At 61.5% G+C, this 135,529-nt stretch overlaps 6 protein-coding genes and 1 long non-coding RNA gene across 17 annotated transcripts in view; 3 read left to right on the forward strand and 4 right to left on the reverse strand.

Moving 5' to 3' along the window:
- Positions 1-21,494: 21,494 nt before the first annotated feature.
- Positions 21,495-27,520, reverse strand: LOC144615595 (uncharacterized). 2 transcript variants are annotated; one of them, XR_013553962.2, is made up of 3 exons: positions 25,884-27,516; positions 24,252-24,769; positions 21,495-21,997 (listed from the first exon to the last, which is right to left on the reverse strand). It is a non-coding gene; the product is annotated as an uncharacterized LOC144615595 (long non-coding RNA). The 2 variants fall into 2 exon arrangements; XR_014136067.1 differs by lacking the exon at positions 21,495-21,997 and having other exon boundaries at positions 23,074-24,769; positions 25,884-27,520.
- Positions 27,521-27,932: 412 nt separating this feature from the next.
- NFIC (nuclear factor I C) lies at positions 27,933-92,038 on the forward strand. Of its 7 annotated transcripts, none has more exons than XM_081791228.1 (11): positions 27,933-28,554; positions 43,584-44,115; positions 68,814-68,885; positions 71,934-72,008; positions 72,624-72,747; positions 73,388-73,512; positions 80,224-80,349; positions 82,034-82,218; positions 82,893-83,040; positions 85,049-85,134; positions 89,332-92,015. In XM_081791228.1, exons 1-11 carry the CDS (start codon positions 28,552-28,554, stop codon positions 89,347-89,349), a joined length of 1,494 nt encoding a protein of 497 aa, XP_081647354.1. In that variant the 5' UTR covers positions 27,933-28,551; the 3' UTR covers positions 89,350-92,015. The 7 variants fall into 7 exon arrangements, with proteins under 7 accessions (XP_081647354.1, XP_081647350.1, XP_081647351.1 ...); XM_081791224.1 differs by lacking the exon at positions 27,933-28,554 and adding an exon at positions 29,091-29,405 and having other exon boundaries at positions 89,332-92,038; XM_081791227.1 differs by lacking the exon at positions 27,933-28,554 and adding an exon at positions 34,171-34,340.
- A 6,053-nt stretch (positions 92,039-98,091) lies between these two features.
- LOC132677998 (small integral membrane protein 24-like) lies at positions 98,092-99,818 on the reverse strand. The gene is made up of 3 exons (XM_060629848.3): positions 99,686-99,818; positions 99,489-99,600; positions 98,092-98,853 (listed from the first exon to the last, which is right to left on the reverse strand). Exons 1-3 carry the CDS (start codon positions 99,762-99,764, stop codon positions 98,727-98,729), a joined length of 318 nt encoding a protein of 105 aa, XP_060485831.1. The 5' UTR covers positions 99,765-99,818; the 3' UTR covers positions 98,092-98,726.
- A 1,196-nt stretch (positions 99,819-101,014) lies between these two features.
- Positions 101,015-104,712, reverse strand: LOC132677997 (small integral membrane protein 24). Of its 2 annotated transcripts, XM_060629846.3 has the most exons (4): positions 104,518-104,703; positions 104,011-104,122; positions 103,685-103,744; positions 101,015-101,615 (listed from the first exon to the last, which is right to left on the reverse strand). In XM_060629846.3, the coding sequence occupies exons 1-4, from the start codon at positions 104,582-104,584 to the stop codon at positions 101,468-101,470; spliced, it is 387 nt and encodes a 128-aa protein (XP_060485829.1). In that variant the 5' UTR covers positions 104,585-104,703; the 3' UTR covers positions 101,015-101,467. The 2 variants fall into 2 exon arrangements, with proteins under 2 accessions (XP_060485829.1, XP_081647357.1); XM_081791231.1 differs by lacking the exon at positions 103,685-103,744 and having other exon boundaries at positions 104,518-104,712.
- Positions 104,713-105,176: 464 nt separating this feature from the next.
- On the reverse strand, positions 105,177-107,101 carry SMIM44 (small integral membrane protein 44). Its single transcript, XM_060626544.3, has 2 exons — positions 106,555-107,101; positions 105,177-106,392 (listed from the first exon to the last, which is right to left on the reverse strand). The coding sequence occupies exons 1-2, from the start codon at positions 106,853-106,855 to the stop codon at positions 106,154-106,156; spliced, it is 540 nt and encodes a 179-aa protein (XP_060482527.1). The 5' UTR covers positions 106,856-107,101; the 3' UTR covers positions 105,177-106,153.
- A 2,971-nt stretch (positions 107,102-110,072) lies between these two features.
- DOHH (deoxyhypusine hydroxylase) lies at positions 110,073-119,150 on the forward strand. 2 transcript variants are annotated; one of them, XM_060629849.3, is made up of 6 exons: positions 110,073-110,408; positions 110,744-110,804; positions 113,933-114,271; positions 116,472-116,548; positions 117,063-117,303; positions 118,421-119,150. In XM_060629849.3, exons 3-6 carry the CDS (start codon positions 113,998-114,000, stop codon positions 118,738-118,740), a joined length of 912 nt encoding a protein of 303 aa, XP_060485832.1. In that variant the 5' UTR covers positions 110,073-110,408; positions 110,744-110,804; positions 113,933-113,997; the 3' UTR covers positions 118,741-119,150. The 2 variants fall into 2 exon arrangements, with proteins under 2 accessions (XP_060485832.1, XP_060485834.1); XM_060629851.3 differs by lacking the exon at positions 110,744-110,804 and having other exon boundaries at positions 110,074-110,408.
- Positions 119,151-128,772: 9,622 nt separating this feature from the next.
- The window catches only part of FZR1 (fizzy and cell division cycle 20 related 1), a 20,806-nt gene continuing 14,049 nt past the window's right edge, over positions 128,773-135,529 (forward strand). The window contains exon 1 of one of the 2 annotated variants that reach the window (XM_078443634.2): positions 128,773-128,987. The gene's annotated coding sequence lies outside the window, so the exon portion shown is untranslated. The remainder of the gene's footprint in view (positions 128,988-135,529) is intronic. The other variant, XM_078443635.2, reaches the window with a different exon arrangement.

A 135,529-nucleotide genomic window follows, 5' to 3' on the forward strand; every position in this document is an offset into this window, starting at 1 on the left:
AGCAGAGTGTCCGGATGATTCTCAAGAGGTCCCTTTATGCTCAGAACATCAAAGCCCCCAAGATGGCTGAGGGGCACAGGCGGGCGTTCAGAATGGGGGCCCGGATGGGAGCGGGATCCCAGCCTCAGCGAGGCTCGGTGTCTCCGAAATCAGGGGAAGTGGCGGCACCGGTGGCCCAGAGACGCTCAGGGACCCGGGAAGTGGTCTAATTTTCACTCCTCGTCCAATCAGAAGGAAACCGTGAACATGGCCACGATGCGTCCATAGGAATGAATGCAGCCTCGATACGTGAATCGTGTCATGTCCATCGAGGAGTCAGGAGTGTGTCAGACCTTCAAACGTCATCAAGCCGCCAAGTTCATTCAGTCTCTGTTCCTTTGGTCAAAGAGCAGGCAAAGCGGGGCGGGGCATGAGTAACGGCCTCCTCCCCGCTGAGCGGTGCAGGAAATCCGGTCAGCTGCTGACCCCGGGGACGTGTCTTGCAAACTGTCGAGGGCCGTGCCCGGGTCGCAGCTACGGCAGGACAGACCGTGGTTAGACTCCAGGAAGGCTTCCCAGGTCGTGCGGCCCATTCAGTGAGTGCACCAGGACCACCCAGCCCCGCCCTTCCTGGGCCGGGGCACAGGAAACAGTAAGAGAGGAAATGAATAAACGCATGAGATTATTTCAAAGTGGGAGGAGGGCTGGGAGGACTTTGGAAGAGGGTGTTAGAAACTGGGTGAGCCAGGAAGGACTCTCTGAGGAGGTGACATTGCAGCCTGAGTGATCTCAATGGGCCAAAGGTCTGGGGGTGGGGGGTGGGCAGAGAGCACAGCACGTGCAAAGGCCCTGGGGCACCACCGGGTCAGGCATGTTGGGGAGAACAGCGAGCAGGCCAGTGTGGCTGGACCAGAGTGAAGAGCGAGGGGCAAGGAGGGGTCACGGTAGGTCCTGCAGGCCTTGTGGGCCTCGGGGAGGGCCTGGGCTTTATTCAGAGGGCACTAGGGAGCCCTGGGAGGGCTTTAAGCAGGGGAGGGCCTCCCCCATCTGCCCATCCGTGAGTGCTGCCCGCCACCTCCCCCGCCGTGCGCCCGGCGCTGGGGTGGGGGGTCGGGGGGTGCACCGTCTCCCCAGCCCCCAGCCTGCGCCCGCCCAGCCGCCGCCCACTCTGCCCACATCTGAGGCTCCGAGGAGCCGGACAGTCTGCTGCAAACCACGGAATGTTTCCCGGAGCGCCCGGGCCGGGAATGTCGGCGGCGGGGAGGGAAAGGGCGGGGAGCCCCGGAGAAGAGAGTCGGGGAGACACAGAAGGCAGGACCAGGGTGGGGGGCGGACCCCAGCATCGCTGGGCGCTGGTGGTGTCGACGATCGGGACCCGCGACGCCCCTCACTTCAGAGACGGGGAAACTGAGGCACGGCGCTGCGAAGGGACTTGTCCACAGAGCTGGGGAGAGGCGGCACCGCGATTCGAACCCGGGCCACCTGGCTGCGGAGCTGGGGCGCCACCGTCAGCCTACAGTGACGGAGTCGGGGTGGTACTTCTCGGTGACCGAACGAGTGGACTGCGTCCGTAGGGGAGGGCAACACACAGCCCCCAGTTCAGCCGGGCACGAACCCGAGAGCCGGCGGCATCCCATCAGCCCCCGTCCTGCCTTCTGGAAGCCCTTCCTATAGGGCACCCAAATTCTCCTTGCTGCTTTCTTCTCCGGGGCAGACAAATGCAGTGTCAGACCCTCCCCTGGGGGCACCTGGGGCTGCCCCTCCCGGACAGGGTGGAGCTGGGGCACTGCTCCTTCTAGAAGTCATCAGAGAAGGGGAAGCCAGGACCCAGAGAGTCTGTGCTTCTGGGCCGTGCCCCAGCCCCAGGCCAAGGGCTCACGAGCCGAGGACACTGTGCTTCTGTTCACCTTTGCACTCGGAGGCCTTGCAGACCTCCAGGGCTCTGCCTCTGGAGGGCCGAGCAAATGGCAGCGTGGAGGCATCCGGTCCTTTGATAGAAACTCACGGAGCAGGGAGTGCCCCTGGCCAGGGGGGTCCCTGGAGGAGGTGGCATTTGAGCCAGGCCTGGAGGGATGCTAAGGTTTTCCACACAAAGAGATTGCAGCAGGGCATTCCTGGCACAAGGAACCGTTCTGACGAAGGTGTGGTCCAGGCGGGAAGGTTCTGGGTGCAACAGAGCCGCCATAGGGAGAATGTGAGGCGGGGGGGGGAGGTGACAGTGGTGTGTGGAGGCAGACCTCGGTGGACCTTGGATGCTGAGCTGGGAAGCAGGGCCTTTCTCTCTCTCCAAGGCCATAGGGAGCCATGGCAGGTGTTTGAGCAGGAGGGACACGGCCAGACGGAAGGCAGGTGTGGGGATTGGAACGAGGACCAGGAGGGGATGGGAGCGATGCTCCGGAGGGAGAAAAGAAGACCCGAGTCAAGGCCAGGACCCTGGGATGGATGAGGGAGAGGCCCCGGCGGGGGAGAATGCACAGAAAATGGGACCAACAGTCCATGGGGAGTGACAGAGAGGGGAGAGACGAGGGTGGCGCTCACATTCCCACCTCAGGGATGGGGAGCGATGGCGGGATTATCCATGAGATGGGGACACTGAGGGAGGAGCAGGCTTGAAGAGGAGGATGCTGAGGCTAGGGACCCTGGGAGATGCTCTGGGGAGGGGGGACGCTGAGTAAGGTGTGGAGAAGTCACCTGGGGCCTAAAATGGTGCCTGGTGCGTCTTTTGTGATCAATAAATATTTGTCAACGGCATGGAGGGAGGGGTGAATTGAGGGAGGGATGATGAGTGGATGGATGGATGGATGGATGGATGGATGGATGGATGGACAGATTGACAGATGGATGGACAGATGGATGGATGGATGAATGGATAGTTAGATAGAGGGATGGATGGATGAATGGATGGATGGATGGATGGATGGATGGATGGATGGATGGATATATGGGTGGACAGATGGGTGGATAGATAGAAGTATGGATGGATAGATGGACGGATGGGTGGATAGATAGAGGGATGGATGGATAGATGGACGGATGCGTGGGTGGGTGGATGGATGGATGGATGGATGGATGGATGGATGGATGTACAGAGGGGTGGATAGAGGGATGGATGGATGGGTGGGTGGATGGATGGATGGATGGATGGATGGATGGATGGACAGATGGGTGGATAGATAGAGGGACGGATGGATGGGTGGGTGGATGGATGGATGGGCAGATGGATGGATGGATGGATGGTTAGATAGAGGGATGGATGGATGGATGGATGGACAGATGGGTGGATAGATAGAGGGATGAATGGATAGATGGGTGGATAGATAGAGGGACGGATGGATGGGTGGGTGGATGGATGGATGGGCAGATGGATGGATGGATGGTTAGATAGAGGGATGAATGGATGGATGGATGGATGGATGGATGGATGGATGGATGGAAAGATGGGTGGATAGATAGAGGGATGAATGGATAGGTGGGTGGATAGATAGAGGGATGGATGGATAGATGGACGGATGGGTGGATGGATGGATGGATGGATGGATGGATGGGCGGATGGGTGGATATATAGATGGATGGACAGATGGGTGGTTAGATAGAGGGATGGATGGATGGGCAGATGGGTGGACAGATAGGTGGATAGATAGAGGAATGGATGGGTGGACAGATGGATGGACGGATGAGTAGATGGATGGACAGTGGGTGGATAGAGGGATGGATGGGTGGACAGATGGATGGACGGATGAGTAGATGGATGGACAGTGGGTGGATAGATAGAGGGATGGATGGGTGGACAGATGGACGGATGGGTAGATGGATGGACAGATGGGTGGTGAGATAGAGGGATGGATGGATGGGCGGATGGAGGCCAGAGAAATGGTTGTCCTGAACGTGCGCGGCAAAGAGCTCGGCAGGGCCCTAAGAAGCCCGCACTTCAGGCAGGGGGGATAGACTTGGGGGTCCCAGAAACCAGGCCAGTTGACCTCGCAGCTGTGGTGACCTCGCAGCCTCTCAGTGAGGCCCTCCCACCCAAGCCCTTTCCTCTGCCTTCACTCCCCGTAATCGGCTTTGGGATTTGAAGTTCCTCTGCACACACACACACATGGCTCAGCTCTGGGGGGCCCACCGCAGACAAATCAGTGGAAAATTAAAATAGTGCCTGTATGCTGGTGATCGGCGGCCTCAGCTGGGCCACTTAATGACCCCTTTCTGGGGATTGTTACCAGCTGGAGGTGGCTGGGGGAGGGGGTCAGAGCCAAGCCACCCAATCTGAAAGGGAGAGGGAGGGGTGGTCCCTGGGAACAGTGGTGCCGGGAGAGGAAAAGAGCCATGTGGTGGTCGTAACGGGCAGGGGAGGGTCAGGGAAAAACACGCCCCTGGACTCATCCGGGCCCCTGCATCCCTGCGGGTCCTCCCTCAGGGTCTTTCCCTTGCAGTCCCTCCTGCCGGGCTGCTCTTTCTCCCCCAGTTTGCCCCGGAGTAGCTCCAGCTCAGCTTTTAGGTCTCAGGCCCATGTCACCACCTCCAGGAAGCCCTCCCAGACTAGATGGACTCTTCCAGGCATTTGCTCTGTGATCTTATCTTCCTGGACATGCAGGGGTTAAAAGCAAGAACTCCACTCTGCCACTCGCCTGCTGTGTGTCCTTGGACGAGTCCCTTCCCTCTCTGTGCCTGTTTCCTCATCTAGAAACCAGGATAATGATAATCCCTTCTTCATAAGGCCGCGGAAAGGATTAAGTGAGCTCTTAAGAGGCGACTGCGATCTGTCGAGCATTTATCGTGTGCCACGCAAAGGACTGACCGTGGTCACCAAACCCCGGCAATCTCATTTTAGGGGTGGGGTCACCGAGGCCCAACGCCGCCATCGTGTGTCTGGACCAACACAACCTCTTCAGCTCTGACCCCAACCCCCCACCCCTCCGCCCCCCGCAGCTCTGGTCCTCACAGACAGAACTCGCCTCAGCGGCCACCAGAGGGCACCCATGAGCACCCAAGTCAGGTTACCCCCCCACCCCCTCCTTCCCTGCTTACCGCCCTCCAGGGCGCCCACCTCCCTCAGGGTAAAAGCCCAAATCCTCCCCATGGCCCCCAAAGTCCTGCACGACCTGCTCTGCCCCCTCCCTAGCCTCCCCTCCTCCCTATCACGCCTGGCTCAATGCTCCAGTCACACGGGCCTCCGCTCGGTTTCTTCAACAGTCCATTCAGGTCCTGCCCCAGGACCTTCGCACGGGCTGTGCCCTCTGTTTCATACACCGTTGGCCAAATTGGTTTCGTCTCATTCCTCTGATCTCAGCTCAGATGGCACCTAGGGAACTCCCCCCACCCTCTCAACTAAAGTAGGTGTTTCTGCTGTTCTGTCTCTGGCCCCTCCCTCATTATTCCCATGAATGCGGTAATCACACTTTGAGATTATACTCTGTGTAGCTCTGTATCCCCTCGCTCGACGGGAGAACGGGAGCAGGATTCTGCCGTGGCCTTCTCTGGGTCCCCGGCACTCAGCATAGGGCATGGCACGCAGTAGGTGCTAAATAAACGTTTACTGGGTAAATGAAGAGACGAATGCATAAATATCACACAAATAGTACGGGCCGAAACGGTTACCTGAGCTCCAATCAATCACCTTCGTTTCCCCCCAACCCTGGCTGACTTCGTGATTATTTTCAAATAGGGCTTCAGGGATTTCATTCTCCTTATTTTAACTTTCTGAGTTTTTTAAATTTTTAATGTTTTTATTTATTTTTGAGAGAGCACGAGCAGGGGAGGGGCAGAGAGAGAGAGAGAGGGAGACACAGAATCCAAAGCAGGCTCCGGGCTCCGAGCTGTCGGCACAGAGCCCCAACGCGGGGCTCGAACTCGTGAACTGCAAGGCCATGGCCTGAGCCAAAGTCGGCCGCTCAACCGACTGAGCCACCCGGGTGCCCCCTTAACTTTCTGTTTTTAAGAACTGGTTCTGTAGGGAACGAGACAGATCCAAAGGGCAGAAATAGACCCCAACACATCTGGAGGGTTTTCCAGTTAGTGGAAAAATGACAATTTCTTTGATAAATTTTGATAAAACAGCTCTATAGGGGGAAAGCCCACAAATGTTTTATTTTAGAATAATTGTATATTTAGAGAAAAGTTGAAAATATGAGAGAAACTGTTTATGGAATCAGAATGTGAGGGCCTTTCTAGGCAAGAACAAAGCCCCAGAGACCATGAAAGACTTAGAAGTTTCACTACATAAAATTTAAAATGTTATGCCTGGCAAAAAGCCCAGAAAACGAACAAACGTGAGAGAAATATTCGCAACATACTTGCAAAAGATTTTTACAAGGCCACGAATATGTAAAGAGTGCCTACAAATCAACGACAAAACATTAACAGAAAAGCTATGCAAAGGACATGAACAGACCACCACAGAAAAGACTTGCAATAGATCAAAAGGGACAAAACCTATGAAAAGGGGTCTGACTTTAGTCACCGGAAGAGACAGTCACGTGAAATCAACAATGGATATGTACCGTCCAGATTGCAAACGAGTCAACAGTCTTATTGTGCTCTAGCTGTATAGACATGGGGCACTGGTTCTCAACCAGGAGCGATTTCAGCCCCAGGGGTATTCGGCGATGTCTGCAGACATTTTTGATCATTATAACTCAGGGGGGGAGGGGAGATGACTGAAATCTAGTTAGGGATACCCCTCAGCACGCTCCAATGCACAGAGGGCCGCCCCCTCAGCAAAGAATGATCCCAAAGCTCTTTTGGATAAGGAAGAAAGCTCTTTTGTGTGCTGTTTTTGAGAGCATACGTCTTTTTTAATTTAATTTAATTTAATTTTTTTAAATTTACATCCAAGTTAGTTAGCATATAGCGCAGCAATGATTTCAGGAGTAGATTCCTTAATGCCCCTCCCCCATGTAGCCCATCCCCCCTCCCACCACCCCTCCAGTAACCCTCTGTTTGTTCTCCATATTCATGAGTCTCTTCTGGTTTCCCCCCTCCCGGTTTTTATATTATTTTTGTGTCCCTTCCCTTATGTTCATGTGTTTTGTGTCTTAAAGTCCTCATATGAGTGAAGTCATAGGATTTTTGTCTTTCTCTAATTTCACTTCGCATAATCCCCTCCAGTTCCATCCATGTAGTTGCAAATGGCAAGATTTCATTCTTTTTGACTGCCGAGTAATACCCCATTGTATCTATATACCACATCTTTATCCATTCATCCATTGATGGACATTTGGGTTCCTTCCATACTTTGGCTATTGTCGATAGTGCTGCTATAAACACGGGGGTGCATGTGTCCCTTCAAAACAGCACCCCTGTATCCCATGGATAAATGCCTAGTAGTGCAATGCCTGGGTTGTAGGGTAGTTCCATTTTTAGTTTTTTGAGGAACCTCCACACTGTTTTCCAGAGTGGCCGCACCAGCTTGCATTCCCACCAACAGTGCAAAAGGGTTCCTCTCTCTCCGCATCCTCACCAACATCTGTTGTTGCCTGAGTTGTTACTGTTGGCCATTCTGACAGGTGTGAGGGGGTATCTCATGGTGGTTTTGATTCGTATTTCCCTGATGATGAGTGATGTTGAGCATTTTTTCATGTGTTGATGGCCATCTGGACGTCTTCCTTGGAGAAGCGTCTATTCATGTCTTTCGCCCATTTCTTCACTGGATTATTTGGGTTTTTTTGGGTGTTGAGTTTGATAAGTTCTTTATAGATCTTGGATACCAACCCTTTATCTGACGTGTCGTTTGCAAATATCTTCTCCCATTCCGTCAGTCGCCTTTTAGTTTTGCCGATTGTTTCCTTCGCTGTGCAGAAGCTTTTTATTTTGATGAGGTCCCAGTAGTTCATTTTTGCTTTGGTTTCCCTTGCCTCCGGAGACGTGTTGAGTAAGAAGTTGCTGCGGCCAAAGTCGAAGAGATTTTTGCCTGCTTTCTCCCTGAGGATTTTGATGGCTTCCTGTCCTACGCTTAGGTCTTTCATCCATGTTGAGTTTATTTTTGTGTCTGGTGTGAGAAAGTGGTCCAGGTTCATTCTTCTGCCTGTCGCTGTCCAGTGTTCCCAGCACCACTTGCTGAAGAGACTGTCTTCGTTCCATGGGATCTTCTTTCCTGCTTTGTCAAAGATGAGTTGGCCATACGATCAGTTGTGGGTCCATTTCTGGGCTCTCTATTCTGTTCCACTGATCTGAGTGTCTGTTCTTGGGCCAGTGCCATTGATGACTACAGCTTCGTAATACATCCTGAAGTCCGAGCACACGTCTTTTAGAGGTAACTTGGTAACCTCTGCCCCAGTGTTCAATGCAAACACGTTTTCACGAGATTCCACCTCTTGGAATATATCTGGGTCTTCATCCCCCCGAAACCAAAAGCAGGTTCTTGGGGACATACTTCCACACCCGTGTTCATAGCAGTGTGATTTACAATCTGCCAAAATTGGAAGAAATGCAAGTGTCCATCGATGGGTAAATGGATAAATACCATGTGTCCATCCGGACGCCGGAGTATCAGTCAGTCTCAGGAAGGAGGGACGTCCTGCCACCTGCCACCACGTGGATGGATCTGGAGGTCACTGCGCGTGGTGACAGGAGCCGGACGCGGAAGGACACGTCCTGCGTGACCCCGCCCACAGGGGGCCCCCCCGAGGAGTCCCGCTCACAGAGACAGAGAGTAGATGGCAGGGGGCGGGGAGTCCGTGCTTCACGGGACGGAGTCTGGGTTTGGGGAGATGGAAAGTTCTGGAGACGGAGGGCGGGGGCGGCTGCGCGGCAGCGCGAGCGCGCCTGATGCCGCTGAGCTGCGCAGTTAAAAGTGTTACGATGTCATAGATTATGTATAGTTCACCACAATTTTAAAAATCAACTGTCGTGCACCCATGCAACGCGCCCCTGCAGCGGTGAGCAAGCTCCGGATCTTTCTAGCTGTCTAAAGGCTGCAGTGCTCGCAGTGCCCACGAGAGGGCAGCACGCGACCAGCAGACCCGCCTTGGTGCTCGGCTCCGGGGCTTGTCGTTTGGGTGGTGGTTTTCTCCTGTTCCTTTTTGTGTCCTTTACCTATGCATTTTCTATCCCTTCTTCTCTTTACCCCATTTTTATCCTTTATCCCATTATCTTCCCTCCACGGGCAAACGTCTCCAGCGTTCAACGTGCGGAGGCGCCTGGGTGGCCCGTCGTTCGGGCGTCCAGCTCTGGGACTAGGCTCGGGTCATGATCTCAGAGTTCGTGGGTTCGAGCCCTGCGTTGGGCTCTGCGCTGGCAGTGTGGAGCCTGCTTGGGATTCTCTTACTCTCCCCAGTCGTGTGCACGCATGCGCGCTCTCTGTCTCAAAATGAATAAGCTTACAAATACATTAAATATATATATATATATATATATATATATATATATATATATATGTATATATGAACGGATGTTGTGGTCTTGAGTCTGATGTGTGTAGGGCAGGCTGGGAAAGCTGGGAATTCAGGCGGGATTTCTTTATGGTCTTGAGGCAGCATTCCTTCTTCCCCAGGAACCCGGTCTTTGCCCTTAAGTTCTTCAACTGATTGGGTGAGGCCCACCCACATCACAGAGGCCCATGTCCTTCACTGAAAGCAACGGATTGTGGGGCGCCCGGGTGGCTCAGTCGGCGAAGTCACGATCTCACGGTTTGTGAGTTCGAGCCCCGCGTCGGGCTCTGGGCTGACGGAGCGGAGCCTGCTTCGGATTCTGTGTCTCGCTCTCTCTCTCTGCCCCTCCCCTGCTCATGCTGTCTCTGTCTGTCTCAAAAATAAATAAATGTAAAAAGAAATTTTTTTTTTTTTAAGCAACGGATTGTAACCGCGTGTGGATGTGATGGCACCACAAGACACGTGGGTGGCCTCATCGCCACAGGTGTTTGACCGAACGGCCGGGCACCACAGCCCGGCCAGGCGGACACATGAAACCTGACCAGCACAGGCTGGATTCGATCCACGGGCCGCGGCGTGCCCACCCCTGTGTATCCATTTCCCGGAGCCGCAGCAACAAAGCGCCCAAAACTGGGCCCCTTGGGGACCAGAAAGGGAGTGACCCGTGGTTCTGAGGCTTCCAGCCCTCAGTCAGGTGTCCGCCCGGGGGTCTCATGAGGGCCGTCAGAGGGGATCAGCTCCAGGCCTCTCTGCCTGGCTGGTAGACGCCCGCCTTCGAGTCCCCGCGGTGTTCTCCCTCCTGCACCTCTCTGCCCACCTTTGCGGGGCACGAGACACCAGGAGTACGGCTCAGGGCCGCCCCGACGATCTCGGTTGTAGCTTGATCACGTCTGCAAAGCCCCTGTCCCCATTGGGGCTCCGAAATATGAGTTTGGCGGGGCGGGGGGGGGGGACACAATTGGCCTCCCAACACCCTGTGGTAAATGTGGTTGGCCCTTTCTCCCCGCTGTATAGTATTCCCTCGTGTGAACATACCTCCCCTTTTCATCTGTCCTGAGGTGGGTGGGCGCCCCCCCCAGGCTGTTTCCAGGGTGGGGTTCTCCCCAGAGCCACCCGGTTGGCCCCGAGGCCCTTGATAGAACCCCTGTGTTCCCCGCACGGGCTGCAGAGCTCGGGTCGCCCTGGTGGGTCTATTTGATTCCCGTAAGCATTTTGTCACCCCCTCCCCCCCCGCCCCGCTCCAGGATGCCATCTGTGAGGCCGGGACTCTCCTACTGCGCAGCTGACAGGTGGGGAAACTGAGGCTCGGGGGAGGACAGTACTCCGAGTCGGGGAGGGGGAGGGTGGAGGCAGGATCGGAAGCTGGGGCAGAGTGACATGTTTTCGGTGGTTCAATTTCTCTCCGTTAGTCTAAGGCAGGAGTCGTACCCCTTCTCTGTCAAGGGGCGAGATAGGCAGTGATTTCGGGTTTGTGTGCGAATTGGGGTTGCCATGGCAACACAAAAGTGGCCACACGATCGCATGTAAACAAATGAGCCGGGATGTACCGATAAAACTTTATTTGTGAAATCAAGTGATAGGCCAGACTTGGGCCCTGGACTACAGTTTGCTGACCACTAGTCTAAATGCGTATGAAGCTCCTCACTGGGTACTGAGCCCTGTTCCAGGCACTGGAGATCTGGCACGACAGATCCAGATCTGTGTGACCACGACAGATACGACAGACACGTAAACAGATGGGATAACATCAGACAGGCATGAGGCTGGGGAATAAAGCAGGATGGGAGGAGGGGGGCAGGGGGGAGGGGAGAAGGGAGGGCCGGAGAGAATGTTCCTGAAAGATGAGAAGAAGGCAGCCTTGAAGACATTGGGGAAGGTGTTTCAAGCAGAGGGCACAGCCCGTGCAAAGGTCCCGGGGCAGGACCGGGCCTGGCATGATGGAAGAACAGCCAGGAGGCCCGTGTGGCTGGAGCAGAGGGAGCTCCGGGGCGAGAGGGAAGAGGAGAGGGCAAGGAGGGGAGGGGGCAGGCCGTGTGGGGTCTTGTGGGCCACGGGGAGAGGAGATCCGATTGTATCTGAAGGGCGATGAGGAGCCATGGAGAACTTAAGAGGCATGTTTCACGGATGGGGTGGGGTGGAGGCAGGGGTGAGACCCAGGAGGCCAGGGAGGGGCTGGCGCAGCGTCCAGCGGGCACATGGCTTCGTTTCCAGCCCCTCCATAGAGTGGAGGTCATGTCACCCACTTACACAGCAAAGCAAGAGGCCACGGGGTGTCCCCAGCCGAGGCAGACGCCAAAGGGTGGGAGCAGGAACCGCGCAGCGGCGCCCGGGGACACAGGGTATGAAGCAGACAGCGTGGGAACCCCGAAGGTTGAAAGGGCCTGGGCAGGACCCTGTCCCGCCGACCTCCCTTCCCGCTCTCGGGTTCTGTGCCAGCCACGGGGAGGGCCCCAGAAGAGGCTGCCCTCCCCCCACCCCGGGGTCCCGCTATTGTCAGGGGCAGGGTTTGGAGTCTGGAGACAGGTGGCCGAGAGGGGACCAAACGGATGGTGGGGTGGAGCGCTCGGGGCAGGGGCGGGGGCACCCTGTGGGACCGTCCGGGGGGTATCTGGGGTCAGGGAGCCTCTGCTGTCCCCTCCCCGCCTCCAGGAACGCCAGACACCTGCCGGGGCCAGGCTAGGAGCCGGGACAGAGTGACTTCCGGCCACTCCCTCGCCCGGTCCAGCTCCCGGCTGGCAGAGGGGAGGCCGTGACCTTTCTCCCAGATCCCGGAGCTGAGTAATGGTGACTGGAAGAGTAACTCAGCCAGCCGGGTGGCTGCAGCGCGCCCTCGGGAAGGAGGGTGCGCAGGCTCGGTCCCCAGCCCCGCTGCTGGAGGCGAGGGCCCGTGGGACCCGGCTGAGGGTCCTCCTGGAACACAGGCCATGCCCCACGCCGCACCCACGCTCCCCGCGGCGACACTGGCCACTCCCCGCGCCCGGGCTCCCCGCAAGGCTGATGGGAGGGTGCAGAAAGAGCCCCAGGCACCCCTGGCTAACCTCCATGAGGCCCCCGTGCGGTAGGGATCTGCCACTGCAGAGCGTGGTCCTGAGTGGCTATCCAACACACGCGAACGGATGGGCCGCTCGCTCCCAAAAGCCGCGCGGGAGGGGTGGGGGCGGGGGTGGGGTCTCCTGGGTGCCGGGTCCTGTTCTGGACGCTGATGACAGCGGTCAGCGGGACACGCGGACGAGCGCAGTGGCCAGGAACGCTGAGCACCGCGCAGCGAACAGGCACGATCCTTGCATTTGGCACCGTTGTGATCGCGGCGGCTGGTACCCGACTAACCCAGCCCTCCAAGGCGTGCGATTATTTAGCGCCGACTGTGGACCGCGCTCCAGCCGCGTAAGGCGGCAGGCCCGCTTCCCAGAGGACGAAGTGAGGTCGCGGGTCGGTGCGAGGCTGCAAGCCGGTTGGGCAGGCTGGGCCTGGGAGCCGGTCTGCCAGGTGGCTTGCTTCCGGGACCCCACCCCCTCCCCGGGCAGAGCTGGCACCCTCCCAGCGGCACCTGGCCCTCCACCCCGAGCTCCCCCAAGCGGGGGTCGAGGTGGGCGGTGGGCCACCCCACCCCCCCACCCCCCCAGGGCTGCCTGGGGAACGCCAGCGCCTAATCCTGGCTCAGGAGGACACGTTGTACTAGGGATTATATAAGCCGGCCTCGCCCTTTGTTTGTTTAATTCTTTCAGGCCTCCCCCCCCCCCACCCCGCCCCGCCGCCCCTCCCATCCTGCCACTCTTCAATCACCCTGTTCGTGGGGGGCTGGGGGTGGGGTACTTGGGGCCTGGCCTCTTAAAGGAGGAGGGTCTGCAGCCCAACCCACACTCCCGCCTGCGCCCTGGCCACCCCCTTCCCTCCCCATGAAGATCCAAGCGGGGCCTCTGACCCCCGAGACCAGGTCCAGCTGGGGTAAGGGGTGGGGGCTGGGTAGGCTGCTGGAACATATCTGAGAGAGGGGCGCATGAGGGCCCAGAGCAAGGGCACCAAAGTCAGGCTCTGGCCCCGCTCGGACCCTGGCCCGGACTCTGCATCCAGAAAATGGGGGTCCCGAGGGTCCCGACCTCCAGGCCGTTGCCGAGACCATGCAAGGACCGTGCGTGGCGTGGACTAAGTGCTCACTTAGCACAGGCTGTTCGCTCTTATTATGAACCCCCAGAGTGCTGACGCCTCCCCCCCACACGCACCCCGGGGGGGGGGGGGGGCACTCGACCCCGGTGGTCCTCGCTAGGACTCGGGGTTTCCATCTGTGGAGGGGGGAGGCCGGCACCAAGCCCCCCACGGCACAGCTTCGGGGCAGTGTCTCCAGGGAGGTCTGGGCTCAGGTCTCCGCTCCTTCACCAGCTGCGCCATCCAGGCCACTCTGCCACCCGGTGTCCCCGTCTGGGACGCGGGGATCGTGCTGGCACCCCCTTCCCCTCGGGGTTCCCCGGGAGGGTTAACCGCATTCAACCGTAGAAGGTGCTTAGAGCGAGCGCTGGACACTTACGCACATGCGCTAAATAAAAGGAAGCTGGAACCGAAACGTAAGTAAATAAACCAGCCCCATTGGCCAGGCGGGCAAACCGAGGCCGCGGTTCACGTGGATGCCAAGGGCAGGGCTGGGAGCTGGGAACCTAAGTCGGCTGCCTCCGCCCCCACCCCCCCCCCCCCACCCCCGTGGTGCCCAGTGCAGGAGCCAGGGGGTCCGGCCCCAGCTGGCCGGATTCAGACCCCTGCCCGGTGGCCTCGAGCCAGGAACCAGGCTCGGTCAGATGGGGCCCGGATGGGTGGCGGTGTCGGGGTGCCCGCCCCCCCCACCCCCACCCGGCCGCCCCGCCCCTCGGCACAGCCGGAAGTCGCAGTGCCAACGAATCTCTCCCTCCGTAACCCGCTTCCTGCCGTTAGGGACCTACCTTGGCTGCCCGCCCCCACCCCCTCCCCTGCACCCCGGTCCCCGCGGGGGACAGAGGGCTCGAGTCCTTCACCCTGACGCTCCCACCCCAGGGGAGGCAGCCCCCCAGGTGGAACAGCCGCCTCGCCGTGTCCAGGGGCCCGCCAGGCTCCCCTCCTGCCACTCGGCGGGGACACGGCTGGCTGGCCGCCTTCTCCTTGCGGCAGGAAGGGCAAGGGCGAGGGCCAGGGAGCCCCCCTGCGCAGATCCAGAGAAGCCGGCCTTGTCTGTGCCCCAGAAGGGAAGCGAACCTTTCAGAGCGGCTGCGGGGGTCGGGGTTGGGGGTGGGGTGGGGTGGTGATGCCCTCGGGCTCCTAAGAGGCCAACCCGGCCCTGCCCGGGCAGGGAGCGTGGGGGCTCGCGCCAAGGACGACAGGCGCAACCATCCCGGGGCTGTGCCCATTTCACAGATGGGGAAGCAGGCACGGAGCGAGCATGCTGCCTGCCCCAGGCCACGCGGTCTGTAAGCAGCAGCAGGCTTTGAACCCCCGAAGGCCCGGCTGCCGCGGTCACGGGGGGCCAGGGAAGGAGGCTTTGGTGGGGGCTCTGAGGGGCCGGAAGCCACAACGGCAGCCCCCACCCCACGTTTCTGCCCCAAAGCGGATGGCCTTCTCTTCCCCGCGGCGACCCCTGCCAGGCTCGTGAGTGAGCTCCTCCTGGACAGACGGGGAAACTGAGGCCAGGAAACCAGAAGCGGCTCGTCCCCAGTTCCCACACAACAGGGGGAGATGCCTAATTTGGGCACCAATGGGGGACGCGGAGGCAGCGTCCCAGGCCCCGTATCTTCCAGCGGCTTCCCTGGGAGATCCTGGCACGCCCGGGCCTCAGTTTCTCCATCTGAAGGGGGGTGACGCCAGGGAGATGTGAGCGGGACTCCGAGGCGGGCCCCGGGCCGGCGAGTGTGGGCAGGCCCTCGAGTGCCAGGCGGTGCCCGCGCCCACACCCAGGCGCCCACGCCCCGGCGAGAAGGGGCTGGGCGAGGCCTCTCCCTGCCTCCCCTCCTCCCCCTCGAGGTCTGGGCTTGACTCCGGCCGGCCGCACACTCCACCGCCTTCTAGACGTCCCCGAACGCGCCAGGCTCCGCCCCGGCTCGGGACCTGTGGGAAGTCGCACAGCCGGCAAGCCACAGCGTCTGGAGACTTTCAAAGAATTCAGGGCGCCAGCTCTCTGCCGGCCAGGAGCCCCGCCACCCGCGGGCGGGCGGCCACACCTGCCTGGGCCGCCATCTGCCGCTCTCTTCCAGAAGTGGCATCGCTCAACCCGCCCTTTGCTCCGCGCCACTTTCAAGGGTGTGAAACGTGTCCGGAGGGGGAGGGAAATTGGGCAGATTTCCTGCTCCACCGCGCTCCCAGCCCGGGAAGTCCCGCCAACGGTCTAGCCGCGGTCTCTCCTGCCACTCGGCCGCCCCTCCCAGCTGTTTGGGGGGCGGGGGGGCACAGCGTGTGGAGCCCAGAGAAGCCCTGGGAACCTGCCTGTTGCACGAGGCCCCGGAGGCCTGGAACAGAAAAGCGCGGCCCTCTGGGCCTCAGTTCCCCACCTGCGAAATGGGGCGATAGGGCCACCTCCCGCACGGGGCGGCTTCGAGGGTCCGTGCAGTGAAGGGTGTCAGGGATTGGGCACAGGGTTTGATATTCACGTTACGACGCGAGTGAATAAGTGAGTCCGTCTACACCCCATGCGGCGCCGCGCGGTGCATTCAACCACCACCAGAGCCCGGGTTGACTAACGAGAACAGGCACAGGCTGTGGACGCGGGGAACGGCCCCCGGGTGGGCCAACAGGCGGCGCCCTTCCAGACAAGCGATGGGGGGCTGGGCCCCGGGAGCACGTACCGCGCATGCTCTCGGGCAGGCCGGGGCGGTCGGGGGGGCGGGGGCACGTACAGCGGTCACCGGGAAAGGGACCGAGCCCCGGGCGGGCGGGACCCGGCCTTGAGGTGGAGGGAGCCTAAGTTGGCCTCAGGTGCCAAGTGTGACCCTGGGCGGGTGCCACGGTGTGCGCATCTGTGAAATGGGTGCGTAGGAACGGCTGCGCCGGACCCGCGCGTCAGAGGGGTGGGCGGCGCCCGGCACACAGTAGGTGCGCAAGAAACGTCCAGTCTCAGCAGCACCCGGGGCAGCGGGGTCGGCGTGTGAGGCTCAGAGAGCCGGCCCCCAACGCGGCCTCGGGCCTCCGCGCCGTGCGGGGCTCCGGGCCCGCCCCGGGGAGGGCCGGGCAGCCAGCACCCCGGCCGTGCCTGGGTTCCAGGAACCGGCAGAAGGAGCCCAGGGCAGGCCGCTGTTGCAACATCGGAGGGCGGCGTGCCGGCGTGCCCGGGCAGGGCCGCCGCCTCGGCCCGCGGGCACCGCCGGGAAAGAAGAAGCGACTCAGAAGTGGGCACCGGGACAGGCGGTGGAATCCCGGGCAGGGCACGGCCGGGCGAGAGGGAGGGCCGGGTGGAGACTGCGCCCCGCGGCGCGGCCTATCCGGGGAAGCTGGGTACGTCCTGGCCAATGGGAGGCCCCGGCGAGTCAGGCCACACCCCCAGGGGGAGCCCATTGGCCCGAGGGAAGCGCTAGGGGTGGGTCCCTTAGGTCCCTCTAATCCGGCACCTCGCTCCCTTGCAGCCGTCCTTCTGCTGGTGCTTCCTAATATGGGGGCGCCGAGGGTTGCTGTGAGGGGGCACGCTCAGGCCTCGTCTGTGCTCAGACATGCGTCCCTGGGCTCTCCTCGCCTCATCAGAGCCAGAGCGCTGTGCGTAAAAGTTCAGTGAGTCATTCAGAAGCCACGTGAGAGGCTGAGCGGGTCCAGGCAGAAGGCAGAGCCCGTGCAAAGGTCCTGGGGCAGCGCCGGGCCTGGCGTGTGGGAGCAACGGCCAGGAGGCCCGGGTGCTGGAGCAGAGTGAGCGAGGGGCGGCCAAGGAGGGGACGGGGCGGGTCCTCCCGTTGGCTGCGGACGGGACAAAAGGAAGCCATGGAGGGCTTTAGACAGTGGGGAGACGTGACGTGCCACCTAGAGGCTGTGCGGTTTGGGGCAAAGTCCTCTCCCTCTCTGGGCCACAGGCTCATCCATCACACGGGGGAGCGACAATACCTCCTTGGGGAGCGATGCGAAGAGAGGCTCCGGCGAGGCGGGCGCACAGCCTTCGTGGGCTCCAGGTCTCATTGGCTCCCACCCGAAAGAGGGCACGCCCCTGGCTCGTGGGTCGTGGTCCCCGGGCTCCCGCCCTCGCCGCCACAGTCCGTCCTCCGCACGGCGGCCGCCAGAGGGCGCCCCTGAGCACCCGAGTCAGGCCCGCCCTTCCCTGCCCACAGCCCTCCAGGGCTCCCACCTCTCTGGGAGTTAAAAAAAAAAAAAAAGCCAAGTCCTCCCCCACGGCCGCCAGGGCCCTGCACGACCTGCTCCTGTCCCCTCCCTGGCCTCGCCCCCTCCCTCGCTCACCCTGCGCCAGCTACGCACGCCTTCTTGCTGTTCCTCCCAGGTGCCAGGCCCGTTCCTGCCCCCGGACCTTTGCATGGGCTATTCGCTCTGGCACCCTCTCCCCCCGCCCCCCCCCCAGACATCCACATGCCTCCTCCCTCACTTCCTTCAGGTCTCAGCTCCTTCAAGTTGTACCCCCAAGCCTGACCCCGCCCCCCACCTCCCCTCCCTCTCTCCCCCAGCATAGTGTTTCTCAGCGACCCCGCCACCCGGCACACGGTTCATTCCACTCCCGGATCTCACTTACCATCTGTCTCCCCCACTGGATCATCAGCTCCATGAGGGCACAAATTTTGACTTTGTGTTCCCTGCTGTATCCTCGGTGCCCGGAACAGCCCTTGGCACACAGCAAGTGCTCACCAAATGTTGATGAATGAATTCGTGAAAGATGACTAGAATTATCCTTAGGCTGCCCCTCCCCCAACCCCCAAGCTCCAGCTCGCCTCTGTTCGCCTTCCCGTCCTCCCCCACTCACCAGCCCCCCCCCCCCCCGCCCTAGGGGAACCCCAGGGGTTCATTGGGCTACAAGAGGGAGGAGCAGGCCTGGCGAGGAGAACCAGGCGGGGCGCAGTAGGGGGGGGGGGGGCGTCCATGTGATTTCTGTTTGAATTAGAGGTGGGGAGTAAGGGAGGCAGCCCGGGGTTGTGTTTGTGGGAAGGTTCTGTGGCCTGGCGAGGCCTTGCCAAGCGGCCGGCTGTTGGACCTCGGTTCTGGCCAGTGCCCGAAGCCATCCATCCCGGTCCCGGGGGAGCAGAGGAGACGGGTCCATGTGGGCGTGTGGAGGCAAGCGTAGGGGTCTCGAAACCCTACCCAGCCCAGAAGCCCAGCTCGGACCAAGGGGGTTAGGTGGCTGAGGCCTGGGCCAGCCCTCTCCTCCCCCTCCGCTTCGGGCCCAGGCTTCCCGCCCCTGAGCTCCAGAAGCTCTCTGCCAACGAAACCCCAGCCAGCCCTGAGGTTCTCAATGATGAACAGATGGTCTTAGGTCGAGGAAGGGTGTGGTGTGGAGCTGAGCCCTGGAGGGGACCAGGGGTCTCTGGAGCAGCCTTGCTGCCCTCCTAGGGGGAAACCGAGGCAGGGAGTCCCTCCATGCCTCTGTGCCCAGGGTGGGGGGCACCGTCCGCAGAGGGTCCCCTGGTTTGCCCACGTTGCACTTGGCAGAGGACAGCGTGGGGGAGGGCGGAGACCCGGGCCCTCTGCCAGGTCAGATTCCTCCCGGCAGCGGTTGGGGGGGAGGGGGGGGGAGGGAGAGGTTTTTTTTTTTTTTTTTTTTTTCCAACAGAATCAAAAGGAGGAGAGAGCTGTTGGCAGGAAGGAGGGATTGGAAGGAAGCCTAGGCTGGGCTCACCCTGAAAATCACACTCCCGGCCTCACGCCTGGCGGCTGGGAGTGGGGGTGGCGGGCAGGGAGTTGGGAGCCTCTCATCATCCACCGCATCCCTGCATTTTCCAGAAAAGGGGGGCACCCTGCTCAAAGGACAGCAGACACGGCCTTCAGGGCCCCCCCCACCTCCCCCCATGGCTACGGCCCCTCCCCCACTGGTTACTCAACATGCTGCCTCCACACCTTTGCTTGGGCTGTTCCCTCCCCCTGGGACGCCCTTTCCCTCCGTGGCAGAATCTGTCTCCCCAGGCCACCTTGGATCTGGTCTTCCTGGACCTCCAGGAAGGGGTGCCAGGTGCACACCTGAGGCCAAAACACACAAATCAGGAGTAACACTGACCTTGTCTTTATGGAAACACAAGGATTCTCAGGGCGCCTGGGTGGCTCAGTCGGTTAAGTGTCGACTTCGACTTTGGCTCAGGTCATGATCTCGCGGTTCGTGGGCTCGAGCCCCGCGTCAGGCTCTGTGCTGACAGCTCAGCCTCGGATTCTGTGTCTCCCTCTCTCTCTGCCCCTCCCCTGCTCGCTCGTGCGCGCGCTCTCTCTCAAAAGATAAACATGAAGACGAATTAAAGAAAGAAACACGATGGTTCTGTTGGTTGTGGATTGTTTGAGTCTTGACAAGATTGTGTGATGAGATTAGTTATCTTGAGGACTGGGTTTTGGGTGCCCCCCTCCCTGCAATGTTACGGCCCCCCATTAAGTGCCTCGCCCTCATTTTGGTTCTCAGGATCTGGAGCCTCGGGGAGGGCTCGGACAAGGCCAGGAATACAAAGAGGCCCGAAGTCTGGCCCTCGCCCCTGGAGACAGACCCCAGAGAGGCAAGAGCAGTGATAAAGGGGGCCCTGGGCACACCTAGGCTGGTTGTTGGGTCCCTGTGCACGGAGCGTGCAGGGACATCCTCGCCTGCCGGGTCCCGGAGCCTGCCCGAGGGAACGTGACCCCAGCAGACCTGGTCGCAGCAGCTTACCCACCGTGTGACCCTGGGCAAGTCACTTCCTTCTCCCAGCCTGAGTACTGCCTCTTGGAAGAAGAGCAGGCTAATGAGGGTTCCCCTGCCTGCCCCCAGGCCTGGTTTTGCACCAAATGGGATAATAGCCGGAAACGGCTGCCTACACAATGGAAGCCGTTATTAGGGCTTCAGGGCCACCTGCGGGCCTCAATTTCCTCATCTATAAAATGGGCCTAATGATACCTGCTACTGTTTAACCTCCAGGGCTCTCGAGGATTCAAAGGGTGATTCTGAGATTTTGCAGAGGGAACATCTGAAGGCTGAATGACTTCTGCTAAGGTGGGGACAGTGGCTTCTGTTGCAAAGTCTGGACACCCTGACCCCCTGCAGCAACACTGAAAAGGAGAAAAAGCATAGCAAAAAAAAAAAAAAAAAATCATCTAATACCATTGTTGCGATTGTGATCTCTTTCTTCATGGTCTGTCCCCCCTCTGCCCCGACCCTTGTTTTTTCCTGGCCTATTTCACAGCCAAGAGCCACAAGGTAAGACTGTCCGGGGGTTAGGCTGATGGCCCCTGTGAGCCAGACCGTCCAGCTTTAAACCCCAGACTTACCCCCTATTGGCTGTGTGACCTTGGGCAACTCTCTCAACCTCTCTGTGTCTCAGTTTCCCCATCTATACAATCAGAATGATGACAGGGGAGCCTGGGTGGCTCAGTTAGTTGGGCGTCCCACGCGGTGTCACGGTCGGTTGTGGGACTGAGCCCTGCGGTGGGCTCCACGATGGGCGTGGGGCCTGCTAGGAATTCTCTCCTCTTCCTCTGCCCCTGCCCCACTCAAGTGCTCTCTCTTTCTCAAAAAGAAATAGAATGATGACAGTGTCTTTCACATGGAACAGTAGCAATGAGTCAACGTGGGGATCAGCAAACTACATTCCAGGGGCCAGATTTGTGCGTGTGCAGCGGGCTCCCCCCTCGGGGCTCGATCTCATGGCCGAGAGATCACTCACGACCTGAGCCGAAACCAAGAGTCGGAGGCTTAACCCACTGAGCCACCGAGGCACCACTGGTCTTACATTTTCTTTTCTTTTTTTTTTTTTTTTTTAACGTTTATTTATTTTTGAGACAGAGAGAGACAGAGCATGAACGGGGGAGGGGCAGAGAGAGAGGGAGACACAGAACCGGAAGCAGGCTCCAGGCTCTGGGCCATCAGCCCAGAGCCCGAAGTGGGGCTCGAACTCACGGACCACGAGATCATGACCTGAGCTGAAGTCGGACGCTCAACCGACCGAGCCACCCAGGCGCCCCTGGTCTTACATTTTCTAATGGTTGGAAGAAATCCAAAGAATAAGATTTCGTGACGGGTGAAAATTATGTGACATTTACACGTCGGTGTTCATAAATAAAGTTTTATTGGGACACAGCCCGTCTGTTCACATGCTGTCCCTGGTGGCTTTTGGCTTTCAAGCGACAAGGGCAGAGCTGAGTAGGTGCATCAGGGACCATCTGGTTGGCAACGCTGAAAATATTTACTCTCTGCCTCTTTACACAAGTTTTTGACCCCTGAGTAACTTTGAATAGTGCGGGACACAAAGGGAGCTTGGTGCACTTGTCCTCGAGATCACGACCTGAGCCGAAGTCGGACGCCCAACCGACTGGGCCCCCCAGGTGCCCCTGTTTTCACATAACAGACCCTTCTCCATGATTTGCTGCCCGCTGGGTCCTGTTCTAGGCACTTGGCAAGCGTGAACCTACTCGATCTACAGCTACTCCGATCCCGTTTTACAGACGGGTAAACTGAGGCTCAGATGGTTGAGGCGACTGGCCCAGTGTCACGCTGCCAGAATGTGAACCCAGGCTGGGTGGCTCCTGTCTGTGGCTCGCCTGCTTCCTTATTCCTTGAGGTAGAGACCCAGGAGGCAAATCCTTGTGTCAAAGGGAGACAGGATGGAAAGATTCTGGCTGCTCCCCGGCGAGTTGCTGCCCGTGGATGCACATGGAGATCACTCAGGGCCAGCGTGGGGTTTGACGCTCCAAACCTAACTTCGGCCTCCCGAGGGCAGGCCCGGGAGTCTGACTTTTGCTGGGACAATTGGCCATCCCCGCCAGATAGGGGAGCAAGGATCCCTGCTCACAACCCAGATGCAGCGGCTGTGCCCCGGACCCCGAGCTGTTTCTCTCTCCTGGGCCTGGGGGGCGTGGCCAGCAGGGTTCTGCTTATCTAGCTCCCGTGCCCTTTACCCCTCATGTGCCCACTGCCTCCCCCGCCCCCACCTGCCCTGTCTGAAAGGATGCCTCCACACTTCCCGCTTGTTCAGGCTCGACCCCTCAATGGGAGGCAGCTAGAACCCCCCCCCCCCACCAGATCCCTGCCGGTGGGCATGTGAAATGGTGCCACCACTTTGGAAAACAGTTCGGCACGTTCTTGAAAGGACACACACCCGCCCCCATGGGATCCAGCCTTTCTTCTCCTCCTGGAAAGGAGAGCGGGCGGCCGTGCACACACTTCTGCACGAACGCGCTTGGCCGATGGCCCCTTCCACGCCCAGACATTCGCCAGGAGGGCCGAAAGGGAATGTCTGGAAGACTGCGCCCAGAGGTCCTCGAAGCTCTATCTGTAAATCAACACCGCAGGTGGCCATCGGCAGGTGAGCCAGATAAACCAGGGCGACCCATCCAGACGGTGGGACCCTAGCCAGCGATAAAAAGGCATAGGTGACCGAATGGCCGAACCCCAAAATAACTATGCTGAGCGGGGCGCCCGGATGGCTCAGTTGGTTGAGCGTCCCTTTGGCTCAGGTCATGATCTCAGGGGGCGAGAGTTCGAGCCCCACATCGGGCTCTCTGCAGTAGGGCGGAGCCTACTTCCGATGCTCCGTCCCTCTCTCTCTCTGCCCCTCCCCTGCTCGTTCTCTCCCTCTCTCTCTCTCTCTCTTGAAAATAAATAAACATTAAAGAGACTTATGCTAACATAGAGAAGCCAGACACACGGCCGTGCCCATGGGTTTACTGCTCGTCCGGGGCTGCTTTGGGGCTACTGGGGCAGAGTTGAGCAGAAAGGGACTAGGGGTAATTAGCTGCAGAATGGGGCTAGACATGCCCCCCACGTCACCGGGTCAGTGCCTGCAGCTTGGCCCCGTGTGGCTCTGGCTGTGTTCGTGCACGAATGCTGGAAGTATGTCTTCAATGATTCAGCGGTTCGGGTTTGCTTTCTGCTTCCCTTCCGTCACAAAGCATCTTGGACCTCAGTTCACGTCAGCGCTGTGATTGAGCAACCCTGGGGGGGGTGTGCGTGTGTGTGCCTGTGTGTGTGATTCTACTAACTATGTGCATTTACGTGTTTAGTTACTTAAAAAACATATTTCAGACATACGCATACAAATACACAAACATGCATCGTATACTAAATCATAACATATAATACATAAACGCATCTACATTTCACGTTATACATTTTACATGTATATATAATACATACCAGTATATTACATACATATATATGATTTGGGGGTTTTTTAAGTAGTTTTTTTCTTCTCTTTTCTTAATGTTTAGTTTTGAAAGAGAGAGAGGAGGAGGAGGAGGGGCAGAGAGCGGGGACAGAAGATCTGAAGCGGGCTCTGAGCCATCAGTACAGAGCCCAATGCAGGGCTCGAACGCAGGAACCGTGAGATCATGGCCCGAGCCAAAGTGGGACGCTTCACCGACTGAGCCACCCAGGCGCCCCTATATGATTGGCTTTTCAAAGCGGATTTTACGGGGCTCCTGGGTGGCTCAGTGGGTGAAGTGTCTGACTTGATTTGGGCTCAGCTGCTTGGGATTCTCTCTCTCCCCCTCTTTCTCTGCCCCTCCCCTGCCCTCTCTCTCTCTCTCTCTCTCTCAAAATAAATAAGTAAATAAGAGGGGACTTTACAAGGCCTTTGATCCCTCTGAAACTTTCATTGATTCAACAAATATCTCTTGACCACCTACTATGCAGCAGGAGCTGTTCTCCGTGCCCGGGACGGAGCAGTGAATCACCCCGATGGACATCCCCGCACCCCCTGCGTGGGGCCACAGCTCCCTCTGGCACGTAGCTCTGAGCTGGTGCTTCCGCCGTTTGCTTGGGCTTCAGATGCTAGAATGAGTTCAATCCCAGTCCGCCCCATGACTTACCGTCGTCATCGCTCCATTTATCAGTAAATTTTACAGTCTGCTCATGGAATAAACACCCGCCAACTGAACACCACCTGGATAAACAGAATTTTAGCAATAACCCCATCCTGCTCTCTGACTCCTCTCCCTGAAGTAACCCCACCCCGCGATCTGGAATTGATCCCTTCCCCCGCTTAAAGATAACTCTGTCTCAAACGGTTGTGACCCCCAAAATATCATTTCCATTTCAAGTATCATAACTTCATAAAGAGACTATCATGCTGGGGCCCCCGGGTGGCTCGGTCGGTTGAGCGTCGCCGCACCCAATGTCACGTTGTTCGGTCCCTCCGTGCTGTTCGCCTGGGGTGGGAACACGGCCGGGCTGCTCATTAATACGCCTGTTGGTGAATTTCCCACAGTGCACCTCTCCCTTCTCCCAGCGATGGGCACTTGGCTTGCTTCTGGGTTTTTGCCTTCTTCGCAGGGCAGTGATCACTGTTCCCGGAGGCAGCGAGCAAGGGCTCCTTGTGGAGACGTACCTGGGAGAGGAAAGGCCACGTTATGTGGCACATGAATATTCAGTGTTGTGATGCACGTCCGTCCGTTTTCCAAAGCGCTTGCAGAGTGGAAGAGGTCCGTGTAGTCACAGGCTCTTGGGCGTTTGGTGTTGTTGGGCATTTTAAAGGTTGTTTTGAGAGAGAGAGACAGAGACAGAGACAGAGAATCCCAAGCAGGCTCTGCACCGTCAGCTCGGAACCCGACACAGGGCCCCAACTCTCGACCATGAGATCATGACCTGAGCTGAAACCAAGAGCTTAACCGACGGAGCCACCCAGGCGCCCCATGGAACTTCATTCTTTTTAAAGACTGTCTCGTTTCATCAGGAGGCTGTGCCATTATGGGTCGCCTGCGTTCTCCACAGGAGCAAAACTGATCCCGAGGGGGACGGGGACGGGGGCGGTGAATAAAATCTTCTTCTAATGTACAAAACACAGGTCTACATACAGTAGGAAACAAACATGCAGTATACCTGTGGTGTTAAAAGTGGATGAGAGATGGGGCGCCCGGGGGGCTCCGTCGGTGAAGCATCCGACCTTGGCTCAGGTCATGATCTTGTACCCCGTGAATTGGAGCCCCGTGTTGGGCTCTGGGCTGACGGCTCAGAGCCTGGACGCCACTTCAGATTCTCTCTCTCTCTCTCTCTCTCTCTGATTCTCTCTCTCTCTCTCTCTCTCTGCCCCTCCCACCCCACTTGTACTCTCTCCCTCCCCCCCCCCCCAGTCTCTCTTGCTCTCCCTCTCTCAAAAATAAATAAATTTTTTTAAAAAGTTGATGAGAGATGATTAGGAAATAAAAAGTCTAAAACAGCTCCAGGGTGCATATAATGAAAAAAAGGGCTGAGAAACGCCGTATGGCCATTTTCACAAGCATACCGCAATGGCATCTTCAGGGGCACGAATACGTCGTAGAAGTTCGCGACAGACTCCCAGAAGTTAGACCATAAGGTCGAACCTTGTCTTAGGCCTCCGCCGCGCATGCCAAACGGCTCTCCCAATTCATACCCACGTTCACCTCCAAGCCGTTTATGAAAATGCTTGTTTCACCACATCCTCACCAGCACTAGCTTTTATCAGTTTAAACATCTTTACCTACTTTCTTTGATGAGTGCCAAAGCATACGGTGTTTTCTTCCTGTTTGTTATCCTCTCTTTGGTCTGCGTGAGGCTGGACACTTTTCACGCGTTGACGAATCCCTTCCGTCTCCCAGGAATGAAACAGAGTGAAAGAACTTCAGGCCAAACATCTGGAGGAAGGGGGGGGCTTTGCTCCACAGTGGCAGAAACTCAGCTCAGCTGTGTCCTAGGGTTAGACAGGAAGCAGGAGGTGATGGTCTGAGAGATTCTCAGCCTATTCAGATCACAGAAGAAGCTGAAATGATGCGATTCAGTCAGGAAAGCATCCTCTGGACTAGCTGGGTGACCTCAGGGACCTATCTAAACCTCTCTGAGCCTCAGTTTCCTTATAAAACGGAGATGGAGTTATAGGGCTGCTACGAAGGTAACTGAGCAGGCTCACATACAGCACTGTTCCCACAGCCCAGGGGTGGCCTCCTGGGGGAAACGATGGGTGGGGGCTCCGTCTGTGCCGCCCCCTGTTGTCCCCTGGACCCCAACCCCTGGGATCTGGCTGCTATCAACCCATTCCCCCCCTTCCTCTCAGGTACCTAAGAGGGAGGGACAGAGGACTCAAGCTGGGGATTAACAGAGGCAGATTAGAGATGAGGAAGGAGGGTGGAGAGGGGGAGAGAGACGCAAGGAGGGTGGGGGAAGGGGTCGCTATCCCCTTAACCCTTCCCTTGCCAGAACCAGAATAGGCACCCCATTTCCTCCGGCTTCAAGTTTGTGAGAGGCAAGGCCACCTGCACAGCGTTCCCCTCCCCCCAGCGGAGCGCCCTGGAGAAGGCGCCAGGATTAGGGTCCTCGGGCTCCCGACATGCCGGTTGACCAGGGGAAAATGAGGTGCCCTCCGGGCCTCAGTTTTCCCTTCTGAAAACCTACGAGAGTGTGCACATGGGATGAGACCTCAGGCCTCAGAGTGGGTGCTCCCGGCCCGGTGGAGATCCGCTATGTGCGGGCCGAGGCTTACTGAGCACCTACTGTGTTGGCAGGGTAGTGTCACATCTCGTTTGCTCGAGATTTCCCAGCCTCTGGGATCACAAGCGGCGCGCACAGAACCGCAGAGTCAACTTCCAGAAGCCCCCAGAGTCAGCCATGGCTCCAGAAGGGCGGCCCAGGGCCCGATTCTGGTCGTGAGATGCCGCCTGCCCCCACCCTCAACCCTGGCGTCCTCCCTGGGGGAGCTGGGAACCACTTCCCCAAAGGGGTCCCTGAACCCCGGAGCCCCCAGTGCGGGGGAACTGGGGTCGCAGGCACAGGGAAACCCGGACCGAAGGATGATAACAGAATCTTCTCCACCCACCGGGCTCGGGCGAGACCCCTCCCGTCGTCCCCCAGGTGCGCCAGACGCAGAGCAGGGGAGGGGGGGAAGGGGGCGGCGCCTGCTCTGCGGCGGCCGGAGGAGGGGGACTGCGGGAGAGCGCTTAGGGGTGGGGGGGCGCTGCGGCACAGCGTCCCAGCTCTCGGCTGCCCGCTCGGCAGGGGCGGGGGGGGGGGGGGGCTGACCCTCCTCGGCCCCGCCCCTCCCCCTCCCCCCCCCCCCCCCCCCCGCTGCAGAGGCACCACCATTAATCCTGACCCGGGGAGGGGGCGCCCGCTCACCCCCACCTGTGAAGCCGCCGCGCGCCCTCCCCGCCCCCCGCCCCGCTGGAGCCCCTGCGGGACCCGCAGGGCCCCCCAGGTCTGTCGTCCTCGGTGTCCGAGTCTCTGTCTGCGTCCCCATCTGTCCCGTCTCCCCCCCCCCCCCCGCTCTGCCTGTTGTGACTGCGTGTATCCAGGACACCTGCACTCGCTGGTCTGGGTGGCTGGCGCAATCGCCGGGGGGGGGGGGGAGAGGGGTCCTGGGGGGGGGGGTGCAGGTCAGTCCGAGGCCCGGAGTGTCTTCCTAGGGTTGTCAACCTGGGCGAGCGTCCAGGTGACACCCTACAGGCTGTGAGTCTGTGTACGGGACAGCGTGGCGGCTGTGGCTGTCTGGGTGACACCCGCAGGCTGTGAATATGTGAGTCCCCGAGCGTCTGGCTGGGTGACACCCGCAGGCTGTGTGAGTCTGTGTTCGTGGCAGCCCGCAGGGGCTGTGCGTCCGAGACACCGCATCGGCTGCCAGCGCGGGTCCCCGTGTGTCTGGATGACACCGCAGGCTGTGTGTGTCGTGACGAGTGTGTGGGTCTGCGCGCGTCGGAGTCGAGGAGGCCCGGGCCGCGAGTGTCCCCGAGCCCTCTGCGCGCGCGCGCGCGTGTGTGTGTGTGTGTGTGCGCGCGAGCGCGCGCGCGCCGCGGCGAAGGTGGGTCCGCGTCCTCCGCAGCCCGCCCGACCCGGGCCCCGCGACCCGCCGCGGCGGCCGCTTGCTCGGCCTCCCCTCGCGCGGGGCCGGGCCGGGGATGGAGCCGCAGCCGGAGCCGCCGCAGCCGGGGCCCGGGCGCGGAGCGGCCTGAGGCGCGGGCGGCGCGCGGGGCCGGGGGGAGGGCGGGCCGAGGGGAGGGTCCTGCGGGCCGGGGGGGCGGGCGCGGCGCGCCCCCCTCCCTCGCGCGCTCGCTCCCTCCCCCGCGCGCCCTCCCTCGCCGCCTCCTCCCGCCGCCTCCGGCCCCCCCTCGCCGGGGACCGAGCGCGCTCGCTCCGGCGCCGGCCTCGCCTCCTCGCAGCAGCGCCATGGTACGTCGCCGCCCCCACTTTCGTTTTCGCCCGGGGAGTTTTTGGGGTGGTGCGTGGGCTCCCGGCGAAAGTTGCAAGGTCTGGGGGGGCGGGGGGCGGGGGCCGCCCGGGGGAGGGGCTCCAGGCGGGGACCCCCCCCCCCCCACCGCCCGCCGCCGCGGGACCCCCGCCCGCCGATCCGGCCCCCCCCCCCTCGCGGCTGGGGGCGGAGCTGGCGCGCGGGGCGCAGCGGGGGACCCCAAGTGGGGGGCCCCGGGCTGGCGCAGCGGAGTTGGCGATGAGGGCGGGGCTCCCGGGAGAGGGTCCCCCCACCACCACCCCACACGCGCGCGCACACACACACACACACCCCAGACCCGGCTCCCGCCTCCTCCCTGGCCCGGCCGCAGGCGGGAGGGTGCGGCCCGGAGCGCACGACCCCCGAGCGCGCAGCCCGCGGGGGAGAGCGGGCCGAGGAGGGGGCGCCCGCCCCGGCCGTGCGGGGCGGGGGTCGCGGCGGCCCCCGCGGGGCGCCCCGGGCCGGGCGAGCGCCGCGCGCCAGCTAGCGGAAAATGGCCGCTGCGGAGAGGGGCGGAGAGCGCGCAGCGGCCGCCGCCGGGCGCCTTGAACTTGGAGCCCGGCGGGCGGCCGCGCCGGGCGCCGCGCGGGGGCCGCCACCCGGCCTGCTCCTGCGGTGCCCGAGCCCCGCCCCCGGGCCGACCCCGGCCCCTCCACGGCGCGCGCCGGGTCCCAGCCGGGAGGGGTCGCCGGGTCTCGGCCCGGCGCGCCCCAGGCCCGCCAGCGTCGGTGGCTGCGCTCGAGGGTTCCGGTGTCCAGTCCGAGGGCGTCGGGGGCAATCCGGCGCTCGAGGGGTGCGTGCGGGGGCTTCTGTGCTCCGGGACGGGTCAGCACGGAAGCCGGGAGTGCGTCCGCGTGTCTGTATGGCTGGGTAGTCCCGCCTCTGCGCAGGGGTCCGTGGGTCTCGAGGCGTCGAGTCCTCTCCTTTATGTGTCTGTGTGTGTCTGCGCATCCACGTGGCTGTGCGTGTTGTGCTGCGTCCGTGTTGGAGCATTGTGCGGCTGAGGGGTAGTGTGTGCGTGTCTGGGTAACCGTGCGTCCCTGTGGGAAGGTGTCGTGAAGCCGTACGGCGGAGTGTGTGTCCCCGAGGGCCGCGATGTCCCTGGGTGACCCGTGGGGTGTCCCCAAGTGAATGTGTGGCGGTTAGGGGGTTGCCGGTGAGTGGGGAACTTCGGTCATGTGGCTGCGTCCCCGGGGACACTTGGGTGTCTCTGTGAGCGTGTGATTAGCGCTGAGTGACTATTCCTGGGGATGGGTCTACACTCTCCCTCGCCCCCCCCCCCACTTCCTTTTTTCCTGTAACCGGGATTGCTGAGTGAGGGACGGGTGTTTCCTCTACCGTGCCAAAGCCCTGTCCCCTCATCTCACCCCCCCACACACGGTCCCCTCCACTTCCCCCTGACTCGGGGTACGCCACACGCTGTCCCCAGGTGGTCCTGGCTTGCGATTCGGCGCGAGGTGGCGCCGGGACACGATCACACGGTGGCGGCGGCGCCTTCTCCCGCCAGGGGCTGCGCGTGCGCGGGGACCTGCCCCGGAGGGAGGCGGGGCGGCGGGGGTCCCCTGACTCCGCGGGCGGAGGAGGTCCCGAGGGATGGCCGGTTACAGAAGCGAAGCGCTTGGGGCCAGGTCGGGCTCAGGAGAGTTGGCCAAGGACACCCCCTGACCCCCCTATGCTGGGAGCCACCCCCCCCCCTCCGGCCCTGCCTCCATGCATTTGCCCCCTTCTAGGCCAGACCTGACGGGCACAAAGTGTTGTTTTCCCCCCTACAGGGGAATCCCCGCCGCACCCCCACCCCCACACCAGGGAACTTTATATAATTTTCTAAATATAAAAGCACCACGGCCAGACCGGAGTCTCTGCCTTGTTTCTTTGAACCTGCATCCCATTTTGGGGGGGGGGGGCTGTTTGGGAAGGGGTGAAAGGGCTCCCCCATCAGGGTCACATAGTCTGCTCACCTTCCCACCCGCGGCCAGTCACGCCGGGTCCTCACCCTCCCCTGCACTCTCGCTGCCAGCCCCCAGACACGACACTCCCGGGGACACCTGGTCTGCCCTGCCCGACACCAGCCTGTCCCACGGGTCGCCTGGTGCAGTGGGACACATCTGTACAGGACCATTCGCACGCCCACGCCCCCCACAGCCTGTCATGGTACACAGTTGGTGGCCACGGGTGTACATGACCCCCGGCACCCAGAAAAGCACGTGCAGACCCACACTGACCCTCGCGGGCACAGGCACCTGTGCTTGGGAGGGTCGAGGGACAAACCGCCCCGCCTCCCCCCACCTCCAGGCGGAGCACCAGGCTGGCCCTGGGGAGGGGTTGATGGGGCAACCATGGGGGAGGAGCTCAGGTGTTGGTGTGCCTTGGGCCACTGCACACGTGTGTGTATGTGTGCACGTGTGTGTGATACGTGAGAACCTGTGTGGCACGGCGTTCTGTGTCTGTGTCCTAGCCTACCTTCACGTGAGACCAAAGACCTTAACATCCCTTCTAGGACCTCAGTTTCTTCTCCGTAAAATGGGGACACACACGGGCCGAGGAGGGTGACCCTGTCATAGGTGTGCGTGGCCAAGGCCTGGCGTGGCGCTGGGCCCTCTGTTCTCTGGGTGTGGTAGCCATGGAGTTACCTCGTGGGCACCTATGGTCCCTGCCTGAGCTGCTCTGTGAATTCCACTCCCTCTTTAAAAAGTTTGCTTTTAGTTCCACAAACCATCGCTGGGCATCTCAAGAGGACACACAAGTGTCCCAAGTGAAAACCAGCCTTCCTCACCATCCCTCCCTGTGCGGGACCCCACTCTGGGGAAGAAGCTAGATTTTCGTTCAGCCCTGCCTGACCCGTGGCACAGGTGAACAAACACATAGTCTCATAAACTGATGCTGACCTATTTTTAAAAAACAATCCCAAATGGGGTGTTCAGTCTACCTGGCGGCATTTACAGCTGGGGGGTGGGGGGGGGGAGGTCTCACCCGGGACTGCTGTGCCCCAGGAGACACTGGACAATGTCTGGGGACACCCGGGGTCGTCGGGACTGGGGGAGCACGCTCAGTCCTGAGCTGGCCCGAATTGTTGGCGTTAGAGACTAGCATAGAGCGGCGGTCCACAGACTTGTGCATCCGTGTCAGGGACAGAAGACTAAAGATGGATTATAAGGAGGGCGCGTTATTTCATTTTTTAGCCACCGAGCTAAATTGTGCTCCGGAGGGCCAGGAGCTAAACCTGCCCCCCGCCCCTTCTGGGCCTTGGAACAAACAGGTCCAAATGCACCGATCGCTTTGGAAAGAAACTCAGGGCAAGCATTTGCTGGCTCACCAGGGTAGTTCCTACCCTTCGCCCTTTTTCACTGAGGGCAAAGCGGAGGGACACAGGGGAGTTTAGCTGCTGGCCCAGGAGAGGCAGACCTGGCCGCGACCCTGCACGGTAGCTGGCCTGCTGTGTGAGCACTGCAGGACCCCTCCGACCCGAGCCAGAATAGATAGACATGTGACAGTTCGCTGGTGTCTGTGAACTGGCAGAAGGTTCTACCGTCTTCCGCCACTAATGGCGTCAACGGTGGTCACACAGGTAACCCCAGGACCCCTATCTCACCAGCCCCCCTCCATGCGTCCTATACTGCTGCCGTTGTACAGATGTGGAAACTGAGGTTCCCAGAGGGGTAGTCTTGTGCTCTCCAGACTTCACCTTGGAAAGGAGCTCAGCTTGCTGGCAGGGCTGGGAGGAGGGGAGCCAGCTGGGAGGACGCTCTGAAGTCAAGTGTAACTTTTAAGTGTCTGTGACTTGGGGGTTCTGGGCTCTATGCGTTGCTAGCCATTTTAAAATAATAAAATACTGCTTTATGTTAGGTTGGCGTTCGGATTCCTAGACGCCTGCCCTCCCCCTTCATCCTGGGTTTTTAACACCGACCCCCCCCCCCCAGCCGCACAAGGGGTTTTTAAATAAAATATTTGCGAAGTGCTCATGATGTGCTAAGCACTGTTTGTTTGCATGACAGACGCCCGCCTGCAGCGGTGGCCCCAGGAACAGGCGTTCTGTAGGAACCCTCCTCCCTCCTAGTCCAGCGCCGGGACCCTGGGCGAGTGACTTCCTTCCTCTGGGCCTCAGTTTCCTCCCCTGTAACACGGGACGATAATAGGGTTCCTGGTACCTTCCATGCCCCTGGGCACGGGACAGCTGCCCCAAGTCGGCTGGAGGGTAGCATTTGGAGTCAGGACACTGCGAGAGACAAGTCAAAATCGCCAGGCTTTCTAAGAATGTTTCGGTGCACATTGGGTAGAGGTTCAGGCTAAGTGTCGATATGCTTATGCCCATGGACCCCACGGGGGAGGGGCGGTGTTAGTGCAGTTTACAGGGGACAACGCCAAGGGGCAGAGCGACACCTCGCCCTAGGCTGTGGAGTGGGAATAGGAGTTTCAGCCACGGAGGCTGGGAGGATTCAGGGGGTGAATGGAGAAGGGTTGAGGTCATGGTCACCAGGTGCCCTAGGGGCTGATACTGGAGGAGGGCAGGTCTGTGTCCAGTTACTCTAGAAGGAGAACAAGGGAGCTTTAGCGATGTAGGGGCTGAGGCCAGGTGGTCTGGCTCCAAGCCACTCACTGTGCCTCAGTTTCTAGATCCGTGAAATGGGCACACGGCTGGAGTGCCAGGAGAAATCGCTGGGCACCCAGGGAAGAGGCTGCAAGGGTCCGTCTGGCCAGCCTTACGTTCTGGACACATCCTCCTGGGATGTTGAGGAGACTAATGGGGGATGCCAACCCCTCCCCCCCTCCGCTCCCCCCCTCCCCACAGTTCCCCTTTGGTGCTAACTGGAAAGGTGAGAGCAGATTTCTGGAGGCTCTGGGTTAGCTGGGAACTTTCTCGGGCTGGTAGGTGCAGGGAGGTCACTTGGAGCGCAGCCCCTGTGCCCGGGCAACTGCAGCCCATGTCTGGCTCTCAGGGGAGCAGGGGCAGAGGTGCCGAGGGACCCCCCCTCTCCTGCCATGCACCCCGGGTCGTACATCTTTAAGGGGAAAGACGCGCGCTGGCGCTGGGCCTCTGCACACGTCACTTCTTCATTCTTTCCCTCCCCCCCCCCCCCAACTTGGCTCTTTTCTCCAACTTCCCGGCCAGCACGGGGAGGGTTGGCGGGGGGGGGGGGGGGTCTTAAAAATCCACCTCTGGCCCCAAAGTGTCCAGCAACAGCCCAGCACCCCCTCCCCACTTGGCTCGGGTGGGCGGTCCTGGGGGACCCGTGGCGGCCGGTGGGTCCCCGGTCCGGTGCCGGGGACCAGGGCGGCTCGTAATTCGTAATAATAGCAATGATGGGGGTTCATGGGGCACGGGGGGGGGGGAGCGGGGGGGAGCGGCTTTCCTTCCCCGCTCGCGCTCTTTTTTTCCCTCGTTTCTTTGAAAGTTGGATGTTGAGAAGTGGGAGGTTCGGGTGGGAGGGGAGGGAAATTGGGGGGAGGGAGGGGGGAGGTTGCCAGAGGGAGGAGAGACAGAGACACGGAGAGACAGAGACGGAGGAGGAGAGAAGGAGGGGGGACAGGAAAGGAAGAGAGAGGGAGAGCGAGCGAGCGCGGGAGGGAGGGAGGAGGGAGACCGAGGGAGGAGGCGGCGAGGAGCGCGCCGGCCGCGGCCGCGGGGGGGGGTTTGGAAAAATGACTCAGTAAGTTCAGCGCGCCCGCTCCGGCCGGCCCTGCGCCTCCCGCCGCGCCCGGGATGTATTCGTCCCCGCTCTGCCTGACCCAGGTACGCCCCGCGCCCCCCGCGCCCCCCGCCGCCTGGCCCCGGACTCGGGAAGCCCGAGGAGGCGGGACGCGAAAGGCGCGCGTCCCTCCCGCCGCCCCGCCGGGGCGCCCCCGCCGCGGGGCCGGGGGCCGGGGGCCGGTGGGGGATGGGCTGGGTCGGGGACCCCCCCCCCCCGCCCCGACCCTCCCCCGGGACTCCCGCCCCGCCCCCCGGCGCCCAGGCCTCTCCCCCCACCCCCCACCCCACGCGGACGCGGGGCTCGGGGAGCAGGCTCGCCGGACGCGCGCCCCCATTCCACCCGGGAAGGTCTGGGGGCGCCCGTCGCCCCGAGAGCCGAAGGCGGGCTCTGCGTGACCCCCCCCCCCACCCCACCCCTCCGCCCCGGACCCGGCCTGCCTCCAGGTGGCATCGAGGGGTCCTGGCTGGACCCCCCACTCGGCACTCTCTCGGGGAGAGGATCCCTCGGATGTGCTCCCCAGACAACCCCCCGCCCCCCCCCCCACCAAGGTTGTGCCCCGCCACCCCAGCCCCGGGACGCCTTTCCCCCCATTATTGGCCCACGTGTGCGTGGAGGGGGAGGGGGCGCGCGGAGTTGGAGGCGCCAGCAGCTGGGGGAGGGGGCGCGCTGACGTCCCGGCTCGGTCTCCCGCGCCCCCCCCCTCCCGCCCCCCGCCACCGATCTGATATTTTCGCCGCATCGATTCTGGATTGTTGAGCCGCCGCCGCCGCCGCCGGGAGGAGCCGGGAGGCCGGGCGTTCCGGGGTCTGGCCGGGGCACTGCGGCGCTGCGGACGCCCTCGCCAGCCCGGCACCTGCCCCTGCCCCTGCCCCCCTCCCGTAGCCTCTCACCCCTGGCCCCGCTCCCAGACTGCCCCGGGCTGAGCCCTTGTGCGACCGGCAAGGGGGTGCGTGGGGAGGGGGCGGCTGCCCCTGTCCCGGCCCGCACCCCGGGGGACTCCTTTCCTCCTCCAGCTCCCTGTGGGACGGCCTCCCGAGGTCTGCCTTCGAGCTCCCCCCCGCCGTGTCCTTATGTGTCTTCAGGCCGGTGGGGTTCCGGCCTCAGTTTCTCCGGAGGACTAAGACCGGTTCTGGAGACAGGGGCAGTGCGGCCTCCAGACTGTAAAGTGTAGGACTCAGGGGGGGAGTCCACCGGGAGCCTGGGTGCCCCGAGGAGCACCTTACGGGGAGCACGTGGATGCCTAGCTTGGGCCCCAGGGACCGCCAGTGTCTGGGGTGGGGGCCTATTCAGGATCCTGGGGTCTCCCTCATTCGTGGTAGAATCTTTCTTGCCCCGCTGGGAAGTTCCTGGCTCCTGTCAGCCAGCGGGAGGGCGGGCGCCGAGAGGGTCTCGGGCTTGTCCTACCCATGATCCCCTGAGTGACCTTGGGCAAGTCCCTGCCCCTATCCGGGCCTCAGTTTCCCTTTCCGAACAACTTCGGGAGGGGGGGGGTCCCCGGAAGCTGCCCCTGCTGCCCCACCTCTGCCTCCCCACTGTCCTGAGGCTCTGCACCACCGCCGCCCCCCCGCCCCGTGCCCCCCGGGAACAACTAAGGTTGCAGTCAGGGATGCGTGTGACCTTGGGCCTCCCCGTCTCTGGGCTGGTGGGGTGGCCTGGGTGGCTGCGGGTGCCCCCGCCCCCTCTGCCCTTCTCACGCTCCCCAGCTCCCGGGAGCCACACGGGGGGGGGGGGGGGGGTGCCGAGCCAGGGAGGCTACTCCAGGGGAGGAGGTTGGAAGGCCGCCTTTTGTCACCGAGCCCTGGAACTGCCCCATCAGGACTCCTCGGGAGACAGGCCTCCGTCCACGCTGCTGCGGTGGGAACCCGAGCGGGAACATGTGTGCTCAGGGGCCTGGCTTGGTGGCCGTTCCCGGGGGGTGGAGACAACAGTGAGGGATATCTGAGGCTGCCCCGTGCAAGCGACGGTGGGGGGGGGGGACACAGAGAGAGCCCCCCCACCGTGGAGGGAGGGGGAGGGGCCCAAATGCAGGGGGCACCCCTCCCCTGCTGCTCTCCTGCGTCCCCCCCCACTGAGGAGGGGTGCCCCGCAGCCAGGTGTGATCCTCAGGGGTCCCTGCAGACCCAGCCTGGTCTGGGGGCTCCCGGAAGGACCCTGGCCGCCCCACTCAGCCTGCGCCCCTCGCCAGCACCCCGTTTCTGTCTGACCACCTTCACTTCCCTCCGCCTGTCTCTCTGTCCCCCCGCCTCTGTCTCTGTGTCTCTCCCTGTCTCTGCCTCCAAGCCTGTGTCCCTCTCTCTCTGTTCCCCCTTGTGTCCTTCCCCACGTCTTACGTCTCTTTCCCTCTCTGTCTCTGTGTGTCTCTCCCCGTGTCTCCCCGTCTCTGGGCCTCCATGTCCCCCCTTTTCCCGACTAATTTTACAACCTGAGCCCATCCGAAAATAGCTTCCTTTTAGCTGATTCGACCCGGATCCTTGTCGGAGCCCGAGTGGTGGGGGGTGCGGGGTGTGTGTGGGGGGGGGGGAGGCGGCCGCCCGGTGCCAGCGCCCCTGCGCCCCCGGCCCTGCCCACCGAGGGGGGGGGGGGTGGCCACGGCGGCCCTGGAGGATTCTGGGAGCCCCGTCCCTGTTTCAATGGTGACTCAAGCACTTTTTCACTTTTACTCTCGAGAGTAACTGTGGAGCAGCCGTTACTTCCATAAATCCTGCCGGCGGGAAGGCCGGCCTCCCGCTCGCCCTGCTCTGGGCCTCCCTCCCTGCCTCCCTCCGCCCCAAGCGCCCGCCACGTTAGTTATTCCGGGTTTGGGGCCAAATCCCTCTTGGCTGCAGGGCCCAGGATTCGGCCAAGGCCACGGCCAAGCCCGGCCGCCAGGGCCCCTCCCTCATTCATTGATTCCTCCCTTCATTTCTGCCCCTCCGTCCCTCTCAGCCCCTTACGGCCGTTTCTCCAGCGGGGAGACTGAGGCTGGGACGGTGGCCGGGACTTGTGATCTGCCTCCTAGGGGCGGGGTGGGGATCGGGAATCAGTGACGTCTAGGCCTGGTGGGGGCTCTGGGGGGGTCGGGGTCCCCCAGCACCTCAGGGCTGGCAGAGGAGCCCAGACCAGAGAGGGCCAGGGCCTTCCCGGGGTGGCACAGCACAGCACGGCTGGCAAGAGTGGGCCTGGGGCCGCTTCCTGCTTGGGTGCTTAGCCGGGCCTGGGCAGGTGGACGCTCCCTGTGGGTGCCCCCCCCCCCGCCCCCGCCCCCCGCCGCCCCTGGTCTGATGGCCCCTGCTTCGCTCCTGCAGAAAGCACAACCTCGCTCCAGGCTGCTCTCTGTCTCCGAGCCTGCGTCCCTCCCTCCCTTCTCTGCGGCGGTGGTGAGGTGCCTCAGCGCGTCAGGGCCAGGCGCCTTGTAAATCACGAAGCCCGGATTCTGGCCGAGTCAGCGTTCTCTCCCTCTCTCCCTCTCTCTCTCTCTCTCCTCCCTCCCTCCTTCTCTCTCTCCCTCGGTCTCTGTTTCTCTTTCCCTCTCTGTGTCTCCCTCCGGCTCTCTGTCTCTGCCTGTCTGTCTCTCTCAGCCTGAACCGTCTGACCTGTCTCACACCAAATGCGCACAAAACACTCACCAGGTCCTGGGTCCTCCCGCCCCCCCGTCGCACGAATGCACGCGTTCACACCGACCCATACACGCGTGTGCCGCCTCGCCTAGGTGCGCCCCCTTGGTGCACGTGCAGGGGCCCCCGCGGGACTGAACCACACGCAGCCACGCGCACAGACGCACAGACGCGCGGGCTGACACCGCACCGACGGAGACACGGCCCCGCCTCGCCGCGGACGTGCCCTCACGGGGTTCCCCGAGCGGGACACCTAGGGCCCCTCGGATCCGCCTCCACATCTCGCTCAGGAGGCTCAGCACTGAGCCCCGGGCCTTCCGGCTGGGTGCCTCTGGGCAGGGGACCTCGCTCTCCGTGCCCCGTCCTCACGGTGAAGTTCAGGGCGAGCTTCAGCTGCTCGTTGCGGCCTGAGGATTCAGGGAGGCGGGTCCCCTCTGAGGTGCCCGGCGCACAGTAGGTGCTTATGTTTGCTGCATAAACGAACGGCCGCACGGGTCCACCAGCTGAGACAAGACGTGCAGGCCTGCCTTCCTCGGATGCCTCACCCTTAGCACAGCGCCTGGTATGCAGTGGGTGCCAAATAAATGTGGCTGTGATTATGGCGGTCGCTAGACTAGTAATTGGATCAAACATCTGGGAGGCCTTTCCAGCATACCCTCCCCTCGTTCTGTCACTGCTTGCTGGGCAGGGAGCCAGGCCCTGGGCTGGGTGATGGGGACAGCGGTGACCCCCGAGGGTTTTTCTCGTGGTCTTTCCTCCCCGCCGGGCCTTGTCCAGGGTCCTCCCGAGTCTGGCCAAACCCAGCGGGGTAGCAGCATCCTTCGGCGCCTGGGGTGTGTGAACGGGGGGTAATTAAGGGTGAGGTTGCTCCCACGGGGATCCGGGCGCTGGGGGCACAGCGGTGAACGACAGGGACCAAATCTGTGTCCTGGAGGGCCTGCCGCTCTGGCCGAGGACGAGGTGGCGTGTGACTGGGGACGGAGCAGGGGAAGGGAGTCACACGGGATTCAGAGCGGGCACGCAGGGTGCTCCGGGGCGTCCCAGCCATGGGGCCAGACCACGTGCTTGAAGGGCCCAGCAGCGAGGCCGAGGGGGTCAGGAGGTCCCCAGTCACAGGGACACGGGTCCGAGCCCCAGCGTGGCGCCTCCCTGGCTGCGTGGCTGTGGGTGGGTGGCCTCGGTGCTCAGCGCCTCGGTCTCTCCATCCGGAAAATGGGTGCAAGGATCGTCCCTGTCGGTAGCTCAGGAAGCGATCAGCCCCTGAAATGACTCCCTATCCGTCTCTCCCGCACCCCGGCCATCCTGCTGGAACATGAAGGCACAGAGAGGGAAGTCGGGAGATCCAGGGTTCAGACTCCCTGGTCACTTTGGCAGGAAGTTTCCATTCCCACTCCTCAGGGTACATACCCAAATTCTTCCCAGTGGCCCACTAGACCCTGCACACCCAGCCCCCGTCGCCTCCCTTCACTCTGTTTCAGTGACACCAACCTCTTCGCCGTTCTTGCAAACCAGGCACAATGCTGCCTCAGGGCCTCTGCACATGCTGTTTTCACTATGTGGAGAGCTCCTACCCCGGATTGTCATTTTTTTAGGTCTTTGTTCAAGCGTCCTCTCCTCTGAAAGACCCTCCCTGACCACCGTCAGCAAAAAAACCCCAAAAAAACAAAAAACAAAAAAAAACCCGCAACCCAAGGGATCCCCTGGCCCTCCTCAAACTCCTTGAAATTTTTTCAGGCCACTCTGTTCAAACTGACGTTTTATTACATATTTGTCGGCTTGTTTTAACATCCATCCCTAGCCCAGATCAGGAGCCAGGTGAGGACAGAGCCCACAGCACCGTGCACGGAGCTGGCACACAGTAGGCACTCAATAAATGTTTGTTGAACAATGAAATGAATCTCTCCCTCGTTATATGAGCGTTGTGCCTAAGCTGTGACGCTCTGAGCTTGAGGGGAGGAAGGACCTGAGGTTAGAAACGCTCACTCTGGTGCCAGATGGGCCTGGGTTTGAATACGAGCTCTGCTGTTTGCCGCTCAACCTGGGTTTAACCCGGAGGGAAAGACATTGGAACCGGGGCTTTGAAGGATGTGTAAGAGTTTGGGATAAGAATTCAGGAGGTGGCAAGACCGATTCGCCGTAACGTTGTGTGAGTCACCGGGTAGATGAGGGAGAGAGAATCCTTCCTGGAAAAGCTGTGGTTTGTGAATAGGAGATTCATGGTCGAACCCATCCGGCAAGGGCTGGGACCCAGGTGTCCAGCTCCCAGATGCTGCTCCCCTTTTTGGCCAGGAAATCCCAGTGAGCCAAGTGGAGTTTCTGGGAAAGTCTTGGCCTCGCTCCCTTCCCCCCCCCCCCCCCCCCCGCCTCCAGCATTGCCTCTCTGGTTACCAGGAGTCACAAACCCCAACAGCTGCAGCACCCCATTCTGCCCATTGTCCAGAACGAGAAACCGAGGCCCGGAGCAGAGCAGTGATTTGTTCCTGGGTCACGCAGAAGGTGGCCGCTGTAACCCGACCTCATTCCCTTACAGACAGTCTGCTTGGTGGTCCTGGGACCCAGGTTTGGGGGAGGGGGGAGGAAGGCAATAGAGCTGGACTTGGAGAACCCCAGCTTGTGTGGTCCAGCCTAGGTCTGGGGGAAACTCCGAGGAGAGCAGGACAGGCTGCCTGAAGGAGAAGGGGCACTGGAGACAAGGCTTTGAGGGATGTGTAGGAGTTCTGGAGGACTCTTGGCCTCTAGCTCGCCTTGACTGTCTCCTTTGCCTGGTCAGCCGGCGAGGGCATCGGGAGGTGCCTGGGAAAGATGTGTTGGTTGTGGCAGGTCTTGTGGGACAGAGACAGTGACGGGCCTGCCTCTCACCTGGCCTGACCTCCCAGGGAGGACAAGGGACGCTGGGGCAGCACGTCCATGACCCAGTTACAGACTGTTTGCCTTCCTTCCTCCAGGCCCAGCTGGGGTCACTGGTGACGTGGGCTCCCACCCCTGCCCACCTCCCTGGCACCTCTCCTGAGAGTGGACCCAGAGGGGGGCGGGGCTCCAAGAAGGGGCGGAGCCCAGAGAAAGGGCCGGACTCAGAGAAAGGGGAGGGGTTCAGAGAGCAAAGGGTTCTGGCGACCCGTCTGTCTGTCCCTGCTGGCTGACAGTCCGGCTGCCCCTTCCCGGCTACCTCTTATCACTGCCCCAGTAAGCGCGAGAATTTGGGTGGCGGCCATGGCCCAAGGTCAACACCATTGCCTTGGCCTCCTGCCACCCTGGCGTCCCCTCCACTGGGGGCAGCGACCTATGCCTCTACCGATCCCCACCCCCCCCCCCCCCCCATCCCCGGCTTCTCTGGCCAGGCAGCCTGGGCTCTGGTCCCAGCTCTGCTGACCGGCTGTGTGACCCTGGGTGAATCACTCCCCGTCTCTGGGGCCAGCATGTCAGGTGGCATTCAGGCACAGAAAAGCCAGGCTGAGGTTGGACAGACTCCGGCCTAGGATGGGCCCCCTCCATTCTCCCTCTGCCTCAGCAGGTCAGCCGGGGTGGGGGCAGGGGTGGGGGTGCGGGCAGCGGAAGAGAGCCCTGAGGTCCAGTCCCTGCCACAGCTGTTACGGTGACTCACGCTTTGGGGGACATCGGAGTGGGGAGCTGGGGTTGGCACAAGCCGAGCCCCGGCCCGCCCCACCCTGGCGAGGGCGGGAGGCTATTTTCAGAGCCTGGGTAATAGGTGAAATCTGAGGTCGTTTCCCTTCCCACCCCCCCCCCCCGGCACCCCATGGCCAGAGGTGCCCAGAGCAGGGAGGGTGCACCGGGTGGGGGTGACTGTGGGGTCCAGGCCTGGAGGTGGGACCGAGCCCAGCCACATCCATCCAGAAAGCAAACGGGTGGCACAGAGCAGCTGTCTCCGCGAGACCCAGGCTGTTCTGAGAAAGGCCCGATTGCCTCCCAGGGGGGTCGGGGACCTCGCTGGGGTCCTCACGCAGGCCCTGAGACGCTGTGGGGCCTGGGTCAGGTCTCCCGCCCTCCCTGAGCCCTGGTTCCCGTCACACAATGGGTAGCGAAGCCTTGGGCCTTTCCCTGCGCCCTGGAAGACCGTAAGCCACCAGAAGAGTTGTAACAATGTCAGTAATAATAATAGAATAGCGTGGCCTCGGGAGCTGGGCAGATAATGGGACTCACATGCCAGGAAGAGGTCTCGCTCCCCCTCTGGGAGCCTGGCGGCCCAGGCGAGAGTGGAGACACACGGCCGAGGTTTTCTTCCCTTTGTCTTCCTTTCTCCTGGAGGCTGAGAAACCAGGTCTGGGAGGTTCTGCAGACTCAGTTTCCCTTGATGAAACACGGAGAGAGGCAGCACCCCTACCCCCAGGGGAGGGGACTGGGCCTCCCACGGCCCCCGGTTGCGCTCCAGGGGACCCAGCGAGGGCCGCTGCTGTTGTCATGGGGAAGTCAGATGGGTGCAGGTTCCACGCCCCTCGTGACTAGCTCCCCTTTAGGCCTCAGTCTTCTCGTCTGTAAAGTGGGTGTTGGGGCCTCCCAGCAACACCAGTTAGGCATGGCTGGGGGGGGGGGGGTGGGTGTTGAAGTCACGGGTCTGGCCAGGACTTAGAGCCTCCCCAGGCCTCAGCTTTTCCGTCTGTGGAATGGGTCTTACCGGCCTCCAGGGGCTCCTCTCTCCAGCTCTGGACCTCCTTGGACGGGCTCCCCTCCTCTATTGTGTTCTGATCTCATGCGTTCTTGGGCCTCCGCTTTCCCTCCCCCTCCAGGGGGTCTATACAGGAGCCCCTGCCCCTTCCCTCGGCCCCTGACGTCTAGGTTGCCCTAGTCTTGGCCCATAGACCTCGGCCCGTCTTGTCTGTACCGCTGGTCTATAGGAACGACCCCTAGCCCTCATTTTTTAAATCTGCACCAAGGGCCAGTGGAGGCTGCCCTCAGACCTGCCCGCCCCGGTGTCAGCTTTCTTTGCTGATGGTAGATCTGAAAAGCCAGCACCAGATGGCATTCTCAGAGCCTGGCCTCTCCTGCAATCATTGAGTGCTCACTGTATGCTTGGTGTATGCTTGGCCCCGTTCTAGACACGGGAGCGCACGCTCTGGTTCCGGGGTTTGCAGACTACGGGTCCCGGGGCCCAATGCCCGCCACTTCTCTTCCTAAACACAGTGTCATCAGAACGTGGTCACGCCCGTCATTTACGTGTCGCATCCACGGCTGATCTGGCAGTAGGTGCAGAGTCGAGCAGGTGCGACAGAATGGAACACTCGCCACCTTGTCCTTTAAAGCGCTTCCAGACTGGGGTTTGCCGACCCCCTTTCTGGTGGACAGAGAAGAGCTCCATAACATCCTTATTCTCCTGACCTCAGTGTTCCCCATCTGTGCGATGGGCTAGCCCCCGTCCGCCTCTGGGGGCCCTCCAGGGTTCAAGACAGCCCTCCATGAACTCCTGCCTTGCCCCGCGCCTCCCGCATAATCCAAGCCTCAGTTTCCCCATTCGGGTTCACGCCAGTCCCCCGTGCACTTCCGCCGGGTCCTCTCTCCGCCCCGCCCCCCCCCCCCCCCCCAGCCTTCACTTTCCCCCAGGAGGTTACCAGGTCCGCGGTGGCTCCCTGCCCACACGCGCCTGGGTCTTCCTGGGGCCCCTAGACCTCAGTCCCCTGGGCTGGGCGGTGGGCCCCCGGTCCCCGGCGCCTCCTGACCTCTGGCCTCTCGTGCCTGCAGGATGAGTTCCACCCGTTCATCGAGGCGCTGCTGCCTCACGTCCGCGCCTTCGCCTACACCTGGTTCAACCTGCAGGCGCGGAAGCGTAAGTATTTCAAGAAGCACGAGAAGCGGATGTCGAAGGACGAGGAGCGCGCGGTGAAGGACGAGCTGCTGGGCGAGAAGGCCGAGGTGAAGCAGAAGTGGGCGTCCCGGCTGCTGGCCAAGCTGCGCAAAGACATCCGGCCCGAGTGCCGCGAGGACTTCGTGCTGGCCATCACCGGCAAGAAGGCGCCGGGCTGCGTGCTCTCCAACCCCGACCAGAAGGGCAAGATGCGCCGCATCGACTGCCTGCGCCAGGCCGACAAGGTGTGGCGGCTGGACCTGGTCATGGTCATCCTCTTCAAGGGCATCCCGCTGGAGAGCACCGACGGCGAGCGCCTGGTCAAGGCGGCGCAGTGCGGCCACCCGGTGCTCTGCGTGCAGCCGCATCACATCGGCGTGGCGGTCAAGGAGCTCGACCTCTACCTGGCCTACTTCGTGCGCGAGCGAGGTGAGGCGGGCGGGCGCGAGCGGCGTGCGTGCGTGTGCGCGCGCGCGCGCGCCCGGGGTCTCCAGGGGGCGGTGTGTGCGCGCGCGCGCGCGCGCGTGGCCGAAGCGGGGAGGCGGCTCAGGTGCGCCCCCCAGACGGGAGGCAGAGGCGACGGGAGGGTCCGAGGGGGTAGGTGGGCCCACGCTAGGGCAGCGGGCAGGCGCCGGTGTTGTGTAAGGGACAAGATGGGGTTCAAGGAGGGTCTGAGGGAGGAGGCAGTGTGTCCTGGGGGGTTTCGAGGTGAGAGGCGAGCTCTTGAGATGGCGGGAGACGAGATCCTGTCCCGGAAGGCCCGAGGGGCAGCAGAAGGCCTTGCTGGGAATAGGGGTGAGGACAGGAGGGTGACCGGTGGCAGAGAAACAACCTTATCCCTCTGGGGAAAGCGGAGACAGGGCTCTGGTCGCCCGCTGTGGATCCTGGTTGGTCCACCCTTGGACCTTCCGCAGAGGCCTGACAGGTCCCGCCTTTGTGCCGCGCGGGAGACTGGGTGCTGTGCGACTTGGGCTGGGTGGCCACCCTCTCTGGTCCTCTGGTCTCCTGTGTCCCCAGCTCCGGCCCTTCTAGCCGGGCGTCTGCTGGCTCTGGGGCCGGATGCCCCTCCTGGAGACAGCAGGGTTTGTGAGAGCGAGGAGACCCCCGGCAGCTTCCTGGACAAAGTGGCTGAGCTGAGCTGAGCTCTGCGGGATGGCTGGACAGAGCCGAGTGTGGGGGCGTCCCAGAGGGTCAGCGCCCTGCCTGGGCAGAGATGCGGAGGCCAGATGTGCGGGCCGGCCTCTGGATGCCCGCAGGGCTGGTGGCCGAGGGCAGGGCCTGGCTGGCAGGGCCGTGGGCTCTGTCGCCCTGCTGCTTCCTGGCTGTGGGTCCAACCTGGGCCTCAGTTCCCCCTGTCTGTCACATGGAGGTTCTGAGTCCTCAGCTCGGTTAGGCCACGGGGGACTCGCCAGGTCACGCATGTAGCTTGTGAACGCTGGCCTGCCACATGGCAGGTGTCAGCTGGGAATGTGTTCGTGGGGATGGAGTCCAGCGTGCCCGTAGGACCCAGCGGTCACATGTCACATGCCCCCCCCCCATGCCTCGCCCCCCCGCCCCCCGGGGCTGAGGCTGGTGCTCACGTGGGCACGCACCTGGGGGCCGCCTGAGTGGGTCCGGTGGGTACGCTCAGGTTGCACGCCCAGCCACGGCAGACCCCCCGGGAGCACGCTCCGTGGCACGACCAGAAACAGAAGGAAGGCCGGGGGGTGGCCCGGCGTGGGGGTCTGGTGGGGGCAGACCGGGCACCCGGCCGCCCAGGTTCCACGCAGAGCCCTGCCCTTTTCAGGCCGTGACCTTGCACACATCGCCGTTCTGTGTGTTTCCTCTGCACGCGGCGGGGGGGGGGGGGGGGGGGGGGGGGGGACAACCGCGCCGACCCCTGGCCATGGTGGAAGGATGAGGTGACGTTGTGGGGCTCCCGGTCTCCGGGGGGTGTGTGGGGGCGGGAGAGGCGGGCAGTCTCCCAGTCTCGACCTGGGTTCCTCGACCTTGACCCCCTCCGCCCCCCTGCCCCGCCCCCACGGACGAGCATCAAACCCACTGAGGCCGGGAGCGAAGCCGCCTTCGAGGTCGCGGAGGCAGAGGGGCGGACGAGGCGCCTGTGTGTCCCGGGGGCCGGGGGCAGGGGTGGCCTTGGGGGCTGCTGAGCTCATTACCACGCGGGTCCAGGCCTCTCCCACCACACACCACCCACATCCATCCTGCAGCCTGGCCCTGCCCCCACCTCCTCCGCGCTGAGCTGATAACATTTCGGAGCGAGTTTTCTGCCGGAGTCAGCACAATCTCCAGCCGGCCCCCTCCCCCGCTCGGCTCGGCAGGCAGGCAGGCCGGGCCTCCAGGCTTCCCCAGACACCCTCGTGTCCGGCGGCCATGCCTTTGCCGGCCAGCCCCGTCTGCCTCTTCGCTCGAGGGCTGGGGAAGGTCAAGGCCCCCGTCATCCCCGCGGGAACCCCAGCTCGCCCTGGTCCCGGCCGACCCGGCCTCAGCTCAGCGGCTTGCTGGCTGGGTGATCCGAGACAAGTCGCTTAACCTCTCTGTGCCTTCTTTCCTCGTCTTTAAAAGGGGAAGCTCGAAAATAGTTGACCGGTAGGAACGCTGGGCCCTCATGGTAAGTGCCCAGAGACGACCCCCCCCGCGGGGAGGGAAAAGGTGCCAGGCCCCGGGGGCCACTCCTGTGACCCCCACCACCATCCTCATCGAGGTTCCGATTGGCCAACTCTGCCCCTTCGCCCCTGATGCCCGAAGGTCTTTCGCATACGGAAAACTCCTGCGTATGCTTCAAAACCCCAGCTCCGAACTCCACTCTCTCTCTCTGCCGGGCAGTGTTTCTGAGCGCTTAGCGATTCTCTCAGCAGCCCTCCAAGGCAGGGCTCACTGTGGTTCTCGCGTCGAGGATGAGGAAACAGAGGCCCCCAAAAAGCGACCTGCCTGCCCAAGGTCACTTGGTCGAGAAAGGGCAGAGGTGGGGTTTGGATGCAGGCAGCTTCTTTGAAGACAACCAGCCCTTCCCTCTGGGTGGTGGGGGAGATAGAGGAAAACTGCAGTGTGCAACTTGGGCATCCGGTCGGCGTGTTGGCACCCCCGGGCTGGGCCTGTGTTCTGGGCTCCCACCTCCAGGCCCCCCGTGCTCCTCCCGGGCCCCAGCAAAATCTCTGTTCTTGGTCCCGCAGGTTGTCGGTCTGACGGCAGAGGCAGATGGCCGCCGGCCGCCCTCCTCCTTCCACTTTGGGGTCTCAGGGCTGGAAAGTGTTGTGGCCTGGGCCGCAGCACAGCAGCCCCTTCAACCGGGCCCACGGGGAGCGTGCATGCAGGGGGGGATGGGGCACCTCGGAACAGACAGAAAGACCGAGAGACACACGCAGAGACAGTTGGAGGTCCAGACAGACAGACGGGCACAGAGGCCTGGCACTCAGTCCCCCTATCCTGGGACAGGCGCAGCCCCCCCCCCCTCCAGCTTCCACATCTCTCCTGGGGGATCAGGTGGGCTCACAGGGGTGCTCCCACCTTTATTATGGGGGACGAAGGGATGGGGATAACCTCTGAGAAGGCCCTTTCACCACTGGGGCTCTCAGGCGGGTCAGAGCCCGGGGCACCTCCTGGGGTGAAATCTGGCTGCCCCGTTGTCCATCTGGGGCCACGGGGCCCTGAGTCCAGGGGCTGGACTCAGTGTGTGCCCTGGGGGCAGCTGGGGGACCATGATGAGCTGGCGATGTGAGCTTCACCTGAGGACCCGGGGGACTGCCCGCTGAATGGGTACACTGGGCAGGGGACCCGGAAGTTGGCGATTCACGGTTCAGTGAATAAAAACAAAGCAGGGCAGGGTGTGGAGACGGGTGGGGAGGGGGGCACTGCAGGCCGAGGAGGGAGGGCGGCCCCAAAGAGGTGGCTTTTGAGATCGAGGCCTGAAGGAAGCAAGGGAGCCACAGAGGCATTTGTGGGAGTGCACCGGGCACGGGGGCACAGCCAGTGCAAAGGCCCAGAGGCTAGCGTGGCCCGAAGCGTGAGGAACGGAGCGCGGGAAGGCCTGGGAGGGGAGGAGACTGGCGGAGGCAGAGGCGGAGGCGAGGCCTGCTGCGTGGCGGCTTCGTGGGGAGGGTGGTGGGGAGGCCAGGAAGGAGTGGGGGGGGGGGGAGCCCGGCACTCCTCCACCTGCCTTGCATTTGGGAGGGAGCCTGGAGGAACCGAGGCCCAGAGAGGGAAGCCGCCTGCCCAGCCCTGAAGCCCAGCCAGGCCTCCCCGCCCCCCTCTGGCGGCCTGAGAAACCTGAGGCGCGGCCGGGCCCCGTGCCAGGGCCGGGCGGGGGAGGGGTTGCCAGGCCCGCCCGCTCTGGCAGCTGCCAGCCCGCCCCGAGCGGCCAGCCCAGATGGTGCCCATCTGCTGACGCGGGGCCGGCTCCTCGTTCCCGCCTTGTGTGGTGCCAACCTCCCGGGATGGCGCTGTGGGCAGGGGCCGGCTCGGGGAGCTTTGCAGCTGCTGGAGGGGCGCCCCGGGGCGCCCCAGGGAGCGGCAGGAGAATCGAGGGGGTCCCCAGCCCCTCCCGGAGGGAACTGGGGAGCCGTGATAACCACAGAGGTAAAGCAGTGCGAGCACATACGCAGTGCCCGCTGCGGGCTGGGTCTCAGCTCATCCCACGTTTTCCCTCGTTTGATTCTCGCCACCGCCCTGCTGGGGGGCTGCGGGGGGGGGGGTGGCGGTTACCTTCTGGTAGGTCTCAGGCGAGGAAGCCGGCCCAGAGACCGTCAGCCGCTCACCCGAGGTCACACAGCTCCCGAGAGGCAGAGCCCAGTTAGAACCTACAGGATCCTGAGTGCCTGAAACCCCTAAAGGGAAAAAGCCCACAAGCCGCTTTGGAGGTTGGCGGGTGGTACCCACACCCCTCCCGGTTGTGCAGACGATAGAAAGAGGGGGGGCTTGAATGCACGGTGGATAAATGAACGACCAGCGGTGAACCGCACCGAAGGGCCTACCGGGACCAAGCCTGGGGGCCAGGGTCAACATGGAATGCACCCTGGGTTCAGACGGTCTGGAGCAAGGGGGCCCAGGGCAGCCGCGGGCCTGCCCCTGGTGTGCTGTGTGACCGAGCCCTCTCTGGTCGGGGGTTGTGCGGGACTGAAGGCAGGAAGGTGGGGCCTTGTGGGATAAGAGAGGAGCAGGCCAGGCCACGACTGAGGCTCCCCCTGCCCCCTCCGCCCCGTTGATCTCGGCCCAGCACGGGGCCCTTGGGAGACGAAAGGCGGGCAGGAGGGCGCGTGAGGGCACCCGCTTGTCCGCGTGACATTCACAATTGACGCCCGTGCTTGCTTCAGGCCGCGCGAAGTGCATTCTCCTCTCGAGCCTTGGTTTTTCCATCCGTAAATGGGAAGCCTAAAAACGGTGTCGGCCGCTTTGGGGACCAGAGTCAGCGATCCCCCGGAAGCAGATGGGAGGCACCAGATAATCGCTCCGTCCTTTCCTGAACCCTCTCTCCAGCCCCAGGGGACAGTGGGAGAGACCTCCGGCCCGCGCTGAGACCCCGGGCCTCGTTCCGCCCACCCCGTGAGCCAGGACGGGCTCTCCGCTGGCGGCTGGTGGCGTTGCCCCCCTCCAGGTGTCTGGGTGGCGCAGGGGTGAGGGGCTCCGGGCAGCCCGGATTCCCCCAGGGCTGGGCGGCCAGGTGGACCGGCCGTCTGCCTGTGCAGGGAAGGTGGCCGCAGGGGTGGGAGGCCCAGACGCCAGCTGACGGCGTATTTATAGCTGTGGCAGGCCTCCAGGCTCCTGGTCAGCAGCAAAGAGATACCAGCAGGTGAGGGTTCCGCTCACACAGCAGGCCGGGAGCCCAAGGGGAGAGTTGGGACTCACTCTGTAGCCGGATGACCCAGGTTCAAATCACACGGCTCGTGCCTGTCGCGGCCTTCAGGAAGTTGACTTCACGGCCGCGGGCCTCGGTTTCCTTCCCTCTCAAATGGGCGTGATAAGAACGGTGCCCGCCTTGCTGGACCCCGTAGGCTCAAAGTCACGGAGCGCCTGCCGAGCGCCGGAACGCGGGGCCCACGGGAAGCACTCAAAAACGATCTGTCACCCCGAAAAAGGGAGGACATCCAGGAGCGCCTGGGTGGCTCGGTCCATTAAGCATCCACCTTGGGCTGAGGTCATGATCTCGCGGTTCATGAGTTCGAGCCCCTCGTCGGGCTCTGTGCTGGTGGTGTGGACCCCGCTGGGGATTCTCCGTCTCTCCCTCTGTCTCTTGGCCCCTTCCCCACTCGCCTGTGCGCTCTCCCCGCCACCACACCAAAATAAATAAATAAACTTAAAAAAAAAAAGGGCGTCCTCCCACCTGCCACCGCGTGGAGGGACCCGGAGGCCACCGTGCGCGGTGACAGGAGCCAGACACAGACAGACACGTCCCGCGTGACCCCATGCACAGGGGGTCCCCAGAGGAGTCCCGTCCACAGAGACAGAGAGCAGATGGTGGGAGCCGGGGCTGGGGCAGGGGGCGGGGAGTCCGTGCTTCCTGGGGGCAGGGTCTCGGTCTGGGGAGATGGAAAGTTCTGGAGACGGATGGTGGGGGCGGCTGCACGACAGTGTGAGTGTGCCTGAGGCCGCTGAGCTGTGTGTGCTTGGAAAGGGTTCAGATGGTGAATTTCGTGTTGTGTGTATTTTACCCCAATTGAAAGACTCGTTGTTGTTGTTGTTAATAATAATAATAATAATAATAATAATAATGATAAGCGGAAGTGCGTTCTGTATGCATCAGCTGGTGGTAAAGGCTTCGTACAAATGACCACGGTACCGTCAAATAGGGATTATCAGCATCCCCGTGCTTGTGGTCCTGGCCCCAGCTCTGCCCTCCGACGGCCGGGCACGTTAGCGCCCATCTTTGCGCCTGGGATTCTTCCGCGGACGGAGCTCAGGGAGTGTCCAATCGGTGACAAAGAAACCTCGTAGCACGCGGCGGGCGCTCAGGAGGGGGACCCAGTTGGCGGGGAGGCGCTCCCCTTGCGGACGGACCTTCCGCGCCCCTGTTGCCCGCCCCCCAGCAGTCCACCCCCACCGAGGCAGGGGTGAGGAGGCTCCCCGGGGGGGCCGCCCACCGAGTGCCCTGTCCCCACGGCGTCAGCGGGAGCGGGAGACACTGCGGTGCACCTGTGGTGGCCGCCCCAGCATGGCGGCTGCAGTTGCCGCCTTGGCCCTCTGCCCAGCGAGCCGAGGGGAGGCTGAGGGCAGCTAGGGACATCTCTGGCATCCCCCCCCCCCTGCCAGCCAGCTGCCAGGCCAGCCCCTCTTCCTCCAGCTGGGTGTGGGCAGGAAGTCACAGATGGCCAGAGCTGGTGAAGGATGAGGGAGGGGGCACACGGGGACACTGCACGTCTTGTCCAGATGGGGAAACTGAGGCCCAGAGAGAGGCGGGACGCTGCCCATGGCTGCCCAGCCAGTAGGGGCCCTTCCTCCGGTCTGTTCTGTCCCATCCTGAGCCCCAAGGGAAGACAGGTCAAGGCAGGGACGAGGGGGATTCTAGGAATTCCCAAGGCCTGAGTTCTAGAATCTTCAGAGGGGTCTTTACTGTGTAGGCAGTTTTTTTTTTTTTTAACTTTTTGGATGTTTATTTATTTTTGAGAGAGAGAGAAAGAAAGACAGAGCATGGGCGGAGGAGGAGCAGAGAGAGAGGGAGACACAGAATCCGAAACAGGCTCCAGGCCCTGAGCCATCAGCACAGAGCCCGACGCGGGGCTCGAACTCACGAACCGTGAGATCACGACCTGAGCAGAAGCCGGACGCTGGATGGACTGAGCCACCCAGGCCCCCCCCCCCGCCCCCGGGGCAATTCTCCAGTTCTCCGAGGCGGGTTTCAGAACAGCACCATCCAGTAGAATACGGTGTGAGCCGCGTAGATAATGTAACTTTTTTCTCTGGTCTCCGCACGTAAAAGTCTAAACGTACAGGGGTCGTGGGTTTTAACAATATATTCTGTTTCACCCGGGACAACCAAAATATTGTCGTTTTGACACATATCAGGACGGACAAGGTATTGAGATGGTTTACGTTACTCGGAATGTTCTCGGTCTTTGAAATTCACACCCTGATTCTGACCAGCCACGTTTCAGCCGCTCAGAGCCACACGTGGACCAGGCGGGCAACTCGGCTCTAAGAGCATCTGAATTCTAGAGACTTTCAAGGCAGATCCCAAGTGCGCCCCAAGTTGGCTAAATGCTTTTAAGTTTATATATTTCTTTGGAGCGGGGAGAGACTGAGGGACAGAGAGACAGAGAGAATCCCAGGCAGGCTCCACGCTGGCAGCGTTAGAGCCCGACGTGAGGCTTGGACCCACCACCCTGAGAGTGTGACCTGAGCCGACATCAAGATTCTGATGCTTAACCCACTGAGCCACCCAGCCCCCCCCTCGACATTCATCGAGGTTGTTATTTAACAGTCCAGGAAACTTTCCTGGAAACCCTCAAGCCGATCCCTTGATCTAGAATTCCTCACGTGTATTCCTGACCATCCAGGGGTGGGTTTCTGAGTATCTGGAAGCAAGATCCCAAATGTTTGACGATGGGTCTTTGCTTACGGAGGGACAAGCTCCGGAATTCCACGACTTGAGTTCTAGGACCCCCCGGGGCGGGTTCTAGCGTCTTCGAGGGGAGATGTTTTCAAGCATCTGGGAACAGATCTCACATGATCTCAACCAGGGTTCTCAAGCATATGAGAATTCCAAACCCGTGAAATCTGTCAGCGCTTCTCCCAGCGTTGATTTCATCGACATCCAAGAAACCCTTGAAGTGTATTCTTGACCGTTGGTGGCAGGTTGCAGAATTCCTCACGCTGGGGGTTTTCATGCCCGAGGACGGGCTCTGGAGTTTTCTTGAGCTGGGTCCTAGAACTCCCAGGGGTAGGCTCTAGGATTCTCTTCGTCAGAGATGCAGAAAGCTCAGGTCAGTCGAGTACGTCTGTCCTGAGACCAGGTGACGGAACGGAATATTTCAGAAACGATGCTTACAGAGGGCAGGAGGCTGATTTTGGTTTCTTTGAGGCTCCCCGCCCCGGACTGGTGGAGGCAGCGGCTGCCTTCTTGGAGGCCCCGTTTCGTGGGGGTGAGAACCTGAAACCAGGTAGCCCTGGGAATAAGAATCAAGACTTCGTTTGATCCGCGGTAGATAGATGTCAGTCGCGGGGACGTGGAACCCGGGATGTGTTTCCAGAGGCCGTTGCGGGCCGGGGGGCACCAGGACAGCTCCTACCCACAGCCGGCAGGGTGCTTAGTAGGGCCTCGGGTGAAGGCAGCGGCTGGAATTGGAGGCTGTGACGTCGGATGGGAGGCAGGGTTGCACGTCTGGGGCACTTGCGGCCGGCCTGGGGGCTCTTAGACTCCCGGCGGATGTGAGGGCCTGTCCGCCCCATTTTGCTTCATCCTAACCCCACCGAGGTAGCGACTGTCGTGAGCTGCATTTAGCAGTTAGGGAAATTGGGGCACAGAGAGGTTAGAGCCACTGGCCTGAGGTCACACAGCCAAGAGCTAGCGTCAGGACTCGAACTCAGGTCTGGAAGATCTGAGGGCCCACCACGGTCCCCTGGGAAGGGGCCATCTGAGGTGTGTCGGGGACCTCCCCAGAATGTCCCAGGATCCGCCCTTTGGGATTACAGGATTTGGGTGCTAGTGAGTGGACGCCAGGTTCAGCTGGATCAAGGAGCACCTTTGGGGGCTGCCTCCTGGCTGGGGGTTGGGTCAGCCTCAAACGCCCGATCCAGGAGAACCAGGGAGGAGGTGCAGCCAAGAGGCCAGGCGTCTCTGTGTCTCTCTGTCTCTCTTTCTCTGTCTCTCTCCTAGTGCCTGTCTCTTACTCTGCCCACCCCTAGTCCCTGCCTTTGCCAGTCTCCTCCCTGCCTCCCACCCAGGCCAGCCTGTGGGCTGCCCGGAGGTGGCAGCAGCAGCTGAATGGGCCCCTTGTTCCTGACCACACCCGCCCCTTGGGGTAACCCCGGGACAGGCCCTGGCAGCCTGCTGCCTTAAAGGGCCAGTGCCCAGGGAGAAGAGGAAGGAGAAAGGAGAGGGGCCGCCTCCACCCCCAAGCCACACCCCTCCCAAAGAACTGAGCCTCCCGGGGGTGGGGGGAGGTGGGGAGGCTGTGGGGGGGACGGCCACACCCAGACACCCCCAAGCCCACGTAGTCAGACGGAGGGCCTGGGGCTGGGGAGGCCTGCCTGGCGAAGGAGACAGGGGCGCACGGTAGGGCTTGGGTCTGACCTTGGGCACATCCCTCCTCTCTGCACCTCAGTTTCCCCGCCTGTTCCTGGGGCTCCTTGCGTCCACCCTGGGGCCTGCTGGGCAGACAGGATAGAATCCGGGCCAGGGTTTGGCACACAGTGGGACCACCACACAGCACCCGAGGCTCGCACATTGCCCCGCGGGCCGGCACGGCCACTCCCTCGGGCCTGCCTGTGGCTTCACTGCAGGACGGGGCCACAGCGGCAGGCCCGTCCGCAGAATTAAAAGCCTTTTAGAGCGGGCCCGGTGCTGAATTCAAGGCTGCATGTATTGAGTGCCAGCTGCACGCCGGGCCCTGTGCAGAAAGGTCGCGTTTGCAGCCCCATCGTACAGAGGAGCTGGGAGGTTCGGGCTCTGGCCGAGGCCGGACCCCGGCTTCCACCGGAGGCCTGTCGCCTCCGCCCTCTGCCTGGGGCTGTGAAGCTTTAGGCCTCTCTGGGGCTCAGTCTCTCTGTCACAGTAATGGGAACACCCCCATCCACTCGCAGACTGGAAGCCTTTCACTTTTCCGGGCACAGGATGCTGTGGCTGAGACGCCGGCCTCCCCCACCCCCGGACAGGAGCCGACCCAGAGGCCCCTGCACGGGCCTTCACCCGGCGGCCACTCTGGGTGGCCTCGGCGTTCCTGTGCCCCAGGCCGGCCCCACAGACGGCCCGGGACAGGTTGCTGCCGGATGGACAAGCCTGTTCCCTGCTTCCTTATGTAACCAGGTTATGCAAGGGCAGCTGGCCTGCTTACATAAGGGGAGGCCGGGCCCGGCGCCCAGCTGGGGAGGGGGAAGATCTTAAAGGGGCCGGTGTCCCCTGAGTCTCCCCTCCGGGGCCCCGCGCCAACCCGCACGGGGGCTACCCTTACGGACGGGGTGATGCTGTGCGAGTCATTGCCGGCCCGTCGGCATTACTCTTACGGTTGTCGGGGTTGTTGACAGACACCCTGTTTGTTCCCGGTGGCAGTGGGCCAGCCGCGGGGGCCCAGAGGCCTGGCGTGGCCTATTCTGCTTCTGACGCTTGCTTATTCCCTGCTCTCCCCGAGCCTCAGTTTCCCCATCTGTAAAATCTGCTGGCCTCGTGGGGTCGCCGAGGGAGACAAGAGTGAAGACCCACAAGGGGTCCGGGGCAGCACGGAACACGTCCGCACTCAGCACTCAGCCAGCGCAGTCCCTGTGTAGTCAGTAAATAGATTCAGCGCTCACTATGGGCTCTGGGTCCTGGGGACACGGCCGGGACACAAGACAGACGAAACCGCGGTGCTCGGGGGGGGGGGGGGGGGTTCCCGGTCGGGGGGAGCAACGGACAAAGAACAAGTGGGAAACAGCAGTTGGCGACGAGGGCTGTCGAAAAAATAAGGGCAAAGGGATAGAGACAGCGGGCTATTTGGTGGGGTCTGTCGGAGGGCCTGACGTTCCAGCTGGGACCCGAAGGTTGAGGAGTTGCCAGCTGGGCGAACAAATGGGAGGAGAGCATTCCAGGTGGGAGAAACAGCCTGTGCAAAGGTCCTGGGGCAGCACCGGGCCTGGCGGTTTGAGGGAGCGGCGAGGGGGCCCGTGTGGCTGGAGCTGAGTGGGCGAAGGGGAGAGAGGGAGGAGGGGAGGGCAGAGAGGGGACGGGGCAGGTCCTGCAGGGCCCTGGGGGCCACTGGGCCTTTACCCCGGGGAGCTGGGAGCCCTGGAGGGCTCACATGGGGGGGTGGGGGAGGGGGACAGACGCTGGTGGAAAAGTGAGGTGGTGATAGTTGAGGGACCCAGGCCACCGCATGGGTTCCGGAGAGGGGAGAATGGAGGCAGCCAGCCTGCAAGCCTGTTCCTAGGTGTGACAGTTCAGGGACCATCGTCAGCCTAGGCGGAGCGGGGCCGTGCGAGTCGATCGCCTGGATCATAGGTCCCTCCGGCCCCCGGCCTGGGCATACGCAGGGGAGGGGGGCAGCGTCTCCCCCATTCTTATCCCCGTGCTCGCCAGGGGAGCTCAGGCCAGGACCTGCCCCGCTCTGTGCCTCAGTTTCCTCATCTGTGAAACGGGAGTGACAGTCTGTAACTGTGGAGCGGGTTCAGTGAGCACCTGGCACGGAGCAGGCCCCTTTCCAGCGGTCAGCAGTCGTGAGGCAGGAGGCTCATAAGAAGGGAGAGAGCCCGCCGGCATGGGAGGCGTGCGAGTGGAAACCCGCAGTACTGACTGGGACGGGCCACCGGGCAGTTAACTGACTGTGCCCTCTCCGAGGCCCTGTTTTGTTCCAGTAAAATGGCACCCCCCTGGTGCCCGGCCAAATTCCACCATGGCAGCTGGGGAAACAGACCCAGAGAGGACAAGGGGCTAGCCTGGCGTCACAGCCAATCTGGGGCAAGGCGGGGGGGGGGGGGGGGGGGCATCTCACCATGTGGCTCCGGTGCCCCCGGAACAGATGGCCTGGCTCCAAGCCACTCACCATACCTCAGTTTCCAGATCTGTGAAATGGGCACACTGCTGGGATCAGTAGGAATTAAGCTGTGATTCTTATTATCTTCACTGTTCTCACTCCCCACAAGCCCCTTCGGTGCCCGGCAAACTCCTACTCATACATCAAGGCCCCAGCTCCAATATCCCCTCCCCCCAGGAAGCCTTCCTGGGCCCCTAGGACAGATTCCAGTTACTTCCTTGGGCTTCTCCAGCCACAGGTCCCTCCCTCTGATATTCAGGCCCTGGAGCAGGTGAGGGACCTTCTCCAAGGACCAGGGGGACTGAGATGGGCAATGTTTGGGTGACATTCCACACCCTGCCTCAGGCCTGCTGTCGGAAATCCCTTGTGTCACCACTGATCAGAGTCCGTGTCCCCCTCAACCTGGTCTTTTCCTCTGACTATCCCCCAATTTTCCCGACAGTCCTCAGACTCCTTTGACAAGCATGTATTTTGCACCTTTTGTATGCCACGCCCTGTCAGGATAATCCCAGTCGTTTGTACGACAAGCAGGTGCCTGGTGCCTACGGTGTGCCAGCCCCTGCTGAATGATCATCACTCGTCCGCAAGCATCTATTGAGCGCCAGCTACGTGCGAGCATGTATTGAGTACTGACTGCATGCCAGGCTCCAGGAAGAGAGGCCTCAGGAGGGCCAGGGGAGTAGAAAAGTCTCCCACTACCCCTCCCTTCAATTCAGTTTGGGACCCTGGAGTTTCCAACCTCCTCCTGCAGTCGAGGCAGTGGGTTTACTTTTTTTTTTTTTTAATTATTTTGAGACACAGAGAGAGAGAGAGAGAGAGAGCGAGCACAAGCAGGGGAGGGGCAGAGAGAGCGAATCCCAGCAAGCTCTCTGATGTCAGCACAGAGCCCGATGCGGAGCTCGAACCCACGGACCGTGAGATCGTGACCTGAGCTAAAAAAACCAAGAGCTGGGCACTTAACTGGCCGGGCCACCGCAAGGCGGTGGGTTTAAAGCAGGGGCTCTGGAACCAGACTAACTGGGCTCTGAGCCGCTCGTGCACTTAACAGCCGTGAGACTCGGGCCAAGCCCCTTCCTGCCTCTGGCCCTCAGTTTGCTCCTCTGTGAAATGGGAGTGCCCAGATCTGAGGTGTTTGCACCTCAACACCCACTTTCTGCAGAAGGGGAGCCAGGGAGAGGGGCTGCGACAGTCCGTGTCCCCCTTCCTTCCCGCCCCCCACCCACCCCAGCAAGGCTGGGATGGGACCCATCCTCCTGACCCCAGTCCGGGGAGGCCGGACTGCTTTCCCTGGAGGCCCAGAGACGGGCAGGGCTGGCCTGAGGCCACACAGCTCCTGCAGGATTCTGCCCCGCTCTGGAGCCCTCCCTTCGTGCCCGCCTCCCTTGGCCAGGAAGTTCTCCGACCCCCCCCACCCCCCCTCCCCACCCAAGAAGCATCAGAAACAGGGGGGGAGCTGGGAGGGGCCGCGGCCCGCGCCCATTTTTGGCAGCCGGCGTTCTCTGGCGCTCCCGCCCGGCCCCGTCCACCGTGTGGCCACAAGTGGGGCTGGCCCGTCCCCTCCCGGGGCCGCGCATGTGGCCCCGGAGCTCCCCGCCCCGCTCGGCGGCCGCTGAAGCAGGCCTGCCAGGGAGGCGGGAGGAGGCCCGGGCTTGGCTGCCGAGGAGCCAAGAATTTGCTCCAAATGTAAACAGCAAGTTATTTTAAGGCTGCCCCCCTCCCCGGGTGGCGCTGACACATTTGACATTGGAGGGGACCGGTGGGGGGGGGTTTGCGCGTGTGGGTATTTTTAACCTGTTTTTCGCGGCCCCGGTGCCACCCGGAGTGGGGTGCGTGAGCAGGAGCAGGGCCGCGGGGCGGCCACGTGTGCTGGGCCGCCTGCCTGCCCCCCTGCGCCCCGTGGCGCGCGCACTTAACCCCTCGGAGGCCACGAGGGGCCCGAGGGGAGCCCCCCCCCCCCACACCCGGCAGGGAGGGCCGGCGCTCCGCTCCCGTGCCAGCCCCAGCCTCCTGCGCGGACAAAATGGCCGCCAAGGCCGGCAGAAGCATCTGGAAGCCGGGGGAGGGAGAGTGGAGAAAATGGCCGCCAGAGCCATGATGTCATAAGGCGGCCTGGCCGCCAAAGCATCCCGGGATGGGGCCAGTCCCGGCCCGCAGGCCTCCGAGTGGGCCCTGTGGCCGGCGGGGACCTCCCCGCGGGGCTCTGGGGCCAGACACCCCGAAACGGCCACGCCGGGGGCCTCCCCCGTGGGGCCTCCCGGGCTCCCCGAGCGCGGCCCGAGGCCTGGGCTCGGGGGCGGCGGAGGGCCAGCACCCTGACCCGCTGGCCTGAGGTGTCCACGGGCGCCCGGCCGGGCCGGAGCCAGGCCGCGGAGCGGGCCAGGCGGCGGGGGCGCTGGGCCGGGTGGGAAGAAAACAGAAACTTTTCTTTGAAAGTGACTCCGAGGCAGGTTGGCTCGGGCCCAGGCGGCCGGGCGGCGGGGGAGAGGGAGAGGGAAAGTGCGGTCCAGACTCTAGGAACACGCGGGTCAGGAAGCACAAGGCGAGGGAGGAGGCCGGCATCCAGGAGGTCACCGGGCCGGGCCCTTTCGCCTCTCGCGTCCCCTGCGTCTCGTCCGCATTTCCTAGACGTTCCCCAGGGGCCGGCGAGTGCACGCCTTGAACGTCCAGCGTCTTGCTTTTTCTTCCCTCCGGTTTGTCCAGGTGGCGCCCTGGAGAAGGCGTGCTAGGGCCTCGGTGCCAAGACGTGGAGGCTCAGAGAGGGAAAGCGCTTTCGCTGAGGTCACACAGCGGGGGCCGGACCGCAGGCCAGGGGTCGCCGCTGCTGGGCCGGGGAGCCTGTGTTCCGGGCGCCCCCCCTGGAGCGCCAGGGTTTCTGCTGAGGTTCCTTGCAGCTCAGGGCGGTCTCAGTTCCGGTCCTCCTGCCACACCGGCAGCGCCAAGTTCAAGCTTAGCGTAGCCCGGAGGCCTCCTACCGAGGCTCGACCCCTGGCCTTCCTTACAATGGCTGGGGCGCAACTTGCGACCGTGAGCCTCAGGGATGGGACTTCGGGTCTGTTTTGTTCAGAACCTAGAACAGGGCCTCGTACCCAGGAGGTGCTCAACGCGTGGGTCGAATAAACGAATCGCCGTGTCCCTTTGTGCCTGGGTTTGCGCAGACGCTGGCATGGGGTGGGGTGGAGGCTCAGGGACACGAAGCAGGTTGTCACATAACCGGACGCACGTGAGAATCCGTCGTCCCGCCTCTCGGGAGGGACGGGATCCCCCCAACATCGAGCCCAGATCCTGTGCCAGGGGCTGTGGACACGTAAACCACATTGGAACAGAGACTCAAATGAACGGAGTGAGGGGATGGGCCCGGCAGGCATTCACAGCAAGGGCGTTCCAGGCGGAGGGCACAGTTTGTGCAAAGGTCCCGGGGCATCGCGGGGCCCGGCATATTGCAGGAGCAGTGAGGAGGCACGTGTGGCCGGAGCAGAGCGGGCCAGGGGGAGAGAGGGAGGAGGGGAGAGCAGGGACGGGACGGGACGGGGGGGCAGTTTCCGCAGGGCCTGGTGGCCGCGGGGAGGACTTGGGATTTTCGTGTGTTGATAGACCCGTGTGGTGGGGGGGGCTAGGGCTGGGCCAAGGGGCCAAGGGCGGGTGTTCCGGAGAAGGAGGTGTTAGGGTTAGGCTGACGAACATGGCTGGAGCTTGCCTGGGAGGGAGGGGGCGGCGGGGCGGAGGGACAAAGGCCAGGGTCGCGTGTGCCGCGCGGCCTTCCAGGACGGGGAAAGCTGAGCCTCGGCTGGCTAATGTTTAAAGATGGCTGGTGACAGCCGGGAGCTCGGAATTCCAGGGCCTGGCTTTGGGTTTGCCTCTAGCTGGCCGGCGTCGTCGGAGGCGGACGTGGCAGCCCGGCCGAGCCAGCTGCGTTTGGAAGCCGCTGAGGTCAGAACAGAGGGCCAGCGAGCCCCGCGCGCCCGGCAGACGGGCCGCGGGGCCCGGACGGGGACTCCGGGCTCCCCCACCCCGCCGTGTCCCGCCGGCTTTTGAAGAGGCGCGGTCCCGACTTCGCCAGGTCCTGTCCCTCTGTCCGTCCTCAGGCCACCAGCCTGGGCCGGTGCCCACACCCCCTCCCCGGTCTCCCGGCCCCCAAGGTTCCAGAAGCCACTCGGCAGCCACGCTGTTTTCGTGTGTGTGTGTTTTATCGCGGTTAAAGGACACAGAGTGCAAAATTCACCCGCGTAACCATTTCTAAGCGCACAGCTCCGCGGCCTCAGGCACGTTCACGCTGTGCTGCGTCCACCCACACCCTCCGTCTCCAGAACCTTCCATCTCCCCAGACTGAGACCCTGTCCCCATGAAGCACGGCCTCCCCACCCCTGGCTCCCACCATCCGCTCTCTGTCCCTGTGGACGGGACTCCTCTGGGGACCCCTGCGCGTGGGGTCACGCGGGACGTGTCCTTCTGTGTCCGGCTCCTGTCACCGCGCACAGTGGCCTCCGGGTCCCTCCACGTGGCGGCAGGCGGCGGGACGTCCTTCCTCCCTGGGGCTGGGTCACATTCCGGCGTGTGGCCGGACGCACCGTGTTCACCCTTCCCTCTGTCCCCACGCGGGGCAGCCGTGAACCTCGCGGCTGTGCACACGGGGGCGCGGGCATCCTTTGGGGGCCCCGCTGGCACCCCTCATTGGGCGCATGCAGACGTGTGGAATTGCTGGGCCGCGTGGATCCCGTGTCTAACTTTCCGCGGGAGCAAGCACCACGCCGGCCTCCAAAGCGGCCGCCCGTCTCGCGTTCCCGCCCGCGGCTCTTGACGCCTCGGCACGGCCTCGTAGCCGGAGGTGTTGTGCCATCTGGCAGAGCCGGGGGCCTGTCCCTCCGCGTGGCGCTCGAGAATAAAACCCAAGCCTGTCGCTGCAGCCACGTGGCCCGCGTGGCCCCGTTGCCTCCCCTTTGCTCACCGTGTTGGGTCCTCAAACATCCCGTGTTTGTTCCCGCCCCAGGGCTTTTGCACAGGCTGCGCCTTTGCCCGGCTCTCCCCGGGGCCAGCTCCTCCCCGTTGCTAAGGCCTCAGTGCCAACGACACCTCCTCAGAGGGGCCCCCGCCAGGCATCTGTGTCGCAAGTCACCCCCAGAGCCGCCCTCTGTCCCCTCACCCAGTTTAACGGCCTCGCTGGAACTTAGGGCCGCGTGGAGTTATCCCGGGCCTCTTCTGTTTGCTCACTTCCTGTCTGTCTCTCCTCCCTTGGCACCCTGCCGTCTGCCCGGTGCCTGGCAAGTAGTAGGTGGTCACTAAACACCTGTGAGATGAGCGTGTCACCTCGGCGTGTCGATCTCCCAATTAGGGACGGCCGCAGGGTTAGCCACCGGGATGAAGGGAGTTGTGTGGTGCAAAGGGGTGGGTGTTCCTGGGCGGGAAGGGCGGGACCGGAGGCCCAGCGGCGCCTTTCTCAGGGGCTGGGACGGACCAAATTTGGGCTCCTGGCCATGGACGGGAAAGAACACTCTGTACATTCCGCCGTGGGACCCAGTTTACATTTCTGTTGTCGCCACGATCATGTGCTCGTTTGAGCAAAAGGATACGGGAGGAGGTGACGTCCCGGCTACACGTGAACGCCCCACGGAGCTGAGAACGTCGAGAGAGAACCGGTCCGGGCCGAAGCAGGGAGTCACTTGAGATTCAGCCGTTGCCCGTGGCCAGACTCTCCCTCATACTAGTGTGAGTGTGGCTACCTATGCTCTGTGCGTGGTGCTAAAGAGCCTCGTGTGCCTCTCAGAGAAGGAGATCTTTGAGGAAAGGCCCGGAATGACAGGAGAGTGTTAGCCGTGTAGATGCCGAAAGGACGTGCAGGCAGAGGGTACCACACCACCTGTGCAAAGGTCCTGGGGCAGGATTGGGCCCGGCACGTTGGCAGAGCAGCCAGAGGCCCATGTGGCTGGAGCAGAGTGGACGATGGGCGAGAGAAGGAGGAGGGGATGGGGGGGGGGAAGGGATGGGGCGGTCTGGCAGGGCCACAGGGGGCCGCTGGAGGTGGCAGCCCCGGAGGGCGGCGGGCAGAGGAAGGACGAAGTTCATCTAGATTCTGAGTTTGGACAAACGCTGTCACCAGCACAGTATTTATCCCCTTATCGGCGATTGGCCCTTCCTCTTCCGAAGCAGCTCAGGCTCCAGCCTCAGCCCCGTGAAGGAAGGCAGCGGTGGAGACGCTTCGCTTTGCAGATGGGAAAACCGAGGCTCAGAGGGAGGACACGGGACTGGTCCAAGGTCACACGCCAGGCTGTGCCAGGCAGGGCAGGGACTCCGTGCGGCTCTGGCTCCCAGGAGACCCTCGAGGTCAGACGATCGGGGGGTGGCTACACCCCACCCCCTTTCTTCAAGACCCCGGTGCGTTTTAAAGGCCCCAGAAAGCCCCACAGCTGCTCGGAGACCAGCGAGGCCCGTTCTTGACCATGAGGCCCGTGCTCGGTCGGGTCTCGAACCACGAGCACGGGTCACCGGCGGCCACGTCCTGCTTCAGTTTTTCACCCAGGAGACACATCCCTGGTGTCCTCGCGGGGAGAATACCGTTTGGGCAGCACGGGCTGCGGAAAACCGTGTCCGGGGGCCGGAGGGGATGGGGGGGGGGGTGGTTGAGTCGACCCGGTCAGGAGAAAACTCAAAACGAAAACCAAAAAACAAGCCAACAACGTTTCAAGGCTGGCATTGGATGTGGTGTGATATTCAACGAGATGTTCATGTATATTTTTTTTAAGTCTATTTATTTTTGAGGGGGGGGGAGGGGGGGAGAGAATCCCAAGCACGGAGCCCGACGCGGGGCTCGAACTCACGAAGAGGGATCATGCTCTGAGCCGAAATCAAGAGTCGGATGCTTAACCAACTAAGCCACCCAGGCGCCCCCCCGCCCCCCACCGTTTATGCGTTTTTACGAGGAGCAGATGAAACCGTCAGCCCGTCAGCTTTCCTTGCTGTGTGGCCTTGGGGAACTTACTTGCGGTCTCTGGGTAACCCTGGGGATTGCCGGACGGGATCCAGGCCGGCTTCAGGGTGTCAGACCAGACCGTGTCGCCCGTCAACGCACCCCGTCTCATGACACCGCGGCCCCTACCCCGGCAACCCGAGTGGGGCGTGCTCGGAAGTCTCCCCAGCCTGCGCGATAGGGTCTGGGGGCTCTGCTCCCCGAGGGGGTGCTCGTCGGCGTGGGCAGAGCAGGGAGGTGGGTACCAAGGACGTGGTCTGTCCCTAGCTGTCCCCGCACACGGATGAGTGTGCTCTTATCCCCACACCTACATCTCCATCCCCCTCCCACCTCCCCTCCGGTGACCATCCGCGGGTTCTCTGTAGTCAAGAGCCCGTTTTCTGGCTTGTCTCTCCCCCCCGCACCCGCCCCGCGCTCTGTTTATTTTGTTTCTTCAATTCCACATATGAATGAAACCCTGTGGCGCTTGTCTTTCTCTGACTGACACATTTCGCTCAGCGTTATGCTCTCTAGATCCATCCATGTTGTCCTCCTGGGGGAGTTTTGAAGATTAAATAAGTCAGTGGAGGTGAACCGTGCAGCCCGATATAGTCAAAGAAATGAGTCACTAAGCATTAACAATTGGACCGTACCATTTCACCCAGAACCCTCATCAACCCTCCCAGGACCTCCAGTCTATGCCCCTCCTCCTCCAGGGGCGGCCACTCACATCTCCGAGCCGTGGGGCCTCCCTGGCACTCGACACGCCCCGAGTTTATCCCCTGGGTGAATCTGCTTGCTTGTTCATTGCCCGTCGCTCCCCCGTTAGGACCTGGGTGCCACGAGGGCAGGGCTTTTTTGCCCATTTTCGTCACACTGTGGTCTTCCAGGCTTCTGACACCCAGGAGGTGCCCAGCAGTCAGTTCCTTTCAAAAGAAAACGGGGGGCGCCTGGGGGGCTCCGTCGGTGAAGCGGCCGCCTTCGGCTCAGGCCACGATCTCGCGGTGCGTGGGTTCGAGCCCCGCGTCGGGCTCTGTGCCGACAGCTCGGAGCCTGGAGCCCGCTTCCGATTCTGTGTCTCCCTCTCTCTCTGCCCCTCCCCAGCTCACGCTCTGTCTCTCTCTCTTTCAAAAACAAATAAACGTATTTGAAAAATTATAATTAGAAAAAAAAGAGCGAAGAGCAGAATTGTTTACCTTCTCCCTCCCCCAAGCACTGGTTTTCACCCCCACTGGAAACGGATGTGGATCCAGAGCAGGGCCTCCCCCCGACGGCACCGCAGACACTGGGGCGGGTCATTCTGTGGGTGGTGTCCTGGGTGCTGTAGGGGGTGAGCGGCGTCCCCGGCCCCCTCGATGCCAGGACAGCCCCAGTCCTGACAACCACAGAGGCGCCCAGACTTTGTCCTGAGGGGCAGGATCACCCCCCGTTAAGCAACTCTGTGATGGGCACATAACTTCTCTGACTTGACATCAGCTTCGGATAAGAGACTCTGAGCTGCGCCTCAGTTTACCAAACTCATCAGTTGGGTAGATTGAATCAATCTACTGTGACTGCTCTTCACGCAGTACGACTCAGCAGACGAAAGCCATTGTCTTGGGGCCTGGGGCAGCTGGGGGCACTGGACATTAGCCGTCCTTTGTTTTTTGTTTTTTTTTTTAGCGTTTATTTATTTTTGAAGGAGAGAGAGAGAGAGAGAGACAGAGCGTGAGCGGGGGAGGGGCAGAGAGAGACACAGGATCCCAAGCCGGCTCCAGGCTCCGAGCCGTCAGCACAGAGCCCGACGCGGGGCTCGAACCCACAACCGCGAGATCATGACCTGAGCGGAAGTCGGACGCTTCACCGACGGAGCCACCCAGGCGCCCCTTTTTAAAAAAAAAATTTTTTTTTAATGTTTAGCCTGTCCTTTAAACATTATCCATTAGACGTCTGTTCAGACCAGAGGACATTGCATTTAAGGGCCGGCTGTCTAAGCAGATGAGAGGAGAAGGGACTCTCTGGGCCCCTTTCCTCCCGGTATTTCATGGAAACATCCATCGCAGCTCAGCCCCGGGGGGCTGAGCTGGGCTCAGCTTTCTGTGACGGTGACAGGGTTCCGCACCGTCCAATCTGGTCCCCGCCAGTCTTGTGGGCTCTTGAGTAGCGAAAGGTGACCGATGCTGGCGAAGTCCTGAAATTCTAACTTGATTTCAGTTTAGCTCACTTAACTGTAAAGTCGCATGTGGCTGGTGGGAGTTTTCAGGACCCAAGTAGCAGAGCCTTGAAAACTGTTTCAATGGAATGTTATTCAGCCTTAAAAAGTCAGGACATCCTGCCGCCTGCCACCGCGTGGACGGACCCGGAGGTCACTGTGTGCGGTGACAGGAGCCAGACACAGAAGGACACGTCCCGCGTGACCCCAGGCACAGGGGGTCCCCAGAGGAGTCCCATCCACAGAGACAGAGAGTAGACAGTGGAGCCAGGGGTGGGGCAGGGGGCGGGGAGTCCGTGCTTCATGGGGACAGAGTCTCAGTTTGGGGAGATGGAAAGTTCTGGAGACAGATAGTGGGGGTGGATGCAGGACGGCGTGAGTGTGCCTGATGCCAATGAGCCGTGCGCTTAGAAACAGTTAAACGGTGGGGCGCCTGGGTGGCTCAGTCGGTCGGGCGTCCCACCTCGGCTCAGTTCATGATCTCGCCGTTTGTGGGTTCGAGCCCTGCGTCGGGCTCTGTGCCGACAGCTCAGAGCCTGGAGGCTGCTTCAGGTTCTGTGTGTCTCTCTCTCTCTGCCCTTCCCCTGCTCATGGTCTCTCTCAAGAATAAATAAACATCAAAAAAAAAAATTTAAAAACAGTTAAATGGTAAATTTTATGCTATGTCTATTTAACCACCATCTAAAAACTAAATTAAAAAAGATTTAATGAGATAGCACGTCATTACAGCATCAGTGTTTAGAAACTACGCTTATTTAATTAAAAAAAAAAAAAAAAAAAAAAGCTCCCCGGACTATAGAAAGGGAAGGGTAAACCCCTTGACCCCAGTGAAGGGATCTCCATCGTACTCGGGGGTGAGACACTGGGGAGTCTCCCCCAAGATCGGAGCCAAGAAGGGCCACTCGCTCTCGCCACTTCCGTTCGGTATCGTGCTGGAAGTCCTTGCCTGTGCAATAAGGCAAGAAAAAGGAAATCAGAGGCCTACAGATCAGATGACCCAAGGGTCTTACAAAGAAAATCCCGAGCGATCTACGAAAACACAAACATCTCCTAGAACTACTGAGTGAGCTCAGCGGGGCCGCGGGATACAAGACCGATAGGCGACGGCCAGCCGCGGTTCTCAGTGCCCACAGCGGACAATTAACCGCCACGCGGAACACGGTGTCGTTCACAGCCGCTCCCAAGCCCACCGTTTTTTTGACCGTCGGTACCCGCCGGTGCTTTCACACGCATTCGCCGACTTGGCGGCCGGCAAAGCCCGGAGGTGGGTTCTGCCATCTTTCTGCTCCCGGGAAACCGCGTGGCTCCGGGAGGTGGTCTGGCCGGCCCCAGGTCACAGAGCGACCTTGGCTAAGAGCCAGCTATGGCCGAGCGCCCTCGCTCTCCCCGGATGCAAAGTAACAACACCCTAGACGGAAATGGGGGGGGGGGGGACGCAGCACGGAGAGTGATAACGCCTCCCTCCGGCTGGCAACGTGCTTTCTGTGTGCCCCCCCTCCCCCCCGGTCTGGGGCTCTTTCTTGTATTCGCCATCGCCTTTTCTGTCAGGGGACAGCCTCTGGGAGAGACGTGTGGCTGTGCCCACTTCACGGATGAGGAGAATGAGGCCCACAGCCCTGCGGCCCTGACCGGGCATCGCCTGAGCGCCCGCCGCGCCCTGCTGCCTGCCGAGGCCGTGTGGGCACCGGATCCGGAAGAGGGTCCTGTGCCCGAGGCCGGCTGCCCGGGCTGGGCTCTTCCCAACGCGGCGGCCACCGTGCCCAGCCGCGTGGCCGTCCAAGCGGAACTGGCCGGAGCCAAGGGGCCGCTGGCAGCCCGGCCCGGGAGCGGCCACAGGGCGCGGGGCCGAGCCGGGCACGCTCGCCTCGGCTGCTGCCCAGCCCTGCCCAGCCCAGTGGGTCACGACTGGGGCTGCCCCCGTCCGCTCCTGTGGCGGGTCGGGAAACTGAGGCACGGGTCCTCGGCCCGGTGGCGTTCAGGGCACCCTCGATCTTGGCGGGCAGGAGGTGCTCGACACACAGGGTGTGCCAAGCCACGAGGCGCACGGGGAGGGCTCCGCGGCCGTCTGGGGAGGCGTCCGCACGGTCACCCCCACGGGATCCCGAGGGAGCGGAGGGCGCGTCGCCTCAGAGGCTCCCGGCGCTGGGATGGGAACTCGGGCGTCCGATCCCGGAAGCCAGGCGGTTAACGCGCGGCCGTGGGTCGCAGGTCTGGACGCACGTGCCCACTCATGCAGAAAGTCACCCTGGTGACCGGGGGGGGGGGGGGGGGGGGGGCACAAGTGCCGTGGGTGGGCAGTTGCTCACCGTTTCAACCTCAGGCTTCCTTGCCTATAAAATGGGCACGATCAAAAAAAAAAAAATGGGCACAATCACAACGCCAGACGTGTGGCTCTCTTACGGGTTGAAGGAGACCTCGAAAATGAGGTGAAGCCCACATTTACGGCCATTTTAGGGATTTAAAATCTTCTTTTAAGTTTATTTATTTTGAGAGCGAGAGAGAGAGAGAGAGAGAGGGAGGGAGGGAAACAGAGAATCCCAAGCGGGCTCCACGCCGGCTGCGCTGAACCGGATCTGGGGCTCGAACTCGATTTGGGTGTGCCCTACGGGCTCCCGAACCGTCAGTCCGTATTACCTCTTTACTACCTCTCGGTGACGCCCACACCCATTTGAAAGAGAGAAGTGAGGCTCAGAACAGTTAAGCAACTTGCCTGAGGGCACACAGCGGTTATGCCTGGCTTTGGAACATGGCAGGTGGAAGGGGCTGATTCTCCTTCTTTGGCGTCTGGACGTGACTCCCACCACCTTGGGGTCTGACCTCAGAGACAGATAGGCGGGGCCGGGGGTTCCGTCAGGCTGGGCTCGTGGGTGTCCCCCCCCCCCCCCCGCCGCCCCCGCCCCGGGTGGACGCCGTGGGGGCTGCAGAGGGGTTGGCGCGCCTCGCCCTCCATCCAGGCTGCCGGAGCTGATAATGCTGAGCTCAGCGTCTGTCTGTTTCACCGTCTGCCAAGGAGCCTGATTATTTTTAGATAAGATGGAGGGCGGGCGCCAGGGTGGGAGGGAGCCCCCAAGCCAGGCGGGTGGGTAGCCGCATGGCGGCTGCAGGGGGACGCCCCTCTGCCCTCTCCTGGGGGCCCCGAGTGACAACCCAAGACCAAGGGCTGGGGCCCCGGGACTTCAAGGGCAGAGGCCGAGGGGAGGGGGCCAAGCGGAGACCCCCGGGCCCGGGCAAGCTCCGGACCGCTTCTCCACGGCGCTGCCCAGCCTGGCCCCGGCACGGAGGCCTCCCCTCCCCCCGGGGTGGGGTCCCCTGCAATGTCACCACACCGTCCCCCTCCTTCTCTTTGCAGACGCGGAGCAGAGCGGTAGTCCCCGGGCAGGGATGGGCTCCGACCAGGAGGACAGCAAGCCCATCACGCTGGGTGAGTTTGGGGATGGCGAGGGCCGGGGCGCACGGCCCCATCGTGCTCTGCGTGGCCCCGCGTCGGCACCTCACAGCCATGCGATAGGCAGGTACTGGTATTGTTCCATTTTGTAGATGAGAAAACCGAGGCACGGAGAGGTCAAGGGGCCTTCCCAGGGGCAAGCAGGGAGCTGGGGTTGGAACCCACGACTCCGAGCTCCCGCCCTCTGGGCCCTGAGGGGCTCACCCCACAAGAGAGGGCCCTGCTTCTGCCCTGGTCTGCTCCCATAATCGCCCTCCTGGACCAGAGCAGTCACCTCTACCCTGGTCCCCTGGCTTCTGTCCTCACTTCCCTGTCTGTCCTAAGGTGGCCAGAGAGCCCCCCATGAGCTCTGAGTCAGGTGCTGCCCTCCTCTGCTCACAGTCCTCTAGGGGCCCCACCTCCCTTGGGGCAAAAGTCCTCCCCTGACCCCCAAGGCCCTGCAGGACCTGTCCCTTGCCCTGCCTGCCCTCCCTTCCTCCCTCTCTTCCCCTCGGTCTCTCTGCTCCAGCCACATGGGCCTCCTAGCTGTTCCTCCAACAGTCCAGGCCCAGTTCCTGCTTCAGGGCCTTTGCATGTGCTTTGCCTTCTATCTGGACAGCTCATTGCTCTCTCTCTCTAGATCACCCAGGTCTCAGCTCACATACTCCCCCTCTCAGACAGATTTGCTGACCTCAGACAGTCTTAGCCACTCTCAATGACCACTTTCTGTTTTATTTCCTTTTGAGGAAGTTAGTGATCGCCTATGTATTTGCTTAGTTGCTTGTTTGCTTCTCTCTCCTAATGCAACCTCACCCGCTTGAGGGCAGAGGCTTTTGTCTGTCCTGATCACTACTGTGTCCTCAGCGCCTAGAATAGGACCCTGGTACACAACAGGTGCTCAATAAATATTTGCAGAAAGAAAAAAAAGGAGAGAGGGAGGGGTGAAGCAGAGACAAAAAGAGAAACTAGAGAGATGGTACACAGGGGTGGAGGAGGAGAGATAACAGGAAGGAAGGATGGAAGAAACAGCAAGTGGGTGAGGACGTCCCCGTTGGAAAGGCCGGCACAGGGGGGCCGGATGGTTCCAGGAGCGTCACAGGCCCCCGTGCCGCTCACCACGGGCCGGCTGTGACCCTGAGTCCTCCTTGGCCTCCTGTGATCCTCAGGCGCCTGCCTCCAAGCCAGATGTTCAAGGCAGGCGGGGGCAGCGACGTTTGGCCTGGTCCCATGGGGAGCTCCAGCGTCTGGCGGAGGAAAGCACTTCCTCCCACCCGCCAGGGAGTCCCCTGGAGATGGAGCTGGGCGAGTGCTGCACAAACAGGAAACCCCGGTGGGGGGGAAGGCGGAGGGGCGTGCTGACACCAGCTGGCCAGCTGGGTGGCAGGAAACGGCCGAGGCCACTTCCCCTGGACGCTGGGGGCGGGGGGGGGGGGGGCATCGCCCTCTCCTCCCGGGGATGTGGTGGCCCCGAGCCCCCCAGCACGGGGCTGGGCACATAGTAATTGCTCAATAAATGGTGTGCACAAAGCTGGTAACCGGGGAGACTGGAGTTTCCGGACTGGCCAGGACTTGGGTCTCTCACAGCTGGGGAACCGGGCACCCAGGTCGGCTCCCTGTGGCCCGTGCTGCCCCCTGGGGGCCTGGAGAAGAACCGCTCTCGCCACCCCCAAGGCCTAGAGCCGCCCACCTGCTGGTCCCTTCTCCACTCTGACCACCTTCCCTGGCTTCTTTCCCTCCTGTTGCCTCCAACCCCAGGGCCTTTGCACGGGCCACTGCTGGCAATATCGTGACCCTCAGGGAGGCGGCCAGACCTCCCGTTTAAGACCATCCTGATCACGGCAGCCGACACTGGCCTGTGTGGCCGTTACCCTGCACCAGGCGCTGTCCTTGCCACTTCCCAAACTTTAATGTCTGTAGGCCTCTCGGTCCTCTTTCAGGCAGGCTCCCCAACCCTGCCTGCTGACCACCGCCTGACGTGTGGTGCCTTTGCCTTAATGATCTAAAAAAAAAAAAACCCAAAACCGTATTGTGGTTAAATTCACATGACAGAACACAACACTTTTGTTGCCCCGAAAAGAAGCCCTGTCCCCACCTCTCCTCCCCTTCCCCAGTCCTCGGCCCCCATGAACCCCCCTTCCTGTCCGCGGAGGAGCCCGTTCTGGACGTTTCACACCCGCGGACTCACGCCCCGCGTGGCCTTGTGTCGGGTTCCCTCCCTGAGCGTCATGTGTCCGGGGTCCATCCGGGCTGGGAGTCCCCACAAGGGACTTGTGTCTAGGCCACTTGTGTCTGCCTAGTTCCCACAGTGTCCCCGGGGCCCAGCTCAGAACGGGACACGGGATGCAGTCGTAAACGCTCGTTCGGTAGACGGGTTCTGCCCGCGAAGGCCTCCGGGGGCGGGGGGGGGGGGGTGCGAGAGACTGGCTCCCAGCTGTCCAAGGTCAGCCAGGAGGAGCCACACCTGTTTCCAAATCCATTAAATGGGTCCCAACCACTGCACACCGGAGAGGAGGGTCCCTCTTCCTTTGACATTAGGCAGGCGTGGTTCTGGGGACATGGGGGACTTTAACTGCTGCGGGTGGACCTTCCATTCAGCCCGTGATTCTGAGCCCCTGCTGTGTGCCAGGCTCTGGGCCAGGCACTGGGGACACCGCGGGACCTGGGCACACAGACCTCCCCGTCAGGACAGAACTCCCAGTCTGGAGGGGGAGGGATAAGGGGCTGCAGAACCGCGTGACGCGAGGAGAGCAAGCCAGCCCCTTGCGGCCAGTTGATTCATATCAGCCACCCCGATGGCAGGGTGTGTGGCCCCCACTTTGGAGATTAGGGAGCACGGAGGCTCACGGACAGGAAGGGACTTGCCCAAGAGAACACGCGAAGCGGCAGCCGAGCTGAGATTCGAACGCAGGTCCGGCCTCTGCCTCCGTCTTGCCACAGGGCTGCAGGGGGTGGACAGGGTGACCACTCCAGCGCCCGGAGTCTGGGTAGCCCAGGGTGTCGAGGAAGGAAACAGACCCAGTGAGTCCCATTTTCTCCCTGTTCCAGACACGACCGACTTCCAGGAGAGCTTCGTCACCTCTGGCGTGTTCAGCGTCACCGAGCTCATCCAGGTGTCCCGGAGTAAGTGTCCCCGCCCACCCTGTGCTGGGATCTGGAGAGGGGAGGGGCGCGGGAGAGGGAGAGGGGGCTCTGGGATGGGGACTCTGAGAAAGAGTCTCAGGGAAAGGGAAGCTGCCCATCACCCTGCCCTACTCCCCTCTGTCACCGAGCTAAAGTTCCTAGGAAGGGCAGTAGGTAGGGGCCCACACGCCCCACCCGCTTTGCCTCCTGTTCCCTTACCTTCCTAATGTACCTGCTGGGGACCCACCCACTCCCCAGACACCCCCACCTGAATTCCAGTGCAGGGAGTTCTGGGCACTGTCCTGCCTTAACCCTGACCATCATCCTCCCTGTCCAGATCAGCAGAGCCTGGCCTCAGGGAGCGCTGGGAAGCTCGGCCTCCCGCTCTGGCTATGCCTCTGCCTCACAGTGTGAGCTTGGCCTCTCTTGCTGGCTTTGGGCTTCTGACCCATAGAATGAGGACACTTTCAGCCACATTAGGAACCAGGCCAGTCAGGGGACGGGGTTCCTCTTGGGGCTGGCCAGTCCCCCGGTGGCTCTCCCCACCCCTCCAGGGCAAACTGCAGCCCTGGAGCTTGCACCCTCTCTCACTCTGCCCCCTCTCGCCCTCCGCAGCACCCGTGGTGACTGGAACAGGACCCAACTTCTCCCTGGGGGAGCTGCAGGGGCACCTGGCATACGACCTGAATCCAGCCAGCACAGGCATGAGGAGAACGCTACCGAGCACTTCCTCCAGCGGGTACGTGCCCTGGTCCCTGACTCTGGGCATTCAGCCACCCCTCGCCCACCTCCACCTGGCCCCGGCTGGCTGACTCCTCTCCCTGGAATGCCTGTTTTCAGGGTTCACATGGTAAACTCCTACGTGTCCCTCAAAACCCAGCCCCAAGTGCTCCTTTCCCCAGCCCTGATACCCCACCCAGGGCTCCCACAGCCTTGAGTCCTATCAGCCCACCCCCTGAGACTCCACGAGAACAGACACTGGTTCTTGCGGAGATACGCTGGGTAACCTTGGGCCGGTCACCGTGCTTGCGTGGATTTCCGCCATCTGTAAAATGGGATCATAGTCCTACCGGGTTGTTCTGAGGTTTACGGTAGGCCGAGTGTTTATCCAGGGCTTTAGTGCGCAGCCTGCCAGCCGACCGTCTGCGCTCGACCGAGTGCCTCACTGCCTCTGGCCCCGGGCGTCCCATCCGAGCGATGGGCAGGTTGAGACAGGTGCTCCCAGAACCGGCTGAAAGTCCGCGGGAACCTCGACGTCTCGCGATAGCACCCTCCCCGCCCTGCCCCCCCTACGGACCGGAAGTCAGCCCCAACCGCCCCCTCCACACCCTCGCGTCGCCGTGGTAACCGGCCTGCGCTCTGTTTCCCTCGCCCTTCAGGAGCAAGCGGCACAAGTCGGGCTCGATGGAGGAAGACGTGGACACGAGCCCCGGCGGCGATTACTACACCTCGCCCAGCTCTCCCACGAGTAGCAGCCGCAACTGGACGGAGGACATGGAAGGAGGTGGGGCTGGCAGTGGGGGCGGAGCGGGCCTCGGGGCCGGGGTTACCGCGGCGGGGACTACATATTCCGGCAGGCACTGCGCCGGGAAGCCCTGGGGCTGGGGCCGCGGGGCCTCCTGGGAATTGTAGTCGCGCGGGTCGCTCGCCGCTGGGAAGTCCGGACTCACGTTCCCGGAGCTTCTGGGTTCCGTCGGGGCCTCGAGAGGGCGGACACGGTCCCTCCCGCGGCTTTCCTGCCCTCTGCCCGGTGCAGCCTCGTCTCCGTGGGGCTCCCGACCTGCGGCGTGGACTCGGTGGCGCTTCTGATCGCCAGCGCGCTTCTTCCCGGGGTCCGCCCTACGCTCTCATCTGGAGGGTCCCCGCTGGTGGGTCCCGAGCTGTAGCATGTGCCCCGTCGCAGGGGTCCTGCTGATCTTCCGAGATTCCCGTCTCCACGGGCTCGGCCTCCGCGCGGTCCCAGGTCTCTCGGAGCCCCGCTGCTTTTCTCTGAACCTCCTTTGAGGGGAGAGGCTGGCCTCTCACTCGTCTGCCTTTTTAGGGCCCTCCCCAGAACGGGTCCTGTTCTGCAAGGGGCGGCCTTGCCACAGGCTCCCCAGCGGCCTCCCCCGAAGATCTCTGTTCCTTGGGGTCCTCGTCTCCACCGCGGTTCTCCTCCGGAGAACCCGAGTTTCTGCTCTCCCGCGGGCTGGCCTCGGGGCTGCTCGGGGACACTATGCTCAGGGGGGCCCACCAAGCTTGCCTTGCCCTGGGCTGGGTGTCCCTGGAAATGCAAAGGTCCCCAGCGGAGTCTGTGTCCCAGAACTTAGAAACGCCCCTCAGTCCAGACCCTTACCCCTTAAAAAGGGCTCACCCCGCGGATTACCCAATGGTTGCCAGCGTGGACTCGGGCCCACCGGCCAGTACAGCCTCTGGTGACCGCACTGCTCTGAGCCTCCGGTTCCTCATCTGTAAAATGGGGTTAATATCTGCACCGCCCCCTAAGGTTGCGGGGATTAAGTGAGTTAATACGTGCGGTGTCCCTAAAACAGGCCTGGCGCATAGTACACACCCAGTAAACCTGAGGATTTGTCTGCTTGCCCCCTGCTTTTTGGTCCCTACTCCCTATTCCCAAAGGGCCAGCTTTCTTATAAAGGTCTGTCTACACGAAGACCATACCTACAGGATTCCTGGAAAGCATTACAGTTAAGAGGGCAGGTTTAAGTGTCAGAGAGACCTGGGTTTGAAAGCCAGGTCTGCCATTGGCTCGCTGTGTGGGCTGTGTAACTTTGGGCAGGTGACTTGACTTCTCTGAACCTCAGTTTTCTTTTTTTTTTTTCAACTTTTTTTTTTATTTATTTTTGGGACAGAGAGAGACAGAGCATGAACGGGGGAGGGGCAGAGAGAGAGGGAGACACAGAATCGGAAACAGGCTCCAGGCTCCGAGCCATCAGCCCAGAGCCTGACGCGGGGCTCGAACTCACGGACTGCGAGATCGTGACCTGGCTGAAGTCGGACGCTTAACCGACTGCGCCACCCAGGCGCCCCTGAACCTCAGTTTTCTTATCTTCAACATGGGATTGATGAGCTAACTCTTCTTTCCTGGAGCTGGGAGGAGGGAATGGTAGGAGGCACATAAAGCAGCCACCTGGCACACGGTGAGTGCCCAGGACACAAGAGAGTTCGTTGTTCGTGTCTTTATAAAATCCCCATGTCTGTGAATGAGTCTCTATCATGTCTGGTTGTGACATTTGAGCCCCAGTGGCCCTCCCTCTTCCGTTGTGTTGGCTCCCAGGGCAGCTACCTAAACTTGGGAGGATGTGTCTCCCTAGGAGGCTCTAATTTGTGGGTCAAAGTGTCTCCATGGTTCTCTCTCCCTGTGGGTTCCCCACTTCTGACAGGTTTGCCTGTGTAAAGATCCTGTATTTAATAAGCTTTTAAGTTTGATTGTGAGAAACAGAAACCCCAAAAGGACAGGGCATTTCTCCCCAAAGTAAATGTCCAGCCATCAGCAACCCTGAGACTTAGGCTCCCGCCTTTAGCTCCGGTGAATGTGGAACATTTTTTTGAATATTTTTTTAAACTTTATTGTTTATTTTTGAGAGAGAGAGAGGGAGACAACGCTCGATTGGGGGAAGGGCAGAGGGAAAGGGGGAGACATAGAATCTGAAGCAGGCTCCAGGCTCTGAACTGTCGGCACAGAGCCCAATGCGGGGCTGGAACTCACCAACCGTGAGATCGTGACCTGAGCTGAAGTCGGATGCTCAGCCAACTGAGCCACCCAAGTGCCCCGAATGTGGAGCATTTTTAAATGTTTATTTATTTATTTTTTTTTTTTTGAGAGAGAGAGAGCACGAGCAGGGGCAGAGAGGGGGGGGGGGGAGAGAGAGGGAGAATCCCAAGCAGCCTCCACGTTGTCAGCACTGAGTACGATGCAGGGCTAAAACTCATGAACTGTGAAATCATGACCTGAGAGGCAATCAAGAGTCTATCGCTTAACCAACTGAGCCACCCAGGTGCCCCCAAGTGAATATGGTTTTCATTCCCACCTTATGGTCCAAGACAACTGCTGGAGCTCCAGCCCTCATGTCTGCTGTCCAGCCAGCAGGAAAGAAGGGTCAAGTCTGAGCATGTCCTTTCCCTTTAAAAATAATTCTCAGAGGCTGCGCTTACCTCTCCTGCTGATCTCTGGGCCCCTGAGTTGCTCCTAGGGCCACACCCTGCCGCAGGGGCTTCTGGGAAATGTAGTCTTATTTTCGGCAAGTACGTGCCCCTCTCAACTTTAAGGGTTCTGCCACTAAGGAAGAGGGGTAGGGCAGATATTGGGAGACTGTTAACTTCTGCGCTGCCTTTAATGATTGGGAACCCCAAAGCGCTTCTCTGTTAACTCTGTGACCGACGGGACCGGCCACATATAAAGCGCGTACTATTTAGAGGTGGAGGGCAGCTTCTGCGATGTAGCCACAGCAGCCCGGAGAGGAAAAATTATAGCCTTAAGTCTATGGATTAGAAAAACAGAAAGGATGGAAGCCAAAAACAAAAACCTAGCTTTCAATGCAGGAAGCTCGAAAAGAGAAAATCAATCAATCAATCAATCAAAGGAAGGAAATGTTCGAGAGAGTCGCTGGAGCCTGGTGTGAACTTCCTGCCCTGAGCATGAAGCGGCAGCAGTGGGGGTGGACGAGGAGGCAACTGACACCCCCTTCTGGTGTGCCCCACGGAGTCACAGAGCTGAATCTGTCCCTTGTGGTCTCCATTGGTTGCTTCAGGCGGTGGCAGACTGGCTCCCTCCTGTGGGGCCCTCAGTGTAACCCCCAGCTGTATGCGGGTCTGCACCCTGCAGGTGCGCCCAGCCCGGTGGGGAAAATGGACTCATCTCTCCCCCTCCTCCCTCCTCTTCCTTTCCCTCCTCCTCCCCTCCCCCTTCTGCTCCTCCCGGCCCCCTTCTCTTCCTTTCCTCCCTCCTCTTCCTCTGCCGCCTCCTCCTCCCCTTCCCATGTCCTCTTCCCCCTCCCCCACAGTCTCCTCCTCTTGGCTTCCTCCAGCTTCCTGTCTAGACAGCCCCCAATTAGCTGCTCATTAAGGGGGTTAAGCTGATTAGAGCACCCCCTCCCTTCCTCTCCTCCCGCCGCAAGGGCAGTGTTCCGCTAACACCCGCCTCCCCCCGCGCCTGTGCTCCCTTACCTGGGGCGGGGCGGAGGTCTGGGGGATCTGTCGGCCCCGCCTCCCAGGCCTCGCGCCGGACTGAGGCCTTTGCCCTCTCTGTGCCCAGATTGGGAGTGCCTTTTCTCCTCCTGGCCACCTCCTCCCGAGGCCTTCCCTGGTTACCCACCCAAGCAGGCCAGAAAGGGCCCCCTCTGCTCAGCTCCCGGGGGTGCTTTGTTCCTGCTGCTTCTGTGGCCCTCCTGCAGGGGGCGGAGGCACCCAGCCACGCAGGTACCAGCTCCTTCTCTCTCCCCTGTCGCGTGGGGGCCTGCCCCCACCTCTTAGAACCCGGAGGGCAGGAGGGGCGCAGAGCGAGGCCTGTGGAGTTACGGTGTTGGATTTGAATCCTCTCCCCCGCTCCTTGCAAGCGACCGCCCGTCCGGCGTCAGTCTCCACATCTGTGAAACGGGGGTGACAACTGTAACCCCCGCACGGGGCGGGTGTGAGCGTGACACGAGGGCAGGCTCCGATGTGCGCTGCCCCCAGGGGACAGGACAGCTGGGGGGAGGGCGCACACACCACAGCGGGCCCGCCCGTGGCCTGGGGCCGTGGAGACCCGGGCCCCAGGTGGAGACCCGGGTGACATCATGTGCAGTCACCATGCGCACGGGGGAGGGGTGCGGCTGGGCGAGCACGCGGGCGCATGCGCAGATGGGGCCGCTCGTGGGGTAGGGTCCGTGCTCCCCGGGCAGGCGCGCGCGAGGGACCGAAGGGAGGACACTAGGCAGAGAGGGTGGAGGCGTGGGTGTGCTCGGATGGGGACAGACGCGGTGCCGGGATGGGGACACAGAGGGGTGGGGGTGGGGGGTGGGGCAGAAAGCGGCTCGCACCCGGGCCGGAGGGCGTACCGGCCTCGTCTTAACCAGACCGCGTGACGGCCTGTCTGTTGAGCCGGAAGGGATGCCCAGACGCGGGGAAGCACACTCAGGGCCTCTAGGGGCCTGCCCCGGAGCGCGAAGGGCTGTTCTTTCCTGCAGGGCCCCGGGCCAGGCTCCCCCACTCCCTCCCGCCTGCCCCGGTTCCCCCAGGCCCCATCTCAGGAAGCTCTAGAAGGGCCTGCGGAGATGCGGCTGGGGGCAGGGTCCAGCCAGGCTATTTGCATCCAGGACAGGCTGTTCTAGGAAATCCTCCTAAGTGAGCCTCCGCCGGCCCTAACCTCATTCCCACCAGGCCCCGTGCCAGCAGGGAGCTGTCGCCCCTGCCGCACGCACCCACATACGCACGCGCGTGCACGCGCACGCCGCCTGCAGGGCTGACACCCCCCCCCCCCCCCCCCCCCCGCCGGCCATCCTGGGTCCCACCGGCTCCCGTCCCCTGGGACGGCCTGGGCTCCCGGCTCCAGAGGCGACACTTGGCTGCCAGGCCTCTTGGGCCTGCTGACCCAGGGCCCCGGACACACTCACTCCCAGCACCGTGTGTGTTTGGGGCTATGAGGGCAGCAGGGTTTGTGACACAAAAGCAGCTGACTTCCCCGGTGGCCCTGGGGCAGCTGGTTCCCACATCTGTATCACCACCAGCAGGACCCAGCATTGAGGCCGAGGGAACACGGTTGGGGACAAGGCTGGGGGCGGGGGGCCAGGACACGGGCGGCAGGAGACCCCCACGCCCGCGACAGCAAGCCTCAGAGGCGGGCCGTGACTCTCACCAGGGTGACTCTGCCGGGGGACGGCAGCGGCTGTCACATCGGGGGGCCCCCGGCATGGGGGGGGGGGTGCAGGCGAGGACGCTGCTTGGCCTGCGGTGCCCGGGGCACCTGCACAGGGAGTGACCCTCCCCGATGTCAGCGGTGCTGGGTGGGAGCGAGAGCACACCCCTCACCATGTGCGGGTCCACTGTGGGCCTCGGTGGGTGCGTTTCAGTCTAAAACTTTTTTCTCCTGCAGTTTATTTATGTATTTGTTTGTTTGTTTATTTGTGAGAGCGCCCGTGCATGAGCGGGGGAAGGGCAGGGGGAGAGAGAGAGAGAGAGAGTGAGAGAGAGAATCCCAAGCAGGCCCTCCGCTTGGCACAGAGCCCAGTGTGGGGCTCGATCCCGTGACCCTGAGATCGTGACCTGAGCTGAAATCAAGAGTCAGACGCTCAACCGACTGAGCCCCCCAGGTGCCCCTAAAATACGTTCTGAAGTGATTTCTAAACATGCCCATCGGCAGGCCCCACTGCACCGAGATTCTGGTCGCCCTGGGGGAGCCGGGCCCGGGACTCTGCCCCGATTCCTCCCCGGCTCTCCCGTCTGGAGGCTGGCAGGGACGGGGCGCGGGGAGGAGGGGCGGGGGCTCCCCTGAGTCTTGAGGGCCAGCACGTGCCCCTCACCGGGATGGCCTGTCCCCTTCACGACAACAGGGACTCCTGTGCCGCGGTCTCTGTGGAGTCCTTGCGCACCCTTGGCACACCATTCATTCGTTCATTCATTCATTCATTCATTCATTCATGGAGGAAGGTGCCAGGGGTTGAGCCAGAGGCCGGTAGGGTCCCTGAGGGCCGGAGCTGCCCCGGGCAGCCGGCGGCCCAGGTGAGGCCCGTCCACACAGGAAACTCCCAACGGGTCAGTGAGCCAGACTCTGGTCTAACGGCTACAGGGGTTCTGTCCCATTTTAGATCTATCCCTCGATGGCCCCGCAAGGAAGGTTCTGTTCCCTTACCCCGGTGAAGAGGAGTCTGCGGGCGCAGGGCCACTCTGGGCCTCGTCGGCGTCCTCCCGGCTCACCCCTGCCTATTGGGGCTTTAGGACGGCCCCTCGTCTCTGCCTACCCTGCAGGGTATGGGGTGCCTCCGGAGGGTGGGGCAGCCTGAGCCGCCTCTGTCTCTGGAGGGAGAGAAGGCAGGGGCCAGGCCGTGACGTCAGGGGCCTCTGCTGGCACCAGGCTCCTCGTCCCATGGGCCACGTGACCCCAGGCAGCCCCTCTCTGCTCTGAGCCTCGGTTTGCCCCCCTGGATGATGGGCTCCCAGCCCCTCGCCCACGGGTGCTGGCAGGAGGGGGGGCAGGGGCTCTGACTGCCTGCAGGCCTGTGACCCTCTGGCTCCTCCCACACAGGCATCTCGTCCCCGGTGAAGAAAACAGAGATGGACAAGTCACCTTTCCACAGCCCGTCTCCCCAGGACTCCCCCCGCCTCTCCAGCTTCACCCAGCACCACCGGCCTGTCATTGCCGTGCACAGCGGTGAGCACGTGGGCCCCGGGCAGGGAGGGGCGGCTGGGCCCTCTGATCAGGCACCCCCCCCCCCCCCTTGGGCCGGGGAAGTCCCTCTGACCATCTGACCGTGAGTCCCGGTGCCATAGCCTCCCGGCTGGGCCACAGCACCCAGAGGTGTCCTGGTGCGGAGCGCCTGGCCCTGATTCAGGCTCTGAGGCCTCAGTTTCCCCCTCCGTGCAGGAAGGAGGTACAGTTTGGGCTTGCCCGTCCCCCCGCTCCCCTTAGCTCTCACTCCACCCCCACGGGGTTGGGTGCTCACAGAAGGAGGCAGACACTCCCGACGCATGGCTGGACACACACAAGGACACACAGGCCATGCAGGGGTGCTCCTGGCCACAGGGACAGGAGGCCTCACGTGCGACAGAGGGAGACCGACTTGAGCAGCCACAGGGCACGAGCCGAGCCGGTCACGGTGCACCTGGCTCTCCTTTGCTCGTCCGTCCACGGGGGCTCATAAACGTCCCCCTCCCAGGGCTGTCTTTCGGGCCGGATGGGCTAATCGCGGTAAGGGCTCGCGCATCGCCTGTCACCCCATTGTCCTGATGGTGACGATTTCGCCGCACACAAGGGCAGGCACACACACAGGGAGGCAGGCGAGAATCAGAACAGTGCAGTGGGTCGGATCAGGAGTCGGCAGACCAGGCCCGCGGCTGTCTGTTGTTGTAAATAAAGTTTTATTGGTGCACGGCCCTGGCCGTCCATTTGCCTGTGGCAGCTTTCAGACTTCAGCGACAGAGGCAGGTAGCCGCCAGAGACCGTGGGGCCTGAAAAGCCAAGAGGACGTACTCTTTGGCCAGGAGCTAGAGAGAGGAAGGGGGCGTGAGCTACCTTGGGGGTGACGGGAACGTTCCAGGATTACAAAGCGAATATACTAGAAGTCACCGGATCGTTTAAAAAGAGAAAGCCAGCAAATAACACACGGGCTCGCCACTCAGCCACGCACAGGAGCGGGGCGCCCCCACCCACTGCCCCGCGGACGGACCCCGACACACGATGCTCAGGGAGGGACCCAGACACGAGAGGCCCCAGAGTATCTGAAACCCATTTCTGTGAAACATCCAGAACAGGCTCATCCCCGCACAGGAAGGGGGCTTGTGGGGGGAGGGGAGTGCGATGGCTGAGGGGGACGGAGTTGCTTCTCGGGATGATGAAAATGTCCCACGAGCCATCGTAGCGGTGGTTCCACAGTCCCCAATCGTGCCAAAGCCCAGTGAAGTGAATTCCGGGGAAAGGTGAACTTTATCTCCAAATTATATTTCCACGGTAAAAACAATAGTGACCACCGGCCCCTTGCGGAAAGAGCCAGCCGACCCCTGGGTCAGGGTGTGGGCCGTGGGGCCAGACCCTCCCCCGGGTCTGCTGCCTGCTTGCTGTGTGGTCTCTGGGGGGGGCGGGCGGAAGGGACGTAACCTCTGACAGCCACCACGTCGTCCGGTTCAATAACAAAACCGGACAAAACCGGGGCGGCAACAGAACGCCGTGAGCTTGTGGTAGAACGTCATCGAATTTGGGCGTGTAAGAGACAACAGGGCCTGGCCGGTGGCAGGGCTCGCTGGGTCCTGCTCTGTTCTTATTGGAGGCACCGGGGCGCAGGGGACACCCGCACCCCCAGACGCAGCCTCCAGTGACCGTCCCGTCCTGGTCTCCACAGGGATCGCCCGGAGCCCTCACCCCACCTCGGCCCTGCACTTCCCCACGACCTCCATTCTGCCCCAGACGGCCTCCACCTACTTCCCGCACACGGCCATCCGCTACCCACCTCACCTCAACCCCCAGGACCCGCTCAAAGATCTCGTGTCGCTGGCCTGCGACCCAGCCAGCCAGCAACCTGGACCGGTGAGTTTGCGGGGGGGGGGGGGCGACTCGGGCCTCCCCTCGGCCCCACGGGCCGCAGGCCCGCGCGGGGCTCCGGGCGACGCCCCCCGGGGCCCCGGCTGTCACTCAGCCTCCGTGTTGAATGGCCTTGTGGATGACAGGGCCGCCGCCTTCCCTCGTCTGAAGCGCCCGGAGCCGGGCCAGGTCAGAGCCGAGGCTCTTTCGCGTGTTGGAACCAACGGCGCGTAGCTGGCCCCAAACCCGCCACGGTCCCGTGGCTGCGGCGCGGGCCCACGCTCGCCAAACTCCCGCAGAAGCTTCTGGGGCTCAGAGCGGTTGCGCCTTCCGGAGCTGGGGCCGAGGCGGTTGGCCGCAGGCCTGCCGGTGAAGGAGGCGGGGCGCGTGCGGACCCAGCCGCGAGGCCGGGTGTCGTTTAGGGTGAGGTGGCGTCTCGTGCGAGGAGAGCAGAGGGAAGAGAGCGGCTTGAGGAGGAGACGAGGGGTCCCCGATGCCGCCGCGGGCCTGCGGGCTCAGGCGAGTGGGCACCAGAGGCACCCACCAGACTCGTCCCGGCCCCGGCTGGCCCGGCCCGGCCCTGCTGCCCCTCAGGCCCTCCCCCGGCGGGGCCCGCAGACGGCCGCCCGGGGCAGGGGGGCGCCCGCCGCCTTAACCACCTGTCTCTCTGTTCCTCCCAGTTAAATGGAAGTGGTCAGCTCAAAATGTCCAGTCACTGCCTTTCTGCTCAGATGCTGGCGCCCCCGCCCCCTGGGCTGCCGCGGCTGGCGCTCCCCCCTGCCACCAAACCCACCTCCGAGGGAGGAAGCACGTCGCCGACCTCGCCCTGTAAGCACTCGGGAAGCGGTGCCCGTGGCAGGGCGGGCGTCCCTGAGGGGCCCCCTCCCCTCCCCTCCCCGACTGCTGGGGCCCGGGGCTCAGGCCCGGCCTGCCGGGTGCTGGTGAGTTTGGTGGGTCCCCAGACGGAGGCCCACAGGGGCCCAAGGCAGCCTTAGGGAATGGCAGGAGAGGGCCGGGGGCAGTCTGGGGTCCCCGCGCGCCCGCTCCCGGTGATAAGCGCCCTCCTCTGTGCGACGAGCAGGTGGCCGTAGGCGAAGATCTCAAACTGGCGGCCCTGGGGGCAGAGGGAGCCCCCAGATGCCTTGTGTTTGTGCAAAATGAGAATTTGTCGTTGTCTTAGAATCAGGACAGCTCACTGGAAAATTTCCGGAGTTCTAGACTCTTGGGGGAGAAAGCAGCCGAAACGGGCCCGGCTCCTGCCGGGCGCCCAGGCTGGGCCACGCCTCTAGATGGGACAGCCCCCACCTGACCCCAGAAGGCCTTGAGTTGACTGCCTCGCCTTCTAGAACTTTCCACGCTCTGGATGTGGTTCCAGGTGACAGCTCGCGGGCCCCTCGTGCACCGCCAGCCTGGGAAGCGGCTCCCAGAATCGCACTCCCGAGGTCCACCCATCAACGGTGGCCCTGCACCCAGCCTCTCCCTGGACCCCAGTGCGGGCTTGGGCGGGCCGTCCACCCTCCTCCAGGCTGCCTCACTCTGGGCCACCGTCCTCTGGGCCATCCCGTGAGGCCGTCTCAGTCGGTGTCCCCGAGCAGATGGTCTCAGAGACCCCCGACCCCTCAGTCTGGCCCCTACACTGTCTCTGAGCGTCTCTCTCCTTTCCTCCCCAAATGAGGTTCCTCACCCGCCCTGAGCAGGAGGGACTGTTGGCTCACCCCCTTCCCCACATGCGCACCCCCTGCGGCCAGCATGCACCGCCTTGCAGGGGGCCCAGGACAGCTCCGCGTACCGACGGGCTGTCTCCGAATGCCGCGTGCGGTGCGGAGCGCCGGGTTTGAATCCCGACTCTGCAGCTCGCTCCCTGTGTGTCTTCGGGGAAATGCCCACCCCTCTCTGAGCCTCCGTTTTCTCAGCTGCAGAACGGACGGTCACAGAGCACCCTGTCGCAGGGCTGTGGGAGCGAGCCGATGAGATAGATCGGAGACAACAGTCAGTGCCCCACCAGGCGCAGAGTAGGGAGCAAATACGCGGGGAGGGTGACCTCCTTCCCCGTCTGTGCAGTGGGGCTAACGATCCCGTTTGCTAGATCGAGGCCACTGCGGGTTGAGTGGGACTGTGCCCGGTGCCTGGCACAGACCTGGATTCCTCCCCCTTCCCCTGCACGCGGATTTCACCGGCAAGTCCGGCCTGCCGCCTCCTCCCGCCAGACCCCCACCCCCCACCCCAGGGCCTCACGCCCCCCACATACCCCACCCTGGCTGATGCCAGCAAAGGACCTTCCCGCCCTCCCCCCCCAGACCCCGGGCAGCCCTGGGCATCGGTTACTTGCCGAGAAAAAGTAACCGGTCAGACGAAAGCCTCCGCGGCAACGTGTGTGCGCGCGCGCGCGCGTGTGTGTGTGTGTGTGTGTGTGCGCGCGCGCGCGCGCGCGCGCGCTCGTCTGTGTGTTGCAAACACCCGGCCTTTCCCCCGAGCAGCCTCCGAGAGGAAAATTAATAAGTAAAGCGCCCTCAATAATTCATGGCGCCCCGCGCGGGCTGCAGGCCGCGGTAGCAGGACTGAAGCACACCCTGAATAATTCACAGGCGGTTTCTGATCATGCATCTCATCTCGTGCCTGCGCTCTCAGCCGATGCCCCGCCCGGGTGACCCCGGGGCCCGAGACCGTGGGCTTTCCGGGGCTGACCCGGATCGGCTGGGGAGGGCAGCGAGCTTGGAGGCGCCGGGTGCTGGGTGCGAAGGCCCGGCTGTGTGACCCTGGGCAGCGGCCACCCTCTCTGGGTGCTCCCGCGCAGCCCCCTGCGCTAACGGGCTCTCGGTCTCTCTCCTCCCCGCAGCCTACTCTACGCCCGGCACGCCCCCTGCAAACCGTTCCTTTGTGGGATTAGGACCAAGGGATCCAGCGGGCATTTATCAGGCACAGGTAGGGGCCGAGAGGCCGGCTGGGGCGGGGTAGGGAGGGGCAGGGCAGAGGGGCCTGCCTGGGCACGCAGGGAGAGGCAGGCCGGCTGGTCCCATGCCGCCCCTCCAGCTGCACCCCGGGCACGGGAGCCAGCTTCCCATACCCTTCCAGGGCCTCGAGCCCACGCCCAGGAACGTGGTACGGCCCCAGACCCTGTGTGTCACCTCCCAGCGGGAGACACTCACGGCAGAGCTGCTGTGAGGCCGGGCTTTGTTACCGCCCCAGGCCTGTTTGCACAGATGGGAAGACTGAGGCCCGCAGAGGCGAAGGGATCTGCCCAGGATCACACAGCACGTCAGCCCAAGCTTGCAGCCCCCGAGCCTTTGTCCCCGCCCGTGCTGCTGGTCGGAGGGACCATGAGAAAGGAGGGCAGGGGGTAGCAGTGGACTCTAGGACTCCGGGGGCAGGTGGGGAAACTGAGGCAGCCCATGGCAGGGGGTGGGGCCTCCCGGGAGAGCACGTGCACCCCCACCCCAGGCTCCAGTCCCAGAGGTGGAGAGGGGAGCAGCAGGGGCAGAGGCGGCATTGCTCCACGGAGTGGGCACCAGGGTGGGGAGAGGGGGATGGGCCGGGCCGGGACACGGAGGCTCAGAGAGGAGGAGTGAGTTGCCTGAGGCTGCACAGCAGCGGAGGGCAGAGCCCCAGTGGGTCCGGAACTAAGACCGGTGGCTCCCAGCTTCCCGCAGGGTTGGGGTCTGAGTCTGTGCCGCACCGCGGGCTGGGAGTGTGCTGCCAGATGGTGTCTGGGGGTGGTGGCTGGACCCCGGGGCCCCCACCCCCCAGCGCGTGTTGGGGAGAGGGTTGCAGGATGTCAGGCAGCCCCAGGGCGGCCCCTCCGGTGCCCAGATGCACAGAGAAAGCAGCCCGGGGCTCCCCAGCATCTCCCGATTGCCGGAACCACAGAGCGTGGGCATTTGTGGGACCCCGGGGGCCACATTTGGTTGCCTGGGAGGGTTTCCTGCGGCAGAGTCCATGCGCAGGGACTGAGGGGGACATCGGGTACCTGGTAGCTACATCCCCCTTCCTCGGCGGAGACCAGGATCGGCCGGGGACCCTCCGGGGCGGACCTGGTTGCTGCTGGCAGCTCACCGGGGCCAGAGTGTATGGAGAGGAGCCAGCCACCGCCCTCCCTCCCTGCCCGGGCCTCAGCAGTGAGTGCTCGCCCCTGGCTCTGCTCACCCACTCTGAACCTCCGTCTCTTCTTCTGGCCTTGGACACTTCCCGGGGGAGAGTCTTGGAAAGGCCCGCAGCCGTCGAAGCTGGACCGGTTTTATCTAGAAAGGGCTCCAAAAGGCAGACACTGCCCCACATACCTTCCACACCCCGAATATTAAGTGTTGTGCCTTGCTCAGAGTCACCCAGAAAGCTGGGGTGACTCCAGGACTCCCCACTTTGAGTTTGCGGTACCCCGTGGGCCACCCTCTCTAAGCCCTGGCGTGGATACTGCCACCCCCCAGGGCTCTGGAACCCATGCATTTCCTCGCCGCCCCCAACCCCACATCCCCGATGGGAGGGGGAGAAATGTCCCGATTTCTTCAGAAACCAAAGGTAATAAAAATGACAGGGAGGAGGCCTTGCCTGCTTAACCCTTCCCCAGGTCCCCACCCCCCTGCCGCATCTCTCCATTATCGACCGCCACACGGGGGTCCACCCCAGCAGACATCCTAGAAGAGGAGGGAAACCGAGGCAGACCAGGGCAGTACTTTGGTTCTGCGTGCTTCTCATTTCCCCCTATGGTCCAGTGGGGCCCAGACTGGTAGGAACCTGGGGGAGGGGGCCTCCAAGGCCCTGCCTGGGGAGGGAGGGTTGGAGCTGGTGCAGAAGTGGCTGGCAGGAGAGAAGGATCAGGGTCCCCGGGCAGGGGACTTGGCACCAACAAAGGCTAGAAACGCCAGAGAAACAGCTTGAATGTGGGGTTTGTCCTGAGGGCCGTGGGGAGCCACGGAAGGGTTGAGAGTGAGGGAGGGGCACAACCAGATCTGAGAATGAGAAAGAACTTTCGGAGGCTGGCATTGGTGGGGTGTGTGGGGCACGGAAGGGAGATGTCAGATTGATGGGAGACTCCCAAGGGAGCCTGGGTCGTAGAAGAGGTGAGGCCTGAGTCCGGGTGAACAGGAGGGCATCCCTGGGAGAGACCCTGCCCACGCTGCTGTTGGCTGGACCACAGATCTGTGGACTAGGGGCACCCCAGTTCCCTGGGGGTCAGGTGCCCCTCTCTGCTCCCTGCAGACCCTGAAGGGAAGGAAGGGCGGGGAGGAGGAAACCATGAGACCCTGTTCCCCACTCTTGGAGCCCCTGTGCAAAGGGCTCAGAGCTCAGAGGCCTCTCATTTCTGACCCAGTCAGCACTTCTGCGTCTGCCTTCATTATTCCTGGGAGGTTTGCTTTCCTCTGCCCACCCCCCAGCCCCCAATCCCAGCCTAGAGCAGCTCTGTCCCTCCCCACGCCCTTCCCATCTTCTGCGTCCTCGCCAGTGCCCCTCCCCTGATCAATATCCCCCTCCTCCATCGGTGCCCCTCCCCCATCAATTTCTCCTCCCCCATCAGTGTCCCTCCCCCAGATCAATATCCCCTTCCCCATCAATATTTCTCCCTGATTAACATCTGCTCCCCCATCTATGCCCCTCGCACATTGGTGCCCCTCCCCCCGGTCAATTCAACCGATCGCCCTCTGGTCAATTACCTTCCTTCACCTCCCACATAAATCCCCCCAGTCCTGAGCCATCTATCACTTTTTTGGTCCCCAGATTGGGGCTCCGCGGACCCTGATACCTCTGCCCCCTCCCCGATGTGGTGGGGTCCCCCCTCCAGCATTTTGCACCGGGATCCTTTCTGCCCAGAAGCACATGACACCCGTCCAGCAGATAGATGAGCCAAGGACCAGAGGGGTTAAGCCGCGTGCCAGAGCCACACTGGCAGCTCCAGCCAGGCCGGGGGGAGTCCGCAGCCGGGACCTCACCCCCGGTTCCTCACCTCGGTCCCCCAGTCAGCGGAAGAGGAGGATGTTAAGTTACTGGGACCAGAGGCCTGGGAGGGAGGAGGGAGGAAGGGAGGAAGGGCCAAGGGGAGGCCACCATGGGGGAGGGTCACGCCCAGAGTCTGTCTGGTTGCCAACAGAAACCAGACATGAGGTAATGGCCAAGATGAACTTGAACTTGGCTGGAGGTGGGGGGCTGAGAGCCATGGCGCCAGTTCATTGGGATGGCCCACAGGGCGGCCTGGTTGGAGGGGCACGATTGATTTACGGCAGGGGTGGGGGGGCAGCGCTACTCAGCATCAGTTGGGGGGGGGGGGTCCCCAGGCCGGCCCCACGCAGGTGCAGTCGATGCATTTCCAGGGGAAGGGGTCTGTTCCCCGTGACTTCCCTGTGGAGACCAGGACTGGAGCTGTCCCCGATCCCGAGCCTCAGTACCCACCCCCCCCCCCCCGCCATGTAAAGTGGAAGTCGTGGCCCCTCAGCGGCCAGGCCAGAGGTCCGACCTGGGCAGGGGAGAAGCGGGGACTGGAACCACACAGGCCCCAGCCGCAGTTCCACTTTGGGGCTCCCACGCTGGTGGACTTAGGCAAACGGCTTGACTTCTCTGAGCCCCTGTCTTCTTCACTTTGAAACGGGGTGGCGGCGAGGGTGGGGGCAGTGTTTGTTTAAAAAAAGAAAACGAAAGGAAACAGCCCCGATCGATCGCATGGCCTGGATATAAGGGGGCACATCCTCTCCCCTATTCTGTGCTCAGGGCACTGAGGCTCAGAGACCTGGTTCTCAACAAAACCACAGGACGCTCGAATAGATTGACATTGCAGGTGAAGAAGAGATAAAAAACAAATCAATTAAAAGAAAATCGTTGTAGCAGAAGTATATTCTGCAAGCCGCATATTACGTGCCAGAAGCTTTCTCTGGGGCTTCTCCAGACTTCAGATGTCACTGGGCATCCTGTACGTCGTGTAGCAGCCTTGCTCCGGGGCAGGCACTCGCCCAGGGTCATCCAGGTCCGGGATAAGGGAGGCGGGGGTCACAGGTCACAGGGAGGTGGGTGTGGGCAGTGGCCAGCGAGGTCAACAGGAGAGTCTGACCCCCATCTCTCTCTCTCTCTCTCTCTCTCTCTGTCTCTCTCCCCCTCCCCCCCCCCCCCTTCTCTCTCTCTGTGTCCCTGTCGGGCACCCAGTCCTGGTATCTGGGATAAGAAAGATTTCTTCCCACGCCCTGCTCCTTCGTCGCGGGAATCCCAGGGGGCCGCACAGCCGGCCCCTGGCCCACGTTTTCAGTGGAAAGTTACAGCAAGCAAGAACACCCCGCCGACTCCCAGCCTGGCCGAAAAGACAAAACAGACACATACGTACACACAGGAGGAAAACAAGCAAAAAGAAAAAAAAAGGCAAAAAAAAAAAAAAAAAAAAAAAAAAAGACAAACGGAAAAAAAAAAAAAAAAAACCAAACCATAAAAATCAACCCACCCAGCCAAGAAGACAAAAGGTGAAGACAGCAACCGTTCAGACTCTCGGGACGCCGCCGCCGGACCAGAGGGCCAGGCCCAGCCACCGCTCGGAGGTCGGGGCGTCTTCCTAAGTTATTCATCTCCTCTGGCTGCCTGCTCCGGAAAGTCGGGCGCCCGCTCCCCGCCTCCGCCCAGGACCAGGTGAGCGCGGCCTGGTGCCCCTGCCCAGGCCCCACGGGGCAGGACACCCAGCCAGGCCACCTCTGCCCGATGCGGGCCAGGCCTCCGCCGAGTGGGGACGCAGGGGCTGTGGGGACGGCGGGGGGCCGGCGAGGACCCCAGCCGCGGGCAGCAGAGGCCGCCCTGGAGGCCTGGGCGGGCAGGGAAGCGACAAGGGCAGAAGAGGGTTGTGGGGAGACCCTGCGTGTCTCCGGGGGACTGGGACGCGCGGCAGAAACTTTCTCCGGAGCGTCCTGCCCTGGCGCGTGCACGCGCCCGGCTGGGCTCGCTGGGGACTTGGTCTTTCAGCCCCAGGCCTGCCCTGTTTGGGAGGAGAAGTCTCTATGCAATTGACCCCCAGCTCCACCCCTCGGCATTGGAGGCCACCCCACCCCGCACCCCGCCGGCCCTGCTCCACACGCCCCCCGGGAGGGATCCACATTGCACACACTGTACGAAATGCACTTTCCGAGGAAGGGGCTGGGGCGCGTGGAGAGACCCAGAGCTCCCCGGGAGGGGACACCCGTCTGGAGCCTCCATCCACCCGAGCCCTGGGAGGGGAGCCCCCCCCCCCCCCGCCGCCACGTAGCCCACGGAGGTGGGAGGTGAGAGCGAGTGGTTTAAGTGCCTGATTCCCACCGCCCGCCCCCCTTTGTCCAGCTGGGATGCGAAATGGCCGGGGGCCCCTTCCATTCCCTCCCACAGCCCGGCTGCCTCCAGTCACTGACCCTCATTGCTGTGCCCCCCTCAGAGCTAGAGAGATGGGACTCCCCCCCCCCCCCCCAACCCCACCCACGGTCGGCCCAAGGGGCAGAGCTGGGCGTCCCTCAAGCCCTGCTGCGCTCGGGCACAGGGGTGGGATCTGGGGAGCCAGCGGGCCCTCCCTCGCCTCCTCTGCCAGTGCCTTACATCCTGGAGCGACACCCCCTCCCTGGTGCCTCCCGGCCCAAAGGGGGACCACGGTTTGCACTTTCAACTTCCCCCCGCCGAAGTGGGGCGCAGCCAGGGAGGTGCATTGTGGCCGGGCCCCCACAAGGAAAGCAGGCCGGTCACTGTACTCCACGTAGGCCTGGATGGGGTCGGGGGGGGGGGGGTTCTGGCCAGGGGAGGGAGGGGCCGGCGCCTAGGGGGGTCCCCTGTAGCCATGTAGGGGACCCCCCCATCCGCTAAACGTTTTCCGTTGAGCCGCTCCAAAAACACTAAGCTGGGGACACCGGGTGCTCCCCAGCCCCGGCTCCCTGGCCCCACCCCACCTCCAGCCCGGGATGGCCATCTTGGGTGGGGGGCCTGGGAGGGGGTGTTAGGTGTTCCCGGGTCACCAGGCCCAGACACAGGGGCCCCTCCCATCCCGTCCCAGGCCCAGCTGGCCTCCTCCATGCCTGGCCCTGGGGAAAACCTCCCCCACCGCAGCCCCCCACCCCCCGCCTGGGCCAAAGCCATCGCCCTGGGGAGGGCCTCCACATCACCTGCTCCCAGCCTGGCCCTTCTCCCCCTCTCCCGTGCCCCGGGGCCTGGCCAGCCTCTCCCACCTCCCCAGAAACTGGACTTTCCTCCCAAACCAGCCCAAGGGGCTTGGCAAACCCACTCGACCATAGAGAGAAAGACCCGTCCCCACCAACCCCCCTCCCATCGTCCAGAGGCTTCCAAGAGCCCTTGGTCCGTCCGTCTGTCCCCAGGGCCCCCTCCACCGGGTGGCCGTAGGGGACCAAAGCATGGGCCGCTCTCCGGGAGGGCAGGAGGGGGTGGGTCGTGCAGTTGGGGTATCCGGAAGCTTCTCAGCCGGGAACCTTAGGGTGCGGGTAGGCAGGGTAGGGGAGGGGCGCCTGGCACCCCCCAGCTACCTAACTTTGCATGGTGCTTAGTCGGGGATTCCTGTGACCTGGCTCCTGATGTCAGCTCGCTGTGGCTGACACTGCATGGCAAATGATACCTGGCTCTGTCTCCCCCCCCCCCGCCCCCCCAGCCCCCCCCACCCTCCAACACTACCCCCCTCCTCTTTAAAAAAAAAAAAAAAAGATACAAAAAAAAAACCTTAAAAAAACTCCATGTTTCCTAATTTGCACGGAATTTTCTATCACATGATGTGCCTTGCCTTCCGAAGATAAGTATTACCTTTAAACAATATCAGCGCACAGATAGCCGCATGTTCTGCTCGTGTAGTTAAAAAAAAAAAAAAAAAAAAAAAGACAAAACAATGACATGAAATAAAGAATAAAAATTGAAGAGGGATGTATTTCTATTTGTAAAAAAAAAAAAAAAAAAAAAAAAAAAAAAAACCGAAGAAGAATTTAAAAAAAAAAAGCAAAATCACACGCTAAAGAAAGCAATCCACAGAATAATCGCCCCACGGTCCGCCCCCCCCCCCACCCCCCACCCCCGGCTCCGTGTCTCCTGCTGCATTGGGGGTGCTCGCTGGTGCTTTGCCACCCCCAGCCCCACCCCTGGGCTCCAGGGGGGTCATTTCCGAGTCCCCTGCCCACAGCAGCAGCGGACAGACCTCAGGGGTGCACCCTGGCCCCCCGGCCAGCGGTGTCCCTATGGGGTGGCCATCCTGCCCACAGCCAGACTTCATCCCACCTCTCCTGCAGGCTGGCGTTCCCCCCCCACCCCGCCCCCGGCTCAGGGTCACATTGCCACCCCACCCCCGAGGTCCCCCTCCAACCCCCCAGGCACCCCTTCCTTGTTGCCAAAGGACTCGCCGGCCCCCCCATCCCTGGAGACTGGCCTTGGGCGGCCTTTCCCGTCCTGCCCTCTCCCCCGCAGCCCCAGCACCCAGTTCTGTGTCTTCCAGCTCTGACTGTGGAAGGTACCTGGTATGAAGCAAACAGAAAACAGAAGCCAAACCCAATATATGCAATATCTGTCCGTCTGTACCTGTAGACCTAGTTCAGCCATCGTGGGCACAGGCCTCCCGTCTCGTGGCTGCTGACACTGTTGTCTTTTCCTTGAGTTTATTTCCTCTTCGTTTACTTCCTTCCCTTCCCTTCCCTTCCTTCCTTTCTCTTCCTTTCTTTCTTGTTGTCTTCAGTTTCCTTTGCTCTTTACTCAACCAAAGCTGAGACAGTGGCAGACTGAGGGTGTCAGAGGGCTGAGTTTCTCGACCTCCGGCCCCCACCTGAGCCCACCGTGCATCTCCCGAGGGGACACAGCAGGCAGATGGCCCCCATTCGTTGACCTGCTGCCCCCACCCCCCAGAGCGGTGGGGGTGGGGGGGCCCGCAGGCCGGCCCTGGCTTCATCCACCATCAGAACTCATACCATGTCCTGTTGCAAAAAGACACCTCAGCAGGTCCCAGGGGGCAGGTCGCGGTCTTGGTGGCCGAAACACTGCCCCTAAGATCTGTCCTCAGGTCCGAGGGCCCGAGGCCACGCGTGTCCGTGTTCATGCGGCTGATTTCTGGTTTTTCTTCCCCTCCCCCCAGAACTGGGGCACAGCCACTGGAGAGTCCCTACCGGGACCCCACCCCGAGGGCTTCTCGGGGACCCCGTGGTCCCCCCCCCCCACGGTCCCTTCGCAGCCCGCCCCGCCTGACCCCAAGTTCCAGCCATGCTGTGGAAAAGAACCGGGAGGCCTCCAGAGTACATACAGATGGCCCCCGTCCTCTCTTGGACGAGGACCTGGAATACCAACCAGGGGCAGGGGGAGGTGTGGAGAGGCGAGCAGTCCCGGGCCCGTCCAGCCGAGGAGAAAGGGGGTCGGGGGTCCCCAGGCCCAGGTCTGGGCCCCAGGCTCCTGCCGAGTTCTGAGCCCAGACCTCCACCCGTGAGCTAGACAATCAGACCCAAGAGGAACCCCGGAGCAGACGTGGGGGGCAGCCGCACCCCCCAGGCAGCAGACAATTCCAGCCTCAGCCCCACACGTCCCCGTCTCTGTTCTGGAACCTTCTGTCTGTCCCCAGGGACAGCAGCCATTAGGCAGGAGCCTGGGGCCAGAAGCAGCAACCCCGGGCCCCTGCAGGATAGACCGCGCAGACGCCCTCCCCACCCTGGCGTCCCCCACGGTACTTTGGACTTTTTTCTCATTAATACAGATTATACAGTGGCTACTTTTTATTCTGGCCTGGATTCCCTCTCCGAGACCCTGGTTTTCACTTTCTTTTTGGAGGGTGTTGGGAGGGAGATTCCAGACATACATCCTCAAATCCGGCTTCCTCCCATCTTTCCCCATCTCTGCCCCTCGGGACGCCTCCTGAGAGTCCCCCCCTCCAAACTGACACAGCCTCTCCCATCCAGCCAGCCATCCCGAAGCATCTCGGAGCGTGTGGGGACCCCGGAGCTGGCCCACCCCCACCCCCAGGCGAGGCAGGGACACAGACCCAAAGCCGTACCAGTGGGACTTGTTGCAATACCAAAACAGCCTTTTCCCAAGCAGTGCCTCACATGTCTGCTGGTGTGGCTTTGGGGTTCTCCTCCCCTGTTCCCCAGGGGCCCCCCAGGCCTCAGGAAAGAGGAGGCGGGATCCAACAGGAGTAAGGGCTCTGGGAGAGGAAGGAAGTCACTCCCCGCCCCAAGCTACCGCCCTCCCCACAGCCCTCCATTCACACCTCCTGGCTACAAGGGGACCCACTGGAAGGGGACGGGGGGGGGCTGTGTCCCAGCCCCCTCTGGCCAGGAACCCCCGGTCCACTCCCCCAATGCATCAACCCCCCACCCCCCCATCTTGGGTCCCAGTCAGGCCTCTAAAACCAAAGTCCCTTCAAATCCGGGGGTCCTGGCCTCTGCCCCCAGCCTCCTGCCCTCCCACCCCCAGGACCCCGCATGGGGGAAAGACGAGAGAGTCTGAGGGACAGAGCACAGCACAGGGGAGACAGGGAGGAAGGAGAGAGACCCACTTGACTCTGAAGTTCCTTTCTTTTCTTGCCTTTTCTTTCCCTCCTTTCTCTCTTTTAAAAACTTTTTGGTGGTTGTTGCTGTTCGTTTTCTTTTCCTCCAAGATATTTTTTGAGGTTCCCCCCCCCATTTTGTATTTTACTGATATTACCAGGATAGTTTACTCTGTTTCTTGCTTCCTGCTTGCCACACACACCAGATCTCACACACACACACACACACACACACGCGCGCGTGCACCATGTTCATGAACCCAAGTTGGGAGAAGCCTCGGGCTGGGTCTGCCGCCCCCCTCTCCCTCCCCAGGTGGGGACGGGGGACATCCAGGCGGACCTGGCCAACTCCTCCCTTGCCCGGCTCACCCGCCTGCCCCCTCCTCACATCATACTCTGATCATAACCTTGTATATTACGCAGTCATTTCGGGTTTTGCAGACGCGCCTACCTAACTACCATTTACAGAAAGTGACTCTGGCTGTTATTATTTCGTTTGTTTGTTTCCCTATGCAAAAAAAAAAAAAAAAAAAAAAATGAAAGAAAAAAATGAATAAAGGGGGGGGTTCCATAAAAGATTCAATAAAAAGCAAAAAAAAAAAAAAGAAAAGAAAAGAAAAAGAAAAAATGTATAAAAATTAAACAAGCTTAAGCTTCGACTCTTTCTGACTATCTCGGGTCCTTTCTGTGCTGAGTGTGGGCTGTTCTGTGCCAGAATGAAGGGCAGACGCCGGGCCGGTGGCCTCAGGAAGCAGGGACCCCAGCACTTCGGAGAATCGGGCAGGTGTTCTGAGGTCTTCAGATCAAGTGTCCCCCAGAGACACTCCACGGTGTCTGGAGACATTCGTTGACCGGGGGTGGGGGGGGGCACGGATGCTGTTCAGCCCCCCACATTGCCCGGGACGCCCCCAACAGAGAGTGATCTGGGTCCTGGTCCTTCCTGCACAGTCCCTGATGGCTCCAGTGGTCTCCCATTCCCAGGATGGGCCACTTCACACCCCCCAGGCCTTTGCCCTGCTGTTCTGCTCTCTGCAGCCTCCCCTCCCTACGCAGACCCTTCAGGTCCTACAACGTCCTCTTCCTCCGGGAGGCCTGCCCGGGTTTCCCCCACCGGTCTCGGATTCCCTCAGGGTCTTCAGCCAACAAACTCCGTGGTTATCTAGGGAGCACCTGCTCTGTGCCAGGAATCTCCGCCTCCCCCCCCACCCCCCTCACCCCCCTGGCTCCCAGGACAGAAGCTGGCACACGGACGACGCTCCATAACATGCAGGATGCGTTCCCTCTCTTTTTCCACCTGTCAAAGTCCCATTCATTCAGCAAAGATTTCCGCAGCATCTGCTGAGTACCGAGTGCTGGGGACACGGCACGGAACAAAACGCCCAAAATAACCTGCCTTCATAGCCGTTACAGCTCCAAGTTGCGGAGATGCAGGGTAAACAATAAAAATCAGCAAGATATATATCGGAGGAGGTAGGTGCCAAAGAAGTAAAGCAAAGTAAGGGAAGGGAGAGTGGGTCTCCCATGAGGAGGTAGCATCTAAACAAAGACCTGAACAGAAGGAGGGAAACAGCCCTCTGGAAATCTGACAGATGAGTGGTTCGGGGAGAGGGCACAGTCTGTGCAAAGGCCCTGGGGTAGGACCCCGCCTGGCGTGTTGGAGGAACAGCCAGGAGACCCGTGTGGCTGAAGCAGAGGGAGGGACTGAGGAAGGAGGGGAAGGGACAGGGCAGGTCCCGCAGGCAGGGTCTTCTGGACCACCGTCAGGACTTGGGCTTTTCCTCCAGGAAGGTGGGAGCCCTGGAGGGCTGTGGGCAGAGGAGGGTGGGACCTCACTCGGTTCCAACACCCTCTCATCCAGGGGGCCTCCCCCACCTGCCTGGGCAAAGCCCCCGTTCACCCTCCGAGCTCCCAGCCCCCAGTCTGTCCCACCCTGGCCCTGGTCACACAGGGCTGGCAGTGCTCGTGTCGGGTTCTTCCCCAACCCCAGTAGCCATGGGGGCTTCTCAAAGGCTGGGGGCAGATAGGAGCGAGGCTGTGGGGGCACAGGAGCATTGCAGGTGTGAGGGGCAGTCACTTCCCTTTCTTGGGGGGGGCTGGGATCTCCGAGTCATTGCCCCTCATCCTACGCCCCCATTCCCAGTCCTCCAGAGACCTCCAAGAGCCCCCCAATTTGGGCAACCAGAGCTCTCTGCTGCACAGGCTCCTTCCATACTCCAACAGACCTACCCGGGAGGGAGGATTACATCCCTCTTTACTGATGGGGAAACTGAGGCATAGAGAGAGGACGCACAAAGGGACCAGGCACAGTGCCCCTACAGTCCACGCAGATGCACGGCCCCACGCCGCCAACCAGATAGGAACAGACGACAGTCGTCGGGGGGGGGGGGGGGTCCGAGGCAGCCCAGACCCCACCTCTTCCCGTCCCCTGCCCCATCTTGGACAGGGCTGGGTGCTTCCGCCCTCGGCAGCGAGGTTCTGGCGCCCCCTCGTGGACGGGACGGGGAGCTGGACCCAGAAGCCAGTGTTGGGCGCAGGCGTGGCAGGCAGCCCCCAGCCACCTGCGCCCTCACCCCCACCCTGCAGCCCAGCCCCTCCCCGCAACGAGAAAGGGGGCCCTAGCAGGAGCTTCTTCTGCGGGATGAAGGTTCAGCCTGTTGTGGGGGCTCAGACAGCGTGGGGGGTCATTGGGGGGGGGGCGTTGGGGTAGGGTTCATGCGGGATGGGGGCTCGACCCCCATCAACCAGAGGTGGGGGGGTCAGTCTGGAGCTCAGCCCAGGGTGGGGGGCTCAGCCGGGGTCGAGGGTCACTCAGGGCTGTGGGACTTCACCAGGGGTGTGGGGCTCAACCCAGAGTGGGAGGTCAACCGGGCTTGGGGTCCTCAGACCGGAGGTCAGGGCTCCGCTATTTGGGGGGGGGGGGGGAATCTCCAGGAAAGCGTCTGTGGTTTCGGACGTTGGCCCCTGAGGTGATGCAGTTCTTGGCTTTGGTGGGGGGGGGGCTGTCCCAACACTGCAGGCTGTTCGCCGTCCCCTGGGCCCCCAACTAAATGCCATACAAGGGACGCGGGCTTGCGACAGCCACAAAACGCTCCCCGCCCCATTTCCAGACGCCCCTAGAGGAGAAGTCCCGCCCCTGCGGAAGGGGAGGAGCCTACACGGCCCCGCCCTTCTCCCGACCTTCCCGACCTCCGCTCCGCCCCCACCCGGAACCCCCGGATCGTCCGGACCCCAGAGCCGCGGTCTGGGCGCTCACGCTGTGGCCTTCTAGATCCCCCAAGCCTGTTCGAGGACGGCCGTGCGCCCGGCCCCATCCGCGCCGTTTCAGCATCACAAAAAGCTGGCATTTATTAGACACCTTTTGGGTTCCGGGTTCTGTGCCCAGGATTTTTGTGGACATCATTTCACTTCGTCCTCATGACAACTTACAAAGGATCAAGTTATTTCCTCCCCCCCCTCCCCCCCCCCCCCGCCTTTTACCGGACAGGGCACTTAGGCACAGAGACGTTAAGTTACATGCTTAGGGCCACACAGCAAGGACGGAGCCGCGGAGGCGCCACCAAGAGGGCAGGGCAGGAAGAGGGGGTGATGACGCTGCGTCTCCTCCCAGCCTCGGCACCGCACGCAGTCCCAGCTGGGGGGGGGGGGGGGGGACAGTGACCAGAAACTCGGCACACGGTGGGAGGGGCGCTCGTCTCCCAGGAAACCGCCCAGCGCTCCGCATCGGCTCGAAGTTCTTGCCCAGAAGCAGCAGAAGCGAGACTGCAGGACTAGACCGGGCCTGGGCCCTGCAAACACTGGAGAGCCAACTGCACGGTTTCTGCCCCACGTCCCTCTTGCCAGTGCGAAAGGGGGCTGGGGCAGGATGTGCTGGGGAAGGGGACGCATCAACACCCAGCTAAATGCAAAGAAGCCTCCCAGAGGGACTTGGGGTGGGTCCTGAGCGCTCCTCATTCAGGGCCCCTTCACCCCGAACCCCACATGGGATAACTCCCCTGGCCCCAGGACCGGGACTTTGCTTGCAGGGTGCAGAGCAGGCATTGGGGCAGCCCTGGAGGCCTGCCTGGAGGAGGCAGGCGAGAAACCTTCATTTGGAGGAGCTCACCACTCCTTCACGGTTTGGAGGCACCTCTCTCTCCTCCAGCTCCAGCCCCTGGTCACCCTCTGCTTCTTTCTCCTCCTTTCTCACACTCCCCACGTCCTCCTCTTTGTTGCTGTGGAAACGAGAAGGGTCCAGAAGACCTCATTTAATAAGGACTTCCAGCGCTCCCGGCCTCTTGCGATTCTCCCGGAACCTCCGAGTCCCGCGCTTTGTTGTTCCCATCGTACACAAGGGGTGCTGAGGCTCGGACAGGTTAGGACCCTTGCCGGAGCCCCCCCCCCCCCCCCCCCGTGAGCTACAGGAGCCCCAACCGTGCTCCTAACACGTGGCCTTCCCGGCTTCCTGAGTCTCAGAACCGCAGGTGCCCTAACAGGCAGACGGGTGCGTGGATGGGTGGCTAGGTGACCAAGTGGCTGGGTGACGGAATAGAAGGCCACGTGGGTGGGCGGGGGACAGGTGGACGGTCGCACGGGTGGATGGAGGCAGCAGAGATGGGGGCTGCATACACCCGTCTCGGGGAAGCCTCCTCGTTTTCAGGTGAGTAGTCAGGAGGGAAGTCCGTGAGGTTATGGGAGGCCCCATCGGTTCTGAGTCCAAGAGTCCCCCCCCCCCCCCCCCCCGCCGGCCCTGCCCTACCTGCCTCCTCCGAGGCTCTGGGAGGAGAGGGGAGAGACTCCCGGGGGGGGGGGGGGGGGGCGGTGGTTCAGCAGGGGAGGGGGGGGGGGCTCAGGCTCAAAGGGGGCCCACCTGTCGCGGGACTCTCTGCACCAGACGGCGTAGACCAGGGTCAAGACGAAGGTGAGGAAGAGGGCGGCCAGCGCGGCCCCCAGCCCCACCAGCCACGGCTTCCTCTGGGCCACTGCGGGCGGGGCGGGGCAGGGTCAGAGGCTGGGCCACCGGGTGGGGACTCCCTTCTCACCTCCTCTCCCTCCCAGAGGCCTTACAGGGCTGTGCCTGAACCAGGCACGGGACCAGAGCTTCCAGAAGGGAGACCCGGCCAGCGGTCATCCAGAACCTGCCCATCCTTGTGGGTCTGTCCTCGCCTCTCTCCAGCAGGTTCTGGGGTGCCACCCCCCCCTCCCCCGAGAGGAGGAAGTGGCCTGCCCAGGATACCCCAGGGCAAGGTGTGGCCGGTGTGGCCGGAAGTGGGGGGTGGGGCCCCCTTCTCTGGATTCGGGGCCTGCCGGGGAAGGGGCCTCAGGGTCCCAGGCATCCCAGCACCCTGTCTCCCTGAGGACCCCCCCCCCCCCCGCACCGGACCCCCTCACTCCCCACAGCCAGAGCCGGGGTGGGGGTGGGGGGAGAGGCTGAGGAGAGCTGGGGAACTCCTTCCCTGAACACCTACTGTGTGCCAGCACCTGCAAAGGGTTCTTAACCCCTGGCACCTCGTTTGTGCCTTACGTCTTGTCCCCAGGTTGCAGAATTGCGTCTGGCATTCCAGAGGGACACGGTTGTCCCAGCTAGGAAGCACAGCCTGGAACGAGCACCCCGCACCCCAACCCTCCCCGTCCTAGGACATTCACCTCCGACTGTGACCTTAGCTAGAGCCTACAAACTCCCTCATCCTTTGGGTGGCCTGGACTTCCATCCCCGCTCTGCCAACAGCAGCCAGCGACACCTGGCCGGTGACATCTGTCTCTCTGTGCTTCGGTGTTTTCAGCTGGAAAATGGGACAGATCACGTACTGCTGACCGAGGATGAAGTTGGGGTTCCCTGGGAGCATCTCTCAGGGCGTTTATTGCCTTTATGTTCTTTATGGCTTTTCCGCCCCCTGCTGGACGGTCCTGGAAGTGTTCTTGCACAGGGGCCCCCTGCCTTCTGGGTCGCATCCCACCAACCCCAGCTACGGGCCCCAGAACCGATCCGGGATGCCGGCCTTTATCAAGGTCCCCATTAAGAAATGGTTAACATCCAGGACAAGGCCCAGGGCCCGGAGAGACGGAGGTGAAAGAGGAAGCTGGAAACTGGGAGGAGAAAGCACTGTCCCTTCCCAAGAGAGCAGGGAACCCTGTGGCACCGGCAGCCTCCCAGACCCAGTTCCCCAGGATGGAGCCACGTGACCCCGGGGGGTGGAGGAGCGGCGATTTCCCAGGATACGGCTCTCTGGGGGCTCAAAGTCCAGGGCTCAGGGCAGCAAACTCGAGATTGCACGGAGAGTGTGCCGGGTGCCGGGGCATCTGGGCACGGGGCAACTTGCTGTTCGGTACCTGCACAGGCACTGGCCCCGACCCCCAAAGCCGCCTCCCCCAGGGGGACACTGAGTCCCAAGAGACAACAGGGGCCCTTCTGGAGGGCTCTTATCAACTCTTTAATGCAGGTCCCCAGAAGGCAGCCCCGGCCCCGTGCTGGTCCCGGGGCGGAGAGGGACGGGGGAGGTTCTGGACAACAGATGTCAGGGAGAGGGAAAAGAAATCAGGCAGTGGGTAGACGTAGGTGGGGCCAGGAGATGGCAGAGGGCGTGGGGGTTTCTCCATAACCAAGAATGTGCTCCAAGTCCAGGAATCACAAGGCAGACACATCAGGGAGGAGGGCGGGTAAAGCCCACGCGTGTAGCCCACGGAGGGCCCTCCCTGAGGGGCAGGGCGAGTTCCACCGGTCTTCTTTCTGGGAGCGGTGTTCCCAACTCCACGTGGAATGTCGTGGTGGCTTCACATCCAGGTCATTGCTTGTATGGTGTGGAAGGGGTGCCTCTGGGGGGCTGCCTGGAAGAAGTGTGTGGTGAGTCTTCACATGGCTGTGTTCTTGACTCTCTCATCATCTCCGGGCTGCTCCTTCTCCTCCAGCTCCAGCCCCAAGTTTCTCTCTCCTTCCTTCTCAGCCTTCTTCTCCTTCTCCTCCTGTACCTCCTCTTTCTTCTTCCTCTTGTCTCTTTCACTGTATGAATACAAAGGCCCCAGACCACGATAAGAAACAGAGTCGCTCATATTTAATGAACACTTTCCTGTGCCAGGCCTTGTGACGAGTGTTTTAGAAAAAGTATCTTTGTTGAGTCCTCGAAATAGTCCTTGTGAGGAAGCCTTATCTCTTTTTCGCAAAGGCAGAAACTAAGGCTCAACCAACCATCCCATGGGTGGGCAGGTGGATGGATGGGAGAATGGATGGATGGATGGATGGATGGATGGATAGGTAGATAAGTAGAGAAGTGAATGGAAGCTTGCATGGAGGGAGAAATAGGTAGACGGAGTGGAAGTTATAGATTGATTAGAGGAAGGAAGGAATAATGTCAATGGATGAATGGATAGGAGTATAGATATGTGGGTGGGGGGATGGATCACTGGGATAATGGGTGGGGGAAATGGGCAGGTGGATGGATGGGTGAGTGAGTAAGTAGATGGGTGGGTAGGGGAATGGATGGATGGATGGACAGATGGATGGACGGATGGATGGATGGATGGATGGAAGAATGGATGGATGGATAGATGGACGGATGGATGGATGGATGGAAGAATGGATGGATGGATGGAAGAATGGATGGATGGATAGATGGACGGATGGATGGATGGATGGAAGAATGGATGGATGGATGGATGGATGGACGGATGGGTGGATGGATGGATGGAAAAATGGATGGATGGATGAATGGACAGACAGATGGATGGATGGAAGAATGGATGGGTGGATGGAAGGATGGACGGACAGACGGATGGATGGATGGAAGACTGGATGAAAGAATGGATGGATGGACGGATGGGTGGATGGATGGAAGAATGGATGGATGGATGGATGGATGGATGGATGGATGGATGGACAGACAGATGGATGGATGGAAGGATGGACGGACAAACGGACAGACAGATGGATGGATGGATGGATGGATGGAAGACTGGATGAAAGAATGGATGGATGGATGGATGGACAGATGGATGGATGGATGGATGGACAGATGGATGGATGGAAGAATGGATGGATGGATGGATGGATGGACGTAGGGATGGATGGATGGATGCATTATGGACAGAAGAATGGATGAACAAATGGATGGATGGAAGAATGGATGGAAAAATGGACAGACGGATGGATGGACAGACAGATGGATGGATGGATGATGGACAGAAGAATGGATGGACGGATGGAGGAATGAACAAGGCAGGGAGAAAACTACCAACATAGGAACTCTGGTGGATTCTACAACCTCCAGCACATCTTGGGAGTGGGAATCACATTTCCCTGGAACTGCACTGGGTCTTAGACAAAGCAAGCCATCAGGCCTGCACCTCTCCTGTACATTTTGGTCTCAACTGAGAATCTTCCAGTCAGACTGGCCTCCTCCCCTCTCCTGCCCTCCTACTCCTATCCCCCAACTTTTGCCCAAGTTGAGATGTTGTACCGGAAGGTCCCCCGCCCTGCCACATCCCTGAGCCTCCCATCGGAATCACGCCGGGAAGCAGTCAGGACCATAGGAGGCACTGAGTCCAAGAGAGTCACCCACAACAAACCACACGCTTGTGCACAGACACCTACACAATCCCACACCACCGTCTTATTCAACACATATTTGCCAAGTGCCTACTGGGTGCCGGGCCCTGTGCTGAGCACTGGGCACACAGCCGGGACTGAAGCTAAGTTTCTATTCATCAATTGGAAGCTACCGTGTAGTGTCGAGAAAGCGGTAAATGACTAAGAGAATTTCAGCTGGGGTTAAATGCAAAGAAAAACGCACAGCTGCGGGACACAGAGCGTCAGGAGAGCTGGTAGTCAGGGTGGGCTTCTGTGAGGAAGAAAGATCTGAGCAGGGACTGAAGGAGGAGCCAGCCGGAAGACACGGCAAAAGGTGTTCCAATCGGCGAGAACAGTAGGTGCAAAGGCCCTGGGGCGAGAACGTGCTTGAAGTGTTCAAGAGCGGGAGGTCATCTGTGCCCACCCGTGCCTCCCCACCCCCGCAGAGGGCGCACACAGACCCCCCCGGCCCCGCACATAGCCACCCACGTTCACACAGGCGGTACCTCAGGTCCACATCCTGGTTGGTCTCTATTCTGAACCTGGGCTCCCCCTCATCCTCAGCCCTGTAGGAGAGATAGAAACGGGGCAGGGGGAGGTGAGAGGGGGTGAAGGGCAGGAGGTAGGGAGACCCTCGGCCCCTCTGCCGTGAGCTGGGGCTCACGAACTACAGAAAGGAAGGCAGGTGTCCTGGATTGTGAGGTGGGGGTCTGAGCAGCGACAGGGAAATGGGGAGACAGAAGAAGGGACCAGAGAGAGTCAGAGAGGGGGAGGGGCGCCCAGCACTTTGGGACGGGGACGGGGACAAGGGAGCGGGGAGAGGGGCTCCCACCTCACTTTGGAGCACCAGATGCGGTTGGCCAGCATGAGGAGGAAGACGATAAACAGGAATCCCACGACGGCTGCCAGGCCCACCAGCCAGGGCTTCAGGCGACGCTGCGCGGCTGTCCGAAGGTGGGGCAGGTGGGACTCAGAGATGGGGAGGCCGGGGGCCTGGCCCCCGATAGGGGACAGGGGAGCGGTGCTGGGGGTGCTCAGGCAGATGGGGTCTTGGAAAGGGGCTGGGTTTCAGAGACCGGCTCTAGAGACCAGGAGGGGGCTAGGGGCTGTGACAGGCAGGATTGGCCTCAGGGACGGGGAGGGAGGCCCAGAGGGAGTGGAAGGGCTGGGGGGGGGGGCGCTCCAAGAGGGGCCGGGCCCCATTCCTCATCTCCCTGCCCCCTCCTCTCAGAGGCCTCAGGTCCTCATCATGGCAAATGGGGAGAAGGTGAGCCTTTGGATGAGCCCATCCCACAACCGGCTCCCTACCCGCCACCCCGGGTCCGGGGCACAGCCCTACCCTCCTGAGCCTCGGCAGGTGACAGGAGCAGGGCGCTGAGCAGGAAAAGGGTCTCCAGGGTCCCCATGGCCGCGGACGAGCCAGCAGCACGGCACAGTCAAGGTCAGGCCCGGTCTAGGCCCTGCCCAGCCCTGGATACAGCCGCAGGCAGGCCCAGGGGTGGGGCAGGCCCAGACCCGGAGGGGGCCCTCCCTCCTCCCCTCCCCTCCCCTCCCCTCCCCTCCCCTCCCCTCCCCACCGGGAGGTCAGACTCTGGACCTGAAATAACAATTAACGCGGGGAGTCCAGCCCCCTCCACCCTGGGCCCTGCCCCGGGACCCAGCCTCCAGTCTCCCAGGCTCCCTGCGGCAGGGGCCCGGCCGCGATGGGCCTCCACGCGTCATTAGGACTCCGTCTCCGAACCCCCCACAAAATGTTATGCCCCCATGTCGTAGAGAAGCTCGAGGAGGCCAGGAGCACAGAGGTCACACGGAAATTTTGCGAGCTGGGATCTGAACCCCGGTCACCCGGAGCCAAGGCTGGGATGAGCACAGGGACAGGAAGGGATGGGCCGCGTGCCCACCGGGCATCTCCAAACCCACCCACGCCCTTATGGCTGGAGAATGGGTCAACCAGGCAGCCGATGACTCAGGGTCCGGGCTCTCCTGCCCGTCAACCTTGGTCCCCGGGGCTGATTAGATAGGGGACCCTGCCCAAGCGAGGGAGTGCTGCAGCCCAGCTGCCATGGGACAGCCACGGCCCGGGCACGTGGCAGGAGGCCCGGAGTGGGGGTCTCTGCAGGGCCCTGGGGGGGGGGCACTGGGGGATAACAGCGTCATTGCACATGGCCTTATGGAGGACCTACGCATCCCTGGGGCCTCCTCCCTCCCTACGGCCTGACTATAGACTACAGGCCACCCAGCGGAGCGGTGGAGTTCAAAGCGAGCCCACCCCGACCACCCAGGCGGTACGTATGAAGCCCCTACTGTGTGCCCTATCCTGTGCAAAGCTCACACGGGAGGGAGGAAGCCTCAGGCACTGTCCTCCGGGAATTCTCGGGTTAGCTGGGAAGTCAGGACCCCCCCCACCCGGGGACCGGCAGATCGAGCGGGGGCCCAGCAGCAGAGCGTGGGAAGGAGGCCGGGGGGGGGGGGGGGGGGCGGGGGACCGAGCAGATCCGGAAGACCGGGGGCAGAACCCCGCCTTGGGGCTTCTGCTTCCGAAGGCAGGTCGCAGAACCGGCCTCTGGCCACAAAAAAGTTCTCTCTGCTGCAAGCAAGTCCTTTCTGGGCTTCGTGCCTCCATTGTCCCATCTGTTAAATGGGGGCAAGTGAGTCCTGCCCGCGAGGATCACAGGGAAAAGGCTCACCGAGCACAACAGCAGGCCCAGGCTAAGCACTAGGTCACGGTTAGCCACCATTATCACTCTTTTAAAAACATCTTCTTGGTGGAGGCCGGGCGGGATTAGGCTCTGGGGCTAAGGGGGAAGCAGGCGGGAAGTGCCAACCACTGGGAGACCTGCCCGCCGAGAACGAGAACATTCTGTGCCAAGACAGGGCAGATCAGTGGAACAAGGGGTCCTGGGCGCCCAAGTCCAGGCTACATGACAGCCAGAGGGGTTCAAACCCGGGGCCCGGGCCAGAGGGCAGGCCCCAGCTCAGTTCAGCCTCCAGAAGGAGCTTCGGCCAGGGGGGTCCTTGAAGGCAATCGAAGGGCGGCGGGGAGCCGGGGCGGAGGCTTCCGCGGGGGCTGCGTCGGTGCCCCCGCCAGGGTCCTCGTCGCCCCGCCAGGCCAGGGCCAGCTGCAGATCGAGCTCCTCCAGATCCTCCCCCTCCAGGCTCGGGCGCAGCTCCTGGGGGGCGTCCTCCTGGTCTGGCTTCGGGCCAAAGGCCCAGTCTGCGGTGGGACGCCGGTGAGGAGCCCCCCCGGGGCCCCCTCCGCCCTCCGCCCCCTGCCTGGCTACAAGAGGACCTTGTACCCGCCCCTGTCCCCGCCCCCCCACACCCCGGGGTGGCCCAGCACTGCCCCCAGCCAGGCCCGTGGTGGGTAGCGGCTCACCGGCCAGGTCGTGGGCGAGGTCCTTGATGAGATGCCCCACAATGGCGTAGGCCACGGCCACCACCAGGAAAGCCGCGAGCAGCAGGTACAGCACATACCTGGGCAGGCGGATGGCATCCAGGGGCGGCGGGCGGTACTCCTCGTAGAGCGGCGGGGCCGGGCTCCAGCCCTCCATCCCCTCCTCGACCGCCAGCCCCGGCATGGTGGCCGCCCGCAGCAGGAGAGGCCTGGAGGTGACCCGCGTGGCGGAAATATTAAGGGGCTTTGGGTAAGAGGATTGGGGCTCCTTCGAGGCCACCATCTGTCTGGATTAATGACAGCGCAAATCGCTTCCGCCCGCTGCGCCCCCCCCCCTCCCTCGTTCAGCTTCCGCCAACCTGGCTGGTGCTCTGAATGTCCATCCCGACCTCAGGGCCTTTGCTCCAGCTGTCCCCTCTCCTGGGAAAATCCCTGGCCTCGTGGAGCTGACATTCAAGACGAGGGGACAGATGTTGACAAAAACAGAACCTTAGAGTAAACGATGTATTGGGTTAGAACGTGCAGAGCCGTGTTGGGGTGGGGGGGTGAGTCTATGGGGTTGGGACTACTAAGGGGAGTGAAAGCTTAAAATATGGTAGCTAAGGCCATATGGAGGTGCATGTGAGCAGAAACCCGGAGGAGGAAGAGAACCAGGTATGGGAATGCCAGAGGGGAACAGCAGTCCGGGCAGAGGGCATAGCATGTGCAAAGGCCCTGGGGCAGGACCTGCCTGGGATACTGGAGAAGAGCGAGGAGGCCCATTTGACTGGAGCAGACTGAGTGAGGGGGAGAGAGGGAGAAGGGGAGGACAAGGAGGGGTCTGGGGCAGAGCATGGAGGGCCTTGGGGGCGGTGGGGAGAATCTGGGCTTTTACCCTGAGGGAGGTGGGAGTCCTGGAGGGCTGTGGGCAGAGGAGGGCGGGACCTGACTCAGGTGTTCACAGGCGCCCTCTCGTGGCTGCTGCGGGGAGGACTGACCGCGAGGGGAGAGGACAGGCTAGAAGGGACTGCTGGGGTCCAGCTGAGTGACGGTGGGGGCTGGGCGCCCCTGGAGGCAGAGGAGAGGCTGTCCTTCAGGACTTTTTCCCAACTTTTCTTCTTGCCGTTACAACTTATGTTGCAACAAGAGCTTCTTTCCACCTTTCAAAGTGAAAACACTTTTCGTATGTTTAACTTCCAAATGTTTATTATTTTTTAAAGTTTATTTATAGTGAGAGAGAGAGAGAGGAAGCGCGTATGGGTAGGGGCAGAGAGAGAGAGGAAGCGAGAGAATCCCCAGCAGGCTCCGCGCCATCAGCACGGAGCCTGATGCGGGGCTCAAACTCATGAACTGTGACATCGTGACGTGAGCCGAAGTCGGACGCTAAACCGGCTGAGCCCCCCGGGCGCCCCTGACTTTGAAATTTTTCATTTTGTTAATGTTTTTATTTATTTTTGAGACAGAGACAGGGCATGAGCAGGGGAGGGGTAGAGAGAGAGGGAGACCCAGAGTCTGAAACAGGCTCCAGGCCCTGAGCTGTCAGCACAGAGCCCGACGCGGGGCTCGAACTCACGGACCGCGAGATCATGACCTGAGCCGAAGTCGGCGGCTTAACCGACTGAGCCACCCAGGCGCCCCTGACTTTGAAATTTTTAAATGCTGGGAACAGTAGTCCGCCTTTTCCCTGCCACCCATTGTTCCGGTGATTTGTTATGAAAACTTGCAAATGTATAGAAAAGTTTAGGTTAGGGGTGTCTGGGTGGCTCAGTGCGTTAAGTGGCCAACTCTTGATTTTGGCTCAGGTCATGATCTCCCGGTTCGGAAGACTGAGTCTCAAGTCAGGCTCTGCTCTGGCAGCACAGAGCCTGCTTGGGATTCTCTCTCTGTCTCTCTACCCCTCCCCCACTTGTGCTATTTCTCAAAAAAATAAATAAATAAATAAACACCTTTTTCAAAAAAAGAAAAGTTTAAAGAATTGTACACTTAACTGTCATATGCCCACCATCCACTTTCCCCAGTTAACATACGGCTGTATTTGCTCTATTATATAGCTAACCATACGCACACGCACGCACACAAGCACACACACACACAATTATGCATATCAAACTAAATTGCATACCTCACATCCACAAACCGTGGTCCGTCCGTATCATATGCAACCGTATTCAGCCCTAAGAGGGAAGGATAGCCTGACACCTGCCACAACCTGGATGGACCTTGAGAACATTGTGCTCAGTGAAATAAGCCCGACACAAAAGGACACATCCCGCAGGATCCCACTCGCTGGAGGTCCCTAGGCGAATAACATCCAAAGAGACAAAAAATACAATCGAGGTTACCAGGGCCTGAGGCTCCTGGGGATAATTCTCCTGTGAACAAGGGTATACAATTACCCGTTTGAGGGTATATCTTAGATATATATCCAAGAGCAGAATTGCTGGGCCGTATGCTATGTTTAACTTTTTGAGGAATAGTATACTGTTTGGACATAACTGCTTAAAAGCTTGCTTTGTCTTGTGTGGACAGCATCCTGCTGACAACCAGTGGTGGTCTGGACTCTCACGGGGGCAGTAAAGATGAGCAAAAAGTGACGGCATTCAGACCCTATTTCAGACCTTGGATGGATAGGACGGGAAGGTAAGAACGGCAACCAGGTCCTGGTGAGAAACCTTGTACTTATCCTGGAGAGCACTCTTGCTCCTAAACTCCATATCCAATCCTTCCTCAAATCCTGTTTGCCCTGCCTCCAAAATTAATTCAGGGGCGCCTGGTTGGCTCAGCGAGTGTCGTGCGCCACTCTTGATCTCGGGGGTGTGAGTTCAAGCCCCACGTTTGGGTGTAGAAATTACTTAAAATCTCTAAAAAAAAAAAAAAAAAAATCATAATAAAAATAAACAAAATTAATCCAGAATCTGAGCACTTCTGGTCTCTTTGCTTCCACCCTCCAAATATCTATTTTCTGCCTAGCAGTCCAAAAAAGCCTGTTCAGAATGTCCCTGATTAGAACACTTCCGTGGCTTCTCATTTGTCAGAGTGAAGCCAAGTCCTTCTTCTGTCTGGGCGGCTCTATCCCCAAACATCCCCACGGCTCCTTCCCGCACTCATGTAAGTCATCGCCTCAGTCTGTGGCCACGCCCCCTAAGACCTCACACCCCACACGTACACCTTGCTTGAATACTTTGTTCCCCTTAACACGCGTCACGATCTAACATGTATTTTATTTATTTACTGTCCGTCTCCCTCAGACAACCAGGCCGGGAGGTTTACGAGGTTATGGATTGCAGGCTGTCTTGTCCTCAGCCTCCATTAGCTATTTGTTACGTGAACGATGAATGAACAACTTGACCGCGTGGGGGAAAGGACGCGAACCCTCCCCTCCCGAGCTCGCGTCCAGCCCCCTGAGGCCACTGGCCCCGCCCCCAGGACTTGGCCACGCCCCAGGAGCGCCGCGCAGGTTCCGTGGCTAGCCGGCCCCGGGCACAAACCATTTCCACTGACCGAAGCGGGTGGGGAGGCCGGAGAGAATCTCTTCCGGGGAAAGAATGAAGGTTGCCCTTGCCCTTCCCTGAGGGATGTCCGTAGACTCCATCCGGTGTTTAAGTGTGGGCTGGGCCCCAGGCGCCGACTCATGCTTCCAGACCTCTCTCCCGCCGCGGAGACTTTGACTGGAACTCCCCCCGAGGGCTGTGTTGGTGCCGTCCGGGCCGGTCACGTGGGCGACAAGATGGCGGCTCCCGGAGCGCGCTGCGAGCGTCGCGGTTGGTGAGACGCGGGTGGCGGCGGAGGGAGCGGGCGGGCGCGGCGTTCCTCGTCTTCCGGAAGATCGCTCGGGCGTTCTGGCAGCGGAGAGCGCGGTACGTGGCCGCGGCCTGGCGGGCGGGCACGGGGAGGACGCCGCGGGAGGGGGTCCAGTCTCTGGGATTCGTTGCTTGGGGGGCGGGGGAGAGTCGAGGGGCCTCCTCCTGAGGGGTTTAGAGTCCGGGCGAACGCTTTCCCCGGGTTGCGGGGTCCTTGTCGCCGGAGATCCCTTCGTTGGGGGGAGCCAGGGAGCCGGAGCATGCTCGGGGTTCCCATATCGGGCGACCCCTTTCTCGAGATTTCTGGGAGATCCAGCGGCGTGAGGGATCCAGTACTTGGGGACCCGCGTAGACAGATCTTGAGGCATCCAGTTCCTCGGGTTCTCTTCCAGGGGGAGGGAACCTGCGAGCAGCCCCGAGGGAATCCCTTCCTGGAGGAGCGTTGATTACCAGGTATCTTTTTGTTGGGAATTCTTGGTTTAGGGAGGTCGGGGATGGGGGGGGGGGGGGCGGAGGGTTGAGGATCCTCGTCTCCTCTCTCTCCATCCCTTACTAATCCATCGTGTCTTCTTCTAAGAGGCTTTCACGGGGGCGAGCGGATTCCCGGATTCCGCCTTGGTTGGGGGCTGATCCCCTCAACCCCGCGCCCACACCCTTGCCCCCGCTTCCCACTGAAAAATGGGCCGAAAGTATGATTTGCGGGCTTCCAGGCGGCTTGGGGCGCCCTCCTGAACACAGAAGTGGGTTTGGGGCTCCCTGCAGGAATATTTAACACTAGCTCTGGTTTGTCCAAGGGCCTGTTAAGTGCCAGCAATTGTACAAGGTGCTCTAGGAGCATCGCTTCCTTCGGGCCATGTGCCCCTTCTACCCATTTTACGAATGATACAGATTTACGCCGGGCGTGAAGTGCCTAGTACGATGCCTGGTGCGCAGGAGACGTTCGGTTCATTCAACAACTAAGGATTGGCCACCTCCTACCATGGTGACCGATCCCGTGCTAGGCCTTGGGGACATAGCAGTGAACAAAACAGTATATATACCTGGGTCCGTGTGTGTGTGCGTGTGGTACAGATTTATTTTTATTTATATTTAAAGTCCCGTCTTTGTGGCGCCGACTTTCTAGTAAGAAACAGATGAGTGAAATGTACTGGACGCCAGGAGCTGGTAGAGGCCGCGGGGAACGCTGAAAGCCACAAGGAACAGAAGTGCAGGGCAGTGGAGGGTTTGCGTTGTCAAAGCTGGGTGCTCAGAGGATTCCTGCCTGTACTTTAATAATATCTGGACAGAGGCTGGAAGGAAACCCGGCTCGTGAGCTGCTGATAATTTTATTCCAAACGAAGAAGCCAAGCCCGGAGACTTTTGCCCCAGTTCAGGTCTTGCCCTGTTTTCTCTTCACGTTCCTCTCCCGTAGCTGGAGCTGCGTTGTTGGCCACATGTCCCCTCATTCCCAGGCATCTGAGGACGCTGGGGATGATGAGGAGGCCATGAAGGGCCCTCTCCAGGTGTCTTGAGGGCGACCCCGCACGGACTGGGAGGCAGGAGTCCTGGGTCCTGTTTGGTGACCCCAGACAAGTCGCTGCTCGTCTGTGTAGAAGAGAGTCAGATCTCATGGCCCCTAAGGCCTTGCCAGCTCCCTGGCTCCTGGTTTCTGTGGTCTCTGGTGGTCCTTATTTCAAGGTGTCCCCTCCTTCCATGGTCATCCACACTCAGGCAGCCACACCTCCCCCATGAAGCCGGGTCAGCCCTGCCGACGCTGCAGGGAACCGGAAGGCCACGCAGCATGCCAAGGCTTGCTTTACGAAGCGTCTGCCAGGGCTTGGTTGATCTGGACGGTGGAGAGGGAGCCCCTCCTCCCAGCCCAGCCGCATCATGTCATCTTAGTCCATCCATTCGGCACAACAGTTGCGGTTTAGAACTTGCCTCTGGAGCCCGGCCACCTGGATGTATAACTCCTTACACGGTTCATAAGCGAGTCATTAACCTCTCAGCTTCTGCCCTCTCGCCCGTAAAAGGGTGACAGTCCTAGTGCCTGTCTCATAGTTTTATGGGGAGAATCACAGGAGCTCATGAATGTAGGGGGCTTAGAAGAGGTGCCTGCCGGGGCGCCTGGGTGGCTCAGTCGGTTGAGCGTCCGACTTCGGCTCAGGTCACGATCTCGCGGTCCCTGAGTTCGAGCCCCGCATCAGGCTCTGGGCTGATGGCTCAGAGCCTGGAGCCTGCCTTGGATTCTGTGTCTCCCTCTCTCTCTGCCCCTCCCCCGTTCATGCTCTGTCTCTCTCTGTCTCAAAAATAAATAAATGTTTAAAAAAAAAAAATTAAAAGAAAAAAAAAAAAGAAGAGGTCCCTGCCACAGAGCAGATGCTCTGTGCATGTCAGCCGCTGTTACGGGGAGGGCTGTTGGTTTCATTGACGGCCTACTGTGTGCTGGGGGGTTTAGTGGTGACCAAGATAGACTCGGTCCCTGCCTTCAGAGTTCTGTGACGGGTAAGACCAGCCATAGCAGCTAAACTGGTAAATATCTTACGCGACGTCTAGTAGTGGTAAGTGCTTTGAAGAAACGTAAAACAAGGGGAAGGAACAACAGTGAAGACTGTGACCCGGGAAGGCTTCCCTGAGGAGGTGACATTTGAGACCCACGAAGTGAGAGCATGAGCATGGGAGGCATCTGGGGAGGAGTGTTCCTGGGAAAGAGAACAGGTCCGTGCAAAGGTCCTGGGGCAGGACTGGGCCTGGCCTGTTGGGGGAACAGTCAAGAGGCCTCTGTGGCTGAAGCAGAGTGAGCGAGGGGGTGGAGGGGGAGAGGAGGGAGGGCTGGCAGGAGTCGAGGTAGGTCATGCAGGGCCTTGGGGACCGTCAGGGGGCTTGGAATCATAAGGTGCCATAGGAGGGGGATACAGGACAGTGACCTGGTGCAGTTTCCACACCCCGTACTCAGCAGCTTTAAGCAGCAGCAGACTCACACCGTTGCCGGGGGCCAGGCATCTGGGCCTGGTAGCTTCTGGCTCTGACCTCTCGTGAGGTTGCGGTCAGGGTACCCGCTGGGGCCGCCTCGGCTGCAGAAGCTGCTCCCGGCCCCCTGCTCTCACGTGACAATTGGCCAGAGGCCTCGGTCCCTCGCCCCGTGAGCCCCTACGTCGGGCTGACGGAGCCTCTCCATGGCTGGCTTCCCCCAGCGCGGGCTAGGAGGACGCCGCAGCGTCTCTCATGAGCTGCCCTCGGGGGTCCCTGTCGTCCCTTCCGTGTCCTGTTGTTCAGCCCTTCCGGTGTGAGAGGGGCCGCACGGAGTGGGGATCGTGGGGGGCTGTGTTGGCCCCCCACCACCATGGTCCCTCCGGCTACGGCGTGGAGCGCAGACCGCCAGAAGTCCTTGCCGGTACAGAGGCGAGAGGCCCAGAGAGGGAAAGTGACTTACGGAAGGCCGCGCAGCAGGTAGACAGGGCCAGACCCTGGCTTTCAACCCAGACGTCCAGGCTGGTCGGCTGGTGGGAATCCACCCCACCGTGGGCCTAACTCTTAAGGGGACAGGTTCACGGATGGGCGGAAGACGCCTCTCACCTGGGCTCTCGGTTTTCTGCACGTAGGTTCTTGTGCCCCACGGTCCCCAGCTTCGGCCCCCGGCGGGGCTGCGGAGGAAGGCGGCGGCGCCATGGTGACCGAGCAGGAGGTGGAGGCAGTGGGGCGCACGCTGGTGGACCCCCAGCAGCCCTTGCAGGCCCGCTTCAGGGCGCTCTTCACCCTTCGCGGGCTCGGCGGCCCGGGCGCCATCACCTGGATCAGCCAGGCCTTCGGCGACGACTCCGCCCTGCTCAAGCACGAGCTGGCCTACTGCCTGGGCCAGATGCAGGACTCCCGGGCCATCCCCGTGCTCCTGGACGTGCTGCGTGACACCCGCCAGGAGCCCATGGTGCGCCACGAGGCCGGTGAGTGGCCAGGGCAAGGGCGCCTGCTGTTTCCCTTCTGCCTCGGTGTCCCCCCCCCCCGGTCTAGCCGAACTCTGCACGCTGGGTCCGCGAAGGGTGGGTAAAGTCTCCAGCCCACCCCCACCCCGGGCCGGACAGACTCTGTCACCGGACTCAACTCTGCCACGGTGCGTAAAGCCGCCATAAACTAGCACCCCCGGAGGGCCGTGGCCACGTGCAGGTGGACCCTGATGGTCGCTGAGATTTGAATTTCGCGTCATTTTCACGTGGGGAAATAGCGTCCTCTTGATTTGCAGTTTGTTTATTTTGAGAGAGACAGAGAGAGCGCGCGCAGGGGAGGGGCAGAGAGAGAGGGAGCATCCCAAGCAGGCTCCACACTCGGCACAGAGCCCGACACTGGGCTGGATCCCGCCAACTGTGAGAACATGACCTGAGTCGACGTCTGGAGCTGGAGGCTTAACCTAAGCCTGAGCCACCCCGGTGTCCCTCGTCCCTTTGATTTAAAAGAAAGCGATTTTGGGCGCCTGGGTGGCTCAGGCGGTTAAGCATCAGACTTCAGCTCAGGTCACGATCTCACAGTTCGTGACTTCGAGCCCCGCGTCGGGCTGTCTGCTATCTGTGTAGAGCCCACCTCAGATCCTCTGTCTCCCTCTCTCCCTGCCCCTCCCCTGCTTGCACGCGCGTGCTCTCTCTCTCTCAAAAATAAAAACGTTTAACAAAAAAAAAATTTTTTTTTGAGAAAGACATTTAAAAACATAAAAACCATTCTTTGCTGATACAAAACCAGGTGGTGAGCTCGCCAGCCTGTGATGTCTGTTTCATGAGTTCGTTTTATTCACTGGGCCAGTGTTTATTGAGCACCTGCCATGTACCAGGCCCTCTTATCTCCAGGGCAGCAGGAAACAGGAGGAAGGAATAAAATCCTTGGCAAGACTGTGCTGCTGAGGCCTTGCCTCTATAACCAGTGAGCTCATTTGTGGATGGGCACAGGGCGGCTGTTTCCATTTTACTCTTTTAGGTATTTTTAATATTCCCCGAAGTGGTCTCTACTTATGCTGAGCTGTCCCCATCCCCACGCTGCCCCTGGTGACGCTCGATGTGCCAGCCACTATTTCGGTTGGAGCTCTCCTTAACCAAGAGTGCTCTACTCCAAACCTCACCTTTCCCATAAGTCCCGCTATTTTGAGTGTACGGGAGTGCAGGACACCTTGTCGTGTTATGGAAGGGCTAAGGAGGCTATGACGCAGGGAGTAGGATGGGGGTGCCAGGGGTGTTGCCCTTTTTAATCAGTGGACAGAGATCTGAGTGCAGGAAGGCAGTTATCTGGAGAAAAGTGCTTCAGGCACAGGATACAGCCCGAGCAAAGGTCCTGGGGCAGTACCCAGCCTGTTCCTTGGGAGAGTGGCACGGAGGTCCCTGTGGCCGGAGCAGAGTGAGCAAGAGGGAGGAGAGGGGAGGACAGGAAGGGGACAGGGCAGGTTGTGCGGGGCCTTGGGGGCCAAAGGGAGGACTTTAGGTTTTTGCCCTGAAGGAGGTGGGGGCCCTGAAGGGCTGCGGGCAGAGGAGGACGCCCTGACTTGGATTCAGGTCCATTGGGGTGTTCTCGATGGGGGGCAGCATCACACTCTAGCAGCCTGCCAAGCGGAGGAGGAGTTGAGTGGGAGTGAGTGTTTGCTGGCCTTGGGTCTCTTCCCACTCAGGGCTTGTGCAGACCCACGGAGACGGTCAGCCTCCTCCAGCCCTGCCTGGTCCCGCTGGCTTTCCTCCCTCACTTCGCCGCCTAGATCCCCCTCCTCCAGGCTCACCCCCACGAACTCTCCTCGCCCGGGTGTCCTTGGAGCTCCATGTTACCCAGTGTCCCCAGGCTGTAATGTCATGCTCACCTGTGTCTCCCCATCTAGAGCATGGGGTGGGGGGTGGGGGGTGCACTGGCCCGGGGATCGGGAGAGGTCTCAGCCCAGCTCCGGCCAAGTCCAAATTCAGGGGAAGGGATGCCATTGAGACCACTTGGGGGCCGTGCCGGCTCCGCTCCAGTCCGCGGGGCCAGGGTGGGTCACAAGATACATACAGCGCTGTAGGGAGGACGGAGCACAAAGGAGGTGGTGTTGCTGGTGTCGTGTACCCCCCCCCCCCCCCACATCCAGGGCCTTTCCTACTTTCCTGACCAACAGTGAACTGTGTTCATGGTTCTTCTCCTCAGGGGAGGCCCTGGGGGCCATCGGGAACCCGGAAGTTCTGGAGGTCCTGAAACAGTACTCCACCGACCCCGTCATCGAGGTAACTAACGCCTCCCGCTCCTGCCTAGACCAGCCTCACCAGGGTTTGCTTGCCAGGGCGACCTCTTGGCCGGGACAAGATCAGAGGGCGGCGGCCAGGGTGGCTGCGGGCTCCTGATTCCCCCGCACAAAACCCACCCTGCCCGGCTGACGCGCCGCGCCTTTCCCGCCCTTCCAGTCCCTCCGCCAGGACCCCTCCGAGCCCACCCGCTTCTGTCCGCCCCACGGTCCGTCCCCCCGCCTGCCTTTCTTCCTTCTTCAGGGAGCGACTTTACTGAGATGTTAACACCATAAAATTCACCTTCTGAAAGCATGCACTTCAGTGGTTTTTAGAACATCCACAGAGGTGTGCAACCATCATCTCTCATTCCAGAACATTCCCTCACCCCAAAAGGAGCCCCGCCCCATCAGTAGTCACTCCCCTGCCCCCCAACCCTTGTCAGTGTCTCATCTACTTCCTGTGTCCATGGATGAGCCTGTTCTGGACGTTCCTCTGTGCACCCCTGTCCCCACAGGTGGCCGAGACGTGCCAACTGGCTGTCAGGCGGCTGGAGTGGCTGCAGCAGCGCAGCGGGGAGCCCGCGGTGGCAGGGCCCTACCTCTCGGTGGACCCGGCCCCTCCCGCTGAGGAGCGCGACGTGGGGCGGCTGCGGGAGGTGCTGCTGGACGAAGGCCAGCCACTCTTCGACCGGTACCGCGCCATGTTCGCCCTGCGCGACGCCGGCGGCGAGGAGGCTGCCCTTGCGCTGGCGGAGGGTGAGTCGGGGCCCGGGGAGGGGGGTGGGGGTCATGGTCAGTGCCCCTCCGTCAGGCTCAGCGGCTGCAGCTGTGACACCGAGCCAGCGTGACCCAGGGAATGTGCGTCCCGGCCCCGGCCCCCGGCGCTTCCCCACGCGAGAACTCCTCCTCCGTGGTGGGCGGGCACCCTGACTTCCGGTTCTCCGAGGGAGAAGCCGCGGCCGAGAAAGGCCGAGGTGGTTGCTCGAGGAGACGGCGGCTGGCGAGCGGCACAGTCGCGATCCGATCCGCGGCGGTGTGGCTCCAGGACCCTGAACCCCTTTCTCTCTCCCCTCCCGGCTCTGCAGGCCTCTCCCCGGGCGGTCCCTGGTCCCCCGTGGCCCGATGCTCGGGACGTGCCCCCAGAGGATTTAGAGCCCTCGCAGCCCTCCCATGACTTCCTGTCTGGCAAGGAGACGCCTGGTCATCGCTGTGACCCTGCGTCAGGGGCGGGAGACCCGGCGATGCCGGGCGGGAGCCCAGAGGGGCTGGTGCTGCTTTGAGAACGGGGGCCGCACAGTCAGGCAGGTGGCCTTGGGCCCTGGCTCGGCCTCGAGGGCGTCTGGTCTTGGGCAGTCACCACCCGTCTCCCGGCTGTGGTTTCCCCATCAGTGTGAAGCATGACCTGTGTGTGGAGTGGGGGCAGGGTGCCCGTGACTGTCCCCTTATTAAACGCTGCAGCGTGTGCGGACGTGCGTACAGGCTCGCAGGTAGCCCTTGACCCCGCTGTCAAGCACATAATCCAGAGGCAGGGAGAGGCGGGAGCCAGCGGGCCGGGACCCTGGGCCGGGGAAGCCCCCTCCTGCCCCGTCGGCCTTCGGAGGGAGCCCACCGCCAGGCTGTGCCCTCGGGCCGCTCCTGCCCCCGTGGCCCCACGTCCCTCCCCCTGAGCAGCACTGACCACCTCGAGACGGGGAACCCCCTTTCTCGGTCCTCTCTGCCCTCCTCGGTCCTCTCTGCCCTCGGGTGCTCAGCCCTGGGTCCCGCGGCGCAGGCTGCGGGCGGGCGGGCGGGCGGGCGGGCGGGCGGGGGCGTGGTCACTGGCCTGCCCCGATGGCGCCGCCCAGCCAGTGACCACGCCCCCTCCCGCCCGCAGGCCTGCGCTGTGGCGGCGCCCTCTTCCGCCACGAGATCGGCTATGTCCTGGGCCAGCTGCAGCACGAGGCGGCCGTGCCCCAGCTGGCGGCGACCCTGGCCCGGCCAACCGAGAGCCCCATGGTGCGGCACGAGTGCGCGGAGGCCCTGGGAGCCATCGCCCGGCCCGCCTGCCTGGCCGCCCTGCGGGCCCACGCGGCCGACCCCGAGCGCGTGGTGCGGGAGAGCTGCGAGGTGGCCCTGGACATGTACGACTACGAGACGGGGCCGGCCTTCCAGTACGCGGACGGGCTGGAGCAGCTGCGCACGGCGCCCGCCTAGAGCCGCCGGCCCGCAGCCTCCCTCCCCTGCGGGGGGCCCTGGGACTCCACACCGCGGCTGCGTGTAAACCGAGCTCGTGTGGGTGGGATCTGGCTCCCCGTCCCCCTGGGGCCAGGCTGCGGCGTCCTGTGTCCCCCACTCAGGGGCCTCGCGCGGGGCGGCGGCACCCAGATTTCCGGTCGGGGTGGGATGTCGCGTGGAGCCGGCATCTGAGGGTGCCGGCCGGGGCTGTGGGGTTGCCTTGGCCCAGCTTCTCGAGGAACCGGGGGTGCCGGAAAAGGCGCTGTGGGCAGACCCAGCCGTCTTGGGCCTGGGCCGGGGCCCCTGACTCCCCAGCCTGGGACTAGGCAGGGAGGGGAGGGACGAGCCCACCCCAGGGTCCAAATGCACTATTAAATTATTTTTGCCAAGCCGTGACTCTGCAAGTATGTCGGGGGGGTCTGCAGGGCTGCAGTCAGGGAACCTCTAATGGGGGGGTGGGGGGGGCGGGGTTTGAAGAGCTCAGCTCTGAGATCTGCCCCGCCCCAGGCGCTCCGGGGTCATCTCCGTCCCCGGGGGTAAAGTCAGCCCAGCCGGCCCTCCAGCCCGGCCTCCCCCAGACCCTCATTCTCACCCAGCCCCTGGCGGAGGCAGAGGGGAAGGGGTCTGGGGGCCTGGCTGGGAGCCCAGGCTACGGGTTCTCATCACAGCCCCCCTCCCATTCTCCGTGTGCGGCCTTGAACCACCTGTTTTACGGCGACGAGACGGCTGTAACAGCAGAGCCTAGTCTCACGTGGGACACCGTCCACATTCCCGCCGCTGACCTGACCCTCGGTCACCAGCAGCCCTGACACGGGCGGCCGACGTTACCACCCCGACGTCTGCTGCTGCCAGCGCATTTGACGCCAGATGTGTGGGGCTTCCTGCAGTTTAGTTCTGGCGCGGACGACCCGAATTAGCGCGGGCCCTGCGGGTTCCCGCTTCGGGGCTCCCGCCACCCCCTCCCCACACGGAATGATCTGCTAGGGCAGCCCACAGAACCCAGGAAGGCACCTCTCCCGCCCGTTCCTCCTGAAGGGCACCCAGCAGCTTCCTCCCCAGGAGGTTGGGGCACAGCCTCCTCCTGGCACGCGGACACAGTCACCCGCCCGGGGGCTCTCCCAGCCCCGTGGGTCAGGGACTTCGTGGAGGCTCCACGGTGCCGGCGTGAGCGCTTGACCAGTGGCCATTGGTGGTGCCGCCCCGCCCCCCCCCCCGCCAGCCACCAGCCCCCAGCCCCGGTGCCGCTGCCCCTCCAGTCTCCACTTAGGTACTGGGGAGGCGTCCCAAACTGGGCTCGGAGGGCAGAATTCCTCAGGTTACCTGCCAAAGCTGCTCCTCCCAAAGGAGGTGGAAACGCGCTTGTCATTCCAGGTGCCCAGCCTGAAAACATTGGGGTTGAAAATCCATCCCAGATCTGGCCACACCCCCCGTCTCCCGTGCCCCCAGCCACCGCGTCGCCCACCTGGACTGCACAGTCCCCTCTGCCCCCTGCCCCCTGCCCCCTGCCCCCACCTTGCTTCCCACGGTCTGTCCTCCCTGAAGCAGCCACCAGAGGGCGCTTGTGAGCACCCGGGTCAGGTCCCGCCGTCCTCTGCCCACAGCCCTCCAGGGCTCCCACCTCCCTGGAGGAAAAGCCAAAGTCCTGTACAACCTGCCCCTGCCCTTCCCTCTTCCCTCTCTCTCCCCGTCGCCCACTCTGCTCCAGCCACACAGGCCTTCTCACTGTTCCTCCATCATGTGAGCCTGGTGCTGCCCCAGGACCTTTGCATTTGCTATTTACTCTACCTGGAACCTTTTTTCCTCCAGGTATCTGTTCACTCCCTCGCTGAGATACTTGCTCCTTTGCTCCGATGTCCCCTCCTCAGTGAAGCTTGCCTGAGCCACCTGCGTTGAAATCATAACCTCACTCCTCATGTTCCTTTATTCTGTTCCCTGCTTTATTTTTCTCCGCAGCATCTCTGTTTTCCTGTACACGTTCCCTAATTTTGTTCATTGCCTGTTTTCTCCACCTGCACAAGCACCGCGAGAGCAGGGATTTTGTTTTCCGCGGCGTGACGGCGGGGTGGCGCTTGAGCCGCGAGACGGGACGTGAAAGTAAAGCCCCAGTGTGCAGTGTTTTCCCTCCCTATACCCACCACGGTCCACTCATGTAGCTCCCGATCGTGACTTTTGTAGTCAGGACACACGGGCCTCAGCACATCGCTGAGCGGACCCCTAGCCCCGCTAGGTCGCGTGCCTGGCTCCTAGTGGGTGGCAAATCGGTATTTGAGGCGCGCCCGTCATCGGGGGCGCTGGCTGGTTCAATACGTTCACAATCAGACCTTCAAAAAGCTGGGGAGATCGGCTTCCAAAGAGTGAAGGGAGCAAAGCCCAGAATAAATCCTGTGGCCTGATTTGCATAAGCGGAGTCGTACATGTAAATTACCTGTGGGTAACGTCTTGGAAAAATAGCCAAGCATTTCCCCAGAGCCCTTCAACTCCCCGCGCCACTCGAGGCTTTTTACCGTGATGCGTACTCCCAGCGTTTGTCACGCACGGTGGCAGCGGCCGCTCTGGAGTGAGCAAACAGCCTGCGCGAGACAGCTTTCCCTGGGGACAGCATTCACCTGCCTCTCACTCAGGTGCTGTCTGTGGCTTTCTCTTGCTTCCTGGGCCAGAAAGCGTAAGGAAATGAGGCAGGAAGGCGCCCTGGCGTGTACCCCTGTCCAGCCGGTCATTGACCTGTGTAGCCAGATGTTTCTGTTTTGTTCTTAAATTTTTTTAATGTGTATTTATCTCTGAGACAGACAGAGACAGAGCATGGCGGGTGGGGCAGAGAGAGGGGGAGACACAGAATCCGAAGCGGGCTCCAGGCTCCGAGCCGTCAGCACAGAGCCCGACGCGGGGCTCGAACTCATGAGCCGTGAGATCATGACCTGAGCGGAAGTCGGACGCTCAGCCAATTGAGCCACCCAGGTGCCCCCAGATGTTCCCGTTTTTAAGGGCAGCCAGACGGCAACTCATTTGACGTACAGTCTCCCATTTAACAGGCGCCTGTGTGGCCCAGCCGGTTGAGCATCTGACTCTTGGTTTCTGCCCAGTCGTGATCTCGAGGTTCTGGGTTCGAGAACCCCTGTTGGTGCAGAGCCTGCTTGGGATTCTCTGTCTCCCTCTCTCTCTGGCCCCTCCCTCCCCTCAAAACTAAATGAGTAAACTATTTAAAAAATCTCCCACTTGAGAAATGTGGACAGTTCATTAAAAGCATCCAGGTGCCATGCATAGCAAAGAAGTCACTTTCACAGCCCAGCTGCTGGTTTAAACGTTGAGGCATCCATTTCACAAATGTGTATGGAACATCCACCGTGTGGCAGGCGGTCACGGGCACAGAGGGCATCGAACGAGAGTCTGGCCTCGTGGAGCTGACGTCCGGATGCTATTTTTTTATTTTCTTCCTGCATGTCCAAAAGGTGACTCCGGGCTGACTTTGCAGTGGCCTTGGCTGGCTTACGAGGACATCATCTCGACCGTGTTTCGTGACTCAGGCTAACGTTCACGCAGGGCTTCCCCGCGGGCCACGCGATGTGCTGACTCTGGAAGGCTCAGAGGCGGAGTCCCAGGTGTGATTCACCCCAAGCACGTTCTGGGGGAAGGAGATAGGTCCAGGGCGCAGGAAGTAGATAGCGGAAGCCACACCCAAAAGCAAGACCTGGAAACGTCAGAGAGCTTGAAATCTTGAGCCTCCAGACGTGCGACAAACCGATAACAGGAGAGACATCTGTGCGGAACCCACACGTCCCGCACCTTCCCTTCTGGGGCTCCTTTACACCCGAGCAGGGCTGTGGGGGCCACAAGTCCAAACTCGGGGTGTCCGCAGGGCCCTGCTCCCTCTGAAGCCCCCGGGGGAGGAGTCCCTGCCTCCTCCGGCCTCCCTTGTTGCCGGTTCCCGTTGACCTTCCCCGGCTCGTGGGCACGTCTTCAGTCCCTGCTCGTCCTCACGTGGCCTTCCCCTCCTCCCCTACGTCTGTATCCAAATTCCCCTCTTTCCAAAAGCACACGACCCACCGGATGGGCCCCCCCCCCCCCCCGCCGGTATAACCTCATCCTAACTTGGTGATGTCATCTGCAGAGACCCCGTTTCCGAATAAGGTTCCATCCGCAGCTGCTGGGCTTTAGGATGTCAAGTCCCTGCCCCAACCCGGGCTGAGTGAGAGAATTCCCCTGGCCTCCTGCACGTCCCCTTCTCTCTCGGGGCCCCGGGGCAGAGAGCAGGAAGGACTTCCGGGATGCTTGCCAGGCTCTGTCACCCCTCTGGACTTGGAGTTTGCCAAAGATAGGAACCTTTACTTTAAAAAATAAAATAAAAGGGGGTCCCTGGGTAGCTCAGATGGTCGAGCATCTTTTTTTTTTTTTTATGTTTATTTATTTTTGAGAGAGAGAGAGACACCGAATGCGAGTGGGGGGGGGGGGCGGGCAGAGAGAGAGGGAGACCCAGAACCCGAAGCAGGTGCCAGGCTCCCAGCTGTCAGCACAGAGCCCGACGCGGGGCTTGAACCCACGGACCGCGAGACCGTGACCTGAGCCGAAGCCGGCCGCCCAACCGACGTAACCACCCAGGCGCCCCTAAAAAAAAATGTTTTTTTTTAATTAAAAAAAAAAAACAATTAAGTAGGAATTAAGTGATGCTCTCCGCAGGAGGAACCAGAGCGAGGAAATGGTTTGTTCGGTGGTGTGGCAGGTGAGCAGAAAATTGAAGGGGGTGACAAAAAACTCCATAAACGGTAATATTTTGATGCATTTTTTTTTTTTTTCTTTTTAAAAATCAACACGTAGGGGCGCCTGGGTGTCTCAGTCGGTTAAGCATCCAGCTTCGGCTCAGGTCATGCTCTCAAAGTTCATAGCGTGGGTTCGAGCCCCGCATCAGGCTCTGTGCTGAGCCTGCTTGGGATCCCCGCCCCCACCGTCCCTCCCCCACTTGCATGCGCGAGGTTGCGCTCTCTCTTTCTCCCAAAAATAAGCATTTAAAGAAACCAGCGTGCATATTGAGGTCATCATACGGTCAGTCGTACCACCGCGTCAGCTTGCGTGTCCCCGCCACAGTCGTGGCACAGAACAGGGTGGACGAGCTGAACAATGACGCCCCCAAAGATACCCGCTCCCTAATGCCCAGAACCCGTGAAAATGGTATTTTTTATGCTATAAAAGGGACCTTGCGGGAGGGAGAAAGCCAAGGCCCCTGAGGCGGGGGTGACCCTGGGTGCCTGGGGGGCCCAGCGTCCTCGCGAGAGGGAGGCAGACAGATGGGCAGACCCCCCCCCCCCCCCCCCCCGGGCAGACCCCCCCCCCCCCCCCCCCCGGTCCCCCGCCGCGGCCTTGAGGCTGGAGGAGGGGCCGAGGGCCAAGGACGAGGCGGCTTCTGGAAACTGGAAAAGGGGGCAGACGGGACCCCCTGGGCCCCGCCCCCCTGGCGTCAGGGGTTGGGGGGGGGGTTGCAGAACCAGCCCTGCCCACGCTGGGTGTCAGCCTGGAGGAACTTGTGTCAGATTTCTGGCCTCCAGGGACGCCTGGGGGGACTCAGCCAGTTGAGTGACTGTCTTTGGCTCAGGTCGTGATCTTGTGGTTCGTGGGTTCAAGCCCCACATCCGGCTCGCTGTTGATGGGGCAGAGCCTGCTTTGGGTCCTCTGCCCCCCACCCCCACCCCGCTCCCCTCCTCTGCTCGCGCTCTCAAAAACAAACAAGATATCTGGCCTCCGGAACGGTGACATAACGCAGTCACGTTGCGCTCGGCTCCTGGGTTTGGGTGACTTGTGGCAACAGAAACCGCCCTCAGCGACCTCCCGCACTGTCCTCCTACAACCCCCACGTTCCTGCCTCAAGGAGGTATTTTTAAAAATCAAAGTTTAAAAATAAAAATAAAAATTAATGCAAAGAAATCCAAACTTCTGGGGCGCCTGGGTGGGTCCGTTGGTTAAGTGTCCAACTCTTGACCTCAGTTCAGGTTTGGATCTCACAGCGGTGAGTTCAGGCTCCGTGTCGGGCTCTGTGCTGGGCATGAAGTCTGCTATTAAAAAAATCCAAACTTTGTTTTTTAATGTTTATTTTTGAGAGAGAGAGAGAGAGAGAGAGAGAGATCGGGGGAGGGGCAGAGAGAGAGGGAGACACAGAATCCGGAGCAGGCTCCAGGCTCCGAGCTGTCGGCACAGAGCCCGACGCGGGGCTTGAACCCACGAACCGTGAGATGGTGACCTGAGCTGAAGTTGGAAGCCCAACCGACTGAGCCACTCAGGTGCCCCCCAAAAATCCAGACTTTTAAATGAAGACGGGATTCAACTTTGCACAGGCCACATCTCTGGCCTCAGCCTAATCCCAGCCCAGTCGGACGCTGTCTTTTATTTAAAATGAAACGAGCGAGTCAGATGGCCGAGGTGGAATTCTGATTCAGAAAGAACTTGCTGACTTTCGTTTTCTCCCCGAGTCACATTCTGTTGGAAACGAAAGAGGCACCAGATCAGCACGCTTTTTCATCACCAGAATTCAAAACAAAACAAAACAAAGCATATAGTGCATCTGGATTGTTCCACTGAGCTCTGCAGGGCACGTTTTAGCTGGAATGTTGATAGTGTTGGTTTGGGGTGAGGAACAGAAACTCGTAGACACGGTTATTGAATCTGGGAGTGGGCCCCAGGAATGATTATCAGCCCCAGCCCAGAGGGGCAGATACTCAAGAAGGTTCTTTGTCTGGGGCGCCTGGGTGGCTCAGTCGCTTGAGCATCCAACTTCGGCTCAGGTCACGATCTCACGGTCTGTGGGTTCGAGCCCCGCGTCGGGCTCTGTGCTGACCGCTCAGAGCCTGGAGCCTGTTTCATTCAGATTCTGTGTCTCCCTCTCTCTCTCTCTCTGCCCCTCCCTTGCTCACACTCTGTCTCACTCTCTCTCAGAAATAAACATTGGAAAAATTATTTTTAAAAAAAGAAGATTCTTCGTTTGACATTTATTGATCTACTCTGTGCCAGGCACTGCTCTGGACCTTCTTTGTCCAGTAAAATTTGCTACGATGGGCGTATTCTATGTCTGTGTCATTCAATATGACAGCTACTAGCCAGAGGGGCTGGGGGTATGAACATTTGATATGGAGCCAGTGCAACTGCAGAACTGATTTTTTTTAACGTTTATTTTGAGAGAGAGAGAGCGAGCGAGCACAGGAGAGGGGCAGAGAGAAGGAAAGAGAGAGTGCCAGGCAGGCTCCACACTGTCAGCACAGAGCCCAATATAGGGCTTGAACTCATGAACTGTGAGATCACGACCTGAGCCGAGACCAAGAGTCAGATGTTCAACCGATTCAGCCACCCAGGTGCCCCCAGAACTGAATTTTTAATTTGATTTTATTTATTTTTTTTTTAATTTTTTTTTTTAACGTTTATTTTTGAGACAGAGAGAGACAGAGCATGAACGGGGGAGGGGCAGAGAGAGAGGGAGACACAGAATCGGAAGCAGGCTCCAGGCTCTGAGCCGTCGGCCCAGAGCCCGACGCGGGGCTCGAACCCACAGACCGTGAGATCGTGACCTGAGCTGAAGTCGGACGCTTAACCGACTGAGCCACCCAGGCGCCCCTGAATTTTTAATTTTAAAATGTAAGTAATTTAAATGGAAATGGGAAAAGCTGACATTCGATTCAGTTATTGGAAAAGTTTTAAGCATGTTGGGAATCCCTGGGGCCTGTGGATCTGTTTTTCCCCCTGTCAACTTTAAATACAGAGATCCAGAATTTCCAGCGAAAATTAGCACCCAAACTGAGATGGGCCATAAGTGTTCACACGCTGGATTTTAAGACTTAATATGGGAAAATGAGTATGAGATATCTCATTGATAATTGTTGATTTTGATTAAATGTTGAAATGTAAATATTTTGGACATATGAAGTTAATAAAATATATTAAAATTAACTACACTGGTTTCTCTTGTTTGTTTAACTTTTATTTATTTACGTAGGCTTTATGCCCAGTGCAGAGCCTAATGCGGGGCTTGAACTTACGACCCTCAGATCGAGACCTGAGCTGAGATCAAGAGTTGGATACTTAACCGATTGAGCCACCCAAGCGCCCCTCTTTGTCTTTCTCTAATGCGGCCACTAGATAATTTAAAATTACTTACGTGGCTCATGTTATATTTCTATCAGATGACGGTGCTCTGGAACCTATGATGTTTGCAGAGCTCACTGAAACCCATTATTGTGTGACATGTATAACTTCCTGCCGAATGAATGAATAGAAATCCTGTATTATGGTATTTTCCCCCCCAAATCTTTGCCCACATGTCCCTGATTGCTGCGTTGGGGACTATAACCCTTCATTCTCTCTTTCCTTGTTTTATTATTCTCCATACTTCAGCTCCAGGCAGAGAAGTTTCGTTTTTTTGTTTTTTAATTTATAGATGAATTTGGTGAGTACTGAGTCATTTTCTGAAGTGTATTTATTTATTTTGAGAGAGAGCAAGCAAGCAGGGGAGGGGCAGAGAGAGAGGGAGAGAGAAGATCCCAAGCAGGTTCTGCACTATCAAGGCAGAGCCCAAAGTGGGGCTCGAGCTCACGACCTGTGAGATCATGACCTGAGCCCAAAACGAGTCAGACGCTTAGCCAACCTAGCCACCCAGGTGCCCTGACAGACAGGAATTTTTTTATAACAGCTTTATTGAGATACAACTCACGTACTATAAAATTTGCTCACCCAAAGCGTACGATTCATTGGATTTCAGTATATTCAGAGCTATGCAACCATCAATCACATCAATTTTAGAACATCCCATCACCCCAGCAAGACAATTCCTAGCAGTCACTCCCTATGCCTTCCTTCCCCCCAGCTCCTTGGCAACCGCCAATTTACTTTGTCTCTATGGACTTGCCTGGACATTGTGGGCATTTCATATAAATAGAATACTACGGTACAAGGGCCTTTTATGTGTAGCTGCTGTCACTGAGCATCGCGCTACCACCTGGGAGCGTGTATCAGTGCTTCGCTCCTTTTTACCCACAAACAACATGTCACGATGTAGATACACCACATTTGTCTACCCGATCATCCGTTATAGACAGTTGGGTTGTTCGTATTTTCTGGTTATTACGTATAATACCACGAACATCCCTGTACACGTTTTTATGGGCACACGTCTTCAATTCTCCTGGGTCGATACCTATGAGTGGCATCGCTGGGTCATATGGTAATTCCACGTGTAACTTTTTCAGGAGCTGCCAGGCTGTTTTCCCCAGGGGCTGCCCCATTTTACGGCCCACCAGCCAGCCGTTCAGGAGGGTTCCCCTGCTCCACGTCTGCACGAACACTTGTTATGTTTTACCTTTGTTTTCTTTTTCATAGCCATCCTAGTAGGAGTGAAGTGGTCCCTCCCCTCCCCTTCCCTTCCCTTCCCCCGTGAAGTGGTTTTGATTTGCATTTCCCTGATGACTCCTGATGGTAAGCATCTTTTCATGAGCCTCTGGGCCATTCACCTCTTTCCTTTGTTGAAGGTCTGCCTGCACCCTTTGCCCATGTCGGGGGCAGAGGTTTTTCTGACTGGAGAGCACTCCGTAGGAGCGCAATAAATGTTGGATACTGAACGAACGGAACGTCTTCCCGCAGGCAGTGGGTGTCATGCACCTGTTGCCGAGTCCCCTCTGCGCTTATCACGCAGGGCGACTCCTTCCCGGGCTGTGGGGCCGCCCTTGAGTGCCCGCGCCTGCGACTGTCTCCTGCTAAGAACCACGTCCTGAACTAGGCAGAGCCATTCCCGCAGTTCCCTCGCAACTGGCTCAGCGGGTCAGCGGGGTCGCGGGCGCCCCCGGCGGCTCCGGTCGCCCGTGGCAACGCGTGGCGCCCCGCTTCCTGTATTGATTCGAATCACGGGTTACGTCACGTCCTCCCGAGATGCCCGAGGCGCGCAGGCGCAGCTGCGCGGGGTAGGAGGGGCGTGGCGCGGCCCGGGCGCGAGGCCCGGGCGCGCGGGGGCGTGGCGGGGCGTGGCGGCGGTACGCAGCGCGCCGGCGCGGGGGCGTGGCCGGCCACGGGAGCGCGCGCGGCGGAGGAGGGCTCCGGGAGGCCGCGGAACAGCGACCGCCGCCATATTAAGGAGCGCGGAGCCCGGGGTCCCGACAGCGGCGGCCGCGGCCGGACCAGTGGAGCTACGGGCGGCAGAGGCCGGCGCGGCGCTGCGCCGGGAGAGGCGGGGTCGGCGGAGCCAACGGGGGACCGGAGCGAGCCAGGTGAGGCGGCCGGGGTCTGAGGACCCGCCCCCCGGGCCCGAGCCGCGACCCCCGAGCCGGGCGGGGCCCGACGGCGGCGCGGGCCTACCCGGGGGACCCCCGACACCGCGCCGGCGGCCGGGGCTGCGGCCCCCGCGCTCGGGGCCCCCTCCAGGAGCCGGCCAGACCTCCTGAACGCCGCCCCCCAGTGCCCAGCTAGGCCCGCGGTGACCTCAGCATCTCGCTCCCGTCTTCACCCCCAGATCCGGCCCTGCGTGACCGCCCCAGCCCGAGCCACCTGCGACCCGAGACCTGCCCCCCCCCCTCCCCCCGCAGCCGGCGTCCGGGGTCCGCCTATAAACGGGGGTCGAGCTCTGTCTCCTTAAGCCGGGCGTTCACCCTCGAAAATAGCCATTGATCACCTCTGGCCTGTCAAACCCGCTTCCTCCAAACCGGGACCGTCCCAGCTCAGGCCCTGCCCAGATTTCGGCTGCCCCCATCGCTGTCACGACTCACCCCGGCCCGAACCGGGCCCCCTCCCCCCATCCCAGTAGAATACAATCCTAGCCGTGTGGACCGTGAAGCGAGCAGACGGAGGTGCGGAGACCCTGTGGTCTGGGCTCCCCGTCGTGCTCGCCGCTCCCCTCCCTCTCGGTTCTGGCACACAAGCTCTCAGGCCCGGCTCCTTCAATGCACAAGTGTCCCCTTGCCCCCAGCCCCCATCCAGCGGGAGTCAAGCTCTCCATCTGGGCCCTGACCCCACCAAAATCTGAGCCCAGCTACGCCCCGACCCCGGCACATCCTGCCTCTTCCTGTAAGCCCAAGCCCCGCCACCCCGGAGCCCCCGAGGGTGGAATGTGTCTCCCCATCAGAGCGTTTCCCCCCGCTAGAGACTGCCGACCGGTGCCCACTGGTCCTGCACTGGCTGGGCCCGCCCCCAGCCCAAAGCCTGAGACCCTCCGCTCTGCAGCCTGGACCCGTTTAGATTTTCACCTGTTCTTGCCCCCACGAGATCGTCCCCTCTTTCAGGCGCCTGTCAGGCTGGGAACTGGTCCCCCTCCCACCCTTCACTCCAGTCGGCAGAGCGATGACCTCAGGCCTCTTGCTGGTGAGGCTGCACCAATCCCCCCCCACCCCCCAGCTTCTTACCACGCTTTGCATGAGGATGATTTGCCCGAAGAAAAACAATCCGTCACAACATACCCAGCTGTGCCTCTTACCCCCAATTGGGGACACGTGAGAGGGTGTTTGAAACGTAGGGGGTTGGGTGGTCTCTCCTGGAGGAGGTGGGGGATTTGCACACCAGAAGCTGCCGAGAGCCTCTGGGGCCCGTCCCCCCGAGTGGCGCACTGCCCCCCAGCTCGCATCCTAGCCTGTTCATCGTGCAGGGTTTCTCGTGGACCGTCTTGGCCCCTGGTGCCGGGGGCGCCTTCTGTGTGAGCCGAACCCGACCGCGTGCCTTGTGAACCTCAGAGTGTAAGCAGGTGTGCCGGCCGCATGGCGCTTGGCCGAGCGAACGAGGATATGGGCTCCCCCCCCCCCCCCCCCCCGAAAACAAGGGCTCTGGTCTTGGGACAGCTCATGGTTCGAGGGACAGCTGCCTCGCTGGGTGGAGGCCAGTGTCCAGGGAGGTAGCTGTGCTGCCCCTTTGCCCCCTGGGACTGTTCCCCCGGGGAAATCTCCGACTCCCGTGCCCTAGCCGGTGGTGGCGGCCGTTTCGGGCTAGGGGAGAAGCGCCTGGAAGCAGATGGAAAAGCGATGAGTCTTCAGGAGCCGGTCGGCCTGGATTTTCACACCGGGTCCTCTGTTTCAGCAGGAAATGTCCCGCCGCTGTTACTTGTTGGGGCCTCTGGTCTGCTGGGGTCTGGATACCAGGGACCTCTGGGTTTGGGGATCCACAGGAGTGTTGGTTGTGGGGACCTTTTTCGGGGTAGCACTGAATGGGGTGAGGATCCAAAATCATTCTGTTTGAGGGGCGAGCCTGGAGACTTGAGTCGGGTGTCCGCATCAAGGGACTTGGTGTTTTAGGAACCAGCAGGATCGCAGTACCCTTGTAATTGTCCTCTGGAGACCTGGGTGCCGCCGTCTGGGGACATCTGTGGTGATCGGGACAGGCGCTGGTCGGGTTCAGTGATCTGGGGGTGCTCCTGGCATCCAGTGGGTGGGGTCAGCGAAGCTGCTGCCCCACCCCACCACCCAGTGCTCAGCATGGCCCCAAACATCAGCAGTGTCGAGGGGGGACCGTGAGCCCTGTGAGGGCAGGGACTCTGTCCCCAGAGCCTGCGCGGTGCCCCCCGTGAGGCAGGAGCGTGAGAACGCTGGCTCAACTGGGTGCTGGAGGGCGGGAGGGACTGATGGACCGAGGGAAGGGTGCGTTTGGCCCGTTCCGGGAGCTGGCACCGGGGGCCGGTGTCCCGCAGAGCCAGGAAGGGACTACGTGGCCGCCCCTCTTCGGCCCGGCATCTTCCTGCCGTCCGGTTTCTGAGCCACCACAGGCCGCGGTGGCCTCCCCCTTGTCAAGTCCACTGTCACCACGCGGGCCACCTCTTGCTGCACCTGCCCGAGATTTGGTGCACACAGAGCGGCCGCAGACGTGGGTGGTTTGGAGCCGGGCGCGTGCGGCAACACCTTCCTTCGGTGGCCAGACGCACGTTGACGCTGGGACTCCACAGGCTCCGCCCACGACCAGAGCCCTTCTGGAAGGGACGCTTGTGTCCCCAACAGCTGCGCATCCTCGTGTCCTTGGCAGGTGACCTCTTTCTCCTCCTGTGGCGTCCTCACCTGATACCGGGGCAGGAGCACACGGGACGTGCCGCCGGCCCCGTGCCATCCAGTCCTCGAGCGCCGTGCCTGACACATGCACCCTCCCTCCCCCCGAAAAGTAGACTCCGCTGTCCCCTGGCTTCCTATGCCTTCCCTTCAGGGAGCAGCCTCCTTTCCGTTACTTGTTTGCTCGACCTTTGTTGGTAACAGATCTATTCAGATACGGTTCCCTCTCCGTGTGAGTTACTGATTTAAACTGTGCAATTGAGTGGTTTTCGGCTTGTGTACCCATCACCAGATGGATTCTGGAACATTCTCACCAGTCCAGACAAGCCCCCTTCCCGTCAGTCGTCAGTCCCATGCCCTTTGCAGCCCCTGGCACCCGCTACCCCACTTTGTGTCAGGATGAGCCCGTTCTGGACGTTTCACACCCGCGGACTCACACCCCGCGTGGCCTCTCGTGTCTGGTTCCCTCGCTGAGCGTCGTGCGTTCGGGGTCCGTCCGCGGGGCGGCGGGGCCGGGCGACTCTCGCTCCTGCTCGAGACCAAGTGACGTTCCTGTGTGTTGGCTGGACACGGTACGTTTGTCCACTCGCCAGTTGGCGGACGCTCGGGCCGTTTCCACCTTTTACCTGTTCCGGTCAGAGCTGCTACAGACAGCTGAGCACAGGTTCTCGTGGCCGTTGCTTTTGATGCAAACTGAGATCCCGCTGTGCTGTCTGCGTGCGTTCTTGCTGGGCACAGTTGACCCCCTGTCCTCGCGCATTGCTGGACCCCGAGGCTGGCTCCTGAGCTCCAGCCCCATGGGGCCAGCGCCAGTCACCGTCCCCTGGGGGTCCTGCCGGCACCTGGGGCGAGTTAGCCCCGAGGAGGTCACGCTTTCCTCTGACCGTTCCCTCCCCCAGCCTCACGTGGGGCCCCTCGTGCCTGTTCCCCCATCCTCTCGGGACCCCCTGCTTCCCCACCCGGACTGGGCAGGCGCTGTCGGGTCCCCCGGGGCCCCCCTCCTCCACACGACACTACCTGCGGTCCATGAAGGCTCGTCTCATCCTGTGACTCCCTCTTCCCTGGCCTTCCCCACCTCCCCACCGCGGGCCCAGGAGACTGTTCTTTGGGCCTTCGCTTTCCCTCTTCCTGCCCCCCAGCGCTCTCCTTACACCCGGCCTCCCCAGACCTCTGTGCGCAGACCCCTCCCGATCCTCCTGCCCTTTTTTTTGCACGTGCTCCTTCCCGGAGTAGATCGGGCCCAGAAACCACCGATTTGTGCAGGAGGCGTCAGGCTGTATTTGCACGGCGTCCTATGATAGAGATAAGGAGAGGCCGGGGGTGGGGGGCGGCGGTGATGGAGGGAGCAAGGGAAGGGGCAGACCGCCGCTCGGAGGCAGAGTCTGTGCCTGTGCCTACCGCTTATCCAAGGCCGCACGGCAGGAGAAAGGTCAGCGCTGCTCTCCTGAGCCTGAGGGAAGCCACTCTTCCCTCTACAGATTCCCCCAAGCCGGGGGTTCTCCACTGGGGGCAACGTCCGGGCATGTTTGTGGTTGTCACGCTGGGGGTGTTCTGGCATTAAGTGGGTGGGCCCGGGGAGGCTGCTCAGCCCCCTGCAGTGCCCAGAACGTACCCCCCCCCCCCCACCAGAACATGCCTGGTCCCAGTGTCTGCGGTGCCAGCAGCTGGGGTTGGCGGTCCCTGCCCTAAATGTAGTAGGTTTAGGTCTTCCTTCTGCCCCCACCTAGGACCCATAGGTGGGGTCCCTGGTGAGACATATTGAGGAGCACTTTCTGCTGCTCAAGGCCGCCTGTGAGGGGGTGAGCTCCCTGTCCCTGCAGGCATGCAAGCAGATGCAGTTGTGAGGGGCTCATCTGAACCCCTTTAAGGCCTGATCCAGCCTTGAGATCTGGCCCTGTGACGTAAACCGCAGTTTCAGTCGTGTAAATGATCGTAGATCGCCTGCTGCTGTTGCCAAGTTGTCCCTCCCTCACGTGGGGTTTGCATCCTCTGGGCTGCTGCCGACCCCAGTGCCCAGAGGGGGTAGACGAGAGGCTTCACCTTGGGCACTTCTGAGGCTTAGAGCAGCAGGGCTCACCCGGGGTGCCGACGGTGTGGCCGTTTCCACAGGGCCAGAGGGGAGAGCCTCCGGTCCAAAGGCCATGTCCTCTAGGCCGTCAGCCCCCGGAGGGCGGGACTCCTTGGTCAGCCCCAGGGTCTGCCTGCACAGAGCGGGGAGTAAGGTTTAGCTAAGAGAACGGATACACGCATGGGTGCTGGAATGTGTTCTTCGGGGGCCCCCACCTCCAGGCCTCCCCAGAAAGAACTTGCCTCTGGTGGTGATTCACGTCAGCCCCCAAAGGGGAGGCTCGTTGCTTCCCTGTCGTATGTGTTAGGCTCAGCCCTTTTTTTTTTTTTAATTTTTTTTTTTTAACGTGTATTTATTTTTGAGAGAGAGGGAGACAGACAAAGTGTGAACAGGGGAGAAGCAGAGAGGGGGAGACACAGAATCCGAAGCGGACTCCAGGCTCTGAGCTGTCAGCACAGAGCCCAGTGCAGGGCTCGAACCCACAAGCAGTGAGATCATGACCTGAGCCAAAGTCAGACGCCCAACCGACTGAGCCCCCCAGGCGCCCCGGGCTCAGCCCTTTCTGATTCCAGCTCCTCTGGGCTTTGTCTTTGGTGTCATGAGACATGAGGGACCCCTAGCCCATCGTGTTCCCTCCACGGGGTGGGAGCTCTCTCTTCAAAGGGCCCGTTCTGTGCATCAGCTATTGGGAGTGCGAGAGCCTGCGTTCTGGGCCATGTCTGAAGGCCACGGCCAGCCCTCCTGCCTCCACGTAGCCCCATTTCTTTTTATTGACGACAGTCTTCCCTCCTCTTGGAGGAAGACCCGTTCTCCTTACCTGCAGCCTCAGTGAGGGAAGAGGAGGGGCCCCACCTGGCCACCCGGCCGACAGCTGCGGTCAGGAGCTCGCTGGAGCAGCGGCTGCCCAGGCACCCCCCCCCACCCCCGCCCCCCGTGCCATACAGCCCAAACACACTGCGGAGGGAGGAACAGGAAGCCGGCACATGGGGGATGTGTTGCGCACCTGTCGCTGAGCCCGTGGGATCAGCCACCACCTCCTAGCATCTCCTTTGAGTCAGGCACCCTCCTAGCTGCTTCGCAGAAGTTACTGGGCCAGTAAGAGTGGAAGCCAGGACTCAAAGCCAGGTGCGTCCCTCTCTGAAGCCCCCCTTTTTCCAGTGTACCTTTCTAGGGCTATATGGTATTTGGGTTTCCTGTAGTGGTGGGGGCGGGGGGGCTCGAGGGCTGGTCCCCAGCTGGCCTGAGCCGAGGCCGGGGCCGCAGAGCCAGAGGCTCCCACGTGAGCAGAAAATCAGACAAGTCCTTCCTTCTTCCAGTTGGGTCTTTCTCATGTGCTACTTCCCCGGTCCCTTGGGGAATAGCTGAGAGTAACACATCCGGGCCCCAGGCCCCCCACGGGAGCCTCTCCTCTTTCTCAGGAGGAAAGCACCCGGAGCTGGGTAGTCTGGGAGCACCTGCCCCCCCCCCCTCCAGATCTCCTGCCGTCTCCGCCTGTATATCTCTCAGACAGGTGCACGTTCCTCAAGGTTTCAGGGGCCCTGTGAGAGGTTGTGCCCCCTGGTGACCGTTCCCAGGGAGCCCCCAGCCATTTATCAGTAAATCCCTACTTGGGGGATGGTTCCCGCTGGAACAGACCAGCAGATACTCACGCGTGAGAGGATGCCCCCTCCAGAGCAGGCCTTGGAGTTCTAGGTGGCTGGCTTGCTCGGGTGCTGGGCCTGGGGAC

This window comes from Panthera onca, chromosome A2, assembly GCF_046562875.1.
Source record: "Panthera onca isolate mPanOnc1 chromosome A2, mPanOnc1 haplotype 2, whole genome shotgun sequence".
In the NCBI taxonomy this organism is placed as follows: domain Eukaryota; kingdom Metazoa; phylum Chordata; class Mammalia; order Carnivora; family Felidae; genus Panthera; species Panthera onca.

Excerpts from the sequence above, each read along its gene's own strand:
- LOC132677997 (XM_060629846.3), bottom strand. The coding sequence starts at position 104,584 with ATGGGGACCCTGGAGACCCTTTTCCTGCTCAGCGCCCTGCTCCTGTCA. Across the intron at positions 103,745-104,010 it reads ATCTGGTGCTCCAAAGTGAG|GGCTGAGGATGAGGGGGAGC; the intron begins GTGGGAGCCCCT and ends TCTCTCCTACAG. Across the intron at positions 101,616-103,684 it reads AACCAGGATGTGGACCTGAG|TGAAAGAGACAAGAGGAAGA; the intron begins GTACCGCCTGTG and ends GTATTCATACAG.
- DOHH (XM_060629849.3), top strand. The coding sequence starts at position 113,998 with ATGGTGACCGAGCAGGAGGTGGAGGCAGTGGGGCGCACGCTGGTGGAC. Across the intron at positions 116,549-117,062 it reads CCACCGACCCCGTCATCGAG|GTGGCCGAGACGTGCCAACT; the intron begins GTAACTAACGCC and ends CTGTCCCCACAG. Across the intron at positions 117,304-118,420 it reads TGCCCTTGCGCTGGCGGAGG|GCCTGCGCTGTGGCGGCGCC; the intron begins GTGAGTCGGGGC and ends TCCCGCCCGCAG.
- LOC132677998 (XM_060629848.3), bottom strand. The coding sequence starts at position 99,764 with ATGGGCAGGTTCTGGATGACCGCTGGCCGGGTCTCCCTTCTGGAAGCT. Across the intron at positions 99,601-99,685 it reads CCTGGTTCAGGCACAGCCCT|TGGCCCAGAGGAAGCCGTGG; the intron begins GTAAGGCCTCTG and ends CCCCGCCCGCAG. Across the intron at positions 98,854-99,488 it reads TGCAGAGAGTCCCGCGACAG|CAACAAAGAGGAGGACGTGG; the intron begins GTGGGCCCCCTT and ends TCGTTTCCACAG.
- SMIM44 (XM_060626544.3), bottom strand. The coding sequence starts at position 106,855 with ATGGTGGCCTCGAAGGAGCCCCAATCCTCTTACCCAAAGCCCCTTAAT. Across the intron at positions 106,393-106,554 it reads CCTCGCCCACGACCTGGCCG|ACTGGGCCTTTGGCCCGAAG; the intron begins GTGAGCCGCTAC and ends GTCCCACCGCAG.
- NFIC (XM_081791224.1), top strand. The coding sequence starts at position 29,106 with ATGGCCGCTGCGGAGAGGGGCGGAGAGCGCGCAGCGGCCGCCGCCGGG. Across the intron at positions 29,406-43,583 it reads GGCAATCCGGCGCTCGAGGG|GATGAGTTCCACCCGTTCAT; the intron begins GTGCGTGCGGGG and ends TCGTGCCTGCAG. Across the intron at positions 83,041-85,048 it reads CACGTCGCCGACCTCGCCCT|CCTACTCTACGCCCGGCACG; the intron begins GTAAGCACTCGG and ends TCCTCCCCGCAG.